Here is a 108,652-nt window from a genome sequence, read left to right on the forward strand (position 1 = left end):
GAGTTCTTTTCATATTGACTTTCCTCATAGTTGAGTGGAATTAAGCCCTGAGCAGGGAGGGAACTGTCACCTGGAGTTGCGTCCCACCTGCCACTTGCAAACAGCTGCCAGTTTCCAGCCCTCTTCTAAGTCTTAAGCTTGGTCCCTGTAGCATTTAAAATAGGACTGAAAATGGGTTGATTGGACAAGTGTGAGATGGATTTACACATTCAGAGCAGTTTAATAAGTGTGAGGAGGTTGTGCATGCTGCTTTCAGCTTCTTTCTGTTTAACCCGTGCTTTGCAGTGCTTGGCCAGTAATTACCATGAATTCCTTGTATGTGAAGATTGTAGCACATTCCACGTTACATGCCAGCAGTTACTAATAAATCTGTTAAGCCCTTATATTTTTCAGTCTTTTGCTAGTTCTCAAATGCACTACAGGAATGTAATTTTTGTCCCTAGTCTGTCTCTGTTCCTTCACCCATGGCATGAAGCTGATAGCTTTGTCCAGCTTATCTTCCATGCTCGGCGTGTCCAGCACATGCCAAGTAAGGATTAATGGCAGGTGTGTGAAAGCAACTGCTGTTCTTGATGATTTACCGAGCACTCGGGGCTGTGCATTAACTTCTTATTGGAAGAGACTCAGCTCTGCTGCTCTGCCGCTTAGACTTATTGAAGGAAGTTCCCTAGGTAATGTTTTGCTTCTCAAGCTGCTGCTGGAAAACACCCTGAAAACTGTTCAGTTTTTTGGGGGGTAGAAGTCGGTTACTCAACACCAACTACTGCTCAGGTGTTCAGTAGGGCTACACCCAGCCTACTAAGGAGAGAGAGTAACGTGCAAATATTTGGTTGGCTGCTTGTGTTTAAAAAATGAAGCTCTGTTTTGAAATCTCACAAAAGCAGGCGTCTGAAAACTTCCCTGTCAGCTGTGATAGGAGAGCTGCGAGCTTTCTGTCAGTGCAGTGTCATTACCGCTGTGCAGGTTTTGCTTTCTTACTGTGTAGGCAATGAAGTGTTTTATTAGCTGAGCTGTTTGGTTTCCAGATATATAGGAAGTTAAAACCAATTTTGGTTCCCGTGAGCAATGAGGAGGAACATTTTTCTAGCGACCTTGGAGTTTCAGTCTTGCAAATTGGAATTTGCAGTTTCCCAGCCAGGAGTCCCCTTTGGCAAATGATGCTCTCATCATGCTGCCTTGCTTAGGAATAGTGGAAGAAGGTAGTTGAGCTGGAATTGTCACTGCTCTGTGCTACACCTCTGGAAGCCCAGGGCTAGTTTCCACTTCAAATGTCTCATCACATACATACCGGTAAACTTTGAAGTTAGAGGTGGCAAGGTTTCTGCCCATCATCTTTAGTTCTTCTAAAGACATTTGTGTTTTGAAAGTGCCTTAAGCTTGGAGTGAAGTTCCAAAACTCTAATGCTGTGTCCCACTGGTGTAGGTTAATGTATCTGTGTATATATGTATTTCCTTATTTATTAAAGTCAGTATATGCACATAAAAGGCTATTTTGTTTGATGTAGTGCCTTGTAAAACTGGAAATGAGGCCACTGGAGGGGAGGGGGTTTTCCTAGTCACTGAATACAAGTGTGTTTGGTGCAAAAGACATGCAAATTGGTATTTTAAGAATTTTATTCTGTGAACAGTTTTCTGATAGATGAACCTTGAAATCCATGGCTCGCTAAGGATTACAATCAGTTCTGTCTTAAAGCTGTGATTTTGTGACTGGGTAGTAGAGTGAAAATTTCTAAACTTTCTTTAAAAGCAGTGTAGGCTTGTGGATAGAGATTCACAACCAAATAACCTTCAAAAAAGTGACTTTTCTCTGTGGCTCAGTCTGATCTTTCTAGTAAGGAAATATTAGCCCTCTTTTACCCCACTAGTGAGAAATTATACTCGATTCTAGTACACATATTTTGTTTTATAGTTTTATAGACTTGTGTAATCTTTTTTTACCCATGACATTATATGCAGGAATTTAGTGGTGACCTGAAACTGATCCTACTTAAGCCGGTGAGGGAAATGACTTAAATACACCAGTCATCAAGCGAAGTGAGATGCAGGGAATACGAAGTCAAGCAGGAGAGGAGAGTGAGCACCTTATTTGTTTGGATCAGTTGAGGCAAAGGGTTTGTTAGCTCTGGACGTAAAAGTGTGTCACCTGCCTAGCCAGGCCTGCTGCCACCTGGCCCAGCCCCACGCTGCAAGAGATGCCACACGCACGCCAGACTCCTCCCCAGTTGCTGCGGGCAGGAATAAATGAAACGTGAAAAAAGCAGTGGCAAGAGGTGGGGGCAGTGCCGAGCTCTGACAGGCGAAGTCAGGCGCTGGGCACACAGGCAGGGAAAGGCACTTCTACCTCTTCCCAGTGCTGAGCAGATGCGTTGACCCCAGGTGAACTGTGCTCCTCAGCCCCTTGGTGCTCTGGGGAGCTGGGAGGTCTGTTTGTGGACCTCTGTGCTAGCATAGCACACATCCTACTAGCATAAGGATCTTGCAAGTAGTTTTGATGTTCCTGAAAAGAACCAATTTTCAGCGGAGAAGCACCTGAGATGACTCCACACCAAGAAGTGTCAGAGGGTGGGAATGTGGCATCAGAGATACATCTCATTTGCTGGCATTTGGTTTTCAGGCTTCAGGAAAGAAAGGGGTGGTTTCCTTCCTCCCCTCCTGCCCATCTCTTAGTCCTACAGTCAGTCAGGGCAGGAATGTTACTGTGGCACCAAGCTCCCCAGCTCTCTGGGCAGAGATGCCAGCTTGGTCCCTCCAGGACAGCAAAGAGGCACTTCTTCCTCATGGTTCTAGGGAGGATGAGGCAGTGGGAAGGGATATGATGTTCAGGCAATGTGTCCTCAGCACAACAGCCTCAACTTGCTGAATTTTTACTTAATAAGGTAGCTAACTGGCAATTAACACAGACTTCTAATCACTGATTTGGGTATTGAGATGAAAAGAGATAATAAGCGATTAAACACTTCAGTAAAGACTTTTCCTCCCCCATTCCTGGGTTCAAATCAAGCTACACACCTCTCCTCCCCTCCTGCTTAGCCTTTATTTCCTACAGCAAAAATGCTGTTGGTTGCCCTCGGCACAACCCCATTCCTTCAGGCAGATGTCAGCAGCACAGGAGATGGGGTTGTGTGCTGCCATCACTGCTCCAGCATGGGTCCTCCACTTGTGACAGATCCCCCAGAGGTGAACCCTGCCAGCATGTGAGACACCTCTGTCCAGGAGCGTGTGTCCTCGTGGGTTTTACCTCCCACAGGCCTCTTCAGATGCCTCACTGCATGTCCCCACACATGGTGCCTCATCTTACAGCTCCCCCTCTTCCTTAGCTCTGTCCAAGCCGTGGGCCACAGGCTTCTCTCGCCAGCTGGTGTTTTGGCACGTGATGCCCCCAGTGACCTGAACCCTGCAGTTTCTGTCCCCCCCAGCACTCGTGCATGTACTAAATGGGTGCTCATGCATGGGCTGATGGAGCACCCGGGCATGGATTTATTGGGTCCCCATGTGAGCTATCTCGATGCTCACGTGTAAACAAATGGAGTGCTTATGCATGAAGTAAGGGGATGCTTAGGTATAAATTTATTGGGCACTCATGCATAAGCTAATTGGGCACTAATGCCTGAACTTTTAGGGCATTCACGTGTGAAACAATTGGATGCTATACATAAATTCATGGGGTGTTCGTGCATAAAAGTATCGAGTGCTCATGCATGAACTGATGAGGTGCCCATCAGGCAGGCCATCAATCCTACAGTGTCTGCTCAGCAGAGGAGGTCACGCCTGCACACTGGTTGGGCTTTCTGCTCGCTGCCAGCTGGGAACATGTGAACATCCATTCACACATCTCCCTCTGCCTCCAGCCCTGGCTGGCCAGCAAGCACGGAACAGTGTTTTTAACAAGAACTGGCTTAGAACAAATCAAAACCAAAACAAACCTCCAGGCAGGAGATGATGACGACTGTGTTATGTGCCATCCAAAAAGAGCTTTTATCCCGTTGCATGCAAATGACTCGATAGTAATACTTTGGAAAAGATGTTGATGGTCTTGACTGCCCATGGAAACAGCTGCACATTTCCAGCTAAAATTAACAAAGAGCTCGTGACAAGATCCAAAGGGTCAGTGGTGTGCTAGCCTGGCTTTTTTACTCCATTAAATGAATCAAGTGTCTGCACGAGTCACTACAACCCCATGCCAGGCCTAGGCATGGGCAGCTCCTTGCCCAGGCTCAGACTGAGCCTTTCTGCCACTCAGCTGCTCCTTTGCACCATTGCCTGTGCTGAAAAACCCCTTGTGAGGAAGCGGCTGCGATGTCACGGTGGGGAGGATGAACTTGGCCCTGGTGCCTGGTCCATGTCGTGCCAAACTAGGTGTCGACACTGGGCTGCAGCTCAGCATCCAAAAAACAGTTTATATGGCCCCTCCATTAGCCAAAGGATCTAAGCATGTATCGAGGGAGAGTGTTATAGCATGGGCTTTGTGTTCCCTCAGTAGCATGGAAGTTTCAGTGATCCCTTGCAGTTCCAAGGATATTTTTAGCTATTTATTACTTGTTTGATTCACCTTGTTTTCATTTCATTAGCATATACACGAAAAGGAAAGGCGACCCTCCTCTTGCCTCCCCATTCTCGTTAAAAAATGTTTTGCAGGTGAATTGCCATGTTTGAAGGATTAAGGTAAAAACAAGAAAATTACTTGTGAAGCAAATTAACAACCAGTGAATCCTATTACAGCTGAAAACTTATTTCTCTGGATGAGGGATGGTGAATCTCTGTGAGCCCTTGTGATTATGAACATAATGAGTGCATCTCCTTCTCCCCATGAGGATTACAGGCAAATTTCACAAGTCAGTAAGAATATTTGTGTTGCCATGGTCAGCATTGTGTCCCTAATGGCTTTTCCAATCTTATGGCCTCTTGCCTGGCATGGGAGAGAAATGATCCTGACTTGACCTGCCCCCCTCCAGTGGGATGGGCATGGGTATAACCCAAACAGTTTAAGGGGAAATAAATTCTGACATGATTTAAAACAGCTTTTCCACATCATAGAGGAAACTTTTTACATCACTTAGGTGGACAACCAGGCCAGTTGTGTTCCAGCATTTACATATTTAAAAAAAAAAAATATCACTGGTATTAATGCAGCTTGGGTCAAACCTACCCATTCTTTGCTGAGCAAACTCCAGGACAACAAATGTGGGGTAGTGGTCTCTTGCTATGAACTCATGCCCCCCTTTGTCTGGTAACGTGCATTGTAATGGTGCCAGTGAAACTTCTACAGAAAAAGTCGAGTTGCTCTGCAGGCTTCTGAGCTTCCCTGGCCCTGAGGAGAGGACCTCCTGTCCTGAGGGCACATGCCCCTTGCCAGACCAGGGAAGGTGCCAGGTGAGAGTCACAACGTGCAAGTGCAGCCCTACATCACCTGCATCAGTCCAAAGGGGCACAGGGATCTCCACAGGGCCTCACCCCACGTCCTACTGCCCCAGCCAGAGAGCAGGGAAGGCTGGGGTGAACTGGAACTGGGGGCAATCCCAGCCCAGGACTTGTGTGGTGACACAAGTCAGCAGGTCATGCCTGAGAACTTCTTTCAGTCATGAGCTCTCGTGACAAATAAACATTGCTTTGTTGTAAAATAAGCAGCGCTCTTACTGGAAGAGGGGAAGGTACAACCTCAGCAGTGTGATATTTGATACTTTAAACATATCTTTTTAAAGATACTTACTGTTTCAAACCTCCTGTTCTAAGCCTTCTGTTGAAATCCCAAGTCTCTGGCCTTTCTAATTATATTTATACTCTCATTTGACACTGGGTGGCAGCAGCCCTATGAACACGCTATTCACTAATTAATTTCCGCCTCCTCCTCCTCCATATATTCACAGTTCAAGTGCCAAAGCAATAAATTCGAAGTGCTTATCACTTTTTGATGCTCCTATATGTATTTATGCGAAATATTTAACCAGTTAACTGTTACCTTTCCTCTTGGAAAGAGAAGAAAAGTTCATTTTTATAATGAATCAAATGTTCCTCGAGGTGGTAGGGGAGAGTGAAAAGGCTTTCCCTGTTTTCTGACTTCTTCCTTGCCTGTCTGACTGTCCAGCCCTGTGATGATAATGGCACATCCACAGTATTTCCCTTTCAAGCTGCTTTGTTTAGGGATTCTCTGCTCTGATTGTCGTACCTCTTGGCTTCAAATTTCAGTCTCCCACAAGCTCCCCCTTGTCCTTAATGTGGCTGCATCGGTTAAATTAGTCGATTATGTTGCTGTTACTCCTTTAGCACATTATAACATCATAACAACAGCTAAATGCAAGTTTCTCTTTCCATGGCTCAGTCCTCTGAAGGGAGAGGATGAGAGTTTCATCCAGAAGTACCAGATTTCATGACTAGGCTGTATTATTAGTGGTTTGTTGTTTGGGCTGTGGTTTTTGGCCTTTGATTTTGATGAATGTTCATGTGATCTATACCAAATTTGTCTTCCATTAATCTCGCAAAATTATCTCAAAACATAGTTGTTCAGTCTGAGTCGCTCAAAAAAGTAACCTTTATGCCTTTGATAAAGCTAAATGAAACCCCAGGCCCTGAATCCATTAAGAGTGAAATAAAGATATACATAGTTCACATTGCAGCACTGTTCTCCCTCATTGACTTAACCCCTCTAATTTATTGCTACGTATTTGAGTTAAAGGATGTTCAGCCTGTGATTTCTGTGAAAGCTGTCTCATTTTTGGGGGATGTTTCCAGGATGACACTGGCAGCCCTTGTCCTGCTCAGGCCAGGCCTCACAGCAAGTTCTGCTTCAATAAAAATGCTAAGAACCTTTTCTGGTTTTTCGTTTTGTTTTATTTTGGTTTTGTTTTGTTTGCTTGCTTGTTTAGGTTTTGCCTGTGGTAACCACAACAAGTGGGTGGTTTTCCATCTCTTGTGATTCTAAGAAGAAAGCTAGGAAGAAAATCAGATGATACAGGAGTTACACCGGCAATTCTGGCCAGTGCACTCTGAAACCATGGCTGAACCTGTGCATCAGTTCTTTTCTATGGCCAGCTAGAAAAACTGCTGAATGACCTCCAGTTGATATAAATCTACTCGGCTTCGATGCTTCGTATAGAGATTTGTTGGTCTGCAACATCCAAGGCTCTTGATCTGGAGAAAAAATACAAGCCAGAAAAAATATAAACTGAAAAGATAAAAGCCTTCAACCACAAGACTTTCAGCTTACTCTTGAAAGCACTTTTAACCAAAGCATTGCTGAAAGAACATGTCCTGCAAATGGGTAATTTAAAAAACTCAACTTAAATTGGATGGTCCCTCTAATGACGTTATAGTAAAGCTATACAGTCAGAAATCACTTTAAACTCTCTTTTATTGGCTGAATTTCAAGTAATTTTAGGTTTTACATCTGTCACTGGGCCAATTCTTGTTGGAACTACATTATCTTCCTTTTCAAAATGCCTTTCTTTCCTTTGTTGTGCTATGAAATGCCCATGCAAACAGGGGAAAACAAATACTCTGCAGGGAAACCAGATAGTCATCAGCCTGTGAATACCAGTACAGGCCAAATTCTAGACTCTTTGAGCTCTAGTAATATTAAAAGTTTTTTGTAATTAGAGTTTTAAAAGCATTCAGGCAAGAGATTGTAAGAATGTAGGGTATTTTGGATGGTGGTGGTGGTTGTTTGTTTTGTTTTTGGTTTGGTTTGGAGTTTTGTGCTGTACCTCTATGGTATGCAAACAGCAGCATTCTGGTAGTTTTTAGGCTGGAGGAACTTGAAAACCATTAAGTTATTAAGCTACTATTTGGCCAGGCTGGACCCAAATCTGCGAGCCTTCTCTAAGGGAAAGGGGCAGGAGAAAAGTCAGGCACTCTATTTGCAAATGAGATAGACTTAAAAACTGGAAAACAAAAGCTGTGCTTTTCTCCTGGCTGGAAAGACAGATAGCTGCAGAAAACAAAAAGCTTTTCACTGCTGTGTCTTGGTAATGAAAAAGAGCCTGTCTCTCTGGTGTGGAGCTGTTGTGACTCCTGTCTTGACTTTAAGGACAGTCAGAAGTAGTGATGTGCACAGGCTGACTGTACAATAGGATTCACTTTTTAATTCATTGGTTGCTCCTTGTGTCATTAGGAGACATGGGAAATGCCACCTGCTAAGCTGGAAGCAGGCTTGGATTTTCAGTAGACATCAGGCCCTGCAAGCAAAACCAGATGCAGTAGTTTCCAACAGTTGTCTTGTAACAGCTGCACAAATAAATCCATAGAATTTATAAAATTCAGTGTGACAATGCCTATTGTTAAAACCCACACCAGCTCAAATAATAAACCTAACTAAATCTAGTCTTCAATTTGTAGAGTGCTTGTTGCAAAATAGATTTCATAGAGCTTGACAAGACAACCTCAGTTTTGTGCCAATATATCCTATTTCTTTGTTTAAGGTGTGAGTAACACTATCACTAAAATAATATCCTTTACAATACTCTTGATGCTTTTGAGGTACACACCTCTGGGCCTCAGTTGAAAAGTGGGCCCTTGAGGGGTTCTGAACAGCTCCCCAGGTTGCCTTCTGATAGAATTACAGCATGTTCCTTTCTTAGAATGGCACTGATGTCACTAAAGTGGTGTTCTTTCACCCAGTGTACAAGAGCCAATCCAAACACAGTCAAGATGTTTGATTTTATTTCATATCTGTGCAGAGATGGGTGCTAGGTGATAAATCTACAAAGCTAGCACACCTTCAGTATACCAAGAGCCCATTTTTATACACTTCAAATCAACAGAAATCAACATGTCCTGTATATGTAACAAGCTATAGTAAAAAACTATAGTAATTGTCTTATCATTGATTTGCCTCCGTTTAAAGATATACACACTTACTTTACTATGCATGCTCTGTGAGGAAGGGGCTAATGTGAGTAAGGGAAAAGCTTAGCCTGCGGGCTAATCTTAGCCTGTGGGTATTTTACAATGTCAATGAGCCCAAAGTTTGAGCAGAGTTATTCTTTGGCTTTGTGGTTTGATTCATAGTGTCCTCCTGTTCTTCACTTCTCTGGTCACAGCTCTTGGTTTGTCTAGGCTTGGTTATTCCCTCTTTTTTCCTAAGTTCTTTTACTTGTTCTGTGCTGTGCTTCAGAGATTCAGTGAATTTTTAACCTTCTCGTGGTACTTCACTTCATCAGCACCACACTGTATTTTCCTAACACAGTGCAGAGGAGAAAGTACCCTGCAGCTTTCTAACTGTCCATGGGAGGGCTGGGGGATCATCAGCCTGCCCATAAGACTGAGAAGGGTAGTCAGACCCCAGGTAAATATCTCCTTCTGGTGCCCAAGTACAATCCCCTGGTGTGACAGACAATGCACAAGCTGAAGGAACTAGAACACAGCTCCCCTCTGCTTTGGTCCCAGCAGGATGAGGCACCACAAGGGACATAGTTCAAGATAAGGCCTGGCATGTTTCTGTTGCTCCTCCTCCCCTTCAGGGAAGCTGATTAGGAACATCTCTACCGCAGGCTGTCGGCAGCCAGGCACTACCACAGTATCTGTACTTCATGTCTGGGTGCTCTTTGGAGTCCCATTAGGGTGGGTTTCAGCTTTCTTTTTCTGAAATGTTTCTGGCTTAGTAAGGCAGCATGGAAAACAATCTACCCGGGGATGTCCCCAGTGACTAGCTAGACTATTCAGCAGCTGTGTCTCCTGCTATTAGCGCCATAATTTAATTGGAATGTTAATTCTGTCTTTTGCCATTGCTGGTCTGCAGCTTGGTACGTGCAACAGATTTTGGCTCTGCAAGCATGTCAGATGAGCTAAAAAAGAGAAGGGGCACTTCTCATCTGCCACACATCGATGAAATGCTGGCTGGTGGGGGTCAGCCACAGTGTGCCTCTGATTTCTGTGGATGAGGAGCTTACCTTATTTCAGTACTTTTTCCCAAGTCCTCTCAACCAGTGATGAGCCGCAGAATATTAGGAGTCGCAATGAGCTCACATTTGGGAGTTCTGCCAAAGGATGCACCTGACCACTGATGTTACGCTGTCCCCAAGACAGACCACTGAGCAGTATTTTTGTAGCAAACAATAGATCATGGATTTGTGAGAAAATAATTACCTGCCTTTTCTGTGCCTGCTGTTCAGCTCTGTTTGCTTTGAACTTGTAACTCCCTGTCTGGCATCGTGTTGCACACAATTGCCTTTGATTACAAGACAGTGACAAGAGCAGAGACTGACTCACAAGGGGAAAAGATGCTTCTGACTGCTCAATCATTCCCTGCTGGTCCAGCCTACTGAATAAATCTGTGTTGGGTCTCACGCCTGGAGGTGTCCCAGGTTCCCAAAGCCATAGGAACATAAAGGTTTGAGGAAGACAGGTTGCAGCTCTGCATGATTATGGATGCATTTAATTTCACATCTGCTCTCTGCAGAACCTCCTCCTTGCTTTCCACTTTTGGGAGGAATTACCGATTTTACTGCTGCTACAACATTCAGGCACAAGGAACTTAAGAGATAAAGAGCATCAGTCTTGTGCTGCCTTGCAAACAGTGGGAGGGGAGGATGAATTTAGGACAATGTGCTACGCTACAGTTGGGAAAGCTGACTTTAATGGTCGCTTGTTTCCCACACTTTCTATGCAATCTTGAGGAAGCCAAATTGTGAAACTGTCAAAGGTGTCAAGCCCCAAAGCTACACACAGCTCGCTGGAGGGGCTTTAAAATCATCAGGGGACTTAAATCTCCCAGGACTTTGTCAAATAAAGATAAAAAATTATTCTTGCCATTACATCACAAGGTCCCTGGGGACCACAGCAGGGGAAAGCTGTGTGTGTTCAGAGGTAGCCTTGAGTAGTGGGAAGAGAAAGGGACCTCAGACGCTTTTCATTGCAAGTAAGACCTGTTAAGTCCTGCCTAAAATCACAGAGACTCCCTAAATATCAGGACAGCTATTTCTTCTCATTAAACGCAAAAATCTTACAGGCTTACACGCTCTAACATCTTCTCCACAGTCCCTTCTATGATCAAATGCAAACATTTGTGGCACTGAGGTTACTTCTTTCCCTTTCTATTAAGAGGTGATGCATTCAGGCACTGGGGTGGCCAACCTCACCCTTTTCAAAGCCTGAAGAGGCAGCTGTGAGGACATGGTGAAAATTAATCCTTTGCACTAAAAACTGGCTAGAATTATCACGTGCCTGGGACTTTTCTCTCTCACTGTGCTTCTGTTCCTGCCTACAAGTCTCTCTCAAGTGTTCACCACTCTGATGTGGTAGCTGGGGGAAGGCACTTTGATCTACCCAGCCCAGGCTAACTGCTCCTCATCTCTGCTCTCTGTCAGGAAGAAGTATCATCCTTCCTGCCTCCTGAGGCATGTTCTTTTGTGGCAGAAGTATAGGTTAAAAAGCATAGCTACAGCTGGGTTTCTCAGGGAGCCACACAATAAAAGCAAAGCTGACAAGACAGGAAGGCAAAGCACAGATAAGAACACCAAGGACAGAACTCAGACAGTTACTAACATATCCACAGCATAATCAAAACCTGAATGTCAAAATCTGTTATTCAACGACATTAAATCAGAAAAGGCAACAATAAGCATAATCTAATCATCATCATGACTGTCCATTCAGTTTCCCCATGATCTCCTGCACTGTGAAGCTACTTGAGCCTGAATCACCCATTTATCCGCTTGTTTCACATCAGCATAACTCCACTGGTGCCATGTTGAAGTCTGAAGTACATCTGTCTGTCAAAGACATTTGGCGTTAGTTCAAGTAATGTTTAGTCTCTACTGTATCAGCTGCTGCTCGTTTCTGGAAAACTTCAGCTCAGTCAACTGCATATGTGCTAGAAATAAAATGAATCAAATGTACATGGGTACTCTACATAAGCACGAAATGATCTGTGACCTCATTCATTGTAGCTTCTTATGCATTCATTTTCTCAGCACCCACTAGGGAAAACATAATCTGAGTGAGGGACAGGCTGCAAGAAATGACACCAGTGATCTGATGCCCCTCCAGGGCAGTCTTTTCTGCCTCAGTCTCTTCTGAATCACATAGACAAGAAGTATAAATCAGGGCTATGAATCTGGACTGCTGTATGGAATGCGCTTCTAAAATATTAATGGCCTGCCCATTACACTGTAATCTTACTTTATTTGCACACAAATAAACAAGATAAGTTAAACTTTATAATGAAAATATATCCTACAGCTGCAAAGACTTAATGCTAACTGCACTAAACTTATCATACAGCTATTTCTTCACTTAAAAAACATATATATATATATACACACCATTATTATTTATATATATATATATATATAAGGAAACTACCTGTAAGTACAATGGAAAAATACATTCAAAAGATTTTATAAAACTTGGTGCAATATTATTTTGACTGCAATAAAAAATACTTATGAGAGAAAGAAAAATACACGGAGAAACATGAATAACTAACTTTCAGTGCTTGTCTAAATCCTGAAAAGAAAATCTGGTCTTTGGTATTGCAAAACAGATCTAGTGGAAAGCATCTACAATCCCAGTTTACAGACTCTGCTCCATCCTCTCTGACTGTGTGTGCTTACCACCATTTTGCACAGGCTTTGCTGGCTGAAAGTTTCCATAATAATTTGCAAACAAGCGGGGAAACAAAACCAGCCGAACATGTAGTGTCTTCTTTCAAGGGCTCAATCCAACCTTCATTAAATTCAATGGAAAATGTTCTACTGCCTTATTCAGAGTGAAGGTTATACAAAATATTTAAATTGATTTGCTGTCAAAGCAATGGCCACTCAGCGGTAAAAGATAATTATAACCCTGTAACAAACCGTGGAACTGCCCCTGTGGCAGTCCCTCCCTCACCCGGTGGAAAAGTCATGACCAGCAGCAGCTAGGGAGACTATCCAGCAGTAACTAAACCCTGAGCACATAGTACAAGTTTCCTGGGAGGTTTTCCACCCAGCACGCGAAATGCAGTGAGCTGTGGGAGCTTCAGTATTGAAATTTAGATTGGACTTCGTCTCTGTGGGAGCTGAAACAAATCCTAGCAAGCGTTGCAGACTCATCAATCCCACAAGCCCAGCAGGACAACCAGGAACATCCCTGTTTCAACAGTGGTTGTAGTTCTTAACAGAGAGCAACAGAATTTTTCTATATAAACCATGAATGCACAACATCCAACTGCATTTTTTTTTCCCTTCAAGGTAAATGTTTTTTGTCCATCTATTTTAGCTTCTCACTACATAAAAGCAAAACATTTTAAGAAATAGACATGGCTCTTTGAAGCAGTAAGGGAAATACACACCATAGTCTGCTTCTTTAGGCAACTTCTATCATGTATATACCTTGTTTCCTACTGGATTTTCATTTGACCTGTGTCATATATTCAGCCTGTTGCAAAACTCAACTGACAGAGAGGCAGCTTCCACAGTGATACCCTTTTAGCTGCAGCATCAGATCAAATCAACCTTTCAGTAAAAGTCTCTTTTATACACATTCCTGCGTTAATGCAATACTGGACATTAAGGGGAAAAAGTGAAACACAGCAGACATCAGATAAAATGAAAAATAAGTGCCTATAGTTGTCAGCTGACAAATGCCACAGAGTTATTGGCTTCCAATCCTCTCCATCCAAAATGTTAACCTTGTTAACATCAAAGTATTAGCTACTGACATTTCTAATGGCAAAACCATAAATCCAACCCATAGTGTCTGAAAATATTTGTAGAGACACTGTGTATCAAAACACATTCAGGCTACATCTGTTGACTGAATTCATGCCCTTGTTATAAAGAAATGGACACAGATTCTTGTGCATTGTCCAAACAAACTCCGGTTGCTGTATGGTCTTCTATTCTTCAAGGAGAACTGTGTAGTTTGTAGCAAGAAACAAGACAGCAGGTTTAGAACTGAAGCCTATGAGTGTCTATACATGTCCCAGAAGAAACAACTATCAGAAATCCTTGTCCCAGCCTGAAAGTTCATCTGGAGGGGTTCCCTCTTCAGGTGGATAGCTGTCAAAGTAGCTGTAATCAGTCGGTCCAGACAACTACGACATGAAAAACACGAACAAATGGTTGTTTCAGAAAGTAACTTTTGAAAATGTTGTCCATTAATTATGCATCATTTTTATTGCTACCAGTGTGGAGATGAAAGGCTGGTATGATACAGGTGACTTGTTTCAATGGATGCAATTCCTCATTCTTTAAAAGATAAACCTCCAGTAATTAAATTGTACAACAGAGCAATGGCATTAGCCTTCCTATATGAAAGTACTTCCCAAATACTATCAACTCCAGGATTTCACCAAAAGCCCTACAAAGTCAGTAAGAAAGCTGGGCCACACTGCACACAATTTTTATTCTACTTTCTTTAAGATCAAATCTATATTCACAGGGTTGGTACTCAATGCAGACCTCAGAATTATTTTTTGTTTCAAACTGAGGTCAAAATGAGTTTCAAACTCTTTACCCTCAATCTTTTTTCATTTTAGGGCAAAGAGAAATAGGCCATTTAAAACACAGAGCTTACTCAAGGGTGTGTTGTAACTCAATAGTAAGAGAATGCAGGAATTTGTACTCTGCACAGTAATATGAACAATATGTCTTAATAATGTGCCCATTACCAAGGAAAATATGTTTTTTTCAGTATTAGTTTCTGACCAAACACCATTTTTTCTAGTAATGGTGAAAATCTAATGCAAAGTACACAGGCAGAATAATATTTCCATTATTTAACTGGATTTATGTATTGCTTGCTGTTTCTCTTTCTTTCATGCAATTTTCACTAAAAACATCGAACTACAATAACTCAAATGCATCTATGGGAAATTTTGCTATTGCCATCAGCTGTTCTTTGAAGTCAAGCTATATTAGTAAAGCATTATGATATTGAAAGCCAAAGCCAGTACCTCTCTTTTTAAAGGTGACGTTAATTTCCTCACTTTCAGACTATCCCAGTTAAAACCACTCAACCACCTGATTAAAAAAGAAATGAAAGACAGACAGGGAGAGACCAAAAGAGAAAGACAGGTTGTTTTCTGTCATTATACTATGAAGACCTGAAAAACATGTGAACAAGGACTGTAAGAAATTTTTTTACTGCCCATGTAACAGCACAGTTATTAGAAAGAGGAAACTCGAGCACTGTCATTGCCATACAAGGCAGGGGGAGCTTCAGGACCACCAGAAACACTGGCACTTCTGTACAGAGGAGATGCAGTGACAGATAGGTTAATACATGCACAAGTACAGCCATGAAAAGACTTATGTGTCTCCTTGGAATTCCACCCTCTTTACAGCATGAGAAGAGGGAGAGAAACAGAAAAGTCAAAGAACATGCACAAAGTGCATGGCTTAGAAACAACTCAGATAAAAAAAGAAAGCAGAAAATGTTTAAGCTACAGAGGAATTTCTTCATTAGAAGAAAGACTTTCTTCATTAGGTTCATCAGGACAAAAACCTAGTATTGCTTTGGAGCTCTTAATTACTCATTCTTAAAAAGCAACTGTTTAAGGGTCAGGAGGTCTGAAAGGCAGATGCTGAACTGGCATCAATTTCCCTGAGAACTAAATTAAACTCCTACATCGACAACCTGCAACAAAACCAGTAAAAAATAAGACATTTCTAGATAAACATGTTGAGGATTTATGCTCATATCGTCGCTTGGTGTAGCTGCAAATGCAACAGTACTGTTGCTGTAGCTCAGGCTACAGCACGACTTAGCTCAGCTGCAAATGCACTCAATAGCAACAGAAATCTCTCTTTATGGGTTTACCAGACTGGGTTCTAAAATATTAAAAATACTTCAAATTAAACCCCAAATTTTCTTCTTGGCAGATTCTTTTGTTTACCTGTGCTTCTTGATGTCATTAATTCCGTTTCTCAAATTGCCTAATCTTTCTGTAGGGTTTTGCCTTAAAAGAAAGAGGAAAACAATAAGGATAAGAATTTATAAAATATTCCTATTTATTTAAAGAGCATTTATAGATCCTAACTGCTTGTTTTTAACAGTTACACAGGGATGTAGCTTGCATAAAAATGTGGCCTCATAAGGAGGCATAATGATGTTTTGCTCACTGCTCCTTTCTTTTAAGGATGGAGAAACCTGCTAGGAAGCCAGAACAATGTCACCTGGCTGTGAGAAGCAGCAGAGTGAAAACAACAGGCTGAATTTTGGTTGCACATCTTTTTTTTCCCTTGACCAGCAGCCCTGGTTATGAGTTACAAAAGGAGCCAAATCAAAATTTACAAAGTTCCTTTCAAATGCTGGTGCACAAGCATGTCGCACACCGTTCCTAGTGCCATGGATGAAATCCCATGGGAACTGGGAGTTCAAAGTCAGCATTGTCACCAGCTGTGCATGCCACTGTGCACTAATGCTTCTGAGTTATGCTGGCCCTTTTGAAATACTGCCTTTTGCATTTTCAAATGGGCTTAAGTCAGTCTTTAAGTGCCCTACGTTTTCTGTAGAAACTATATGACTAAGTAAGTTTGGAAGCATTTTTTTGTTAACCAACGTGCTTGATAGCAAAATCAAATTCCTTAGCTCTTTCCTCACCCCACGGTCCATAAGTTTTCCCAAAGATTTGTTTCAGAAAAAATTCACAGCTACAGAGAAAGCCCAGAGCCAACATTTGTAGATGCTGCCTCTGCAGACTAAGAGGTGTGATACATATTCAGAGGCACGCAATGCATACTGAATATAATCAGAATGGACCGTGCTATGCATGACAATTCTAAATCAAGCTGTCAGGAATTCAACACTCTAGTTTGAATTCTAAAAGAGCTCAATCTATCCACACCCAGGCTTTGCCACAAACTGCCCCTCCCACCTGCAGAGTCTGCGGATCAAATCCTCAGGTCGCCTTGTTATTGTTTTAGGAAAATCCAGCTTTTCAATGCCTTTGAGAATCAAATTATACGTCATCATTTGATCAGCCCCAGAGAATGGTGGACTAGAAAAAGAAAGTGACACTGATAAATGGAAGTCTGGCAAGAGCAGATGTGGCCATTACTTATCAAATCAAATATTTGAGAATATGGGAAAAAAGCCCACCTTTATAGTTTTACAACCCTCACCCTTTCAGCCTGTTTAAGATATTAGAAACGTTTGAGAATGAGAAATTTCCTGTAGGTACCAGGGAAAATGCATGACCATATGTGTCCCTCTAAGCCAGCTCTGCCTCTGGTCTAACTCAGAGAAGCTTCCACGTTGTGTTACCACTGAGCATTCGCAAAGAATTGCCATGGGAATGTGCATGGAGGCAAAGAATGAGCCCTGCTTACAGTTCACCCACCCCACTGTACCCCATCACCGACTAAGGAGGAAAACAACCTTCTTTTGACAGTTATTCCTCACAGGAAACATCGTTATCATCATCATCCTCAGTTAATGGAGCTCTACACCAGCTAATTACAGGCTGTGCCTGGCCCTTTCCTTGGATAGGTAAGCCAGAATTAAGTATATGTACCACACTGTCTCTTGCATTGCTGAAATGATGGAAGGTAAGACAGGTGTAAGAAACAAAAACAAGTATCATTTTGCAAGTCTCTTTACTGATTGACACCCCCCCAAACTGTTTATTGTAAAAGTAACTTTAAAAGGTCTCTAAAAACAAACAAAAAAGGTAAGAACTCAGAGTAGGAGGCACTTACCTGCCAGTAAGGAGTTCATATACAAGAATCCCAAGGGACCAAAAATCCACACTGAAGTCATGGCCTTTACTCAGTATGACTTCAGGAGCAACATACTCAGGGGTTCCACAAAACGTCCAGGTTTTCTGCCCTGATCCAATCTTCTTTGCAAATCCAAAATCAACCTGATCAAAATCAACATATGCTGCATAATGCAGAGGTGTTTTGCACTGGGAAGCCTTAAAGTCTTAATTGCTTCCTCCCCTCCTGCAAAGATCTGAGAGTTGCTAGTTTAGATCTAAAACAACTACACAGTGTAGTTGTGAAGGAGAGAGAAGTAATTCAACTGGATTACTGAATGTTATAAAACAGGTCCATTTATTATCAAAAGTAATTCTCTGACTTATTTTCCTTTTGGAGACAACAACCCATGATTTCCTTGAGGACATGAGATTTACCTGGAACACTTTGGGTTGCTCATTGTCCTCAGAGAGGACATTTCAAGTTCTTCGAGAGGTATTCTTGTTGCACTTTTCAGAGTCACAATCAAGTATGGCAGTTCTTTACTGTCTTCCCTCTCTACAAAGAGTGGGAACCTCTGACTGTAGATTGAATGAATGAATGTAGAACCTAAGACTGCTTGAGTCTGGACAGAGAGGTAATTCTGCATCTGGGAAATGTAGTTCCTGGCTTTACATTAAAACTAGCTCCTGGGAGAATTTTTTTTTTTTTTTTTTTTTGCTATTTATGCTGTGGCAAGAGCTCTCAGAGACTGCAAATCCCAAGTTTGTCTGTGGCTTACAATGCCTTTGTTTCTCATTGTGCAATGAGAAGCCTGCCCTCTATTCTACTGAAGCGCAAGAGTTATTAAACTCTGGGACTCTGGTTCTATAATTACGTGCTGTCTGTTTATATTCCTCTTGCAAAGAAACTGGAGACAAAAGGATAACATTACAGTGGATTACATCTTACCAGTTTTATATATCCTTCAGCATCCAAAATTAAGTTTTCTGGCTTCAGGTCTCTGTAGATTATTCCTATGTGATGCAGATAGTCAAAAGCCTCTGTCACACACCCAACACAGAACTTGGTGGTGAATTCATCAAAGCTGCCTCTGGAACAAAACCAATCAACATCCTTACAGACAGTTAAGTTCTAAAAATGCCTTACTTATTAACCAGATAACATATAACACCCAGAATATTAACCAAACTGAAACAAAAATCTTTTCATCAGACAAGCCTTGAATAGAGAACCTACTCAGCAGACCCATGGAGCTGACCGGTGATTTTAAAGGGCAAGGTTACACTTTCTTTGCTGTTACCTGTCTCTCAGCAAGCTCCACAACTCCCCTCCAAGGCAAGCCTCCAGGAGCATGTATACATACTTATTATCTTTGAATGTGCGATATAGTCTGTGGAGACAAATGGCAGCAATTTAGGAAAAGCAAAATAAAATGCGAGACTTGCAGTGTCTTCTTCCCAGAACTCATATATGCCAGACCTAATTCCTAATAATGCTGTTCAGCGGGTCAGCTGGGGGTCAACATTCAAGGAAAGCTTATGGTCAACTTACTTTACAATGAATGGAGAACATATCTGCTCAAGGATTTTCTTTTCAGAATAGATATGCTCTTGTTGTTTGGTGTCCACTACGTGTTTCTTCTTTATACACTTCATAGCAAAAGCCATGTTCTCGTTTTTCACTTTAACCTGTGAATAAAAATGAAGAATACATATGAGGAAAAGAAAGGATATTTTACCAATCAGTTCTCAATAGGTATACTGATATCCATCTTTTTCAACACAGCAAACGACTAAAATTGATGGCTGTAGTGAGGGACAAATTCCAGATATTTTGCAGAACTGTTATGGATGATTTTAAGTCAAGCATCAGGTCTTTTTAGTTTCCCAGTCCCCACTTGCAAAGTGAAATAGCAGCAGTTTGGGTAGGTACTACATACTACAATAAGTTTATACTGCAGCGGGTCCTAACTTCAATTTAAGATTTCTAACCACCACCATAATACAAAAGAACAAAATGCAGAGGCAGTTTAGGAAGAATGTTTATAAATGATTTTGCATTATGCTGAAATATTATCCAAAATGCAATAAAAAGATGGAAGTTAAAACAGGGCTTCTCAGAAACCAAGGAAACAGTAATCTGTGTTCTACAGCTGGATGAGAATTCAATTTTTAGCTTATTATTCAGGTGATGCTGTAGAAGGTGATGCTGTAGAATTTCCAGTGTGAAAGTTTGTTTTTGTTTTTTTTTTGTGAAGCATGAATCAGAATAAAACAACTGATGGTTTAACTACTGTGAAGGACTTCACTAAAACCACAAAGTCTCCTTTAATTTACCATTACCTTCAGCAGCCTGCACAAAATGCTCTCAGGTTTTTCTCAGATGTTTGCTACTCAGCCAGGGGAGAGTGGAATTTAAGACTTTAGGCTCATGAGGCTCTTGGTATCCCAGAAACACAGCTGTTCATGCCATTGAATATGGCTCAAAAGAGCCATTAAAAATTGTTGGAAATGTCACAGTCAACACAGCTCAGAGAGAGATCACACTGGTTATAGCTGCTGTGGGGCATCCTGAAGCAATTCTAACAACACAAACTAAGTGATGCTGTGGAGATTACTTCAGGTCCAAGCAGAGTCTTGGGAAAAGGCCTGCAATTCAGGGAACACAATGCAGGTAGGCACATCTGTAAGCTCCACATGCACAAACTGATGACTGTGGCTAGTGACCAGGAAGATACTTTTAACAATAGAAGATGAAGGCACACAAGAATGGATTTGCTTCTTTGCACATCCAAGTCCTGAAATATTTTTTAACTATGCATTGCTTTATACAGAGTTATTCTGTCTGAGGCAGAATAACAGGCATGGAGAATATTAAAATCCTTCACGTTATTGAGTGGCTAAATTAATCATTTAAGACAGAGAACTATTTGAATATGTTTAAAACAATGTCTTACAAGCTCAACCCTTCCGAACCCACCAACACCCAGAGTTGTGACAACTTCTAAATTCTTGAATGGGGAAGGAGGGAACTGGGCTACTTTCTCCTTCAGCTCTATCATCTCCAAAGACACCTCTTTGGTCAGCTGTCCACAGAAGGATCTTCCTCTGCATTAAGAAAATTAACACAGGTTAGTGCTCTTCCTTGCCATTAATTTAAATGCTCCTATATAGAGGAAAGGAAAAGCACAAGAAAAGGAAAAGGACAAGGAAAGGAAAAGAAGGAAAGGAAAGCCTTCTTATTTCCTAAGAGAATCTTGATTTTATTTTGTGCAAAAGCACTTTCTTTCTGGACCTCCTGTGGAAGTAAATTAGAAGCAAAATGCTGCTGAAGTTCACTGAGTACAATCAACAGTATTTTTAGCAAGAGATGATTCATGGTGAGAATCCTGCTTTTATGTGGTCAGCTGCAAACATTTGGGTGCTCCAAGTTGGAGAACCAATGTTTGAAGACTGTGTACCAGTTCCAGTAGAATGATCAGAAATAAGAGTGCAGCTGTACTTCCAAACAGAAGAAAACCATGCTCTACTAATTTTCCAGTAGTGCTCAGGTTGAAATCAGAGGCACATAAACTAAAAATGTGGCCCACAGCTAAAAGCAAACATTAGGGTCTACACTGAAACACTAAAAATAAACTGTCTCTTTTATGTATGCTTGTTTCTTTCTGAAATGACAATTAGTCTTTTGCACAGTAATACAGTTTCATTAACTCAGTCAGGAGTTAAGAGTAGGGTTTTTACCAGTCAAAGAACTTCCCATGAGAATGCAAAATTTACCTGAGCTCAACGTCACTTCTATTCTGTACTCAGTTTTCTTGGAATAGAGAGAATTCTTGTTTGAAAGTCAGTATACTGAGATTCTACGTAAGTTTTGCTTCAGAAAACATTTCTTGGGCTCCATACGCATATCCAGGCTGTTTTACTACAGTGACTGCTGTCATTCGTTCCTAGGAGTCCATCTCCATCAACTACCATGCATGATTTCACTTACATCTATCATTGTTTTTTATGATTACCTACTAAAGATGTACCTACCAAATGCTCTGACTTACTTCGCATGTCGCTTTTCATCGGCCTGGGCCAGATCAGCCACATAACCTTCAAGGTAAGTTTGGAGCTCCTCATAAGTTCCAACTGTTTGATTAAAGGTCCTAAAAACACGAATGAAACATTACAAAATGCTGAACATTCAAGTAATGACCCAGACAAAATTTTACATTATCACTTTGACATGATTTTAAGAGTTTTGAAGAGGCAGTACCCTGCTGAAGTAGCAAACCTCTTGCCAGAGGGCAGGGGGACAGAGTGCCTGATCTCCTCAGGTCATTTCATGCTATGTTTAAATAATTTGGAGCAGGCTGGGTGTACTTTGCCTCCCACATGCACTGTGGTTATTAAGTGTGGTTCCACCATCCCTACCCTGGGAACCAGCTCGGCACGAGTCCAGGCAGTCAGTCCTTCTGCCCCAGTGGATAAAACCCTTGGTACATAGTGCCAAAGGGATTGAGTTCACCTCTCCTGCTTCAGAGGTGAGTAACAGCACTGTGGGAAGAAAAGACTTAGAATAGACTATTTCTGTTGGAAGGGACCTACAACAACCACCTCGTCCAACTGCCTGACCATCTCAGGGTGAACCAAACTGAAGTATGTTATTAAGGGCATTGTCTAAGTGCACTGAGCACCTCGCTAGGAAGCCTATTCTGGTGTTTCAGGAGAGCCAACTTAAGCCTCTTCAGGAATCTTCTTGGAAAAATCCCACAGGAACAGGCCCTGCAGGGAAGAGAGGTCCAACAGAGTTGGTTGATATTCAAGGATTACTTCCTCCAGGCTCAGGAAATGAGCAAGGAATTGGGCAAAGGGGGGCAAGAGACCTGTGTGGATAAATAAAGAACTCCTGTCATTACTCAAGCATAAGCAGGAAACACACAGGAGATGGAAGCACCCAGGAGATGGGCCACTTGGAATGAATATGGAAAGGTTGTAAGATTGAGTAGGAATGAGACAAGGAAGGCCAATTCCCATCTGAAATTAAATCTGGCCAAGGATGTCAAGGACAACAGGAAGGGCTTCTTCAAATACATCAGTAACAAAAGGAAAACAAAGGACAATGTGGGCCTGTAACTAAATGGAGGGGGGACCCGTAACAGAGGATGCAGAGAAGGCAGAGTTACCGAACACCTTCTCTGCACTGGTCTTCACTGACAAGACCAGCTCTCAGGAATGTCTGACCCAGGAGACCACAATAAACATCACCACTACAAGGGGAGAAAGAAAAGAATAACTTTGAGCTACTCTTAAGCTTCTGTGCACAAGCATCTGCCGTCAGCCTCTCTTTCTTAGTACTTCAAAAAACATAAACACTTGTTCAGTGTTCCCTTAAGACAACATTGTGATTTTGCCTTTAGTGAAGTCTTATGAACCTACTGAAAGTCACATGTTAACCTACTGAAAGAGGATGCAAGTCTTCTATTGAACTGTGGAGTACTTACTCTCTGTCTATAACGAGGCACTCCACGTTGTATTCATCTGCAATAACGTTTGCTGATCTGACGTCGTCACTATGAATTGAAATGTACTTTTTCAGAAACATATCAAACATATCAAAATCCTCCAAACAGTGAGGATTCACACTGTACCTCACACTGTACTCATGGAGGGTCCCAGCTGCTATAGGTGAAACTCCTCAAAGGTCTTTGCAGCCTGTACCTGAATTAATATTGCTGAACTAAATAAAAAATAGTAGCATTTCACTAGTCATTATTATGATCCAGCACAGTATTTTTTCCAGTTTCAGTAGGGTTTGGATCATGACATCCTTTAGCAACCTTCCAAGAAATTAGAGTGAGCTGTAATTAGCACTGTATCAGGATTTACTACTTACTTCTGAAATGATCTTTGGATACAAAACATTCCAGAAACCAAAAGATTCCCTACTCAATCACTCACATAAATATGTACTATGTGACTCCTTCTTTCTGTTTCTTACTATCATGGGCAATGGAAACAACAGCTCAGTCCAGTCATGATGGAGTTTATCCATTTTAAAGTCACATAGAGCCTGGGATAAGTTTTCATCACAGCTTTTACTGAAATCTAAGCAATAAGCCACAATGCAGAGAGGGTCAGCATTTGACTTCTACAGGGAAAACTAAAGGTAGATGACAGTGTATAGCTTCAAGTTCTCTCTGCAAAAAACTAAAACATTAAGGCAAATTCAGTCACTACCTTTATCTATCTACTTTACAATCAAAACAAATATTATATTCCAAAGAGTCATGAATTGTAGAATCGAATACATAGTGATAGGACAACTGAAATACTACATATCATGAATCAGACAATGTGAACTAACCTAATCAGAGCCTTTTCTCCAAAGTAATCCCCTTTATGTAGATTTTTAATCAGCTGAGGCTGTGAGTGATCTGCTGTACTTTGGGTAACTATCACCTGGAAAGTACAGGAATAAAAATTTGGTAAGGTTTCCTTTCCTTTCTGTGTATTTCATAAATGTCTTAAACTCTGTAATGCTGCAGAAAGAGTTACAAATATATGTAATTACTCCTACCTCTCAAAAATTTAAAACAAATTGCCCACCCCCAAATATTTTCTCCTCATACCTTGTAAAACAGAGCAAAAATAAGTCACATTTTAATGAAAAACTGAAAAATACTTCAGTTCTCACTGTGGGCAGGGATCATACGAGCTTTTTGTCTTTTCATCTAAGCAGATAGCAGATAGAAGAATTAACTAACATTTCCCCCTCATGAAATTCTGTTTCCACAGCAGCACGCATTCTGCTATGCCCACATTAGCAAAAACCAAACCAGAATATCTCCGGACACAGAAACATTTTGGAAATCCTCTTGGAAGTTTATTGATGAAAATTGCCCTGATTTGATTCTTTAGAGTCCCATGTCGGCCTCCAATGTAACAGCTGATGGATGAAGGCTGCTGCCTTATTCCTCTGGCACTAACAAATGACAGGAACATAGAGACATCTAAAAGGCCATTCTCCATTAAGCCTAGGACTCCATTACTTCTTATACATTTCACAAGTCTATGTTTTGCCCATCAGATATTGAACAATCTAGGAGAAGACATAGGATCAAATCTCATTTACAAAAAAATTGACTTTACATCTCTGCTGCAGTGTCAAGAGGCTTCAGGACACACTTTAATTACATTATAATTAGAACAGTATAACACGGGTTCATTGTGAATGGAAAATTAGGCTCCCTGAACCTCTGAAATGCTGCTCCAGGCTTTTATCACGGTATCGTGCTCTCAACAGCGTCCTCAAAAACACTCTGCACAGATTTTACTGAAGATCACACCCTTCAAGGTAGCTTTTGAAATGTGTTTGTATATAACCTACTTTACAATTAGGTTTATTAAATCTTACCTTTCCTTTTGCTATTATGAAGAAGGTATTTCCCTCTTCTCCTTCCCGAATAACATAATCTCCCTTGTTATAGTACTCCTGTTGGGTAGGGAAGGGAGAGACAATATTCTCTGATAAGCTGTTAGCCTTTTTGAAAGTTCTGATTACTATGCAGAGTTCTTAATACCTGTGGATCTTCCATTAATGTTTAACTTCCTATCTCCTTCATACATCACATCCCATAATATGCAACCACTCCATTACAGAAAAAGAGGGGCCAATCTTAATGCAGCAGCACATTACTTGTTTAAAAAACCCACAACACTTGCATCCTCCTTATGAAGCAAGGGAAAACAAAGGAAAAAAAATATCAAAAACTCTTAAAAGAGTTCTAAATCAAAAACCCATTTCCAAAAGTAATTTCAGGCTTGACATCTCAGTGGGAATGCCTAAATTATCTGTTGCAAGCTACCAAGGCACCAATTTTTCTGTGTCTGCTAAGGAACTCTCACCGCCATTACCATTCATTACGATTCAGGTAATGAGTTACCTGATTGTTTAACTTTCAACCAAGCATTTTTTCTGTGTTAACTTCCAGCTTTGTGATCTGAGTGTTTCCTACAAGTTCTCCCTTGCCAGGAATCCCCCCCAAAAAAGAAAAAAAAAGTCACAGCTTAGGATACTGCTATGCTAAGGCCATTTGCCATTTCACATAATCAACGCCGTAATCTCCTCATCCCCTTGTGCTATGGCTGTGCATCACTCTATCTGCCTCCTCCAACTTTGTGCTTAATCTTAATAAAGGCTAGAGTATAGATCCTCTTATCTACTTGCTTGACTACTTTGATGCCAAAACCATAACATTTAGTGACATAATATTAAGTTATTAATTGCTGCCAACCTGGAATTCCACTCTGATCACTACAAGCCCACTCTCATATTACAGAAAGCTTGGTTGGTTTTTATTTTTAATGATTTATTCTTCTTTGTTATTTTGAAAGCTTACTGAATATTATTTAGAAGAACTGAACAGTATCTTACCACCTCCAGGCAGTCGATGATCTTGGTTAATTTATCTTCAGGTAAGTTTTTCAGCAGGGACACACTTCCAGAAAGCAGAAACGCAGAACAAAAAAACCCCAAACCCAAAGTTGTCGTTAACACTTTTTTCATGATCTCTTCTCATCTATACAATTTGTACAATCACATTTTATTGCTAGTTAAACTGGTGGCGAACACAATATACAACTAAATCTTAATTCAGAAGGTTCAAGCATTCTCATCTCGTTTTTTAGACAAACAAAACTCGCACAGCTTACAACTTAGCAATGTGGCAAACACTGGTCAGTTCGTAAATCAACTTTGTATTTCAGTAGGGGAAAAGACTCTAATGGGCATAGGGACTGATTTCAAAATTCAATTATACAAAACCCAGTAATTGTAAACCAAGTCATTATCGTAATCCAAGGATATATTTTTAAATGCACTGCAGAGACTGCAAAATCAGACAAAGGTAAAAACTTCAGTACTCCTCGGACAACTTTTAAAAGAGAATCCGATTACAGTGATGACTTAGTGAACTTGCTGGCAAGAATGAAAAAACCTTCCACTCTGATCACTTAGACTTGCAAAAGTCAGGAAATTATAGAACTTTCTAGCTACTCAGGCTCAGAAAAGAAATATGTATAGAAATCAAAGATAGAGATGGATGTAAAAATACACAAGACATTCTATGCATGGGTAGGCTTTACATCTTGATTTGAAGGTGTAACAGAATGGTCATTCTTTGTTAAAAAAAAACAAAATATGAAATCAGCTAATTATGGTTTGGAACCTCTAATTTCACCATCTTCCTAAGGAGAAGCATGTTACAATGCTCAGTGTTCCCTGCAGGAGAGAGAATTGTTCTACTCTGCAAATTTCCTGGTAATTTATATGGGGATTAGTTAATAAGCTGAGAGACATGCAGATCTCCTATTCAAGTCTCCAAGGGACAAGGAATATTCCTTAATCTACTCCAACACCAAATTAACTACTAGTTGGAGGATTTACTTAACTCTATTCATTATATTGTTTTAACTTCTAAATAGGTAGCCTTTTTATAGATTTATTCTATTACTTAAAAGCATTCAAGCACCTCTTGAAGTTTCCTAATATAATGTAGGAGAAAAACAATTAAAATGGGAAAAACTCTCTTATGAATCTTAAAAAAAAAAAAAAAAAAGAAAAAAAGAGGTAAATAGTCAGGCTTTTGAGGCTGTATTTGCATGAAGGGCATCTTTTTCTCTCTGTTTACAAGCTAGGCACAATATTGTTGTGCACCTTAGTAAGTAGCCCAAATAGAAACTCATCATATTTACCTTCTAAGGAAGTTTCTGTATTGCTCTTGTCTTGTTTGTGCTGTCACTCTCATGATATTTTGAAACACTTCTCTGTCCAATGCCCATGTTTTAACATTAGTGATTGCTTTGAGAAAACAAAAAACCAAGAATAAAATCAACAATGTTTCCAAATTATTTGATGGATGATATTACAGTTTGAGGTCATGGTACAAGACAGATGAGCTCTTTCAAAAGGCCAAAGGCCAAATTTTAAAATATTCAGCATCTATTGCAATCGGACTTTTAAAAGAATTCAACTCCCACTCAAACAATGGTCACTAAAGTAAGGCATAGACTTCCAAATGGTTTCTCCATGGAGCACTTTCCACGCAACTCCACAGGCTGAGTAACCTTGAAAATCTAGCCATTTACTACGAGCACAAACAGGACTGAACACTTGTGAAGATCTACTCTTATCACAGACAGTCATTGCACTCAAAGGCTGCTTTGAAAGAAACAGAAACTTGGTTGAAGTTTTCCAAAACCTATGATGTTGAATACTGTGGCTTGGATTCATCTCTAATTCAGATCACATGCAAATAAATGTTTGTGAGTTATCCAATAAGATAGAAATAACAGATGTCAAGAAATACATTTAATTTCATTTAATCCTCACAGAGTTTTCCTCCAATGTATCCGTCTTATAAGGAAATAAAGGATAATTGAAACATTAATGATTATCTTTCAAAATATAATCAAAATATTAATACAGTAAGCATGCACAAGATTCAGCATCAAAGATGCAAACTACTAAGCAGCCTCTGTGTGCAACCACTGACACAATAGAACACATTGCATCTTTTATTTTTTTTAAGCAAAAGAAGGCGATTCTGTTTAATTTAATCTCTTCTTTTTAAGGATGTAACACCATATTCAGCAATTTTCCTTCTGTCATAAGAAAGAACAAAACTGTTTTCTCTGGGATAAAGGAAAGCTCCAGAAAAATGTAGAGCAATTTACTTCCTCAATTTATCATAAACATAAAATCAATTTAACAAGAAATAAAAATACCAGTTTTAAAATGATGCACAGTCATTGGTTGTTGTACACATGATATAACCATATACTCTGCCATTTATCAAAATATCTCAGAAGATATTTTTGGATGCTGGATGGGAGAACAAAGGTATTGCTTTGGTTTTGTTTTTGTCCTAAATGACATCTTTCAGTTTACTTTTCATGAGGAAAATATGGCAAGAGTCCAGGCTATCGCAAACTGTATTTCCTGTCTCTTGCACCTTAGCTAAATAAAGCAGCTATGCGGCTAGAAAAAAGCCTGAGGTCTCAAAGGTGAACTTAAAAAAAAAAGAAATTCAGAAACACAGGAGTAAATCTCACTGCCAATTTCAAATACAGCTACTGTGTGTGAAGATGCTGCTGAGTAGCAGCAGCCATTGAAAAGCTATTTGGATAAAGTCCTTTACTTGTCACTTCTCAAAGACTGCAGGAAAAGGGTGTCAGTAGATCCAGCATCAAGAAAGGGTTTCCACCTGTGTGTTTACTATCCATGCTCAGTTATGGCATTGTACTGCTCTTCCTCCACAAGAAACACGGGAAAGCTATTGGGGAGGGGTAGGTTTCTGCAGTGATTTCAAGTATTCAAATACCCTTTCTTGTCCATAATTGGACAATTCTTGTCCTACCTCAAAACCAATTAATGTTAACAAAGGTCTAAAGCAGCTTGACATCTTATTATGCAGAAACACTACTTTATAATGCTAATACTGTACAGCAGGCAAAAAAGAAAAGCAGGGAATGTATTCAAGTAGAACCGCATGCTAGTAGAGAAAAGTAATCACATTACTGATGCTGCTCTGTTTATCAGGCAGCAACAAAAACAGATTACATGTAATAACTTCCATCTGCACAGCCAGCAATGATTAAGTGCCTAAACCGGGTGCAGGAAGAAAGACCAAAAGCTTTTAAAGCAAACAACTTATTGTTTTATTCCATTTGCCCCTTATTAAGTCAAGACGAACTCGTCATACTTATTGGTGGTTCAAAGTCCCTGCAGATTTAGACAAGAACGGAAATTAGTCTTCAAACAGAAGTAATACTTATGGAATGGTGGAGAGTGGAAATATGATGAACTTAATCATATTTGGTCATTTACTTGTTTGTCACAGAAAAATTACGGCAGGTTAGAAAAGGAATCAAGGGTTATTTAATGGATGAATACTCAGGAAGAGGGATATTGGTATCAGAGCAACACCTAACAACTCCATCCTGGTCAGTCTGCAAACACGAAATGCAAAAAGCATTTGCCTCAGAGAAGCAGCACATCCCATCTGGAAGTTCCATCTCTCCCACCACCACATTTGAGGTCAAAATCAAATCTCCCAAATGCCAGTTGCAAATGGATCTAGGCAAGACTCAGTAACATAATGAAAACACAGAACTAAAAGAAGTACAAAAGGAACTAATTCCTACGTATTATATTTCCTTCCACTTAAATTAGACTTTATCTGCTCTACTAAAAACACCATGGTTCTAATACCTTTTCAAATTCACTGTCATTTAGCCTCAGGTTTGCATTTGACACAAGCACATAAGAGCCAAAGACCATCACCACTACTAAAGCATCCAAAATTAAAACGCAATCCTTCCTTAGTAGTTAGTATGGTACAGGTCAGGCTAACCAGCACACTTTGGAGATGCCTAATTGTTTATCAAGTGTCATGCTAGACACGGAATCATATTTATGGCATAGTGTTATTAGAGTTCCCAAGTAGAAAGAACTCAAGGAAGGAAACGTGATCTTACCGCAGACAATCAAGACATGCAAACATTTATGAAATGAAAACTTCGAAAAGAATCTGGATATAACAGGGACCTCACAAAAATACATAGTTTTCACTTTGAGCAACGTTGTTATAATTAACCACAGGTACCTTTCACAGAAGCTGTCCGTGTGCAGTTGTATAAAATGGCTAGTTCACCAAATGCTGTCCACACAGGTATTGAGGATAGTAGCTTATTCTGCTGAAAGACTTCCAGACTGCCCTCTGTCAAAAATCATCAGGATAACAGGTGTTAAAAACTGTGCTCAACTGCACAGAGTGAATGGAAAACAAATCAATATATTTCCGACTTTGCCGCTCCCTGGAACACAGGAACGGGAGCAACGATGCAAACAGTGCTTTGAAACACACATACAAACCAGGAGAGATTTATTTTTTTTAAATGTACTGCTAATCTACAAATCTGCTCTCGAAGGGAGGGCCATTGTAAATTCTAATGGGATAAATCTTGGCTACAACAAACCAGTCAATAGTGGTTCAGATAGTCTAGTGTGGTGTAGACAAACTTAAAGTCTTAAAATGGAGTTCACTGGAGAAATTACTCATGAGATTTGTGTGTGTATATATGTGCAGAATGCAAAGGAGAAGGCAGAAAAATTAAAAGCTCGATAAATTTTCCTTCAAGAAATTGTTCTTAAGCTTTACTACAAATCCAGTAAAAGCCAAAAACAGTCTGAATTTTGTGTTATCCTAACACAGTTACCATCATTTTTTTCAAACTGATCCATCTATATGAAACCAGAAGACAGAAAATATTTTTCCAACATATACCAAGATGCTTCTAGCTTAAATATTCCTACCTCAACAGAACATACTCCTTACAGCATGAACTCCAACTCATATGAGTCTCTGGGCCTTTTAGTAGTCCAAAATTGATGAAATATGCAAATTAATTTTTAATGGTGAGATGATGAAAGAGACAATACCTCTTAGGAGCAACTTCCATGTGTTAAACTTGGGGTCCACTAAGACTGATCTGCAATTTGAGATTTGTGTGTAAGCACAGTAGCAGTCAGCACAGATGACTGCAGAGAGATTATTTCAGACCAGTTGGCATTATTTTAGGAAAGCTTTTTTACCCTAAAGCTTTTTGTTTGCATTGTTGTTTGTTTGGCTTTTTCTTTTTTTTTTTTCCAAAAAAAAAATCCAAACAGGTCTTTAAAAAAACCTCAAAAAAATTTCAGCTTTAAGAACAGTAAATGCAGACCTCACCTCTCAATTTCCCATACGCAGAAAACTAGTATAATGTCTCAAGAATGTTGAAAGCAAGTTTATTTTAGAAGTGGGTTCACCACTGAGAAGTCTTCAATATTTTAAATAATCCCTGTTCTTCCTTTTGAGAAAAAGGGCTTGGCTGCACGAACAAAAAGAATTTCCTTGCCTCTAGGCTTTTGTAAGTGAAAGAGGTAATGAATTAGCATTAAATCGAGATTCAAGTTTCCAAGGTGCTTTTTGTTTTTCTCACTCTGTTTCATGGAAGTCACAGGTAAAACTTGCATCGCCCTCATCAGGGCCAGAATAAATTATTTAGGAGCACAAACACCATCACTGTGGCTTTCTGCCAAAACTTCTGAACTACTTTCCTGCTTCTTGCACTCGTGTGTTGTACAAGCAAGCAATAATCACCTTTGAGCACAAAAATGTGATTGCCCGGTTCTCCCTGTCTGATGATGTAGCTGCCTTGCTGAAAAGTCCTTTCATACATACATTCCACCATATCTCGTGTCTGGTGAGGCTCCAGTCTCTTCAAGAACTGATTTCTATTCAGGGCGTCCGTGATAAGCTTCTTCTCACTGGTTGCAAACAAAACAGCAAAGTTTAAAATACCCAGCATGGTTGTGGTGTATTATTCACCAAGCATTCATTCCCCTCAAGATGCTCCCCCTTATTTCTCATAGTTGCATGACCAGTACCACTGACAAATATTTCAATCCTTGCAGGATTTTACAATCCTTGCAGGAAGACATGCTCCCCAGAAAATTTTGCACCGTTTCTCACGATATTCTTTCCCCACTGCACAGCTCAGGTATGTAGCCTTGCTTATCTGAAGGAAAGAAATGTGAAATATATGTCTTCACACAGCACTGCCTGCACAGGATTGCCAGCTTGTTATAAGATCAGGCCAACTTTTCTAAGATTCTAAACCATTTTTTTTTTTTAATATCGAGCAAAAACATAGCACCGATGATATGAAAGTCAACACTGATTGTACTAAAACCTCATCAAGAGTTTCTCTTTTGAGTTGTGAAAAGATGCATGAAGTAAAAGTATGCAAAAACGTGATTAATAGGTGGTGTTTTTTCTTAGGAGAATGTTAGAAGACACTGGTGGTGAGTAAAACAAAGAAAATTGTTGATGAGTGTGGCTGAAAAATGACTACAGAGTACTTCCCTTGCACTGGTAAAATAACACTGATCCTGTGGCATTCCCTGTTTATAGCTACGAAGCAAATTTATTTGAACGTTGTCCCAAAATTCACAAAGTAAGCCCAGGATGCAGGAGAGGTGTGTGTGGAGGTGGAGGGTTAGTGCTGATTTCTTCTTGCACTGCTCTTTGCCTTCCATCCACAACCCTGAAAAACTCTTCCTACCCCTACTGTGTCCACTTCCTTTGCACAGATGACAACAAACAGCATAAATGCTGCTATCTGAGCGAAAATCCTGTATAGTTTGTTCATGTGGGATGTCAAAAATGTTCAGTCTCCTTAAGAATGACCAAACATGGGAGAATCTTCCCAAAGCAGGCCCTTTACTGCTTCTAAGAATTTTTAGACTATAATTGGAAGTTGCCAAGCCACTCTCCATGATATTTGAAAAGTCATGGCAGTCAGGTGAAGTTCCAGGTGACTGGAAAAAGGGAAACACTGTACCCATCTGACTTAGGTCAGATCTGTCAGAGCCCTGAGGGCAGTAATAGGCCTTACCTACACTGCACAGCCTCCCTTGGGACCACCACACATCCTCTGCCCATTGGAATGCATATTCTCTTTAAGCCCAGGTATGGGCATTCAGTTCTTGTCTGGGCTATGTTATAGAAATAATTGATTTTGGTTTTGTCTTCTGGATGGGTATTGGCCCGATATTGTAAGTACTTCGTTTCTCTCTCTTGGCTAGAGTTTGCATCTCATTGATTGCTTCTTCTGTGGGACTGCTGATGGACCCTGTTATAACCACCCTGCTGAGCCTACCCTGCCCAGACCTCGGGGATGGCATCCCGGTTACTGTGCTGCAGTAACCTGGTTCACTTATTCCTGCAGAGCAATCTTGTTCTGGCTGCTCCCTGAGACAGTCTCTGTATAATTTCCTGTTGTAGTAAATGCACAGGTGTTGCAAATGAGTGAATTGTAAAGACAAGAACAGTCTATATTTGAGCTGCTGGTGGAAGAGTCCAGTGGTTGGATTTTAAGAAGAAGAAAACATGGGAAAATAAACAGTGGGTGAATCCACTAATAATGACTAACCAACTGAGTCAAAGCAGGCTATACATACCTACTGGGCAATCTATGAGCTCTCATTGAACTTGTGTATGTCCTGGGTCAAGGGCTTCCTATAAAGCAGTGCTTTGAATCCATGTCAGAAATGAATGCAACTAAACAACTGCTGCACTGATGAAGCTTTTATGGTTAGGTTTGCTTTACTGCTGAAGTGAAAGATAAATTCTGCCTTTAAGGCCCCATGTTCCTAACATGCATGTAAGGACGTGTAATGAAGTCAACACTCTGACAGCTTTCTGGAGGCATTTAAGGTCTATTCTTGCTTGTATTCATAAAACTAGGTTATGTGGGAAAATCTCCTGAGGACAATCCAGGAATGAACAACCACAGGGCAAGTAAATACACTTACAATGTTAGTAGCCATATAATGACTGAAAATAAGTAAAGGCGATGAGATGAGGCAAGAAAACAAAATCAAGTAGCTATGGTAAGGACTGTGTTTAGAAATGGAGATCATAACTTAGCTTCTGCTGAAAGCAAGAGGGTTATTGGAACATAAGCTCTAACTTAGTTTTCTGCTAAAACCAAACTTCTAATTTAATTCACCCTGGCCTGCATGGTGCATACAAAACTGAAACAAAATACAGTAATTCCATATAACCAAATACTTAAAATGAGGACAAAAGCTTCCAGAACTACATAGGAGGCTATGCTGTTTCCAGGAAGTGCAGTTGGCCACAGAGTGAAGGACTGAGGAGTATGGTAACTGCAGCTCAGGCTCTTGAATCAGTTGCTTGCTCATTTCTGGGTATCCAGCACACTAACAGTTGTCTCTCCATTTCTCCTGTACCTGCTCCACTTTTGAGAATGGCTGCTGGAAATAACTAGACGTCCTGAGAGGACAGAAGACATTTAGTCCAGTACTTGCACTGGTTGCTGTCCTTATGAGTACTACTAAAAAGGTAAAAAGGGGGTGCACAGAACTGTTCTGGTGTTGAGGTATCTCTTGGTCTCACCTCTAGTAGGACTTTTCTTCACTGCCCAGAGCCAGCTTTGCCATAGCATCCTTCTCCAGGTTTTGTTCCCCTACCTGCTGTTAGCTTTCATGGAAATGTTCCCCCTGCCTCTTTCAACACATTCCCAGTCAAATTCTAGAAATAGCACCTGACAGTCTAAGAATAGCTTTTTGTGAACAGGATTGGGAATTTATTTCTATCATAAGACAGATGTCACGTCACAGGTGCAGGGGTACAACATATGTTTTGCCATATGCTTTCTCTTAATGTACCTTTCTGCTACTAATAAGAGATTTTTGGCTATCTGCTGGCATTGGCTGGTAAAAGACATCAATGTCAAGGGTCAAGATAGTTCTTCCCCAGCCCATAATGGCTGATAACAGAACTGGGTCACGGTCCTGAGCCCCTATAGGAAGGGTCTTGATAAAGGCAGTTTAAATGCTGCTGATGGTAATAGTATGCTCTGTAAGAACACAGAAAAATGGAGAACTATCCTATAGAAAATGAGACACCTAGATTGTTAACACTGCAAAGGTTAAGTGATTAAAAATATTTTCCATTTGAAGGACTTCTGAGAGATCTGCTCTCATATACCATGTTCAAACTCTGAAATCTTGAGTCTTTAGTTAAATTTTCAATGCTTAAACTGCCATTAAGGAAAAAAACCTAATTTTTTGAAATGATATGGATTTACCCAACTAGCTCAAGAGAAGAAAAAACATGGAAAAAACATCCACTCATATAGGATAGATAAGAACCATTGAAAGCTTCTAAAATTTTCATTAAAATCAGTCATGCTGAGATACTCCAAACAAAAGCATGGCACTCAAAACCCTGCTAAATGAATAGCATAACATTATGCCATTTTGTTTTATAAATATTTTTAAAAGGGGCGAGTGACACTCCGGACTCAATGCAAATTCAAGAACATAGCATGGAGCTTCCCCTCCTTCTGAAATAACTGCATTCACAATAGTGCAACAACTGTGCAATTATCTTATGCAGAAGTGGGGCTGCATTAAGTCCTTTCTCTATAAAGGAGAGGCAGCCACTGATATCAGCAACTCTGAACGCTTCTATAGACACTGTTAGGCTAAAGGATCAGTATTTGCTAGTTACAGTGGACAGAATTCTGTAGAGAGTAAAGGTCAGACTTTGTTCTTACATGTATGCCAACTGTCTGAACTTAACCTACTACAGTATTTGCTGCCCAGGTAAGGAAACCAAATGTTTGTACCTTTCAGCATTTGATTGTCTCAGTAGGAAGTTGATAGTGTCAAACAAGTGTGTATCACAAGCTTATCTAACTGAGAAGCAGAGTAATGCATAGTAGTTTTGTGATGGGGTTTTTTGGCTATGTTTGCTTCCACAGTATTTGGAAGATCAAATGATACTGTGGCCACTATCACATCAAAAGATGATGTGCATTACATTTAGATTGCTTAAACTGCAATACTTGGTTTTGTTCTGACTGCTGCACTTAGCTAATCAAGCAGCTCTTTTCTTGCCTTTACTCCTCACTGCTGTTACAATTCTGTCTCTGAAAGCACCCTAGAAAACCATCTGGTTGGCAACAGTACAAGGATCGTGCCAAGGAGAAGTCAGGTAGGTGATTACAAGTAGAACACTCCTAAAACAAACAGTGATTTAAACTGCCCAGGTACTTGTGATAAAATATTAATGCAGTCCTCTTACTTTGTGGAAAAACACTGCTAGCTGAAGTTCTCAGTGCTTTATGGTGACTCAGGCAGCCTTTCTGATTCACAAGACACCCTCTAATGTGTAATGCTGGACATGATGGATGAGAAATCAAGTCTTATAACTCTCAGGTCTACTAAGGTACACTTATGTATGTCATGATTTTTTTAACAGAATAATAAAGCTCCCCGCAAATCTGAGGCACTTAAGCCACTAGCTGAAGTCCTGATAGATTCTGGCTACCACCATTTTAAAACAGATACTCAGGTTTTGTCTACACTGCAAGGTCCCTATGTTTAAGGATACCAGTCCAACACATCTGTCCACAAGGTCAGCTGGGACCACAGATATTTCTGGGTCTTTCAGAGTCTAGAAAGCATAACTAGATTCAAAGAGGAACAAGTAAAATTCAGTTCCTACACCATGACTACCAGAAGCTGGAGGGCAGGAGGAAGCTAAGAGGACAATCACACCATACAAAATATTTCATTGCATTCTGCACCAGACTGAGTTGAAACTGGGCTGACAAACTCTGTGCACAGCTCAGGAACAGTGTCCATATTGCATTTGGGAGAGCTGAGCTGGAGTCACCTGCTCCTTCCCAAGCCATCTATGCTGTAGAGATAAGAATGAAACCAGGTGAAAGCATCCAGGCACCTCCTCATCAGTGTTCTAGAGGATAGCTTAAGCTGTGAGCACTAGGCAAACCCAGAGCTAAGAGGCTTAGGTCTAGCCTAGAAGATGCTTAGGTTCTGCTTAGCTGGCTGTAAAGATAAATCTCAAAGAGACTATAAGAGTCTCATCTAAAACACAGAGCCTACCCACACCACTCTTCATCTGAAGTCTGTGGGACACAGATGATTCTTGGTTAAAGAATCACACAAACTCAACCTGAATTTCACTACCACAGCGACAAAGCCTATATGAAAAAGATGGTTATTTTAATCTTGATTTATCATGAGAACAATATATCAGTGTGACAAAAGTATTATCCTTGTAACACAATCATATAAGCCCTCTGAAATGAGCTCACCTGGAATCCTTTCGGACCGTTGCTTTTTCAAGGGAAAACATGGCTTTCCTGCTCAAATCATACAGCCGCGTTGTCGGCTCTGCAGACACACCTTCCTTGGCTCCTCTCCTCCTACTGGCAGAAACTTTCAATGGAGAAGGCTGAAGAGAGTGCTCTCCTTGAGTGCTAACAACATCCTGGAGCTTGTTCAGCTGTGTACACTTGCTCTGAAGTTCCTTGGTGAGTTCTGCTATGACCTTAGTCTGCATAGCCAACTGTTCCTGAAGCTCAGCAACATGACTTTGACTGTCTTGCAACTCTTGGTCTTTTCTCTTCAGCTCCTTTTCCAGTTCAAGTATCTTGCTGCAAAGAACATCAGCTTGCCCATTGATCACACTGATGCCTAGGCATGGGTCCATCAAAAACTTATGGTTGGCAGCACAGCCAATAGCAAGGTTTGCTACGTGTCTGTCTGTCTGCCTCAGATGCTTGGGTTTCACTAATCTATTCCCCATTTTGTCCAGAGACCTAGGCAAGAAAATAAATTTGCAGTTTTATTTTGTTCTCCAAGAAAAATAAAAAATAAAATAAAAACCATGGAATGGCAAACAATGACTTTAGTATTTAACTGGCAGCTGAATTTGCCATATACAACTATAGTAAACACAGTTGATTGCTTTCATCTTTTCCAGTCCTGCAAGTCAGTGTAGTAAAGGGCAAAGAAAAGAGGTAGGTAGGGTACTAAAGACAAAGCAGAAGATCTGATGGCTATCACTTCATTTTTGTGAGTCAAAGGGATGTGTAAGCTCCTATCAGCCTAAGACGAGACAAACAGCGGGAAGCAGAAAACCTCGCACTCGATTGCTGAAGCAAGAAAATTGTTGGAGGCAAAAAATAAAAGTTGGGTCACTTCTCCATTGAGGAATAATTATTGAGTACACAGACTAATTTAACCAGTGGCTGCATATCAGCCTGACATAAAGGATATGTGGTTACTAAGAATAAGTGTTAAGAATAATTTTGGGGAAAAAAATTAAGGATTATGACCATACTGATCAGAAGAGGAGTCTGGCTAGCTTGTAACTCTCTCCAAACACGACTGTAGGGAGACGCCCAGGAATGGGTATCAACAGGAATGAGCATATAGACAGCTTGACTGAAATATTCTCTGAAATTTCAGACTTTCTGGGCCTGATATGTATTATCTAATTCTCAATGGGCCTCTAATCCTAGTACTTGTCTCAGTTCCCTTCCAACTCTTGTAAACTTCTTATCTGCAGACCATGGCAGGACCTCAGCAAGGAGTTGGACAGGTCTGCTTCTTGCATGAAGAACTACCACCTCCTTTTATTTATTTCTTCCAGCAGAAAACCAAGGATGCCAAAATCAGGAAAAGCCAGCTTCAGAAAGACTTCTCTCTATTAATCTCTTCTATATGATTCTGTAAATTTCTAGGCTAGTTCTCTGCCTGAGCATATGCCTGAATTCTTTCCCAGAATGACAAGCCCTTCCTCATACAGACATCACTCCAAAAGTTTGACAAACCCAGCTGTCTTTTGCTGATTACAAATTCAGGACAGCATAGAGTTAGACCCAATGTACCCCTATCAAAGGCAGGCAGGTGGCACAATTTCTGCAGCTCACTTAATAATTTAAAACCGGCTCATATATATTAGTGTAATAGCTGCTATTGCTGTCAAGGAACAATTATCTTTTTATGGGGAATTACCCCCTTCCATTGGCTACTCATGAAGAGTGACCGGGCAAAAAAAAAAAAAAGGTCCTGGACTCCTGAGAACAGCTATGCTCCAAGCACTCACTAAAGAGCAGCCTTCAGTAGATTTGCAGAAACCCATCTTCTTCCTTGGACACCATCTTTGGCATATTTTACTGTATCATTTTAAGAGGATCAAGGAAGAAGTGCCTGCTGCTTTGGTCAGACTGTATTAAATGCACAAGCTGATGGGGCAAAAAACCTGTTACTTTTGAGACTCTAGTGTTCAACAATCACCAGCCCACTGTACACCAGAACCAGTCTTGGGGAGCAAAGCCTGCCTATAAATCCCATCTGTGCACCACAACAGTGGCAGGTTACAGTTTGGTTCAGCTCAGGTCTAAGAAGAATTCCACCAGGAGAGAAGGAATGAGCTTAGGGCCATATTGTTCAGGCCTTAGCTGCACATAGAGCTTTTCCCAAAACCCCTGACCAGGTTCCTGTCCAATTGTATTCTTCTTGCAGAAGACCACAGCACAGAAAATATCTGCTTTCTTAGATGAAGCACAAATTGTTTACTTGTACTCTGATTTTTGCCCTATCAATAAGCTATTTTATGAAATTACTGGTGCACTAACCATGCTGCTATTGTGATCAGGCATTAGTAGGCCCAAAGTAGCTGTTTTTCTGCCTCATGAATGCACTACAACTTTTTCAGGATGAACCCCAAGTCATACGGTTTAAGCTAACCTCTTTTACCATTCCATTGGAACTGGATAAAAACAGGTCCCTGACAAGGTACGTTGATCAGACAACAAGAAATACATTTGAAAGCTTCAGTAAAATTCCTTTACTGGTTAGCATAGCCATACTTCTGACAGATGCACAATTATGTTCTGGTTTACAGCCTTCAAAGAGTTAGAATTGAAATAGCTGACAAGGTAACTTACATTGCAAATCTAGTTTTCCTTAAAACAGTCTTTCTTCTCAACTCTGTCTTGCTTATTGTGACTTTGCATAATACTTTTCTCTTGTCCCAACTTCCCAGATGCATTTCCCTGGTGCCTTAGCTTTTTAACAGGGTAGTATGTCAGAAATAAAGGCAAATCTGTACCGCACAGGAGAATTTAAACAAATTGCACATCAAGGTACCAAACCAAATAACTCTGAAGAGGGACCTAGGCATCACTAAACATGGCTTAACCAAAGATCTTAGCTCAGCATGCAACCATATTAAAAAAAAAAAAAACAAAACCAACTTAAACTAAATGTTACAATTCAGAAAGTAGAAATGAAGATTATGGGAAACACACCATCACACACAACATGGTAGCATTCTCTGTTACTGCTGTCACTGCAGTGACAGTTGCTGCATTTCAGATAAAGGATATCACATGCACTTTAAAATTATATAGGGCAAGGTGACTGACCCAGGGCACAGAAAAACCTGCTAACTATATTGTATCCAGAAACAACAGGTTTACTGCGTGATGGTTAAAGTCCCTAAGATATCAACCCCACTAGAGAGAAAATGTTAGGAACTTCTGTCTGCCCATTGCATATGCACAATTAATTGTCAGCGTAGAATGGAACGAGCCATCGGATTGGCCACTTGTGCAGGAAAGTCACGACCAAGTACTTGGCAGGATTGAAGAAAAGACTGACAGGTGATTTTGTTAATTCAACATTACAGTAGTCAGTTCTAACAGACAACTTAAAACCTTATGCCTCAGAGGTCTGACCAACCTCTACCCACAGTTAATGAGGCAAAAAGCAAAGCCAGAGCATTGCACTGTGTTTTACTACAGTAAAACGCTCTTTCGAGGTCACACGCTCTTTCGAGGTCACTGGACAGACGCGGCCAGGGACCGGGCAGAGTCAAAACCCACGCAGGGGAGCCGAGAGTGCCCGCCGCGGGATGCTAACGGGATGCTCAATGGGTGCCTAAGGGATGCTTAAGGGATGCTCACGGGATCCAGCGCCAGCCGAAACCAGGTCCGCCCCAGGCCCGCGGGGGGCGGGCGCTACCGGGCCAGGACCCCCGCCTGGCCCCCGCCCCACCGGAGCCCGGCGTCGCCCCGGGGAGGCCGCAGCTCCTCCGGCCTCCCCCGCTCCCCGCACGCACCCGCCGGCGCCTCTCGGTGCCTGCTACCCGGTCCCTCACCTGCGTGCTCAGCTGGCCCCGGGCCCCGATCCAGGACGGTGCTGGGCGGCGGCAGGGACGGAGCGATGCTCCCTTGGAGCCGGGCTGGGCGGTAACGCCGCTCCCGCCTGCTCGCAGCCCGTCACGGGCGCGGGGGGAGAAGGGCGGAGACGGCGGTGCCCGCCCGTCTCTCCCCCTCTCCTTCCCTCTGTCTCTCCTTCCCTCCCCTCTTTCCTTCTCTCCTTCCCTCCCTCCTCCGGCGGTGCGGGGGCTGTGGGGGCGCTGCGCTGTCCCCCGCCCAGGGAGGGGCAGGGGCTTCCAGGGCGTGGGGAGCCACCGGTGCGGTGCCCGGGCTCGGCAGGGAGGCGGACACCCCGTCCCAGGCGGGCAGGGACAGACAAGCTGGGCTCCTCAATGCATCCCGCTTGGCACAGAGATAAATGCAGGGCCCAGCTCGGGCCGTGCTGACAAGTGTTTGCCCTGTTTGCTTTCCGCTGCCGCATGGGTAGGTCTTGGCGTGACTGTCGGGCACACAGCTGTAGAGATCCTGCAGCCTTTGTAATCTGCAGCTGACCCTTAGGCACCAGTACGCAGCCCTCCTGCAAGGAACCTGCTCGTGTCCGGGGGTGTGTCCTCACTCACGCTGGAGCACCACGGCTGGCCCCAGAGTAGAGGATTGCCTCTGTGCTCAACACTGACTCTTGGCAGAGTACAGGTTTCACAAGGGCTGTTCTCCGCTGCGCATATCTTTGTGTTGATTCAAAACATCTGCCTTCAAATCAAGGCTTGCTAGGCACAAACAGCCTGACAAAACAACGGTGAAAGGATTTTATAACAGGCTGCATGCACATCCCTCCTACTGATGCTGTCAAGCAAACTTAGTCTAACCCCAACCTGTAGCCTCTAGGACACTGACTCTCCAATTTTCTCCTCTGCACTTACCATCTCCATTTGAGGCTCTCTTTCTTTACATTGACCCCAAATTCTTTCCTGACCCACAGTTAAAAAAACTTTCCTGTCTGACCATCCGGGAGCCACTCTGGCGGTCACACTCACACCACCCCAGGCTGTCACTGCTGGGACTGAGGCCCCTTCACAGCAGGTGGCTCCAGTGACCCAATGGGTGCCCTGCTTGACTCCCTGCACACCCCACACTCGTACACTCAGACAGGTTTCCCATAGTAGAGTCCCAAATGTCTTAAATCATTTAATGGTGGTGCAGCAACACCATAACACCTCTAGCTGCTGCCTCTGGGAAGGGACCCTCAACAAAGGAGTCACAGGGCTTTTATACCCTTACAGTCAGTGCAACGATTCCTCACGTGCTCTTCACGCTCCTTGCATGTGCCTTTTGATCTGAGGTCTTGTTGTTTATTTGGTTTCTACGGAGTCTCTGGATGACAGCCAGAGCCCACAGGTCCTCATGCCCTTTGTCAGGCAAAGGGTTGGCTCCGAGTCACGGCCCCTTGCTTGGGGCTCCAGCCATTCCTCCACCCAGGGTACAACCTGCGGCTCCCACTGCAGCTGCACACCAGGCTACTGGCACCAGGTGCATTCCTCAACACCATTCATGAACTTCAAATTGCTTATCAAAATACCAGCCAGTGCCGGTATTGCACTTATGTGCAATTCTGGCAGTCACATTAGCAAAAAATCTCTACAAATATCTATCTATTTAATACTCCGGGCAACTCCATCACATACACCAACGTCAGTTTGCCTACCTCTAAATCTTCCTTTGATTTCAACAGATCTCAGTGTTCATCATGGCTTCCACAATCACTGGCAATATCTGGGAGTAAGCAGCTCACATAAATCTTAACAGGAACAGCCTGAGAAGGGCTCTGTGTTCTTCCACTTACATTGGAGTTCTCAATCAAAAAGAAAAACTTATAAAAAAATGTTGGTCGCATACATTTCCCTGACTACTCAATATCTCAAGACAGAAATGTTATGGTAATCAGAGAAGCATGTAATGAGAAAAGTTGTCCCAGTATCTGCCTACACTCTGGAAATGAGCTGCTCTGGGAAGCAGCAATTGACTTGGATTCCCTGCAGTGTAAGGCAGTTTGACAGCACCCTCTTTTTCTGTTGCGAAGTTCATAAGAAATGCAGTCAGGAACCTGGAGACTGCTCCCTACTTATGGTAAACCAGGGATACATGGAGTCTTGCTCTTTGTTGGTAGAAGTGGAAAAGATAATGGGCACCCCCTGCAGTTCACCTGCCAGGAGACTTCAGAGGTCAGCATCACACACCTGAAGCCAGCCACTGCATGACAGAGATCAGGTGCAGGTCACTGTCTGGAAGGCTTCATGTCTGCTAGGGCAAGTATAGCTGTCACACCTATTCTAAAAATTCCTTTGATATGTTACAGAGCCCCTTTTTCCACCCTCAGAACTTGTTTCAGGGTAGCAATATGTTTGGATTACAGTTAGGGATGCTTTGGTCAATCTAGACTGGAAGTTCATTTGATATGAGTTAGCTTAAAAACTTGGAAAACTGGCAACTTGTTTTGGTCTAATTGTGAAAGAAAAAGCTGTACAGTCACATTACACAAGCCCTATATTCTGTAAGTCTTACTGTCCTGTCTGCAAATTGCAGGGGCAGAAATAAACATACAAAGCACAACAGGAGTGTCCTGTTGTTAATCCTTCCCATTTGCACTGCTGTCTTAGCAAGAAATGGATGAGATATTTATTGCCATGAAGGATTGAGGAGCAGGAGCTTGAAAAAATGGGGATTTAGATTGTATCTTGCTGCTGCTGAGTTCATGCTTTGAAGCAAAATAAAATAGATGGTGTTAAATGTTGCTTTCTTGGTGTTTGGTTTCTTTTGTGCTTGGTTTTTTTTGATTGTTTTGGTTTTGGGGTTTTTTTAGATAGAAATCAAACAGGTAGGGATTACAAAGTAACAATGCTTCTGCTTCTTTCATGCTTTGGGAAATATTTCTATATTCTAAGAATTTTGCTCTACATTTTGTGGCTATCCTGTTGAGTAATCCAGAAGGTGGACTTCAACCTGAAACACAACACAGTCTCACTTGCTACTGAAGTTCCAGAAAAAGAGTTTTGTTTGGGGTTTATCCATTCTTCCCCTCCACCCCATATAAAAGATTTTGTTGTTGTTGTTGTTGTTGTTTTGTTTGTTTGTTTGGTTTGGTTTGTTTTGTGGTTTTTTTTGTGGGGATGGGGGTATTTCTGTGGTTTTGGCTCATCTAGCACCTCTGGACACTAACCATCTTTGGAGCAGTACCATAATTAAAAATCAAACAATCAGAAAAACATTGTTTGAAAGCTAAAGCACATAAATCATCTAAGCTCTTGAAAGCTAAAGCACATAAATCATCTAAGCTCTAATGCCATGAAGGAATAATAAAGGTGTTTTGTTTGTTAAAATGTATAAATAGTGAAAGGTTTTGATAGTGGTCATGCTGGCTTTGTGGATTTGCCAGCCAGCACCCCTTTCTGCACAAAACTGTAGGTAAATCAAATACCTTGACTCTGTGTGTGGATTTTTCTCTTGCACACTGGGTGGGAGAACCTGTTTTGGAACAACATCCTTGGCGAGAGGTGGTGCTGCAGTCCTGGCTTGAGGCTGGGATCATGACAGTGGTTGTTCAGAAGACAGCAGATAACAAGAGATCCTGCTTTTCTTTCTGTCACCAGTTGCCAGAAAAATTCTCCTCCATAGCCTTGTAGGAAAGACAGATTCTCATCCTGCTAAAATGATCACTGGGCAGAGTTCACCACATTTTACTGCTTCTCTTAATCACTGATCAACAGATTGAATGATGCTAGAATGTCTTGAGCAGTCTCTTTAGACAGATATAATAAAGATTATGGCATACAAAAGAGGGACTGTATGAGGGAAATGACATTGTTTCTTAATTCTCAAACAGAAACCAGTCATTTGATTATATGAAATAATGGATATTTATTTGCCATCTGTGCCCCAAATAATAAACAAGCCTTTGAACATTGCCTTAGGCAGTGCCAGTTCACTCACCAGGCTAGCTTCTACTTGGCCATAACTTCCTCCAGCCAAGAATACTCTAACCACTGGAAAGGAAAGCACAGCAAGGGCACATCTTGTGCCAGGTTAATAGGACTTCTGCACAGAAAAATTCTTGCCCCAACCCCTCAGTTCCACCACTCTCACTCACTTAGACAAAAGCAGGATGAATACTGCAAGCAGGAGCAGTGCAAAATCCTAGAAAGAAAAGAACTGCATCAGAACTTCACCTGACACAGATCATTTTACCACCTTTGCTGGCTCTTCTGCTTTTTTTCACTGTATTGAGAGTAAGCTACTTCTTGCCCATCTTCACAAGATGCTGAGCATCAGCCCAAAGTCATCTACTACCCCTCAGGTATGGACTGTGAACGTGAGAAATAAGGGGCACCTAAAGGGCCTGTGCTGGTATGTTAAAGAGCTTCTGGGCCATATAAATCATTCTGGCTGAAAATAGTGCTATTACCTGTCAGAAACAGTCCTGAGCAATTAATTTGGACCATTTCTAGGTATAAATATATAGTATGTGCAGAGTCCTTTATGCTGGCCTTCTACATACTGGGTCTAGGTCAGTTCCCATCTGCTGTCCTCTCCCACCACAGATGAAGAACATCTCAGAAGCAAAAAGGAATACAGGTTGTGTGTACTCATTACAGCAGGAATCACGCAAACTCAAAAGGCTTTAAATGGAAAGAGGTACAGTAGCTATGGGCTGGCCTATGGTGATACTGTCCTGCACTGTTTAGCTCACCAGGCAAGTTTTAGATTCCTGTTATAACACCTATAATCAATGGGAACTCTGAACTACAACTTCTCCTGTGGTGATATGGAGATACGGCGTTTTCTATGTTCTTGATGTTCTTCAAGAGATAAAATTTACTAATTTCTATCCCTGGTCAGCCTTTCAAAATTGAAATTCCAATATTGAAAATATTTTAATATGAGTTTTAAAATACTTCAAAACTACATTTATTTGACACTGGAAGTAAAAACGAATTGGTAATTCAAACAGAAGGTTAATATTGTGGGAGGAATTTTGTCTTGATTTGACCCAACACTTACAGTATAAATCAAAGCTTCCCATGAGGGTTGTATCTTGCTAATGTTTTTCAGGAGTAGACATATTATAAGTTGTAAACAAACTACTACGTTCTTTAACAGGAACCCAGTTACAACTGCCTGTGCCATTTCTCCTGTAGCAACCTGGAAGATACATCTTTTATAACAATACAACTGTATTCTGATAGCGTGTCTAAATACACTGTGTGATCTTAACAACTACAATATAATTAAAATGCTACAAGAAAATTTTCAAGGTGACTATTTAGTTTTGTAACACGAGACATCACTACTCATGACCATTTGCAGTGGCAGAGAGAACATCTTGATTCTACTGAACTCTCTAAGCAAAACCGTATTGACATCATACAGCAAAGTCACACTGAGGTGGATATAGATATAACTGCTTACTCTGTTTCTGAATTCCATGACCATCATTTTAAGGTTTCTTGGGGTCTGAATCAGTGACATGCTTCAGGCTGTACGTTTTAAGCACAAGAACTGTCTCATTGAGGCTCCAAACAGAGTCAGGAACCACATCACACATTGCCATAGAAGCTCTTTGCTCCACACCACTGTCGTGTTAATATAAAGACCTTGGGAACAATTGTGTTTTTTTTCTCTCCGGTAGGTGCACAATGACTATTGCTTCTCTATCTCAAAAATCTTTTACAGTACTCTTTCCTGTTCAAATTCTTTATTCAGTTTTCCCACACTCCCTTGAGTGGCTCACAGACTGTTATGTGTTAATGTGTCTAAGAAAATTAGATCAAGGCACTCCAGAATGGCACCTTGTAGAAAAGGAAAAAGTCCCAAGACTAATAAAACAGAATAGAAAGATAGAATTTAATTATAGGGACCAAAAAACAGGGGAGCGGGAATTGGAGGTAGATCTTGCACATTACAAGGGAATCACGTGCAAGTTCATGACATGTCTGTGAATGAGACAGAGGCATAGAGAAGCCAAAAGCTCTGGCTCATAAGGAATACTGTACTAAATTTAAAGAAAAGAGTTTAGGGAGTTTCCTCAGACTATAAGATCACAAATCTAAGCGTGACGTACAGGTACACATTTTCCTGTCTTTAATTACAGGTGTGGTTCCTTCTTATGGCTTCTCCATATGACTGTGGTACTCACAATGCAAGCTTCCTTTTGCTGCTGCCCAACTCATTTCCCTTGATTTAGCAAAATTGACTCTTGCTTAAGACCACGCATGCTTTTTTTCCCCTCTGTGGGGTGACAGCTCTTTTCAGCCTAAGAGAAAAATCCAGGTAAAAATGAGAGAAATATAAGCTAAAAGTGTCTTGTTTGATCCATGAGGATATGCAGCCAGATATCTGTGTACTTCAGGAGTTCATATAAGCAGAGACAGCACAAACAGAAAAAAACCTGCATTGTAACCAGAAATTTCTAAGTGAAAAAGTGTGAGGGAATTGTCTGCTGCTTTAATTCATCAGATTTGATAGCATTTCTTGTAACATGGTAAACAGAAGAGTATTTAAGATTGCAATTAAATTGCTTTTTCTCTCTTCAGGCAGTTTATTTAGAAGATTGTTTAAACACATATGAATGTGTCTACACACATGCACGAAAGCTCCAAGGTGAAGGTTAACTCCAGAACTAGAAGACCGGGGAAGCACAGTGCAAAGGCACCTGCATCAGCTGCACCCCAGCCTGGATACCTCACTGCTGGAACTGCACAGGCCACAATTGCTGTGTGAACCTGGCAAGGCTGTGTCCAGGTCCTAAGTAGTGTCCTGTCCCACCACAGAACTTGAGCATCTTCAGGGCACCTCTTCCCTCTGAGTTCTGCCGGTCTAATCAGACAAGACAGGTGAAATAATCATAGCAGTGCTCCCTAACATTCATGCCAAATGAGTACTATCATCATATCCCACACCAACTGAAACTGGAAGAACCTCCCATTTCCCACCCACTTTCCAAAGACATCATCTCAGTTCAGCATCTCTGATGGTGGGAATATAGTCCTGGACTATGAAACAAAAGTTCAACAGTAGAAGCCTAAGGGTCATCCCTGACTCAAAGGTGTTCAGACCTGGCAATAAAACTTTACAGGTCCCTTTGTATTTTCCCTCCCTGTCCCTTTGTCCTCTTTCCTTTTTTCCCAGCTGCTCTTCTCAGGGTTACATTTCAGTTTTCTGTTCAGTGCAGACATCTGGTGGTCGAGCTCGGGATGGCAGCTGAACAAGGGAAGCCGAACAAGGGAGGGATGCACAGTCTTTTTTTCCTACACTGTGGCCTAGTGGTAGAAAAACCAAATTCTGCTATGCAGCAAGGATTGATTTTCACTTTTATTCCCTCTCTGCCTTGCTGCTCATTTTCTGCCCCCATCAAGTCTCGGAAACCTGCTGCTCCTGCGTGTTTAGAAGAAAGGCCAGACTGTGCAACCAACAGACTGCAAGTTATTTGCCCTTCCTGCAGTGTTACCATGTCTATCTCATCCTGTGGCTGTTGGCTCCAGGCACACTGAGGAACATCCAGCAAATGACCCAACGAGGAGGAAGAATGGTTCTGCTCTACAGGCAAAATATGGACATACACTTTGCCTGTTAAAAAGGAGGCACTCAGGGGGAATGCAGATAAGAAAACCCAGAGACAATTATAATATGCCTAATCCTAAAAAAACTCTCCAACGGAGAGAAGTTCTTGAGTGCTCTGAGAAAAACCCATTAAATCACCAATCAAGACGCCAATTGCTGAATGCTTCTGCAGGAGGGCTGCTCCCAGGCTTTTTCTGTGACACTTACATGACCAACCTCCTTAAGAAATATTTTTAGAGCTGTTTTATTGGAGGACAACTGCCCTTTGCACTGTGGCAAAAAAATGAGGATGAATCACATCTGAAGGTGGTATCATTGTTCCATACCTTACTTAAAGGAGTCTGAGGACCTCATGGAAAGCACCGTAGAAAATGCCCTGCATGACTGTATATAAAACCATTTTAGCAAAACCACCCTCATCCCTGCTAAAGAAATCATTAGTTTCAGTTCCAACCTTTGTAATCAAACCGGATTCTTGTGGGAATTCTCAAGAGAGGCAAGCTGAAATGCATGTTCATGGTGTTGCTTCTTGTAACATTGACAGAAGGGGATACCTGGAGAACTCTCCTTTTCTTTAGAAAGAGCACAACAGTGCCAGTATAATGCAGATATATCTGAGGTGAGATGCTTCCCACACCTGATGATAAATTGGCTTTCCTAGTCAGCTTGCTCCACCATCCCCATGTCATAGTGGAAGCAATCACTCATAGTGCAGCTGTGCAGTAAAACCCACAAGCAATGGGCAAACAGTAAATTGGCAATGGCAGAACTGGTTTAGAACCGACAGCAAACTTGTATGTCACTTGTATGTAAGCATAAGAAAACACATTGTGGTCTGAAAAAAATACAGAAGTAGATTTTTACCAAAGTTCGCATGAACTTTCTGCTTTTCTTGGTTTTGCTTTGTTTGATGGCCACAATCAGTTTGGCAAATGCAGAATAATTGAATGGCGCCCTTAGCTTCGCCCTATTTGAAAAGTGGCACAGATGTCTCATGGATGCATTTTGCAAATATCTCTACATTCTGCACTTGGCGCAGACCTGTGCACTGAAATGGGTCTGACTGGCTGTAAAACTACTTTTTTTTTTTTGCCCCTCTCCTTATATATAGCATCAGCACTAAAATGCCTGAATATATGAAGATATATACACACAGACACACACATACATATATATGTAAAAGAAGTGGGAAGGGACTGGATTCTGGATTAACACCTAATTTTTTAAAATAATTTTTTTATGTATCAACTCCAATCTTTTTCTAGATGTAACTCCTCTTTCTCATTAAACTTACTGTGTCATCAGCACAACATTATCATCCTGTGAAACTGAGCTTCAAACCCAAACTGATTTCAGTCAGTGTTACCTAGATTACCTGCCATGGTGAACAGAAATCCTGAGAAACAATCCTTGGCTGATCAAGCCAGGACACAAGGAGTAGCGAAAGTGAGTGTACAGCACGTATAGAATACTCCCCAAAATAATGAGTCCCATAGGAACAAAGTAGAAAAATATATTTTTAACTTAAATATGAACTTCGTGACAATGCAGTTTCTAACTGCTCAGCAGAGAGCAATTAACCCATTTCTGAGGCAACAGCAGCGTTATACATTTTATAACCCTATCAAGATTTGGTCATATTTCAGCTATTTATTATATACATACTGAATAAACTGAACATGCACCAACACCATCCTCAGTATAAAAATGGACCGACTCATACCAAGTACGTGCTCCTACTGAAAACAAGAACATGTTTATGTGCTAAGGAAATCTCCCCCTTTGGAATTAGAGGCTAAGATCTCGTTTTCTCCTAAGGGATTTCGACAGATGCAGGGTGAGAAACACTCACTTCCCAATCCAAGGATTCACACACCTGACTAGCACTTTTTTGCCTGGGAATATAAAGTTTTCTGTAGGGCAAAAAACGAGGACACTCAGGATGCCAATTTCCTGGCCTTGTGCTGATTAGTCACATAACTTCCTGGAGGGAAGGTTCCCACCCCTGGAGATTCTCTTTCTCCAGGGCACGTAGGCATGGCTTTAAGTAAGCCATTGTACAACTCTATCTCTCCACCTGGCCGAGGGTGACAGGGAATATGGTGTACCCAGTCTATTTATTCCATGATCTGCAGCCCATTCCTGGGTGGCTTTGTTTTTGAAAGAGCTTTCATTATCTGACTCTAGCTCAAGTGTCACTCTGTGATGACGTATAGGCTTGTTTATTCCTCCTAGGATGCTACTCCTGTTTGCTTTCCCAGCAGAAAGCTTCTAGTCCCCATGGTGATAGCTGTACCACTGTGAGACTGCAGCACCTGCCAGTCTTGATGGAACCAAGGGGGCCACATTAACCTGGTGGCCAATCTTCATCTAGCAGGTGTTTCTCCCCTCACATGTGCCGTTTCATCACTCACACTTTGCAAGCATGTTGTAAACATTCCACAGATCTCACACTGCCTAACCACCTATCTTATAGCTTCCCAGGAGAAGCCTGATCTCTGTTCTCTTTCCCTGTGTAAGAAATTCAATCCCTTGCACCATGTCCAGCAGTTTTTGTGGGTCCCCACCTGGCTGCAAAGGGTTCTCCATTATAGTCTGATTCCAAATCTATGTGTTGAGGTCAGGCCAGGTGGTCAGCCTGCTCATCATGTTTGTCCTTCTGAATGGCCTTTGAGACAGGTGGCAGGAAATGAGATATTCTAAAAATGACCACCGAAGAACAGTAAAAGCTATTTCTCTTTTGTTGGTATTTTCTGGTTTTAGTTCAGTGAATGCAACGATTATAGTACAAATGAGAATGGGGGGAAATAATATCTTCACAATATCCACTAGCAATTTGTAGCATTTGCAGCTCCACCAGCTTCTGCTTTGGCTGTGCAGTGCAACGGGGGAAAAGAGTTACACATCACTTTGTTTTAGTACGTGCTGAAGAACTGCTTTATGTGAAACACAGATCCTCCAGTGTATGATATATTTGGACGGGACTTCAGGCTCTCCCACAGAGATACCATGCAGGTAGAACACACATAGAGAGTAGAAATATAGAAATATGTAGGGTGAAGGACTATTCCATACTCCATCTGCTAAAGGTAGGATCAACTCTATTTATAACTTTTCCAGCTAGTGCAGCAAAGAAGGAGATCAATTCACCTTAGATGAGATGAATCAAGTCCTGGAGGTGCCTGTTTCTCTCCAGTGTCTTAAATTACATGTGCAACACCCTGGCTCTAAGTGTGACATCAGGTGAAACTCTCAGTATACAAAGCTCTTTTGCCTGAAGAGCCAAATACAAATGTAATTTGATACAAAAGACTAATCTCAAGAATAAGCAGATAATCCCAAACTCTAGCTGTGGTCTCTCTCTATCTCTGTTCAGTGTTTCTTTGAGACTTAGTGTGTTTCCAAGACAAGTAATTTCTTCAACTTCAGACAATTATTTTAATGCCATTTTGTTTTCAGATATTTGTAGCTGGAAAAGCCGGAGCCAGCCTGCTGATATTAGCTCACTTACACTATACAATTTATTCTACAACCATGTAAATTCAAAATTGTAAATTAGATGACTTGTCTGATTACAGGAGGTTGTGGAAGCAATGTGATACCAAACTGATACATGAATGGACTGACAAATCTGCAAGAATGTGATTGAAAACAAATGGTGAGAGGCAGTAATTACAACTAACATTTTTGCATTTGACCATTGATGGGGCAGGGGGAAGGGGAGAGAGGGAGAACAAATTTATCTAAAAATATTTTTGTATACTCATTGGGTTAATTCCCCAAGTACTTGAGCATATGTGTGTGACAGCAGGCTTGTTGCTTTTTCTCCACACAAAGTTAAAGTTCTTTTGGGGTTTCCACCTCTCCTTCCGCAGTTAGAGGAAATAAAGGAACTACAAGAGAAAATTTATGTTGAATTATATACCCCATACGGTCAATCCCAAGAGAGACATTTCAATGAGTTCAATTTTGACTCAGTAAGTTGTAAAATTACAGGGAGAAATCTCTGACCATGGTCTTGATGCTTTTGTTTCTTTCATTTTGCATTTTACTTTGTCTCCCACTCAGAATATCTGAACACTTTTCAGCGGGGCATTAAGCAAGATAAGATCTGTCATGTGCTGAGGGGACTTTCCCTGGGACAACCATTACATGATGGCCAAGTTGTTCCAGCTCTCACCCTGTCCATACGCAGCTGGAGACTTCTCTATCCCACGGAAGAAACCCAGAAACTCCTTCTGTGGTGTGCCAGTCCCCTGCCTGTTCAGTGAAATCAGCTGCATAAATATGGGCTAAGTTAAAACATGTTGGTAGAAGTTGAAGCGTATGCAAATAGAGCAGTTGCTGGCTGCTGGGTATGGTCACAATCTGAACACATCTCTTCTTGTGGACCTTCATTCTTATTTCCTCAAGTCCTCCCAGATTTGTTTCATTTATATCACAAGAGGGCACCCTGCCTCAGACTACAGTTTGCCATCTGCATCTTGAAAACAGGAAAGTCCTTGGAATGAAATGGGCTTACGAGGACAGGGACACTGAAGAAGGAGCCACAAGGCAACAGCCAGTTGCACCTGCAATGTCAGTGCCCTCTCCTTGGGCGAGAGGGATGAACATTCACTCTCCTTTTTCTTCAGTAGGAAGAAGACTCCTGCAATTTTTAAAACTGAACTCAAAGGTAGCAGACTAAAAATAAGCCATGTAGACAAAACAACTGTATAACACTCTTCACTGAAAACTCAGTTATGCTGGAGCTAGTTGAAATGCAACTCTTCCTTTCTTTCCTTCACTGTTAACTATTCAGACCTCCAAGCAAACCAACAGCCAAAGCAATTTTAAAACTATTTTGACAGCTTATGGAAACAGCACCATTTTTGCTGTCAGCTGCTTGGCTTTCTCCACTGCCAACAAGGTCCCAGGCTCCCAATGAGAATTGTGCCTGAAATATTCTGTAGGTGCCTGTAATTGCCCATGACCAGACTTTGCCCCCTAGGCCCCTTTTGCCTCTTCAAGACATATAGAGGGTTTCTCCCTGTAGCTCCCCTGGAAGGATCTGGGTCTCCTGTAGCTCCTGGGCCAAGCCTGCCCATCACAAGTGAAGAGTACCTAACACCCCAACACACCTGAACTCCTGCTCTGCCTGCAGGCAACTGAAGTACACCCCTGGGATACCAACCTCAGATATCACTGAAGCAGCTGTTTAAAACAAACCAGGCCTCTGATACATTAATTTCATTACTATATTCGCAAATAATTACTGAAAACCAGCTAAATATAAAGCTGATACTCTTCACAAGATATTATGTAACTATTATTTTGTGAGGCAGTTAATAAAAAGGAAAGAGTTTTATTCTTTGTGAAGAAAAGCAGCACTTAAATAATCCAATTAATTATGCTTCTATGGAAATTTGTATAGACAGGAGTAAATACGGACTTAAATAAATGCACACTTTGCTTCTAAAGGTGGTGACTGATTGTTCCTCAAGTATAACAAGTATCTAACAGCATACCAAAAAAAGTGTACTGTGTCCTAAAACTGTATTATGAAAGCAACCTTCTGTGATGAATCTGCATTTGATTTTGCATGAATTGTAAGGAAAATTTTGTCTGTTAGAAAACTAACACTGTGATGCTCTGTTCTCATACACTTACCTTTCTTTTTTTCTTGAAACTTAATCTGGTGATGACATACCCTGTGAACATTGCTCCAGAAGATATTTTCACTACTCTTTTGTGTAAATAGCTCAACATGTATTGCAGTTTAAAGTTTTTACTGTAGATCTGTTGAAATAGAGGTTCACAGATCAGGTCTCCTTAATGCTCAGCCCTCAGAATTCAAGCTGGATCTTCAAATGAGATCTGTTCTCTGTGATGTTCCTTGAGAATATGTAATGCTGTAAAAAACTTTTTTTTTTTTTTTGGTGGAAAAAACTGCCTGTGAATACTAGTTCTGCTGGTTATCAAATTGGCTCACACAGGGATCAAGGAACACCACCTGCTACTTCCTCTACATCTGATTCTAAACTGCCAAACAGAAGTATCAAAGAAGTAACTTTTGCTCAAACAGAAATTAAGAAAAATCAGTAATTTTCTCCTCTGTTAGCATCAGAGTAGATTGTTACCCTCTCAGCAGCAGTAGGGAGAAACATCATGTTGTATGCAGCCCAAAAAAATATCCTTTATTTTTTTTATCTCATGTTTCACGTGCTGTTTCTTCAAACTATCACCTAACCACATGGGTAAGTATATTTCTTATTAATTGTTCTGATTTTATACAAACTTCTGCTGTCACACTATTAGGGTACTCTTGTTGGTATTTGATGTTGTTTCCTTTTAAGCCTGGTAGCAGATACAGCACATCTCTGACTTCCTTTACTAGAGAGTCACTATGGTATTTCTAAGAATCAGTGGAGCTTCTTTGGCAGCAAACCTGAAGTTCAATATGTGCATGTCAAACTAACTATTGTAAGCCAAACTTCTATTACTTGCACTTCTTCCTATTCAATACTGCTGGTCACAATGTGATATGCCTCAGGAAAGGGCTGCAAATTAATTTCTTAACAGATTCTCTTTTCTGTTGCTCCATAGATCCTCTTCTAATGCCTTTTGTGGAAAAGCAGAACTGCAACTCTCTGAACTGTCCACAGAAGAAGAGGTATGGGGAAAGTGTAATTCCTTCTCAAATAACTGACTTTCTCCCAGCCCTAATTATTTCTGATTTTCTACCAGCCTCTAGTGGAAAGAGTCCTCCTGTATATATTAAAATGAGCAAGAAGCATAGTTTTTCACATGTATTCTGTCTTGTTTTTCTATTTCTAATTTTCAGCACGTTGTCAGGATTAGAAATGTGGAAGATGGCTTAGTTCTGAAAGATGCAGCAAAGAAAACATGTTTCTCTATTACTGAAAAAATAGTAAACCTTCTATCCTACTATCACAGTTGTACACACAAATAGAAATAAAAAAGCTGTCCCAGTGTGTCAATACCTTTATGGTTAAACAGAAATCAAAGTATCATGGTGGTAGCTTTAATGCCTCCCACAGTAGCTTCAAAACATACTTCTGTCACTAAAAGCAGCATTATCAATAGATGGATCATCATAAAAATGGGGTCAATCTGTTTGACTGACATGATGAGCTGCTTTGAACAACTTTGCCCCATCATTCACACTGTTCTGAATCACTAGTGACCTTGAACCTTCAAACACAGCTCTTTGTGATGGTCTTCTATATACAACATTCCCCCAAGAGAAACACATTTGAAAATCAGTGAGGCATTCTACATGTCAGTGCTACTGAGTTATCAGACAATAAGAACTGGTAAATGCCTGGTAAATAGTTCTTTCTAAGGAAAGTTATTTGATCTTTTGACCACTTGCCCAAACTTTGGGGCCTGCAGAGGTTCCTACTGTAACACCAAGACAGGTGTTTTGTTTGGTTTATTACTCTCTGGAATGTACTGGCTCCAGATGCTGCTTTCCCCTGCAGCTAGAAGTCCATCTAAGGACCACTGTCCCTTCCAACTTCTGGACTTCACAAGGCAGGGGAGAAAAATACTACCAGAAAGCAGAAAATCCTGCCCCAGAGCATCACTGGCACCCAGACTGCTTTGGCTATATAAATAACCGATGAAAAACAGCTGCTTTACTCACATTATCTTTCACATTTTTCTTCCTGAAAAGCAATCTCCATGAAAGAAGGACAGTGTACTTGGGTTATAACGAGACATCTTTTGGGGTCACACTATAGCTAAAACCTTCTAATAAAGGAGAAAGAAAAAAACATATTCCACAAGAGCTTAATGTGGCATAATGACAAAGTGTCAGTTGGTGTCACCCTTTCTGGTGCTAAACTCTCACTTCTAAGCTCACTGATCAATTTTTGAGTGTGAAGTGTCAGCTTAGCACATGACTGACCACAGTAAAGTTGTAAATATTCTTGCCAGCCATGTTCTCAAGATAAAAAAACAACTGATGACACAGGACCCCACGAGCATAAAGCACAGGATACAGCTGCTTGGTAGAAGCAGCCTATCTGGATCTGACTGACAGCAGCAGAACAGAGGCAGCTGTGAGGGAATGCATCTCTAAGGGATTAACTTTCCCCTTTATGTGGGAAAAATCTGCTCAGCATGACCAAGATGAGACAGAGGAGCTGAGAGAAAAAACAGACACTGGTGCACTACAAAAGGTCTGTTCTCCTTTTCCAGCAGAAATACTGCAAGAAGCCCACAAGGGAGCCTGCTACACACAATTAATACAAGGAAAGACTCCCAGAATGACAGGGAATACTCCCTAGAATAACAGAAATCTTGTAGTGAATCACATTTTGTCTATTAGCCAAAAAAAGTTCTTTTTAGTGCTCGATCGAGTGCCAGTTTCGGCTCTGTCAAGAAGAGTCTGTCTAGGAAGGTTCACAAAAACCACCATGCCAAACACAAAATACCCTCATTGAGGCATAGGTTCTTGCTTGCTCTTTTAGAGTTGACAGTTGTAAATAGGCTTTTGCACATTTTTGCATGCAACGGATTATTCTTTCCCTGATAATGCTACAAAGATTTTTCCAAATAGGAGAAAAGGGAAATAGCTGGATAATGACAGGTACTATTCTTGCAGGCTTAGCCAGACATCTAGAAATTTTGGAACACATTGGTTCACAAGGGTTCATAAGACAGAGTTTTTGTCTCTGCACCAAAAAAGAAAAAAAGTGCACCACAAAGAAATAAGTTATGTTTGAGCCATTTATACAGGAGACATAGATGTTGCTTCAGTCCCCATGAAGCACTGAGCATCTGTCAGCATTGAGCTGGGATTTTCAGTTGTGTCTGAACACTCAGCTTGTAGAATTAATGAGTTCTTGGAACTCCTCATTTCAGAGAGATTGTGATGTTTCTTTTAGGAGCTGGTTGACCACAGAAGAATCAGTCATTTTCTCTCTTATTTGCTATAGACAGATGGGATTGGCTTTTTCCAAGCCAGTGGTTCAACAGTCTGACAGTAGCTCTGGATGTTCAAAATTTAAACTCAGCACAGTGGCTGCATCCAGTGATGTAGCAGAGGGCACAGTGATTTTAACATCAAACACAGAGTTCAATAATGGCTACAGGAGCAGCCCCTGGCTTGCCTGAGGCATTCCCCTTTCAAGCACCAGTCACAGGCTCCTGCACCTGCTGATGATCTTCTGTGCCATGGCAGCAGCCACCTTTCCATACCTTGAGCTCTCTCTATACCAAAGCTCCTCTTTGTGCTCCCTTTTCTGGCCCACAAAACACACAAAGCCCACTCTCTGGACGGAGGCTGAGTAGTGCTATTTCTCCTTTTATTTACAAGGGCTTCAATCCAACTGCATAAATAAGGTCAAATATGGAAAATTAGAGTAACAAAACCATACAGTAAAAATAAGAACGACTGTAACATGTAGTGGTTAGTTGTAAAGAAGTGAACAAAAGTAAAAACCTCCCTAGAAGTTGTAGAGCTAAACAGGTCCTATATTTTTATAGCAGGTGTATTTTCTACCACAGCCTTGATTTTCCCCACATTTGTACATAAACTAAGCCTTGTCTATAAGCCTCAACAAGAGGGGAAGGATGTAGAGGGGAAGATGGGAAAGACCTCACCTGATGAAAGCCGGGAGGCCAGTCTGTGAACTGCAGAAGCAGTCTTCTCCTTTCATAGAGTTAGCTTCTTCTTTCTCCTTCACCCTAACTCCATGAACGGGAGAGAAGGAAAGGAATCCTTCTCCACTGGCAGGGCTGGAGGCCCTGGTGATGGTCCCTATGGAATATGTAACTTCCAGCACCTTGTACCAGCAAACAGGCCATAGTTAAGGACAGTATCCTTGTTGATGAAGGCTGCTTCAGCAGTTCTTACAGAACTCAGAATTAAAATACTTGCCTGAAAAGTCATGGACAGAACATAAAAACCAGCTTATCTGAAAACTCAAGAGATGCAGTGCAACAAATATATATATTTATTCTTTTTTTTTTTTAAATAACTGTGGCAGAATAATTGCAAATATCTTTTTTTTTTCCATGTATGTACTTTTGCTTATTGATTTGGCATCCAGGGTGATCAACAGCTACATGTTTGGGGTTTTTTTCCCATCAGTTCCTCCTAGGATAGATAGAGTGACCAAGTATTCAGAGCTACTAAAAACTTATTAGGTGTGTAACACAGTGGACTAGTTCACAGTCATAAACATAATCCCTAAAGCAAATACACAGGAATACTCTTTTGTTCATAGCTGTATTTGAGAAAAAGCCTCTTTTTTTCTTTTTGGCATCTTGCTCTTTCAGTCAAAGTGGATTGTGTTCTCCATTGTTAGCCTTTCCGAAAAAAAGCAGTTACAAAAATTACTTAATAAAAACATACTTTCGTATTTCAATGCAGTTTGTACACCAGTTTCTCAAAGACTATTCTAGAAAAGTCAGCTTGTTCAACCTAATACAAGAAGAAGGTCAAGTATGGAAAATTAGAGTAACAAAACCATACAGTAAAAATAAGAATGTCTGTAACATGTAGTGGTTAGTTGTAAAGAAGTGAACAAAAGTAAAAACCTCTCTAGAAGTTGTAGAGCTACATAGGTCCTATATTTTTATAGCAGGTGTATTTTCTACCACAGCCTTGATTTTTATTACTATATATTTTTTTAAATAACTTACAATAATAATGAGTTTGCCTACCAGCAGCCAACTCAAAAACATATTGGAAAAAGAAAAAAACCACAGCCACTATTATAGTGGTGGAGAGAAACTCTCCTCAGCAGCCAATTTGTTGTGTCCAGTCCTTTTCCTTCTCAGCAATCCCAATCAGGCAAACTTCTGGGCCATATTCAGCTTATTAGGAATGGGAGCTTTTCAATGCAGGCTTGGGTTTCACTGAAAGGAATGGTGGCTATTTCCCCTTTGTAATCTGCTGCAAACTCTGCAGAGTCCTCATAGCAGCAAGCTGCATCAAAAAAGGAAGAATATTTCATCCAGGTGTGATATGATTCATAGGCGGCATCTGAGATCTTCAAAGGATTCTGTCAGCACTGTTCTCAATCAATACTTAAGCCTGAATCACAGCTGAGGGGGCTGTGATTTCATCTCATCTGTCAGATGTGAGAAGCTGCCTGTTTGCTCTTGAGTAAACTTCTTTCACCGTTGCTGACACAATATCGCAACCGACTGCACATTGTTCATCACTTCGAATGCCACTCAGTGTACAGAAGAATAAACCAAGCCATGCCCCTTGGTAATCCACATAATGCAGCAACACCAGACATCTTGTGCACTAGACTCTGCCCAGAAGCGCTGACCTGAAAGGAAGAGGGAAATGTAAATAGGTTAAAGACAATCATTACAATGATGTAAATCTTCTCAGACAGCTTCAGAGTCCCTATGAAAAGGATCCTGTGAAGCCGAGATTTGTGTTACCGCAGATTTTCATCTTGCCACCTTGTGTAACATGGAGTTGTCTGTGCCCTGATGCGAGTAACTTTCTGTCTCCTCCTCAAAATAAGTGGAATTAATCAAATGCAATCGTTACGTCCCCTCGTGATATTCCAGGAAAAACCAACATGGCCTAAGGAGAATCCTTAGGGTTGTGGTGTTCGGTGTCTCTTTGCAGTGCTGCAGAGTGTAAGAGTTGGGATGTTTTATCCATGGGTACCTCTAGATGTTCACACACCAGCTGCCTGCAATGGTGACAAGGACACCTGACTAATGGCCAGTTCCTTGGCATATCGTCAGTCTTAAGAGTAAAGTGGAGGCATTGCTTAGGGGGGAAAACACAGACTGTTCCTACACCTGCTTAATTCTGCATCTGTTTATGCACCTGATTAGTTTTCTCTGCTGCCATGAATTCAAAATAAAGAAAAAAGGAAAAATTAAAATTCAAATGGCAAAGCATGGTCTAAAACAATGTCATAATGGTTCATGCATCCTTCCATAGCTAGTAAAAATGAAAGACTTGATGAGGCTATATTCAACCAGTAGTAGAATAAAAGCCAAAAATATGATTTTGATGAAATCTGTTTTTCCTAGCCTGGACTCTAAATTGTTAACTGGTTTTATGAATGCATTTGACCCAGAGTGATCTCTGTGCAAACCTCAGCCCTGTCTGAAAGGCTGGTGCATAAAGGGAGGGAGGCAGTTGCTGCAAAAACATCTGCTTGGAAACCAGAGTGCTCTGTATTGTACTTGTAAGGGGGTAGAGGTTTCTTAGAGTTTAGAAAATATTTTTTTCCTACACTGAGTAACACAAGAAATTAAGATACAAAAGTACTTATTCTAATTCCCATTTCCTGAGGGAAAGAAGGACTGAGAGGGTTTAAGATAAAGACCGATTGTTCTATATTTTTCCAAGAGTCCCAGATTGGAGGGGGGATTTACAATGATACTGTGCTCCATCTGTTGAAACACGTAGTGTGCCATTTGGTTTTAACTGTTTGATGCTTTCTCTGTATCCCATTCTGTTTGTTTATTGATCCGGGTAACCTCTGACACAAACCTCAGTGTCTTCCATCTGTCCTTTTCAATGTGATTCTCGGGACTTTCGCTTTCATAGGAAGCCAAGTAAAGTGCTGCAATCAGAAGAAAATACATTATGTTAGGCCTACTGGCATTTTAAAATTTGCTCTCCCTGAAAAGTGGACTGAGTTAAATGAAGCAGGCATGTATTATCCATCTCCCAGATTAGGGCTCCAGAATCCCATTAGGAAGTATAGCATTGCCTATAATTGAGCCCAGACGATACTAACAAACTGTGCATGAGAACAAAGACTACCCTGAGGGGGCAAAAAACCAACTAGTGAAAACTCAAATGCATGAGTAGAAGAAAGCACTCAAAAGGAAAAAAAATTGAGCCCAGGGACATGTTGCTTTGTAAGTAACCGGTGAAGTCCCTCTTTCTCAAGCAGCACCCTTTAGTGCAAAGTATCCTGAAAGTTCATATAAATACATTTCATATGGCATTTAGAGGGACCACACTAATTTTTTTCATTCCATTTCAGAGAAAAGGACAATGTTGGCTATCACAGACCACATGCATATAAAAGAAAAATCTTATCTTCTCTGCCATTTGTAAGGGAGAAGGGTTGTTTACTTGCCAGACAGAGATGTCTCAGGACAAACTGTGAGGAAGCCACAATTTAACGTGGAAAGAGATTAAGCAGTGGCCAGTGACATCAGACCTGCAGGAAGTCCAGAGCTCCTTACCATCATCACTGAAGACTGGGACAGTAAGCAAGTACTGCAGAATCTTCCAGTCCCTTTCAAAAGGACACTCCACCTGCTTCCATGTCATAAATTCACTGACTTGTTTTGCCAGTTCCCAAAATTTCTGTCAGAATAGAAAACAGAAGAGGTGCTATATGTTGAACTGCATTACTTGCTTTGAACACTTTTTCAAAAAGACAGAGAGATCTTGGTTTTGAGTCTAAGCCTTGGACTGTCCCCAGGTTTTAAGATAGAATTGAAAATTATCTGAGTCAACAACTCAGTTTCTAACTTTTGTGTTCATGTTTCAAACTGCTCTAACTTCCCACTCTTTCACCTTGGTAAAATTGCTGTTATTTATGAATACAAATATAGCAGATCAGGAACTGCACTTAGTTTCTTTTCAAGGAGCTGGTAACACTTCTTATGCCAACCTTTAACTTCGATGATGCTCATGCTTTATGTTTTGCAACGAAATACTTAGTGATTTTCACATCAGAAGTCTCTAGACGCTTAATAATGACATTTCAAAATCCAGATGCTTTTTGTTAGTTAGCTAATCTGAAATGCTCTATTTTCTTGCTGGAAATTTATGCCAAAAATAAACCCTCTCCATGTAGTGTGTTGATGTCATTCATTGATAAACTCTTTCAATTAAAGTTTAACATGCCTCAGGTGCACATGGATTCCTTGAGCAAAAGGACATTCCAGATTATCGCACAGCCAAGCTTTAGAATCAGGATAATTCAGGCCAATGACTACAAGTCAAATGCACTGTAATTTTGTGTGAATGATCCAGGCTTCTTAAAAACTGAAAGTACCAGAAAACAAAGCACTGTTGGGTAACAAGCATAAAATCAGAGGCAGAGCTACTGAAAGACGAGAGACTCCTTCACTACTGCTCTATCACATGTTTCTTCAGAGACAATCTCTGACTTACATGTTTGAAAATACTGCCTACATATCCTGTCAAAGAAAGAACTCACCTTTTATAGGAGCATTTAAAAAATAAGCTCTAAAATACTAATTTGAATGATTTTGTCATTAAGCATAATAAACTTGTGAATTGAAACATTGAGATGAATTTGAGCACTGGGAAAAAGTTCTGACTCTTTTCTCCACTAAAAATTTATGAATATTGAAAGTTTCTATAGACACTCAATCTTCAAAAAACCCTGCTTCTTCCTATGTCCCAGCTCCTCTGAGAAATAACAGATATACTCAAATTCCAGTCTAATTTTGCTCTTCCCAGAATCCAGCGAAAGTTGGACCGTGGTATGATTCAGTTTTCTGTTAAAGTGGCTGGCCCTCTATCAATACCCCACCCAGTGCTCTACTTACTTCAAAATTGACATGACCATTTGGAAGACGATTGGCACAACCCTCATTGAGGAAGTAAATATCTTTGATCAAGAGGCTGAAGAAAGGTATCACGATCTAAGGAAAGAACAATGTTATTCTCAGTCTGGTCCTGAAACAAGACATAATGCTCTACAGAGAAAAACAAAAGGAAGCCGGGTGGTACAAAAGATAAGCAAAATACCAAAGGACTAAGATCTCTGTGATATATCTCTCTCTCACCACATAAAAATTTTGCATTCACTACATTTTAAAATATATGATGTCTCTTCACAAAGTCCTCCCTTAAATGGCAAGCTAATCCCTATAGTTTTACTTTCATCTCTGTGCCAAACTGCTTCCATTAACTGGAACTCCTTTTGGCATCGTAGCTCCCTCAAGATCACAACCAAAGCACCCGTTAGCACTTCACTGCTTGTCAGCTGTGGCTATGAGACGTGTTTAGAACAACAATATGCCTAACATTTTGTTTCTATGTCACTTCCCTCTTGTTTTCATTTTTTCATTCTTCCTTGCAGATTCCAGGAGATAAATGCTCAGAGGTGCCTACTTCTGACATGTAATCCCTGCAGGGTATCTCCTAGTGTAGCTTTCCCTCTTGACAGGATGTGCTTGGTAAACGAGGGAAGATGCATTAAAGCACAGCAGGGAAAATTTGGGGCTAGCAGCACAAATGGTTTTTGAACTACAACTCCCTGAGCTCATGCAAGAAATTGAACTTTGGTACTCATTGGCTTAAAATGAAGCATTTCCTGCCAACTGAACAAATCAAAGTGTTTTTCTTTGGAGAACGCTGGAACATTCTCACATTCTTAAAGTGGTTCTATTTTAATTTTCATCCTACTAAAATTTTCACAGCTGCACATCCTTCTTACAACTGAGGATAAAACAAATACCCCTTATCACTATTTCCATGGAAGACTTCACTGCAGTTTTCCAATAGTTGTAAGTTCTTTCTCTGAAGCCTTAAAACTCACTTTTCTCTGAAAAAAAGTAAGCATCTTAAACTTCTGGTACTTCAAATGATATTTGAACAGATCCTTAGGACTCAGAAAAAAATTCCCTGTATAACAACACTATAGACCAGCTGAGAGCACACGGATTTGCTTCATCTCCCTGGTAGTTCACTCCATGAGCAATAATATCAGATTTATTAAACACAGTCCTAATATGATAAGCAGTTGATGAGCAACTGCTTCTAAGTAGAGAGCAGCTAGGAAGCTATTTGGTTCCTTTCCACAAGAACTACAGCTGAGATTCTGCATTAATGTATGACAAAATAGAGTTTATTTCTCAAAAGCTAATTCATTTTAAGACTAAAAAAAAAGTACCACCTCTGTTAACATATAGTTCACAGTCACCCTTGAATCTGGAAGGTGGATTTTAACCCAGTGCATTGCACAAACACCTGATTAATGTCACCATTCCCACTAAAAAACTCCAAAGTTCATCTGAAGACTATAACACAGGAAGGGGATTCCACAGCTCTGTCTAGATTTGAGTTTCAGAAAACCTTTTCTGAGCAAGTTTTAAAGTATTTTCCACCCTAAGCCATAAATCACTTAAAATTTAGCACAAGTAGCAGCTATAAGAACAAATTGCTAGCAACCTCATTTCAGTCCTTAGCCTTCCATCTGTTTTACTGGTTTGTGAGATACAGTTCTCTGTCCAAAAAAGAAAAAAAAAAAGAAAAAAAAAAGAGCTGAAGCACTATACTTACTTTATTTAAACAATCAAAGCAACCATTTAATGTCTGCAGCTCTGTCAGCACTGAACTGGACTGGCAGCCCTAAGAGGCTTTTTACAACCACCAGAGGCAGAGTCGTTTAGAATCAGACTTCCAGGATAAAAGTTTACCACACAACGTAACAAGCACATTTCATTTTGCCTCCTGCCAAGTCCTTTGTAAACATACCTTCTCTCTGTTGCTATGAGCTGTCAGGGACCTCTGAGTGGCTCCACGCAGAGCAGTTCGGTAATTATAAAAATTGCTGGAAGGGTCCATCTGATGCTACAAGGCATGAAGGAGTTTAAATAATGAGATAGTGGTATTACCAAGACAATCCTTTTTCAGTTGAGCAACTATTTTAAAAAAGGAAAAGGTCTTCTGAACAGCACCCCCAGTACAGCTTTTTGGAGGACTATGGTATCTCTTTATCTGTTCATTTGATCAGAAGAGAATTTTATTTTAAAAAATATTCACTCAGCACAAGGGATCCAGTACAAGTCAGGGACAGGAAAGAAAAGGCAGCTTCATGGACCTCCTTTCTCTCTCTCTCAAAAAAGAAGGTAGCCCAATTCTAATTCAAAAGTCAAAACCATGAAATAAAGAAAACAATGGGTTAGCACTAATATTCTGTTCTTCCTAATATGCAGGTTTCTCAGAGCTGATCCATTTGCAATGGCAAAACAAGATCAGACACCTAAAGCTGGTAGTGCCCCCACCTCACCGCTCCACTGCTCACCTTGATGACTGGGATGACTGCATGGCTCACAAAGCATGACCTTAACCAGCAAAGTCCAGCCTGCATCATCAGGTCAAAGGAAATAGGGCTGTAACCCTGAGCTGTGCAGCCACCCTTAACGCAAGGAAGGTTATTTTCCACCCAAGGGTGGGGGAAGGGAGCGTGAGGTGGCTACAGTGACCCAGTTTTAATCTGTTGCCAGAACACAAGTCCAATCTCCTGATGATATTAATAAATATTTCATGCTTGCGTCAAGTACAAAACACTACATTACCTTACTAATAAATAACCTGAATTAACTGATTGTCATTTACAGCAGGATAATTAGGTAGCTGGCAAATAATCTCTTGGGTAAATCACAAACACGTACAGTGCTGCACCTACATGATCTTTGACCGAGTTCTCTACCACCTGAAGGTAAGTGTCAATCAATTAATTCAGGACAAATCCCTCTGAAAGTGCAAGGCAGCTGCCTTACAGCTCAACTTGATTTTCAAAGACAGAACTGCATAAGGTCAGTCTACACAATCTCTCTCAAATATATCTCCCTTTAAAAGGGCATACCTATTTTTTTTTTTTTCATAATTCTTACGAGGTGGGTTTGGAAATTAAAAAACCTAAACAAACAAACTTCAATTTCTTTCTTCCAAATCAAAACAGCAGAAGTCAGCTGGACAATTCTTATTATGTCTTCTAGAACTTCCATTAACAGCACAAATATACAAAATTAAACATGTCATAATGAAGCCAAACTTGTATTTTAGAGCAGTTAAAAGTAAAATGCTATTAATAGTCCCCTGTCCAAATATTAGCCAAACTAACCTCAAGAATATCAAATTTTGCAGTCTTCACTTTAGCCCAGGTTTTCTTTAATCGAGACACAGGACTCATATTCATCCCAGCTTGATGTAAGAGAAAAAGATTGTTGGAGTATTATTGGAAAAAAAATCTTTCAAGTAGCTAGGACTAGCAGGTATTTCTAAAGCAGAGGACCTATTAACAATAACAAATATTTAACAGAGCTACTCAAGAAATTGAACTCATTGTTTTCTTTAAATTCCAAAACAACATTGGAAACAAAATCTACACCTCTTACAGAATGAAAGCTCTGAAAAAATGCTATGATATTATTTAATATAGATTTGATAAAACATGAATATACAGTAGGCAAATTCAAATGAGTGTTCGAAACACTATCTCTTACATGCTTCATTGAAAATGACACATAACTATGAAGTTTTTGCATTTCAAATTAAAACAAATATTCCCGATATTTTCCTATTAGATGTAAACAGCTGTGAAATTTTTAAACCACTAGGATATTTATGGTATTTCTATTCCATAGAAATTATGGAAGACATCAATTTTCCATATTACAGGAAAAGTTACCATTTCAATTTAGCCCTGAAGCTGATTTTAAAAAGTGGGGATTTAGATCTCTCAACAGTTGCAATGAAAACTTTGGTTTTCAGTAATTTATACTACATGGCATTACAACAGTGTTGAGCAATTCTCCACCACTTTCCCTCCCAACTTCACGCTGCTGACCAAGCCAAGCAGCAGACTTTTGTGTAAAGCACTGTGCTTCCTTTATCCAGACTCAAACAGGGACACAATATCTCAGTACACATACTTACAAATAATAGCCATTAAGGAGTTAAAGTTGCCAATGTTGAAACATTCCCGTGCCACATCGATGAAATATTCTATCACTCTTGCTCTGTGCTTCTTCTTCACATGCTGCAAGAGATGCCATTACAGTGTTATGCTCAGCAGGAAACAGAGCACTCTGACACATCCCCAGAAGAAACAACACCCCTGTTAAAAGTCTTTTCCACATGTGCCACAGCCTCACACTATTCTTTACATGTAGAGGAACTCATACTATTTGTGTTCAAAAGCATTCTGGACAGCAAAGACAATCCAGATGCCAGCCAGGTAGAGAGCAAGGACAAGAGGCAAAGAGGCTCTGCTAAGAAGAAGGATATGAAGAACAGAAGAACAGAAGGGAAGAGGGTCCATTCACAAGGGGCTTTCACAGGAGAGAACTGCAGGCCAGATGCACTCCTGTACCAAGAAGGGCTAACCCAGCATAACATCGCCACTGTGCCACAGGAACAAGGCTGAGACACCAGTACAGTGCTGAAAACACTGAACTTATTTCCTCTTCAGACGTGTGCTGACTTCATCCAAATGTGAAAAAGTACAGAGCTGAGAGAATGAAAAGTCCAAAAGGTACCAATCCTGAAAAGGCATCACAGTTTTAGATAACTAGACTAAACAAAATCTTTCAGCACAAGTCCTTGCTCAACATACAGATACTAAACAAAATCTTTCAGCACAAGTCCTTGCTCACCATACAGATTTCTGTTGCAACCAAGTAACTGAGCCTGTTAAACCATTCCACATAGGCTTCGAGATTCCGAGTCTTCTTTTGATCTCCATAGCAGCTCTACAGACAGAAGAAAAATAGCAACTTTTAGTGCAGTTTTTGTCTTTTCCCTGAGAGACCTTTTGGCTTTCTGCCTTGCCATTCCCAAACATTGTCAAACAACCAGGAATAACTCATTTACCCAAAGTGACAAAAACCTTGGAGGGAAAGCAGCAGTGAGCATGTATAAATTCTTTCTGAGCTGTTGGCCCAGTAAAGCACTTGAGCAGGCATGTGGAACCCATCACGTGCTTAAAGTCCTACCAGGATGCTTTAAGGACTTAGAATAGACTTATGCAAACAATCAAAGCCAAGTATCTGCTTAAAGCTTTCTTGAACATGAACACTGTTTCAGTCCTTATTCCTGTTCCACACAGGAATATACAGAAACATAACATTATGCCCTCTGCAAGTGCAGAAATAAAGCAGAGGCCAGGCCAATCCATGGGCACATTATGTTCAGCTGTTGATGACAAGTTGACACACTGCATCCTAACTTTGGGAGATTAGCTCTACCATTTTGATTGGATTTTCCCTTTCCTGACCAGTGCTATTCTGTAGCATCTTGGAATGATTCCCATACCACAACTCAGGGTTGCCTAAAAAGGGGTAGACAGCAGCTTTAATGATCTCTATCTACAAAATCATTGTCAGAGACCATCTGACTGAACATCAAATTGTAAACTTGTGTCACTCTATTCTGTTTGTCAGTTTTAAGGAGAACAGTTAATTCAAGTTTTAACAGACTGACTTTGGCACAGTTCACTTACAGAGCATATGTCAACTTGAAAAACATAAAAAAAAAAGTCATCTTGCAAATAGTACTCAAGGAGATGACAACTCTATCACGGTCAGTTAAAACCACTGCATCTTTGCCCTTCATCTCACATAGATCTAGAGCTCACTGTCCCCTTTTTGTGATGTATGCCCTACCTGCAAAGTGCCCCACTTGCCAATTTGCTGCAAAGAGTTCAGTTTACTAAAAGGAAGAACAGATGTTGAAACTGAGTAATGCCAAAGCCAAACTCAGCCTCTCCCAGCTGCAGACCGCAGCAAATGTGGTTTTGTGGGTTTTCTTTCAAAAAATCAATTTGTTGGCTGAGTTCTGGAGCTCCAGAAATAAAAAAGCGTTAACATAATGTTTAAGAGGAATACTAAAGCCTTTTCATTATAAAGCTTCATTCTACTGGTCCTCATTTATTGCTGGACCTCACTTCCAGCTCATGGTGCACCTGAGTGAGCTCCATGATGTTAAATGCTGCACTTCAGAGTTGCTCCAGATCTGCTCCAATTACCTTGTCATTATTCAAAGGATCCTTCTGCACAAAGGCCTGGATAAATTCTTCTGGTCCAATATAATTGAGTCTCTCCTAAACAAAGCACAGAAGCAGCCAAGTCATATCCCACATTAACCTGCACTTCAAATAGAGGGGAAGGATGAAATCATACTTAGAAGCATAACAACTCACAAGCTCTATGTGTGTCAGCTGCTGAGCTAACACGTAGGGATCGTTGCAGACTGTGATTATGTCCCTCTGGATGGACTGGGGCTTGGTCTTCAGAATGGTGAGGCGATCCGTGGACGTGGCATCAATTTTTGCAAGCACTTCCTCATACTGGCTGACAGCAGCAAGCTTCCGGATCAGGTTCTGGAGCAGCTGCTGTACGTTCTTCCGATACATCTGTTATGACATTGAACAATCAGGAGACATTTTCACAATGTGAGAAGATTATTAAAGTCCGCATGACACCAAAACAGATGGATGCTGATGCCTGTTGTCAACTTAAGATAAGCTCTACTATGTGAATTTGTAATATTAGCATTTCATCAGACCAAAAGGAATCCAGATGAGGATTTAAACAGTGATTGTCTCACAGATTCAATACGGAATCAGTTAGCTCAAGGAACAGCAGAAAAGATGCGCACAATCCACTTCCTGAAAAGTGTTACCAACCAGTGGAGGAAAAAAACACAAGATGTGAAAATGCTCCATCTTCTCCTGCTTAAGACCACAGGAAAAAATAAGTGATTAATAAAGGGCCTGCTTCTCTCTGGAGCAAATCAAGACCAGTTTCACCAAAGTCAGAGTTAAAACTTGCAGTGAATCTGAGAAAAAGGAGAAGATAAAGCCATCTCTCTGTTATCTCTCCTTTGCAGGCCTTTTCATGTAGCAGTTTAAGTTAACAGGAGTGACAAAGGAGAGGCAGGACTCAACTCTTAAACAGACAGATCTGTGTAACCAAGGTGGTTACTCTCCCACATTCCACATACCATCCTAAAGCCACTAAAGCAACATCTCAGCGGCTGCAAAAAGGATCATCCAAAATCTATCGGCAGCACACTACGGTGTGATCAGCCCAAGGCAGCAGTGTTTCCTTTATTCTGATGAACTTGCCATTTCCCTCCCAAGTTTTTTCCAAAAATGTTTTTTTGAAGGAGCAATATGTTAGCATGGTAAGCCATTTTAGGTGGACTCTTACTGACAGCTCTTAATAGTACCAGAGTTCACTAATTCAGGAAGTGGAATAAGAAGCTACAAGTAGAAGAGCAATAGAGAACAGGAACAGGAAACATTGATTCCTTTGGATCCTTTAAGGTTATGACTCACACAAATCCAAGCAATCTGTAGAAAAGCAAGGTCAAGGAAATTGCCATTTACTGTTCCAAGCAGTTCACAATAAAACAAATCAATTTACTGCAGCGCTTGCTTTCTCTTTGTCTTTCTGAAGGAAACTTCAAAGTCAAAACCCCCTCAAAGCTAGACTAGAAAAGATTTATAGCTCTCTGTCAGAGTAAGATTGCTCCCTAGCACTCATTTTGCAGCAGTTTTGTACATCTGTCTTTCCCCTCAGTATATGATTTCACTGTTTAAACTGTCTGTATAGCCAGAAACTTCACTGTAGGCAGCCCTTCACTCATCTCATTTCACTCTTGCATCCACCAACTCAACTTCCTCCAGGCTAAACAGTTCTTTCTTTTCGTGCCAATGGGTATTTTTCAAGTGGGTGTGAGTCCTCAATCTTACTACTTTTTCTTGAAGTGAACTTCAGTTTCCTACCTTCCTATTAAGAGTACCTTTTAAAAAAGCAACAGTACAGGAGCACTGTACAGGGAAAGAGGCCTCCTGGCACCCCCACAGTGAAGGCAAACCTATTGCCTCTTCACTGTCCAAAGCTCCCTCTAGCTATCTTGCAGCAACTCTCAGCTTGCCCATCAAATTCAGTCTCTTCTTCATTTGTATTTCATACTGCATCTCACTCCCTTGTCTCATCCTCTTTCATCCCTCCCCACTTTCACAACATCAAAATGTATTTCAGCTTTCAAACTCCCTTTAGGTTTGTTCTCTTCCATCCTTGTTTACAGCCTCTCAAGATCTTCCTAGGCCTTTGGCAGCACTCAGTTCCTCCCAGCTCTTACCTACATGCTTGTTAATGTGCTGTTTGCTGCCTCATCCATATCTTTATTCAAAAGTTTACATAAGGAACACCAGCCCCTGAGGAACACTGGAGACACGATGCCATTTAGCAATCGCTCTTTGTGTTCATAGTTCTTCCAAATGCCACTCCAGTGTCCTTTGTAATCTTACTATTATGCCAGCTACACAGGATCTGCTTTATTGAAACCTTGCTAATTGCCTTTCCACTAAGTAAATATAAGCCTTGGCTTTTGGCTGAGTTTCAGTAGTTAAAAGACAATCATCAGTTAAGCATCAAAATATTTCATAATACCTCCATGGAACTTTCATCTGAAAAGTGGGACTTAGAAAAAGGTCAAGTGATTTCCTCGTGTGCTTCACCTAGGGGAAGGGATGTGACAGCTCTCCTCTGAGTCCATAGCTGATGCTGTAAGCTCAAGACAATTCTTCCTGGTCTAGTCTTCTTTTAGAAACTTTTCCCCTAACCTGTTATTAACTCTTCCATTGACCTACAGGTCAAAGGCCCAATTCCAACAAAACTAATTCCAACTAAATAGAAGAAATTATCACCATGGATAAGGATTTCTCAGATAAGCAAGGCTTCCAGGTTTTTTAGCTGGCTTCTTCCAGGCAGAATCACTAAAATGACAAATGCTAACATCCACCAAATTGTGCCGGTCTGCAAAATATGGAATTATGTTATGGGCTTAGGGATGAGGAGAACCTTGCCCACGCTTTGAAAGAGATCTGTTTATGCTGTGTGGTTTCTTCCTAGGCCTAGGTGCCAGATAGAACTTTTTGCCTACCAGCACCTTCACAGTAAGTTAGCTTAACCACCCAGGGCCATACCATGTTATTAACAGCAACAAACCTGCAATATCAAAGCAGTAAAAGGAATGCCTTTTTATCCAATAACTTTGTGTACAGATAACTTACCTCATCCCCACTGGCTATTCTTTGTGCCAACTCCTTTAAGTTCCTCATCATTCTTTCATCTCGGAAATCATAAGGAAAAGTCTCCGTCCATTCAGTCAATAACTGTAGGATTTTCGGTGCAATTTTTTGCATCCAGTTCTATTTGAAAACAGTAGTGAGGAATGTTACATGTAACAGCAGTACAGCAAATAGCTAACTCAAAGGAAATAGAATTCTGTTCTGTAGGATACTGTGGAGCATAAGGTTATGAACGTCAGTTAAATTTTTAGGCCTAATTTAATTCAGCATTGGATCACAGGCCAGAGTCAATAGCCATGGAAGCCAATGAAGAGAGTCTCATTGGATTAACTGACCTGGAAATTAGGCCTCACGTAGGTGGAAACCTTAGGATGACTCCCTTCATTATCAGGAGTGTCTCAGTGCAAGACATTTGTTAGTCTTTCAATAACTTATGACTAACTGTCAACAATGAAAGTGATCCCTTCCAGTTCTGCCAAGACTTATGCACACACTGCACCATACACTGAGGAAGCCGTTTACGAACAGGGAAGGGCTGGTGGGAGATGTGGTGGTCAGGGGCTGTCTTAGGCATAGTGACCACAAAATGATTTTTGATTCTCAGTGAAGTAAGGAGTAACAAAACCTGTACCTTGGACCTGAGAGGATGGACTTTGGCTTGTTCAGGACACTGCTTCAGAGAGTGCCTGGGAAACAGTCCTTAAAAACAATGGGGTCCGGGAAGGCAGGACATACTTTAAGAAGGAAATCTTAAAGGCACAGGAGCAGTCCCTATGTGCTGAAAGATGAGCTAGTGAGGAAGAAGACCAACCTGGCTAAACAGGGAGCTTTTGCTGGAACTCAGGGGAAAAAAAAAAAAAGGGTGTATGATGTTTGGAAGAAAATGCAGGTAACTCAGGAAGAGTACAAGGATGTTGTCAAGTCATGTAGAAAAAAAATTAGAAAGGTGAAAGTTCAGCTAGAACTCAATCTGGCCACTGCTGTGAAAGACAACAAAAAGTGTTTTTATGAATACATTAACAACAAAAGGAGGGCCAAGGAAAATCTCCATCCTTTATTGGATGCAGAAGGGAACACTGTCACCAAGGATGAGGAAAAGGCTGAGGTACTTGATGCCTTCTTTGCCTCAGTCTTCAACAGAAATACTGGTTATCCCCAGGGCAGCCACAGCCACCCCCTGAGCTGGTAGAGAGAGATAGGGAGCAGAATAGACCCCCTCCAATCCAGGAGGAAGGAGTGACCTTGTGTGCCACTTAGACACTCACGAGTCTATGGGACTGGATGGGATTCATCCAAGGGTACTGAGGGAGCTGGTGGAAGAGCTCACCAAGCCACTCTCCATCATTTATTATCAGTCCTGATTCACCAGGGAGGTCCCAGATGACTGGAGGCTGGCCAGGGTGATGCCATCTGCAAGAAGGGTCAGAAGGAGGATCTGAGGAACTACAGGCTTGTCAGCTTGGCCTTGGAGCTGGGGAAGGTTATGGAACAGATTATCCTGAGTGTGATCACATGGCACATACAAGAAAACCTGGGAAACAGGCCCAGCCAGCATGGGTTTAGGAAAAGCAAGTCCTGTCTGACCAACCTGATTTTCTTTTACGACCAGGTGACTCGCTTGGTGGATGAGGGGAAGGCTGTGGATGTAGCTGATCTGGACTTCAGTAAGCCTTTTATACTGTCCCACGGTATTCTCCTGGAAAAGCTGGCAGCCCATGGCTTAAACAGATGCACTTTTTGCTGGGTTAAAAACTAGCTGGATGGCTGGGCTCAGAGAGTGGTGGTGAATGTGCCGCATCCAGTTGGTGTCTGGTCACCAGTGGTGTTCTCCAGGGCTCAGTTCTGTGCCCAGTCCTGTTTAGTATCTTTATTGATAATTTGGATGAGGGGATTAAGTGCACTCGCAGTCCAGTGGAAAAGGACCTGGGGGTGCTGGTCGACAGCAGCTGAACACGAGCCAGCGTGTGCCCAGGTGGCCAAGGGCAATGGCATCCTGGCCTGTATCAAAACCAGTCTGACCAGCAGGACCAGGGCAGTGATCGTCCCCATGTCCTCAGCACTGGTGAGGCCACACCTTGAGCGCTGTGTCCAGCTCTGGTACCTCACTACAAGAAAGACACTGAGGTGCTGGAGCGAGTCCACAGAAGGGCAATGGAGCTGGTGAACAGTCTGGAGGGTACGTCCTATGAGGAACAACTGAGGGAGCTGGGGCTGTTTAGTTTGGAGAAAAGGAGGCTCAAGTGAGACCTTATCATTCTCTACGACTACCTGAGAGGAGGTTGTAGCAATGTGGAGGCTGGCCTCTTCTCCCAGGCAATGAGTGACAGGATGAGAGCAAATGGCCTCAAGATGTGTCGGGGGAGGTTCAGGTTGGACATCAGGAAGAATTTCTTCACAGGGTGGCTAAGCATTGGAAGGGCCTGCCGAGGGAAGTGGTGACTCAACCATGCCTGGACGTGTTCAAGAAATGACTGGATGCAGCACTTAGTGGTCTGGTTTAGCAGACAAGGTGGTGTTCAATCAAAGGTTGGACTTGCTGATCTTGGAGGTCTTTTCCAAACTTAATGATTCTACGATTCTATGAATTATTTAAGTATCTTCTTTTCATTTGTGTAATTTTCTGCTGGGGTGGAGGTGACACACAAAACCCCATGCATTCCCCTGCAAAGGGGCCAGCAATCTAAGTCACTCTGCAAAAAGTGTAGCAAGAAGCGTAGCTTAAGCATGCAAGACATGTCAGTGTAATTCCCATTGATGTGCTTAACTCATCTTTCCAACATTTTGGATTTATATGTCAAGACATTCAGAACCCTGACAGAAAAGCAACCACTGCAGGGCCAGTACAGGATACTTCATAAACTGGAAGCACTTTTGTTTCTAGCTCATGTATTGGTAAAACAAACAGTGCAGCAGAAGCAATAGTCTTCATGGAGTTCAGGCTGAGGAGCGTGGAAATTTCACGTGGATGTCAGTGAATAAAGGGACAAATTCTAGTTGCTTGTGTCATATTTTCAGTCTGTTTAATCCTGCCGAGGACTCTCTTGAGTAGGAACATTTTGCTTTGGGCAGGGTAGAGACATTTGACTGGCACTGACAGGAGTCCCTGAGATCTTACCTTGTCCAGGCCAGGCTCACTTAGTCTCTGCTGCTCAATGCACAGGTGGCAGACTTTGGCCATGAGCTCATATGGATGCATGAACAGACGTGAACTGAGAAGGAAGGTGAAGATGTACGTCCTCTGCAAACAAGAGGAAGACAGAGAAAGGGATAAATTACCAGCATTTTGATACTTTCTCAAAATGTCTTCCTAACAAATCTTTTGCCAATACTTTACTACCTGCAGAAGAAAGCTCTGCATGTGGCTGTGCCAAAAGCAATTACTGCAGAAGTAAGCACTTAGCACTGCTCCAGAATCAGTGTTATAAACTCGTGCTTGAGCCAAGTTATGCAAGATTTAACCAAAACAAGACAGGGCAGAGGTAGGTTAGCTCTCCTATTGCACACAGCCTTTGTGAAAGCCATTACCAGATTACATAACTCTTTCTAGCCTGATGATGGAATAACATTCATGCTGCAAGTCCAAGCTACTTGGAACATCAACAGAGAAATCTTGTCTGCTTCCACACTGCAAGTGAAAGTAAATATTCTTCAAAAAAGAACATAAAAAGGTGCCAGTTGACCAGATTGTTCAACTGACTCAATTTTGACACACACCATCTTTACTATGCTGTGTTTGCCTGTCTAACCTCAGTAAACTGCACACCATGAGCTTGTACTTCCTTTAAGAATCCCCAAATGCTGCTCATTTCTCATGGCATTGCTTGTCTCCTTGGTGAAAGTGGAGAGAACCACATAGCTTAATTTTAAATAATAAAAACTAGTAACTTTTTCTGAAGTTACAAGAAAAGGCTCTTTTTATTTTTCTTCAGTTTCCATATGTCATACATCTAACTCATTGTGAGACAGATATTCAAAATATCCGTTCCACTCTCCAGATTGCCAGTTAAATATCTCCAGGTGCCATAGTTAAATATCTATGGCACCCACAAGACAGATTCTACAATGTTCCGGACCTAGGAACTTGGAATAAATGATAATATTTGACCAATCAGTGTCTAAATTGCTACATGTTTAAAGTTTACATTAAGCATTAGTGCACAAGCACTAGCTTAAGCACAGTCCTGTACTGCTGTTTATTCTGACCCAAGTTAAAAAAGACACTGTCTTGGAAACATAAATAGATCTACGATAGAGGCTGAATATAAGCAGGCTTGTGTCTTCAGAAGGAGCCTTTCGACAAGCAAAGGTGCAGTTTCATCATCCCTTGGACATAACTAACTGCCCCCCGTCACCTTTTGATATTATTGTTTTTTATCTTCATTTCTAATAATTATATAAAACATCTCAATGCATGGATGTGTCTAGACAGGCCAAAAATTCTCATATGACAAACATCCTACTCTCACATCCAGCCTCTGCTGATTCCAAACAGTGTGGTACTAGTTCAACATCTCCATTTCAAGATACATGTGGATCTCAGATGAGCAATGGGAAATATGCATTAAAACTGTTTGGTTTTGGAATAAATACTTTCATCCTGTCATGCTGGTGGTCATGCCTTCCTCTTCACCTTACCTGACAGATTTTTAAGGGTCAATGGTACATAAAATCCATTAAACAGTAAGCCAGTCTAGGCTTATATTATATAAATTATTATAATACTAAATATTATAAATTTTATATACACATACAAATACAATAAATTATAATAATAAAAATTATAAGCGGCTCACCAGAGTTGTGCACCTTATAACAGGAGTAATAAAGAATTAGACTTGCTAGGTGAGGTGAGTTATTGCATGCTGCACTCACATAAAACACACGTTTATCCTGTTGTTGCTGATCAGTCACTTGAACCCCTTCCTTAGCAATTTGATGTGACACATTCTGCTTTTCCTGCACATGTGACAATTCCCCTTTAGGAGACGCATCAGGCCAAGCCATATAGTTAGCTGGGTGTATAGACTTACATCAGGGTAGTAATCGACATTGGGTACTAAGTGCTGGATCAGAGCTTCCAGAGACCCAGACAGGAGATTGTTGTCATGATAACAGAGCCCTCCACAGTTGTCCTCTTTTGACTGATACAGGTTCCTGTTGTAGCCGCTGCTGTCAAACATAGCTGCAAAGGGAGGTGTCTGTGGCATCTTTCCCTGAAAAGACACACAGGAGAGATAAAGGATAATTCACAGAAGGTACAATGTAAGAGGCTTTCCACTCTCCAGAGATAGTACTGCGAGAGGAAGGAAACACAGTGTCACACCGTGGGTTGCTTGCACACAGTAGTAAAGATTGTACTGTTTTCAAGCCTGTGCACCTTTCTCAGGAAAGGGCCTATCACAATTGCCAGGTGCTTCTTTTATAACTTGTTGTTTATTCATTAAATGACAGGTAAGGCACCAGGGTTAAGAGTTAGAAGGAGCGCACAAGAATCCTGACAGGTTGTGGGAACTCAGACTTTCTATAAAGCTTTTGGCATAATGTTCACCAACAACTCTGGGCAAATCACGGAAATAGCTACTACCTGAGAGCACCCGTCTGATGGGGAAGCATGTCACAGGCTGACACACCCCCAGCCAGTGCAGAGGGAGAAAGACTGAAGTGAAGCCCCACAGAGGTTATGTGAGAGGAGAGCCTCCTTATGCAACATGACAGCCTTGTAATTGCAATCAAAAACTCCCATTTCCCAACTCCACCCTGGTAAATCACTGCTGGGTTTTTCCAATTACACTGTGACAAGTGTGACCCAGGCTAAGCCTGACGCTTCAGCACATCTGCTCCACCTACTCTCTGAGTGGCTCTACAGACATTTGGAAAAATATGCCTGTGTATAGGTTGCTTACCAATGTTGTCCACGTTCACCAATGATATAAAAGCCAAGAGCAGACTCAGAGATCTGTTAAATCTTCTCCCCAAATTCTGTGAAAATGTGAAAAATCCAGCCCTATGTTTTCCAGCTTAAGGAAAAATAAAGCAATTACTCATCAGTCTGCATCTCAGTGCCTGTGGAACAAAAACGTCTTACCAAGGACAAGATCAGTCAGTGCTACAGGCTGTTCAGTCATCCAGAGTAGTGGGTGGGCAGCAATGGGACTTATGACCACCCAAGATCTCCTTTAGTGATGCAGTATGTGAAAAGACCAAAAGATAAAATCTCTCTGATTACTTGAGTGTTGACTTATAAACTCCTTCCTTCTCCTTCCCTCTCCCCTGCCTTCTGGGAGTAGCAGTTCTTGTCAGTTGAAGGAATGTAGGTTTTATAGCCTCTGCAGCGAGCTAAGTTCATGCCCGGTTTTAACCCCAAATATGTGCTGTTTTTAACTCTACTACAGCAGTTCCTGGGCTGTGGGTGCTAATGGGCATTCAGGGAGTGGACAGATAAACTGCAAAAAAGTAAAAAAGTATTGCACATCGCCTCCCATCCTCCCCACAACTGCGGTCCAAAGGAGGTCAAACTGAGAAGACAATATCCACAGGCTGCTGTGCTCTGTGTTGACAGAGCATGTGCGTGTGCATGAGAAAAGCATTAATGCCCCTGAGCCATCATTGTAAGTGCAGATGCTGTTCCTTTTCTCTCCATTGTATCAAATCCTATTCGGCAAAAGGCTCTTTTAAAGCCCCAGACCTCAGCAGACACCAGTCTGTGAAGGCACTCCATTTTGAGAACAACTAGTGATGTGACAGCCTGGAGATAAATAGTGTGCTGCCATCTGTGTGCTCCACGATTCACAATAAAAAACTTTTCATAGTGAGCCCATTGAAGATGAGAAGCTAATAAGTTATTAGCTAGATTCCTTAGCAAGGACCTGAAGCACCACACAGAGAGCCACAGACTTGCTGCTGCTGGCAGCACGTCTGGACAATGGAGATATTCAAACTAGCATAAGACTGAGTGGTTCAGTAAGTAAACAGTAAAAGAAAGCCAAAAATGGTTGCAAAAACAGAGAAAGACAGTGAAGAGAGCCTCCTGGCCTACATGACCTGTGCTAGTCCCACCTTCCGAGGCGCCAAAAGGTATCTGCATCAAAATGGAAAGAGTAAGGAGTCCACATGTCTGAAAAGTGACATTAGACACAGTGCAGCTGTTCAACCAGTGATTCAATTCCATTCAGACCAATGAACTGGGAGAAGAGAAGAATAAAGTAAATACACGTGCCACAGCATGAGAACAGGAAGTGCAGGACTGACCAAAGCAGGGTTTCTGTAAAAGAGGTGAGGTGCAGGTGAGGTGCAACCCAACCACAGTCATGCTCTGCAACAATAAAGCATTCTGATGCATAAAGACTCCTGAACTTTCAGGTTCTTTTCAAGGCTAACACAGTTTAAGAAACAAAAATTATTGAGGAGCTGACAGGCACCTTCTGTAGCATTTCCTAGGTTTTCATACTGTGTATGTAAGGCCACAGACTTGAACAAACTACTTTTCAGCCCACAAGCACTGAAAGATGTCCTGTTTTGCACCAAAAATCATGATTCTTTTCAGCTACTGTAGTGAAGTTTATTCAGTCAAAATGCAAGTGGTAGTGAACAGTGTTAACACTGCCACCCACCAAACATTTGTAGCAGTCTGATTCCAAGGTAATACTCCACAGAGAAAGTGAGAAAGGCTGGTTTGCATCTGCAAAACATCTTGAAACAAATACTGTCACTATAAAAAACCCAAGGACACTAGTTTCAATCCAGATCTCGTATTAACCAAAACAGCCTAATTCAGGGTGAGACTAGAATCTGCAGGGCATTTAGCCAGCCTAGCCAGCAATTAGTTGTGATTTCATACAACCCTCACCACCCAAACCAGACAGGGAGTGTCTTAATCCATTGGAAAAACCTCCAGTTCCACCATATCACTAACTTCTCCTATGAGAAGAACTGAAGCAGCTGTGAATCCCCAAAGGGCTTTTCTCTGACATATTTTACATATGGACACTATATATTACTGTCCAATAAAATATAAAACTTTTTTGAAGGTCATCAAGTGGTGCTTAAATTCTAATAACTAACTCCCAAACGAAATGAGACCTTTCTGAAGTTTGCAGCCCCTAACTCTCTGCATAACTATTAGTCCCAGAACCACGTGGATCCCTCTTCAGACAAAAATAAATTGGAGACACAGCCTCCTAGTGCCCCACCAAGAGGAAAGAAAAAATCATCAGGTCATTAACAGATGTACTGATTCATAACAATAAAATAAAATTGCCAAAAGGTACATGTTAGCTCATTTGTTTGCTATCTATTTCTGCAAGCTGCTTGATAGAGAGGGCTCAGTTCTGCTTCAGTGAGGCACCAAGTTGTAGTAGCTAAGAGATGTTGTGTGTGCTCTGCTTTCAGACACTGGATTTCACTTCTAAGTGAACAGGACAGGACATGTTTTCCACGCGATGAAAAGGGATGATATCGAAGTGTGACAGAGATAAATATAGCATAGCCAACGGGATGATTCATACAACACATGTGCTTTTCCAGCATGACTCCTCTACTACCTTGACCTTGACTCTTCTGCTGTATTTTATATGGAGATAGAGACACAAAGCAGCATGCTTAGTTCTAATTAGAAGCTTCTTTAGCTAAAGCTTCACCCAAACCCTGCCTTCAGACTAACTTGAGTGGAACTAAAATTTGGTAACAGAGCAGAGAATGGTCCACAAAAACGTGGCATTTGGAGCAGAAGTATCTTTGGACCTAAAAATATTGTTGAAAAACAGCAATACAGCATGTGTCAAGCAGGAATTAGACAAAAAGTCAGGAAATATGACTCTAGCGAAAAACATCCCAAGAGATAAGAACTGAAACTTTTTAACTGGGCTTTGGAAACATTTAGCTAGTAATCACATGGAAACCCATTTATTTCTCCTTTCTTTTCTTTTTTTTTTTTTTTCCTGTGTGCAAAGATCTGACTTGAAGGAAAAAACAATGAAATGATTTCCTGGCTTTACCAGTGATGTACTCCTGTGACAGAGAAAAGTCGGTAATTCTCTGCACTGGAAAGAGGAATACAACATTTTTTCTGCAGTTAGTATCATTATGGAGAATGTGAGACCTTGGCATTAAGGTCCAAATCCTGACTCTGAGCAGCCTTTGACAAGAAAGAAGTCTCAACCTGCCCACTAACAACGGTGTAAATCAAAAGTCAGAGCCAAAGATGATGTGCTCAAAACCCTCCCATTTCCTGCAGGAGCCGAGTTCCAGTTTGGCAAAACTAAAGGAATCAGAGGTATCTTCCAGGCTGCCAAGTGCTTGTCTAAACCTCCATGTTTAGCAACAGAAAAAAAAATAAATAATCTGTTTTCTACTATAAACAGTGGAAGGTTGCATTGGTTTGTCTTCATCTATATTAAAGAGCTCAGGCTGCACATCAGATGTATAAAACAAAACCAACAATGTGAACAGCTTGTAGCCTTTATAGATGTACCCACCAACGAGTTCAGTAGTAGACACAAAAGGTGCTTTTAAAGCCACTGCCAAACAATTTCAGCTCCTTTGTTATGTACAGTCATCTCCCACACTATATCCTCAACCAGAAGAATGGTGCCTGAATTTTTTATAAGTCCCAAGGCAATTAAATCCCCTCAGAGCTGCTTCCCTATACAGACAGAAACCCCTACCCACATTTAGCAGATGATTATCATCCACCATTGTTTTTATGGATGGCATCATAAAATTGAGGTATGGAAAAAAAAATTCTGATGGGGAAAGGACTACTAATACTATCAGCTTGCACCAACCTGGGAGAGTCTGAGCAAGTCAGAATAAACCTCAGCTTTAATACATAGAAAGGAAATAAGGAATAGGTGCTTGCCAGCAACACCCAGCTTTCTCTTAAGTGTTTCTGAAAAGTGTGGAGAATTTTAGGCGATCACAGAATCATAGAATCGTTTGGATTGGAAGGGACCTTAAAGTTCATCTAGTTCCCACCCCACTGCCACGGGCAGGGAGACCTTCCACTAGACCAGTTTGCTCAGTGCCCCATCCAATGTGGACATGAACGCTGTCCAGGATGAGGCATCCACAACTTCTCTGGGAAACCTGTTCCAGTGCCTTCCCATCCTCACAATAAAGAATTTATCCCATATATCTAACCTAAATTTCCCTTCTTTCAGTTTGAACCCATTACTCCTTGTCCTATCACTACAGTTCCCAATGAAGAGTCCCTCTCCAGTTTCCTTGTAGGTCCTTTCAGATGCTGAAAGGTTGCTGAGAGGTCTCCACGCAACCTTCTCTTCTTCAGGCTGCACAGCCCCACTTTTCTCAGCCTGTCTTTGTAGGGGAGGTGCTTTAGTCCTCTTATCAACTTCATGGCCTCCTCTGGACTTGCTCCAACAGTTCCATGCCCTTCTTATACTGGGGACACCAGAACTGTACACAGTATTCCAGGTGAAGTCTCACAAGAGCAGAGTAGTCCTTCTCTGCAGGGATGCCCTCAACCACTTCTCCACTCAACCTGTAGGTGTGCCTGGGATTGCCCTGACCCAGGTACAGGATCTTGCACTCCAATGCCATAGCTCTGTCACAGAAAGCCACCAGATTTGTCAGGCATGATGTGCCCTTAGCAAAGCCATGTTGGTTGTCACCAATCACCTCTTTGTTTTCTGTGTGCCTTAGCATAGTTCTCAGGAGAATGTGCTCCATGATCCTGCCTGGCACAGAGGTGAGACTGATGGCTGTGCAGTTCCCTGGGTCTTCCACTTTCCCCTTTTTAAAAATCGGGGTTATATTTCCCTTTTTGCAGACCCTGGGAAGGCTGCCTTGGAGCATCACATCCCCCACCAGATCCTCCCTGTCAGTGAGCACAAAATCCAGCATTGCACCTCCCCTTGTTGCCTCCTTTATCACTTGTACAAGGAAGTTGTCATCAACACATTCCAGGAACCTCTGGGATTGCTTGTGCCCTGCTGTGTTGTCCCTCCAAGAGATACCGGGGAGGTTGAAGACCCCCATTAAGACCAGGGTTTGTGATTGTGAGGCCTATAGAGGGCTTCATCCACATCCTCCTCCTGATTGGGTGGACAGTAGCAGACACCCACTATAACATCCCCTGTCTCTGCCTTCCCTTTAATCTTGACCAAAAAGCTTTCAGTTGGCTCTTCATCCATTCCCAGGCAGATTTCCATATACTCTGGCTCGTCACTGATATAGAGGGCTACCCCACCTCCTTGCCTCCCTATCCTCTTTCCTAAAAAGCCTATAACCTTCCATTCCAATACTCCAGCCATAGCAGCCATCCCACCACATCTCTGTGATGCCAGTGATATCACATCCATACAGGCACGTGTACATCTCTAATTCCTCTTCTTTGTTCCCCATACTACCTGTGTTTGTGTAGAGGCATATGAGCCAGGTCCTTGATAAAGCTGACTCGCTGCCTGGAGCAGCTGGAATACCTTTGCACTGCTCTGGGCATCCACCCAGGCTACCCAAAACAAAAGCACACCAGACACAGAGGCCACTGGTCCCATTCCATGCAGCTTTGTGCGTGTGTGTGTTTTGCTTACAAAGCTTTTGTTTTTCCCACTGAAAGGTAAAGTGAAATTCTACAGCCCAAGCTATTGAGAAGGCAAGAAACCTGAAAAACTCCCCAGATCAGTGTTTCATGTGCCAGCTCAAGTCTTCCTGCTTCCATTCTTCATGAAGCACTTCCCATACAATTCTCTGAGTGTGACTTCAGCACCAACTTTGATTTATAATTCCTTCCTAGAAATACTACTTCTTAACTGTATCTTGTAAGAGGCAGAGTAAAAAATATTATTTCATACTCACATAGGAGATGAAAAGAGGAGTGATATTGGCTTTTTCCTGTCTGAAATCAAGAGCAAGATTAAGGACAACTCAGAAGGAATCCACCTCAGAGCAACAAGAGGACCAAACTATCCATAGGGGATACTGCTGGACAGTGACATAACAGTAGAAATACGTCGTGCACAGTTGCTGGTAGGGCAAGAAAAGACCTGAGGTAGACATAAGAAACCTGACTGAGCCTTAAAGTACTTTTTCATTTCCACTAAAACAGCAGAGAATGAACAATTTTCTAAAGTTTAAAAAAAATTACCATGGCAACAATAAGCTGCAAACAAATAAGAAAAATCCGAGTAGGCAAAGAATAAACCAGGAACTGAATTTCAATTAGAAGTATTTTCCTCCTGAATGTGCATCTTTCTTGGATCTATAAATAGATCCATCTGATGATGTGGGAAGGTCAGATGCAGCACTGCTGACTGATCACTCACGTATGAGAACTTTGGCACTATAATTAAGCGAATCCCGAATGACTTGAAATTAAAGTCCTTGGATACTGAACTGCAAAAGTGTGATGGGTATGAATATATTCCTGTGTGTGCTTGGGAGCATTAGGAAAAGTGTGTGGGGATTTAAGAACCTCTTGAATTTCTCAAACTCTGCAAGGGTTGAAAAAGGGAAGGAAAAGTAAACAAGTTGATCATTGTTGCTGATGTGCTGTAAATCCATGTCCCCTGCTGAAGCACCAAGAACCAACACCCCTTCTACCCTTTCCCCACGCTCTTCTTCCGTGGGGAAGGAAGAGCGATGTGAGCGTAATGATGTTGAGGGTGGATGTGCTACAGCACTGCTGCAGTGCCAGACAAGCACTTGCAGGCAAACTACATCATGGTAAAAATCCCAAATGCAGGAAAATTACCCAGTCCAGGGAGAGGACAGGACATATATTCCTCCCAGCCAAAACACACAAAGCAATTTGTCTGTATTACTGGACACACAAAAGCAGCAGCCTTGAAACACAGAGCACGAAACGAAGACCACACATATAAATACTGCCTTTTGCAATGCACTTGTCTCTTACCACAATCTCAACATAGCTGAGATTTCTATCTGTAGGTTAAAACTGAGGAGGCCACAATTATTTAAAAAGACACTACATGAAGTGTGCTTCATCACTGACTGATTAATCTTTTTATTAAGTTCATTTGTAAGTTATTTTTAATTTTATTGATAATTTCTTCATCTGGATGGCATGCTTTTAGCATTTGAATTCAAATTCTCCTGTTCTCCTATAAGTGTGGGCTTTTTTTTAGCCTTGCACATCTTTTTGATAATCCCATATCTTTTTTACCCCTGGTTTCAGAAGAGAAGTTCAAAACACGAACCATATAGGATAAGTATCTATTTTAAGTGACATGATGGAGTAGCACAGCAGTAATTATATGTCAGAGGGCAGAAGAGAATCTAGAAAAGTTCAGTCCATTGCATGTTCCATAGTGACTCCTGCAAAACGTGAGAGATTTACAGAACGAATGAAATGGAAAAAGATGCACAAAAGTCGCAGGCAAGACAAAGGATGCAATGAAGCATCACCCAACTTAAACAACAGATAACACATAGAGCTACTCATTTCTACTCAACTGTTGAGCAAACAGCTGGACTGAAAGCAAGGAAGTTTTGATAGACAATCAATAGTGAGATTGTATTAAGAAACAATTTCTTCTCCTCATCCCAAGATCTATTTTCTTTAGAAAAATTCATAAATGTCCTCTGAGCACTTTGTTTAAAATCAAACTAATGCACAAGCTGAGTATGATCTCCTCAGTCTGTGTGTTAAATTTTGTTCAAAATCAAATACCATCAGGAAAGGCAGAAAATCTACTGGCTGGCCAGCACAAAGTGTTAAGGAATTGGCCACAACTGCTGATGGCAAAATTGAGAGCTTTAACATAAGAGTACAAGTATATTAAATGCAAAAAAACCACAAGAATGCTACTAAAGCCTTACACTTCTTTAACTTACTGAGTCAGTGTGGGGATTTCAGAAGCACACACCATTTCCCTCATTGCTCCCAATGCAGTAGAGAACAGTTTTGCCATTTGCTCTTTTGGGAACAGAGGGTTCTTAAATATTACAGTCATAAAAGACTAAAATCCCACCTCTCTACTCAGCCAGACTCAGGTGCAGACTGGTTTGTCAGGGCTTCCATCCAGCAGCAAGGTGCAGAGCTCTACAGAATCGAGGAGGTCACCATCCCAGCCTCCCACGCTACTGAGATCCTGCTCATCCATCAGCTGATGAATTGCTGCAGTTTTGAGGTCAGGAGTTACAAGGCAAGTGAACATCAGTGAAGATTTACTTCAAAACATCACACTGTAAATCGAGTGATTCAGCAGCTGACCCAGGGTGGCTTAGATGTCCAGGAATGGGGCGTGAGGTGAGGTGGACAGATGAGACCTGTGATGACACCCATGCTATGCTATCCCCACTGGTGAATCAGAACTCTGACATGAGCTCTGTAGCTCTGTATCTACAGAGTTCTGTACTCTGCATCATTTCTGTAGCATGCTTTGAGCTTCCTGCATACTTCAAACCAAAGAAACAGAAATTTGATGTTGTCAACAGAAATGGGAGCAGTTTCCTCAACGCCATCATCAGAAGAGTATAACTGAATTCATTGTGGTATTAGACTTTCACTAACCTTGGGGAATATGATCCATTTTCTGTGACACGAATGTGTGAATCTCTGTAATCCTAATCCATCTCAGGAGATCAAGGCCAAAAGATACACCTTCTCTATCTGCATGGTCAGTAGCTAAGTGTGGGTCTAAACTATCTCAGAGTGATAACCAGCTTCATCGAGAACTTCTCACATGCCCATTCACAGTCAGCAGAGAAAGCATTATTTCAGTGCTTACACCTGGCAGCTGGTAGTTTGGATCTGCTTCTGACTCTGCTACAAGCTCCTCACGTGGCTTTAGTCAAGTCACTCAGTTTCTCATTACCCCATTCCTCTGTTTGACAGTACAAAGCAGGATAAGTGTGGGGTTGTTTCCTTTCATTAAGCACCAAGATCTTTTTTCAAAGGGGGTACAGAAGGTGTATCACATTGTATTAATGCCAGAAGCACAGTAATAGCCTTAAGCATGAAGCTTTCTTGATACAGTTCCTTCTTCAACCCCATCAAAGCAAGACACCTTCTGAATCCCAAAACTGTTGGTCTTTGCAGACACCCATGCTTGGCCTTTTGGTGAAACCTACAATATGTTTCAGAAGAAAGCACCATTCCCTTTTAAAATTATAACAGGCAGCCAAGTTATAATTTACAACAGCAAGCTGCAGTAGTGTTAACTAACAGTATTTAATTTAATTTAATTGGTTCTACCTACAACCTCATTGCCAAATGTCTCTTTTCTACTTAGATGATGCAGAAAAAATGCTGGTTTTAAGGGCAAAAAATTCACATAATTTTTGTTATTCTATTTGCTGAGACTTTATGTTTACATAAACAGTACAGAATTTTTACTGACATTTAAACATACAGCAGTTTGAAAGCAGTATATTTACATTTTCTGCAGTAGACTTACTTCATTTAAAAACGCACCACAACAAAAAAATACACTTGCCACTGTTTAGGTTGAAGATAAAACTGGATGGTCCTACTCTGGCAGTTAAGAAAGGAAATACAACTCTGTATCTGCATCAGTTATACTTGGCTCACAGCCATTCATATCTAGGCTGAGTATCAGTCAGTGAGTATCCATCAGGTTTCTAGACCAGAGCTGGGTCTGAGGTACAGAGGACTCATAAAACAGTTGTCTTTGATCAGCTTGACTGACTCCTTGGGAAATCAAAGAAACTCATAGCCAAAATGACTGAAAGGGGCTTTTTCCCTAGTCTAGGCAGGCCATAGCAGAAATCTCCTCCAGTCACACGCTGCATCTGCTGCTTTGTGTCAACCTTTAATACCCAGCAGTTCCCATGTTCGACTGAGGGTGGACCCTTGGGCTCTGCAATCCACGGTCAAAGGTTCCTTGTCCCGAAACAATTACACCTATTAAGTCAACACACAGTAGGTATGCTATTGAGCAAATGTACACTAGTTTGGGTTGTGAAAAGATCGTTACAAACATGGCCTAATAGTGTCTGAATCCCTGCAGGATGTTTAAGGGAGGATCAACTCGCAGTCCTGATGGACAAGTACTGTCAGTTCAGCACACTACACTCATGCAGAAAGCACCTGGCCTTTGTATCAATGAGAGCAATTATCTCAGAGAACACCCCACTCCCCAATCTGACTCAAGCATATTTATCCTCTGTCTTATTCCTTATGAATCTGAACGTCTCATTGTGCTGGCTGATGCAGACTCTCAGCTCCCAGGCTCATCTCTCTACTGGCATGTTTACTGGTATTTCTGCCCCATTTTCCAGATGTGACGAGGCACAAGCAGAGTACCTGGCCCCATGGGAGGAGCAGGTGACCTGGGGAACATTTTACTCTGGGGAGAAGATGCATTTTAACGAATTGAAACCAAAACAGTCAGAATGCATGGATCTGAGTCATGCAGTGCTATTCTAGAACCGCCTAGGAAGAGTGAGCTGGACTGTTGCAACGATCCTGCACATTTTCCAGTTAAAAATACAGTCATACTAAATACCATTCATTCATGTTCCTCACTGTAGTGATTTAGTTTTTTTAATAGTACTTCTTCCAGCAGCTAGAATAGAGGAGAAATTAGCAACAGCTTTCAGCTAGTCTTTGCCTCCTGTTTGTATATTTTGTATTGTCCTAGCTGCAGCTGCAAAATGCTCTCTGGAACTTTTGTTTACAAGCTCATTTTCTAGCAAAGTGTTTGTCGAATAATGTGGCTCAGTCCCTCATACTCATGCCAAGCAAAGGACACTTGTCAGTGCTTGCATATACCCCTGTATATCTACTAACATTTTGGAAAAAATGCTTAGGTATGCACAATCACAAATTCTGCCTCCTCCATTGAAATGCAGGCATCCTGTTCCACCCAGCTCTAGTACGTGTCAAAACACCAGACCCTTACAGTGATGTAGCACAAACTGGCAATATGATCCGCACATAGCTCCTTCCTGTCTTCACCCCGAGAAAAACGCACTTTTTAACTATACTGAGTTACAAAAATAAAATTCCATGTTGTCAGCTTTTTCAGTTCTTATTCCTTCACTGATAATGCTCCAGTGTTGAATTGTGCCTGTAATTTCTGACACGGTGTGACAACAGCTTACCCTGCAGACCATGAACAGGTACAGTGACTCTGCATTCCCTAAGGACTGTTTAGATAACTCATACAACTGGAGCACAGGTATCAACACAGTGTGCTGTCCCCAAAAATCTCTGCAGAAAGAAACCATGAAGAATGTAAACCAGCGGGGACTCACTGTACCATACAAAAAAAAGCAATTTACTCCATGTGTGGCACCACTGTGAGCTAAACCCTCACTAAACCTTGCCCTTCCTTTCCTCTTTTACAAAGATTTAACAAAACCTACAGTGCCCTGTTTCAGTCCTGCCTGTTTAAAGCAGTGATATTCCCATTTCGTTATCCAAAATCAGTGCTGGGTCTTACCTATTAGTTCTCTCCAGCACATCTCACCAGTTAGCTACTTGTCTTGAGTACGTTCAGCCTTGATTTTCAGCTGATTATCAGCTTCTCTCAAAGGCATCTCATTTGGAAACTGTAAGATAAGCGTGGGGAACCCATACCTCAAAAAGCTATTGTCAGCTTTCAAAATACAGAGACAACCTAGAGACCCAGTCCTGCCTGCCCAAGTCCCAACTTCCCACAGATGGCACGTTATCTCAGCCCACCATGGCTGTAATCTCACTGAAAGCAACCCCCTCAACATTCCTCGCTTAGACGGATAGCCGCCTGAGGTACAGAGTGCTTCTTTGTTCCTGGCTCTTTTGATTTTTTCAGGCCATTCTTGCCCTTTGAGAGGAGTCAGCCCTCCTCCGCTCTATTCAGGGGAACTCCGCTGAAAGAGTTCCTCATCCCTCAGTGCTATATTTAGCTTAACGCACAGGCAGACAGGGAGGCACTGGTTGTTAAGGCTGCCTTAGTTTACAGTCTGCACTAAGCACAACACAGGAGATGTAGCTGACAAGCAACACATTGGTCTTGGGTCATTTAACATCCGCGACTCTCCTTCTGCCCCTGAACTGCTGCCACCTCACACAGCACAGGAACCTGAAGTTTTACCACAGTCACACACAGCAGATGCCCAGCAAAAGACAAGCCCATTAACATCCTTAGGTGACACCATACACACACACACAAACACACACACATTTAACATCCTGCCCACACACCCATTTAACGCATCCCTACAACACAGTCTGGTAAATTAGTGCTTTTTCATCCTTCGCATCCAGGAAAAACAGCCATCAATTGAACTGACAAGCTTAAGGAAAAACCGGGAAAGCTTCTCCAAGGATTATAGCCACAGAAAGATCACATCGTGTAGTTTTAGGACCCTGTTCCATCTTACTACAGGGAAGAGGACAGGGAGAAGGACCCAAACACCGCACCGCCGACTGCTTTTTCCGCTGGATAAAAGTCTCTCTCCCCTCCCCAGTATGCTGATCCCTCAGAAAAGAGCAGCCCGGAGTGTACAGAACTGGGTAGCCAGGAAGGAGATTAAACCTCAGGAGAAAGAGACCATCCTGCCGGGGCTGGCAAGAGGACAGACGGATGGAGGGATGGACGGACAAGACTCACGTTCGGGTACCGCAGACTCACGGACTGTACCTGGAAGCGGCCGCAGGCGCTCCCGTTCCCAGACGCTGCGCTATCGCTCTCACTCACTCATGGCCCACAGCACAGCACGGCACAGCACGTCTCGGCTCGGCTCCCCACGGGAATCTCCCGGCGGCAGGCGGAGCGCCGGGAAGCGCCGCTCCCCCGCCCCGCCCGCGCCGCAGCGCCGGTGCCGCGGAGGCGGAGCGCGGTCCCGGCCCGCCTGGAGCCGGCCCTCGGGAAGGCAGGGGATGGGTGCCACCGGCGGGCAGGTGTCGGAGGTCCTAGTGGCAGGCTTGACCTGAACTGGTGTGCGACTGGCCGCTGCCCGGCCGGCCCTGCATCATTCTGCTGGTAGCGGTCGGAAGAGGATGCTTAGAGATGGGCAGGAGCGGGACACACACACACAATGCCTCCCCTGAACAGTCTCCCAGATTGTATTTCCAGCACAGCCGAAAACTTTGGATTTCCTTGGATTTCCTCAGCTCGGTGCTGTTTCTTCAGGAAGTCTCTCTTTCCAGTACTCGTCTAGTTCTCCCGGCAGCTCATCCACAATAATCTTCGAAAAGGATTCTCACAGATCTCCTACAACTCCCCACCCACTGTCGATCCTTGTAGGTCCCTCCCAACTCAGAATGTTCCGTGATTCTGTGATTCCTTGTTTTCGCTGCAACTCAGTTTACAAGGTTGGATCTGGTATCCCATTGCTCGTGCATGGAGTGACAAACACCATGCTCCTGTGTGCTCTCTCCAGAGCACTCTGAGTTTTCTCCACTTCATGCATAGCATTCTCAGTCACTGCTTACTTTTCCAGGCTGAAAAGTCCAGGTTTACCCAGTCACTCTATGAACAGGGTCCAAATCTCTGACGATCCTTGTTACCCTTCACCAACTTTTATGCAATACTTCTGAACCTTCTGCACATTCACAGTTCAAGGTGCAAATGAAACTCAGATTTAGGGAGCACAGCTCCAACTTGCCCTGCTTTCCAATCCCTCCTCTCTTTTCCTGATCTATGCTCAATTTTCTTTTTTGGACTGCACCTGGGCACCAAGCTGGAGTTACTCCTCAGAACATCCAGTCAAGATATTTCAAGCAAGTGGCAGCAGCCAGGTCAGAGACCCTCCTTTGCTCTAGTTTAGCTACATGTGTCAGATCTTTCACTAATTGTAGAAAAAACTGCCCCTGGTAGTTGAAGCTTGAAAGACAAGTGCCTCTAGCTACTATTTCTACATTCAAGCATAGAAGGAGCACATAAACCTGACATCCTTTGGCCAGAGGATTTTGTGGACCATCACACAATCCTACCTACCTGCATTTCCATTTCTTTAAATACAGTATCTAGAAAGAAATACTTGTAAAAATTACTTTTAAAGTAATTGTGCTGGCAAGATAAGTAATAGTAAAGGGAATCCCAACACAAAGGACCTTTGTGCACACAAATCTCTTTCTAAAATTGGTTCTTAGAGGTGCATGTGATCTCACTGTGGTTCCTAGAAATTACTTGCAAGTCTTCAAGTTCTGGATTCACACAAACACCTGCTGTTTCCATTTGGACACTGTCACATATGATATGAAGCATAACAAAAGGACATTGCAATGTTATTTCTGAAGGAAGATTACACAATGCCAAGTCGGAGGTCACAACACTTTCTCACATATCCTGGTACTTTTCCCATTTTGATGAATATGTCAGAGGACGGTGCTACATATTTTCATTGGGTTCTACTCTGTGGTGTTTCTACCTCCAATTCCTCCCTGTGATGGGTTTCTCAATGCAATAAAGTACTCAGCTTTCTTATTGTTGTTTACCCCCACAATTTTCTTCATCAGATAACCCTTGTTACTACGCATACAAGAAATCCACTGGAAAAAAAGATTTAGACTTCATACAGATAAAGTGCTTCCTCCCTTTTTTTTTTTTTTTGCCCCTCTTAGTTTCAAGGAAAAACGTTGTTTTTCCCTCTCCTTGTATCTCACACAAGATCCTGGACTAAAGTGGAAATATTTTACCGGAGTAATGGCATGTACAGACACATTTATCCTGGTTTGTTTTGGTGCAAGCTGACAATAGCCAAGGCAGCCTGCGGGCTCCCTGGCATAGAGGACTCCCCCAGGGGAGCGACGGGTGGTGCACTGAACGACACCCTGTGTGAACCAGCACCCCTGAGCTGTTGTGAGACTGGCAAATGCTACAGCTCAGCGTGGGCTGTAGTCAGGCACCGTGTTAAGGGAGGGAGGAGGTATTTTGTCTGCTGTGCTTGGTGTTGCTCAGGCCACATTTGCAGTAGTGCAAGTGGTTATGAATAATTTGGCATGAGTTGAGAGGGGTTTAAAAAAATTGTGAGGAGTTAAGAAGTGCGGTCATAAGCCAACGCTTCAAGCACGGAACACGCCTGGTCTTCATTGCTCAGATGTTTTGCTTATTTATTCTTCCCATTTTGATATGGTACTCCTCACAACAGCAATGCAGATTAAGGGAATTAAGCACAAAAAAAAAGCCAAAAAAACTAGATAGGAGATGATCTAACCAATTAAACCAATGCCCACTAAACAAGTTCTGTGCAGGCAATGTTCTCCTAAAATCCAGGCCTGTGTCTCATGCCTGGATCTGATGGCATGAAACCCATCTAGGCTGGGCTTTAACATGAGACCCTCTGCTGTGCCAGAAATACAGGCTATGGGCTTGGACTGCAGATCAGGCCTCTGCTTTGCTTGGGCATTTGAGCTGTGGAAAATTTCATCCACAGCCCCATCTTATCTCCATTATGACTATGAAAACATATTATTGGTCTGCATGTGAAAATGGAATGTGTTACTTCAAAACAAACTGGATTTTAGGAGAGAAATGATTTTTCTATCTGTTAGATTTGTGAAATCTCTGGGCAAACAAACTAAAGTTCTGGCTAATTGTAACCAGGCTCCTGGGCTTTCAGACCCTCTCCAGACAAGATAAGTTGAAACAGCAATGTCAGTATCAACTGCTGAAAAAGAGGAGTTTTAAAAATTCAATACTTATATAGAATGAAAATGTATTTTTTTCAACACATTTCTGTTTACTTTTCTGGTGACTAATAGCTGAGCTAATAAGCTTCAAATCAACATAATTTGAAGTCATAAAGAAGGTGTAGGGGAGGAAGCATATTTAATGGCATCAGATAACTTGAGGAAATGAAGCTTTAGAAGAATCACCAAGCCTGGGAATACTGAAAATAGAGTTGTTAACTCCATGCAACCTCTGTTGTGGGCTAACTTCTGTTATGCAGTTGAAAACCTGTGTACTGATAAAAGAACCTACACCCTCCCCATCTCTGGGTTTATCCTGATCCCATGCTATGTGCCCCAGCCTAATACTCATAATTTCCAAGTGATAAATCAGAAACCATTTCCCTCAGTTTACTCAGTAATCTTTCACTGGTCATGGAAGCACAGTCTGTAAAACAGTTAAATGATGGTGAATTTTAAACATAAAGAGAGAACATTCTCTCTTGTTCCAGCACGTAACTATCTGGACAGTTCTCTGTCAGAGCAATGTAAAACAATTGGCTAAACTAGCTACTTTCTGATTCCTGTAACTCCAAAAGGTTACTGAAGAATAATAATTAAAACAGTCAATGCCCATCTTTTTTTCATTGTAATACTTGTTGCTTTACAAATATATCAGCCCTTACCCTGTGGTTTGTAGCAGTTTCCCAAATAAAGCAGAAAGACAGCAGGTTTCAGTTAAGCCCTATGTTTATTCAGTTTGAACTTGAACTAAGATCATATTAAAAACAGATTACAAATCATTTGAGAGCTCTTAACGCTTGCCAAAACTAGCTTGTGGTTTTAAATGAGACGAAAGTCAAAGTAAATGAAAAGTAGTATTTAAGTCACTGTAGAGAAGTCGTGTTACATAAAAAGTGCACAACATATTTTACCTTTCAAAAAGTACTCAGCAGAATCCCATACACAAAGAGTACTCTTGGTGCAAATGGGTGGAAGGGAAGGATTTAGGGTCTGAAGCCAATTGTCTGAAATTCAAAGGCAAGCATTAGTCTGGCAATAGTAGCACATGTTTAAACCTGTGCACAGAACTGCTACTGAAATCATTAAGTCACTGGCAGAATCTGAGACATCTGTAAAATTATTTGCAGATTTAGGTACCAGAAATCTTGACCACTTTGAATTTTCAAAAAACTGCTTCAAACTTAATTCACATTGTAAAAATGTAGATCAGAGGAATTCAGTCCACCAGATCACTTAAACCTTGCCTCAGCTTCAAGTTTGAAATTAAGTGCATACTTCAGTGATTTGACAGAGGGATTCAAGACCAGTCTTCAGTGTTTAGATGGAGTAGTGTGACAGTGTGACAAGTGTTGTGTGTGAACATTAAGATATGTAGAAGCGCTCGGGGCACTTGAATGGTAGGCATACAGTAGTTACTGTAACAGATTTTTTGTAAGGAGATGCTGATTTGAGCTGTTTACAACTTTGTCAGAATTTAAGCAATCAGCTAGAATTGTTGATGGCAGGTGCCTGCTTCAGGCTAGGGCAAAATTCAGATGAAATTATTTATGCTTTCCTGAAAAGGTAGTGGACAAAAAAAAATTACTGTTATTACTCATGTTCTTGTGTTAACTACAGCTTTCTGATTTCTTACTGTTAGCTACTGAAGGAAAACACTCTGTGACAAAGCCTTAGACAGGTCTTGAAGATTAAAAGAATATGCTCCCTGTAACTTGTCTTTAATGTTTTGCCTTTAACGCAAGAACTGCCCAATTCAGACAAGCTCCTAATTTCTGAAAACTCTCTGCCTGCCCTACAAGCATAGGTGAGAATTGGTCAGCATAACTCTCACAGACCTTCTCACAACTGACAACATCAGTCCCAAGCTTCAGGGACTGAGCTGGACCTGCACTGAAGTGATCCTCTTCAGTGCAATGGGCATCAGAGCCGAGAAGACGGAGAGATTCTTTTGTATTCTCCATGCCCTCCATGTTAGCACCAAGATTTTGTGTAAAGGAAAATGGCTCGATTTACTTTGGAGTGAACATAACTTTGCCAGTACTACTGGGACTCTTTACAAGACCAGAACCACCAAAAGAAGCGCAGTTCAATGTGTGATCAAGCAAGTGGGTCACTATCCCTGAAGGTATTTAAAAGATGCCTAGATGCTGGCACTTGGGAACATGGTTTAGTGGTGGACTTGGCAGTGTCAAGGTTAACCTGGCAGGTTAACAGTTGGACTCTAAGATCTTAAAGATCTTTTCCAATCAAAACGATTCTCTGATGTTTCACTAGTCCCTGATGTTTCCTACAGGCTAGGAGATACAGAAAGTGGGCGAAGCTGATCCTGACTCAGTATGGATTAATCCCAGTTTTTATTTCTAAAAGACATTGTTTTTTCATTGCAATCACTTGCATTATCAATTACCTCTATTTAATTCACCCAAAGGAATAAACTGTCCAGAGTGAAATAACAGTTTCCTTTTTATTTATATAAAACCTCCCTAAAGTATCTTAAGTAATAAATCTTTACATGCAAATTTGAAAAATATTCCACCTTGTCTTAAAGACAAAGAAACTGAAGTGTTTTCAAAGTCAGGTGTTGCAGCACATGAACACCTAACACCAAGAGCAGAATTAAATCCTGATCCCCAAGTCCTCTGTGGCTTGGGGGGTCAGAACCTCATGGACTGGGAAGTACCCCTGACTGTAAAGCAGGTTATCTAGAAGAAATAACATACCTTGCACAATTACTGTCTTTAACTATGGGTAAAATCTCTCATTTAGGGTCTTGTCTCCTTTTATACACATGATGTACAAACACAGGAGAAATGGGAGTACTGACAAACGTAGTCTGGCTTCTGTTCCTGGTGGGTAACTGCAAATGCTTCTGAATGTGTCAATGCCATCTGCCTCGAGCTTTAAAAGACCTCTCCCCTAGTGGCATTATTCCAAAGCTTGATATTGGGATCTTTATTTCTGTTTAGTTACTGATTTATGTTTGCTATTGCTGAAGGCTTCTCCCTCCCTTCCTCAAGACAAGGAAACATTTGCAACTTCTCCTGCCTCCCCATCCTTTCCTCTTTCAGTCTGACATGCTCTCATATGCTACCTGACAGACTGCAGCAATCACACTGTGAATGGTAAGCCATTTTCCTACTGACAGCCTCCCATTTACTCTGACATCTGCCAGCAGTCTCTGACCCTTGCATAAGCATTAAGACATTAACAATCTGACAGAGGTTTAAAGGTTTGAATAATAATGTCATGCAGACTCAATACACTCCCACAGGCAGCCAAAAAGAACCCCCTTGTGCACTAAATTTTGCCATCCTAGGGGCTGGGAAAGGCTGCTGGACGGGTGACTTCAGCTACAGATTCATCCTGCAGGGATGAACAGCCACATTTTGCTATTCCAGGCAGTGAGACCTGACCTCTGGCCAGTGAAGCTTTGAACATCTTTCCCTGTACTGCAACATAATTGGGATCTGGGCTGTAAGGAACAGACTCACTGGTTTAGGAAAATAACAGGAAAGAGCAAAGAGGAAAAAAAGGAAATCTTCAGGAAAAAAAGCACAAACAAATCAAAACAAATCAAATCAAAACAAACCCAACACCACCACTCCCAAACCCAAACCCTGAATCAAAACAAATAAACCACCTTCTCCCAAAGCCAAAACCAATCCTTCCTCTGAATTTTGGAATGTTCATAAACACTCTCTGGGCTGCTGAAGAGCATTTGGAGAGCTCTGAACTGCTTTTGGAGGGCAGAGTCTTGTATTACAAGTATCACAAGGACAAAATAGCCTCCGTTTTAATGGATTATCAAACTGAGAAATTGATCCTACTATATTTGCTCCAAGTTTTTACTGGCACTGTTTATTTCTCTTGTGTGTGTGCCTGGCATGTAGCCAGTCTGGGCCTCTAATATAATGGATGATTTATTAGCTTGAAAGACATTCTCCTCTGTCACTTCCAACCATACCAACCATGTCAGAGCATGTCATGGAGGAAATTAATCCTTTCAACTTGCAGCAGTGAGGGCTCTTAGTAACTGTAACTGCAAACCTCAGAGCACTGGTAATAGTAAGAAGCTTCTGTGCCAGATGAGTTGCAGGAAACCTGGTATGCCTCCCAGATGTTTAATAAACTTAACAGTGCCCTCTTAAAATCTTTGGCTAGAGTTCAATCATCTCTACCCACAACCAGTGCACAAAGGATTCAAAGACTTCATAAACCATGGCTTCTGTTTTGAAGTATGGTTAGAGTATGCACACACATTTCTCTGTGCATACTATTTTGTGAAGGGAGCTGGGATGTTTTCTACCCTTATGTGCTGCAAAATAGGCTTTTATACTTCAACAGAAAGGATGTCCTGAAATCTAAGAAAATTAAGACTTTATTACATTTCAGGTGTTAGTTCAGTTGCTGATCAGTGAAGAAAAAGGAAGATGTATTACTGTGAAAGCAGTTTGACAGCCTCAGTGAAAGGAATTTGGTGGATAACCTCTGTCAAGTTAAGGGAATGGATCCACATTTTCCAAACTCTCACCACAGCATCCAGCAGCTGCATGGGGAATGGCTTTTGTATTCCACAAGTATTTGTAAGGTGTTGAAAATCCCTTCCAAATCAGAACATGAATTTGAAATCACCCCTAAATTGCATATTCATGAACCCACAATTCCAAAGATATTTCAGGCTAAAATTCTTATTCATATAGTTTTTAAAAGCATAAATTTCAAATCCAAAATTTTGCTTTATTTAAGATCTTATTTAACCAATTAACCAAAGTGTGGGAAAAAAAAGGTTGGCTTCAGAAAAAAGCCCCAATTTTTAATATTCAGAAATAATTAAGTAGAAAAATCTCAAATCTTTTTTCAATTCACTCCATGGAAGATTATCAGCTTGTTTTTGCAAGAACTACCTCTTTTTTCCTTTTCCTACCAGTTTTCAGGTTTTCAAATTTGTCAGTTCAAGAAGAGATAAAACTGTCAGTAGAAAATTTCCTTGTCTTTCCACTTAATTGAAAGGTTGCCTGCTGTGTCCCCAGCTGTCCCTTTCCAGCTTCCAGTGAAGAGGAGGATTACAAAGCTCTGCAGAATAAAACTTTCCGGAGCCGCCCCCACCTCCCGCCCCCCACAGAGGGGGTGCACTCCAGGACTCAGCAGTGCCACAATTTCCAGGTTTCTGGGATTTTGGAGTAACACTGTACTCACCTTTCCTATTGCAACAAAAGCTGGAATTGTCCTGTCATTTTTCAGCAATTCAGTTCAATTTGCCAGCTCCAAAGATTTTATCAGAAAGGTTATAGCATGAAAATATTTGCTCCCTTGCATTGAAACAAAGTTTATAAGGCAAACAATCTAATATTTCCTTCATTTTGTTTTACCTAAGTTCCATGGTTATTGAAAGAAGCATGTATACATGACCAAAATATATATTTAAGGCTCAAAAAGGCACACAAAAATAACCCTATTTTATATCAAGGTATTTCAGCTCATCTGTCAGTTGTCTGGGAGAAAGAACAGATGGGGGGCGGAGAGGAGGGTGTGGTATTAGGTGTTATCCACTTCACCTTCATACCTCTCACAGCCTGTGTAGTGGGCCTTGGTTTAGGCATAGGAAAGCAAAGTTGGCAAAACACATCTACTCTGGTTTGTTTAGCATCATGTAGGAAAAATATTTTGTGATTTTTATAATGATTTCTATTTCATTATTTCAAAATAAATAAAACATTTGCACAAAACAATTTCCATTTGATTCCAGCTAGAGAGGTTCAATACAACATTGATTTTTACCCACTAGTTAAAGAGTCAACTATATATTAGCATAGCTCTCTTTTTATGAAGAATAAGCATTAATTATTTTGTTGATCAAGAGACTGGCCTATACCTTCCTTTTTCCAGCATAGGGGAGAAATAAGAAGTAAAACGTACAGATTGCTGAGAATAATCTGTGCAAGAGAGCACTTCCTCCTGCAAAATTAATAGCCATACTTTGAGGACAGGATTAATTTAAGAGTAGGCTTAGATGCAATTCATAGTGCTAAATGAGCAGGTGGCATTCTAAATAGTCATGCAGAAGTTTCTGCCTCTCTTGGCAAACACAAATGTTTCATGTGAACAAAGCCAAAAGGGTTTTGTTATTTGCTGAACAGTCAATGCTGGCTCCCATTTCCAAGCTCTCCTTCCCTTGGGACATATGGGCCTTGTTTCAGTTACTCACTCACTCACACAGATCAGAGATTATCCTTAAAAGTACTGTGACTAAGGCAGCACAAAGCTCCAGGAAGGTTTCAACTCCTTAAGAAATGCCCTCAAATACTATGCCTCCGAAAAGGGAAGGAGTGAGGGCATTTGGACAAACAGGGAGAACTGGCTAAAAGAGAAGTCCAAGCATAAAGTAATAACAAAACTCCAGGATGCAGAAAATAATTAAGCAGGATTGTAGTTCCTAAGAGGAAATCAGAGATCATTATGTACAGTTTTCAGTGAAACCATTTTATTGCAGTTTGAGCTCTGTATAGCTGTGCTGTAATCAAACAGGAAGAACACCAGCAAGGAACAGTGTGAAATTCATGTGCCTGACAGTCTGCTAAAACTCTTTGGATCACCCACATAGAAAAACCACAAGCCTGTACTGAGCAGCTTCAAAAGCAAAGGCAGGTAGGTGATTACATACTGTTCTCCTAGAGTATATAACAGATTAGTGGACTTCAGCTTTATAGACATCACAGGCTTGGTCCACCCTGCAGAAAACCACAACCAAATGGTGTGTGTCTGTCAGGAAACATGGTCAAAGGAAAAGAAGCTTCATGAAACCTTGAAAGATAATGTTGCCAATGGGTACTGATGACCTAGAGAACCAGGTGCAAAGTTCTTTTCCCGGTTCTGTCACCAGTGCTTTCTGTAGCTGCATGTGCATCATTTCCCTTCTATGCCCGTTTCCCTTTTTCAGTTTCACACAGGATAAGCCTTTAAGTGCAAACTCAGCTTATTTCTGTGTAGTTTATCAGACAATCCACAATTCCAAAGTAAGGAGCATCATCATGCACCCTGAGTTCAGGGTGCTTTCAAATAGAACCAGAAGTTAAAACCACCACCTGAACCAGGTTTTAACAGTTAGCAGAACATTTATGAGCATCCTTTACAACTGCAACCACAACACTTCACAGCATTAAGATGAGCTGCAGAACACTGATGGGACACAGCCTCTTGAAATAAAAACAGTGCTGGCAACGTGGGGTGGTGGTTATATATTCTGTGAATAATCACTAAAATAGTTTTAATTCTATAACTAGAAGAACAATCTTACTCTGGATTCTGGTATTTTTCAATGCCATGGAGTTGGGAGTGAAAATCAAAGAATTCATATTTCAATAAACAACATGGAGAAGAATGACTGTAATAAAATGAACCTACTGGCTTGCTTCCTGTGGCATGTCTTTTCAGAAGCGTTTACCAACAAGTGTCTCCTGCACTCTACAGAACAGATTCTGTTTTCATCTGCCTGCACACAACCTTTGCTACAACACTGAAGACTTTCCCATCCTGAGTCTTGAAAGCTTGCAGGTGATGCTTATAAGGGGAAACAGAACTTTATCTTCTAGTATTGCTGCATGACATAATATGGGCTAATTTGGACTGAGATATCAGTCACTGAAGGGTGAACTCTTGATGACTGTCATTTTTAGAGGCCATTTTAAACAAGCCACGGGTGTGAAGAATTCCAATAGCTTAGAAGGTGGAACCAGTAGTAAGATGGAAAGAAGTTCAACCGGTATTAATAATGATATTCCAACTGAGTCCTGGGGGGTGTGAAATAATATTCTCTCCTCCTCTCCCTTCCACAATTCTTCTATGTACTACCATCGCCCAGAGTGGAAGAGAAACTGCAAACTTGAAAACATGGACAAGTAGAAGGGTCTTTTGTTGTAGGAGCTCATAACTTCAAATGTCAGCCAGCGCTGCAACAAATCCCCCATCTGCAGTGCTGTTGATATAAAAATTACTTCAGAGAGCTGATATGTCAGCTAAAGGCATTATTTAATGTGGTTGCCAGAAATCTCTTCATAAAAATTCATAGCTCCAGCAGCTGGTTGTAGTTGCCATGAAACTTCTTGTGTGTTCTTCTTTGCAAGGCAGAAAAACCAAAACCATACTCGACGTCTCATCAAAGAGCTGTGCCTATTTTTAACTAAATTGAACAAGGAAAGGCTCCCAATACCACCCATTATGGAAGAGGTTTTACCATCACCTACAGCTCACAAGCATCATTCCAGTCTGCTGGACTCTCCATAGGATTAGGCAGCAATGAGCTTTAAACACAATGATCAGACGCAGCAGAAGTAACCCGGAAAGCTTCAGGAGTTTTGCTGCATTCATCCAAAGGAAGAAAAGGCTCAAAAGGGGCACTGCAACTTGTATTCATGTTTTAAAAATTATTCAAAATTTGTACACAAAGGTAAGCACAATCTCTACTGGGGAATATTAAAACAATGTCCTATAATGGTATGCAAATACTTTCCTTCTGGTCAACGCCTTACAAACATTTCTTTTTATACCCCTCTGAAGTTGTCAAATTGATCTGTTTTAAAGGGGAGCTAAAAATACCCGGGTGGGTGTTACTCAGAGGGATATAATTCCCAAATTTCCCTACTCAAACAATGAGAATTAAGGGATAAATTTTAATTAAAGTTTAATGCAGCACATTAGTCAGTCCACCTCTCCAAACACTCTTTGGAGATTACAATTCACTATTAACACAGTCAGAAACAAATAATCGTTAGGGGAGCAAAGCCCATGGCTCCCACATCTTTCTCCTTCAGGTCCTGGCAGCAGCACTAACTGAGGGTGCTCGGTTGCTTCATCAGAAACACACCGCTCAAGACATCATTTCTCAGTTAAGACACTCTACTATCTGGAGCTCTCAGAACTAGGTATTTGTATTGGAAAAACACCTACCCATGAATCATTTAAGCACTTTTAAGCTCTAGTCTTCTGATGCCGAGGCTGACTTGCTAATGACATCTTCCCTTCCAGAGGCCAAGAGGGTCACAGACCACAAAGTGCTGAACTCGATAGCTTAGCTCAAGACAAGACCCATGAGGTCCTCCTGCCCCACTGCCTGATGATGGGTAACTTATTGCTCACAGAAGACAGATATAACTCCTGGAACTTTTCCTTCTGCCTCTTGTGCGTTTCCAAATCTGGCTCGTGTCCAGTATGAGAGTTTACCACACTGCCTTGGGCAACAGGATTCCCTGCACACGCTTCCCTGTCCCTCCTTCCTTCACCACCGTGTGTTATTACCACATATCTGTGGAATAATTACTGCTCAGCTACTGTTTCAGAAATAGGAAAAATCTTATTATTCTGCAAAAAATATACAGAACTATAATGTGATAGAGTTTCTATGGAATTATTAATTGAAACACAATAGCTTATTCAAAAGCAATTTTAAAAAATTATTGAAAAAATAATCCGGCTTAGACTTTTCAAAGGTTTCTTTAATTGACTGTACTTATAAATGCTTTCATTTGCAGCATTTTTTCGTGGTGAAAATGGTATAAAGGACAATGAAATTTCAAGTTATGTAGATGCTTCTGAGTTCAAAAGTCATGCAGCACATGAACAAATGAAACTATTCCAGAGTAATAGACGCTACTTCAAAAACTGCAGTCTGTTCCTTTGTTGTACTTCTCAGTAGCTCTAAATGGAGCTAATTGGTTTTCTGTGGCATACGCAACCAGGCAAAGAGATGCATAGAGGCTTGTAAAACACAGTGTTGTCTGGGATGTATTTTTTATTAATATAAACTAACAACATAAAATTTTTCCACTGATTCACCAAGTATCAGCAGAGTGAGTTAGGTAGCGTTTTTCTCAGAAAGCTCCACAGGGGAAATAAAGTTTCAACCGTTCTCTGCCTCCTGCCTTGCAAGGTCATTACTGCTGCTGTGAAGCAGACAGACAAACCATTCCTCAAGCACAAAAAATCGGGGATGGGTGTTCTGAAGCTAACTCAGAAAGTTACAAAAAAATGCTAAACTAAAACTATAAGGTACTCCAGAACAGAACATCTTCATGTGCAATTATTTACAGTGCGCAAGAAGAAAACTCTGGAATTCCTGGCTAAAATCAAATCATGGAAGAGAAAAGGTGACTTCTCTGCTTCTAACAGGATCATGCTCTCCAGCCATTTCCTAAGACCATGTGTGGCCCTGTAGATGTAATAAGAGAAAAAGCAAGGAAAAACAAGAACAGGAAGTAGCTGAATCCTGACTAGAAGTGAGGTGCTTACATTCTGTGACCATCAGTTATCTTTCCCCAACTAAAATGGCCTGTATTGGATAACACACTGCTGAAGGCTTCTGGCTAAGGGATTACATTAAGGCCTCGGAGCACTTAGAGGGAGGTCTTAGAGAGATGGAGCTGAATTCTTGCTTCTGGGGGTTCAGAATCTGTCTGAGAGACATGCCGAGTCTCCCTATCTGCCCACATTTAAGCATTTCTTTCTCTTACCCTTTGTTGTGACATGTGGATCCAATAACTGTCTTCATCCCTTCTGGATATCACATACTTGCTTTGCTCGAGTTTTACCACCCCACCACACATTTCCTTTGAAAGCCTGCCTCCCTCTCCGTTGCTCACTTCCTTCAGCTTAATAGCTCCCAAACTTTGTCTACATTCTGGGCACAAAGGGAAAGTTTTATTTCTGCAACCCAGGTCTGGACTGAACAGCACACTCTCTTTGACACAGGGATGCTGCAACACTGGTTGGCTCTGAAGATACGGGACAGGGTGAGGCTTAATGGCTTTAAGTCAATTAATGCTTTATAGACTTTACCCTCAACCTTAGTCCTTCAGATTAAGCTGTTTTCTTCAGTAATGCCAAAGGTCCAATCTGGACATGAGGAAATGGAACAACACCTGGGAGATGAACCAGCTTTTGCAGTAGTCATGCCCACAGCTGTGATCTCTGAGGGGTTCTGTTTTGCTCTGTCTCTTACCCCTTCCAGCCCTGCTTGGGGGTGGACATGGCAAGCTGCTTTGCTAGTGACAGCGCACATATGCCAGCACTAAGATGAACTGTACTTTCCCCTGAGGTACTAATTCAGTTTCTCTGCTTTCCTCTTCCATCAGCTTTTGCCTCCCAATAACCCCTGTAAGTCCCACGCGAGCTGCCTTCGCCACAAGTAACTGCTACCGCTACGCACTGCAGAAAGAGGAACCGAGGAAACAGTACCCTGATTACAAAATACACTTACCCCGTGGAAAGCAATGGAAAAATTTGCTAGACAGAACAAAGGCAACTTTCAAAATTTTACTCGGCAAAGAAACTCCTCCATCCCAGCAACCTCATTTGCCCCCATAAGCTTAAAGCTACACCTTTCAACACATGAGCTGGATACAGGTTGCCATGAGTAGGCTTAAGGTGCTTTAGTAAGTTCTCCAGCTAGGAACAGGTGGTTCTTTCTAATGCCCCTTCAAGTAATGTTGAACTTCAAAGAAAATTCAGCAGGGTTTTCAATTCTTACTCTTCTATCTTTGTCCAGTTGGACATAATAGGGAAACCCACCGGTGCCAACTCTCAAGTGCCCTTTGTTTTGTACTGCAGCTACTGTTGTGACAGTAACTATTACAGTGCAGACTAGAGCTCCTATTTTGAAGTTGATGTAGGCTCATTGATCCCTAGGACTCTTGAGGTGTAATAAGGCTTCCAGAAATATAAATAGTAAATTCAGGAGTTACCCACTTTGCATACATCCTATACTTTCCAATGCTGTTTAGGACTGAGGTACGAAAACTTCTCATATCCTTTACTCTTCAATTTATTTTTCAGAGTTCAACTCTGACAGCTAGTGGGATTTAGCAAAAGTGCACATAAGCGTCTGGGGAGGTGTCATAAATCTTCTGTGAGCTGATGGCAATTGGATTATGGATTCTCACCTTCCAAGAAAGAATTTCAAACTGGGAGAGCACAACCTGATGAATGAAACTCAGGGCTACAGACTATCTGATCCTGTCAGATCCATCTAGCTTTCAGGCATGTAAATCCACAGATCAAATAAAAAATACTGAGCTTAGAAAGATTATACTCTGGTTCTCAGGCTGTCTTTCCTAGCCCATCTGCTGGCCAGGTAGTCTTTCATCTGTATGTTATTTCAAAGGCAGGTACCACTTTTTCTGCCTTTGGAAGGAAAAGAGAGGAGAGGTTTGTTTTTTTTGCCTCCAAGCAGTGACCACTAAACAGATTGCAAATTATGCAAAGTTTATCAGAAACTTAAATTGAGTGGCCTAAACTCCCAAATAAACTAAGTTATGTAACTTTAAAAATGACATCCTGTATCCTCAACCACAGAGATATTTTTTTTCTTTTTCCCTTCCTTTACATGCTGACATTCTTTCCATTACCACTTTCATCAGAGAGCTTCTCTATATATACAGTCCATTGCTGTCCATATTTTCCTTCTTGAGTAGATTCAGCTCAGTCCAGTGATTGGCAAATTCATCAGAGTGAGTTCACTCCAATAATTTCAGGGGTAAAAGTCCTGGATCAGTCTCCTCACCAGGAAATCATTTGTCATTTTATGTTGTCTGCTGTACCTTGAACAATCACATAAAAGACAGCACAGAAAGACCCTTATCTGTGTAGCTCATATCACCAATTACAACTTGGAATGAAAACATCTTACTCATAAGGGTAAATGAACTGCAAGTCACAATAAGAACCTCCCAAGAAAAGAACTGCTGGCAAATAGAGTCACTGTGGGCCTGTGTTCACATCTTATGGGTGGCAGGTGAAGCTGCTCCTCACAGAGGAGCTCTCAGAGCTGAGCATTTTAGAATCAAGCCACTGGAAATGTTTTGTCAGTCGTTCACATTTCTGACACTTTTAAATGCAAACAGAAGTCACTCAGCTGGTTTAATATTATAGCCTTCACCTTTCAGAACATGACTGTAGCTACAGCGCTTCACATGACTATTGGAATACCTGTTTCTAAATTTCTTTATGTGATTTTATTAATTTTACGCTTTAAGGATAGAATTTGGCAGACTATTCTGCAGTGGCTGAAATGAAGGAGAACATTCCAAATGTTTCCACATGATTTTGCCCCCAAGCATCTAAAAACACTGCTGCTAGTTTTTATGGAATAGGGTCATGCTATGTTTGGGGGTTTTTTTTGCATTTCAAAGAGATGCCAAATGTTTACCAGAAAGTTCAAATATGTTTTGCATTTGATAACATCTAGAACTGTTATGCAAGAAATAAAGAAACACTGTCAACCAACCTTCAGATTGCTCAGAGCAACATCCTTGCAGTATACATACCCATGCATGTGGGAGGAACTGTACCAACAAGGAAGACAGCCTGCAGAGTTCTCTGCTTGTTGTTCCACAATAATGCTTGTGGACAAAAGGTAAGAAGCTTTACTACAGCATGCGTGCTTGGGAGATTTTGGAGACCAGAACTTAGAAATAACAGGCAAGTCTAGCTGTATGCCGAGCAGGTCTTGCTTCTCAAATCCCAAATCTGAGAGGCACTTCTTTTATATTTACACTTATTTCAGAGAGCTCAGGATCAAATTTCTGAAGGGAATAGATTTGCATAGGTATGCTCTGAGTGTATCTTCAGAGCCTGGAAAACAGATACATTTCATAAAAGGAGAATAACATGTGCTTTGGTATGAAGCCCCTGGGAAATAAAACAAAGTTTCTCAGGGGCAATGAGACCGTTCTACAAAGGAAGGATAGCTACGTGAAGTGCTGAAGAGCTGCAGTAATATCCCTGTAATAAAAATTTCAGAATAGGCTTTTGAGAGAGAAAAAAGACTTGGTACACTGGGTAACTCCTAAGTTATCTGAACACATTATTGAAACATTGCAACCTCAGTTAGGTGGAACGCAACCTACCACTGACTTCAAATCCACATGAGATCACAACATAAGCGTGGAGTAGCTATGGTGGAAAAGCTGAATTTTTCCCAATGCAAGTTCCTACCCCTTTTTGTCAAGTTACTGATGACTATGAGAGAGACAAACTGATGTTCAACCAGCTCTTCTCTACAGGGTAGAATAGAGCAGCATTGAGCATCCCACACTGCAAACCAACACTGTACCCAGGCACTTCCTTATCAGTGCAGAGAGCACAGAGCTTGTTCATGCTGTAGTAACTCTGAGAATTACTGTGGCAGGGAAGTTGGTATACATATAATCATTCATAGACAATTTTCACTGACCCAATGACAGTCTCTTCCATCAGCCCCAGTTATTGACCAGGCCTCTCAAAAGCTGGGAAGAAATGTGTCACAGATAAAACCCACATGTTGAAGGATAATGTTGGCAGCAAACAGGAGAAAACAAAACCTTATTACAAAGGCAAAGAGTTTGCCTGTTTTCCTTTCAATAGGGGGCCTCTGGTTAGGGTGCAGGACTCTCACCGCTGCGACCCGGGTTC

The 108,652-nt window shown here is 41.4% G+C and overlaps 2 protein-coding genes across 4 annotated transcripts; both read right to left on the reverse strand.

Moving 5' to 3' along the window:
* Window positions 1-12,306: 12,306 nt before the first annotated feature.
* On the reverse strand, window positions 12,307-41,312 carry PRKG2 (protein kinase, cGMP-dependent, type II). Of its 3 annotated transcripts, XM_017837609.1 has the most exons (19): window positions 41,218-41,312; window positions 37,361-37,867; window positions 31,807-31,973; window positions 30,271-30,384; window positions 27,359-27,464; window positions 26,040-26,103; window positions 25,020-25,097; window positions 23,970-24,064; window positions 23,107-23,175; window positions 21,670-21,768; window positions 20,575-20,725; window positions 19,170-19,306; window positions 18,919-19,008; window positions 18,567-18,708; window positions 17,616-17,779; window positions 16,793-16,915; window positions 15,812-15,874; window positions 14,870-14,936; window positions 12,307-14,008 (listed from the first exon to the last, which is right to left on the reverse strand). In XM_017837609.1, exons 2-19 carry the CDS (start codon window positions 37,852-37,854, stop codon window positions 13,913-13,915), a joined length of 2,319 nt encoding a protein of 772 aa, XP_017693098.1. In that variant the 5' UTR covers window positions 37,855-37,867; window positions 41,218-41,312; the 3' UTR covers window positions 12,307-13,912. The 3 variants fall into 3 exon arrangements, with proteins under 3 accessions (XP_017693098.1, XP_017693099.1, XP_017693100.1); XM_017837610.1 differs by lacking the exon at window positions 14,870-14,936; XM_017837611.1 differs by lacking the exons at window positions 12,307-14,008; window positions 14,870-14,936; window positions 15,812-15,874 and having other exon boundaries at window positions 16,799-16,862.
* A 17,459-nt stretch (window positions 41,313-58,771) lies between these two features.
* Window positions 58,772-91,347, reverse strand: RASGEF1B (RasGEF domain family member 1B). The gene is made up of 14 exons (XM_017837630.1): window positions 91,218-91,347; window positions 77,679-77,861; window positions 75,764-75,886; window positions 72,631-72,768; window positions 69,748-69,960; window positions 69,574-69,648; window positions 68,204-68,299; window positions 67,485-67,587; window positions 66,670-66,749; window positions 65,298-65,393; window positions 63,365-63,460; window positions 62,024-62,147; window positions 61,317-61,389; window positions 58,772-60,123 (listed from the first exon to the last, which is right to left on the reverse strand). The coding sequence occupies exons 2-14, from the start codon at window positions 77,853-77,855 to the stop codon at window positions 60,099-60,101; spliced, it is 1,419 nt and encodes a 472-aa protein (XP_017693119.1). The 5' UTR covers window positions 77,856-77,861; window positions 91,218-91,347; the 3' UTR covers window positions 58,772-60,098.
* Between the last annotated feature and the right edge of the window lie 17,305 nt (window positions 91,348-108,652).

The sequence above is a fragment of the Lepidothrix coronata genome, unplaced genomic scaffold, assembly GCF_001604755.1.
Source record: "Lepidothrix coronata isolate B3197 unplaced genomic scaffold, Lepidothrix_coronata-1.0 Scaffold307, whole genome shotgun sequence".
Classification (NCBI taxonomy): Eukaryota; Metazoa; Chordata; class Aves; order Passeriformes; family Pipridae; genus Lepidothrix; species Lepidothrix coronata.

Coding starts and splice junctions, on each gene's coding strand:
- PRKG2 (XM_017837609.1), bottom strand. CDS start 37,854: ATGGGGAATAGATTAGTGAAACCCAAGCATCTGAGGCAGACAGACAGA. Junction 25,098..26,039: donor TCATCGACTGCCTGGAGGTG/GTAAGATACTGT, acceptor CCTACCCAACAG/GAGTACTATAACAAGGGAGA. Junction 20,726..21,669: donor GATGAAAAGCGACATGCGAA/GTAAGTCAGAGC, acceptor TTCTTAATGCAG/AGGAAGATCCTTCTGTGGAC.
- RASGEF1B (XM_017837630.1), bottom strand. CDS start 77,855: ATGCCACAGACACCTCCCTTTGCAGCTATGTTTGACAGCAGCGGCTAC. Junction 68,300..69,573: donor ATCCTTTGAATAATGACAAG/GTAATTGGAGCA, acceptor TTCTGTCTGTAG/AGCTGCTATGGAGATCAAAA. Junction 67,588..68,203: donor TTGCAACAGAAATCTGTATG/GTGAGCAAGGAC, acceptor CATCTCTTGCAG/CATGTGAAGAAGAAGCACAG.